This window comes from Chelon labrosus (genome assembly GCF_963514085.1).
Source record: "Chelon labrosus genome assembly, chromosome: 19".
NCBI lineage: Eukaryota > Metazoa > Chordata > Actinopteri > Mugiliformes > Mugilidae > Chelon > Chelon labrosus.
In genome coordinates this window covers 13,749,250-13,867,513 of record NC_140352.1, presented here as the reverse complement: position 1 = coordinate 13,867,513, position 118,264 = coordinate 13,749,250, and the positions used below count along the sequence as shown (strand labels likewise).

The window sequence follows — 118,264 nt, the reverse complement described above, 5'->3', positions numbered from 1 at the left end:
TTTGTCCTTGGTGTCAGTGAATGCACCATGCAAGTGGCGGAAGTTATGGTAGAGCTGAGAGTTTACAGAGCGAGAGCCGCATATTAGAAGTGTCAGACTGACGGTGTTGACGTGAGCTACAGTTGACAGTAGTCTGTGTTGGAGCTTCAATTACGTTACAGAGAAGCCTCTGTAGCTTCTTTTGTGTGAGATGCTACAATATGTGTTCAGGTCAAAGGTATATTATTATTTATTTTTATTATTATTAAATCTTTATTCCAGACACAATATGCGGTCCATAGCATAGTATAGATTTCATTGTTGCAAACATTACTTTCTGCTGTGTTTTCATGTGACGTCATCGACTAGTCAACATCGACTCAACTTTCATGACACTTAGTTGATATTATAAAACCTGAAGTGGTTCAACCGCTAATTCACAGAAGGACAAACATATTAACACACCAGTGGCAAGCACTGGAAACAACTCTGGGTTCAGTGTCTTGCTCAAGGACACTTTGGTACGTGGTCCACCAGGGATTGTACAACTAACCTTCTACCTACTGAGCCACAGTCACCCCGTGTACGTGACGGTAATACTCTAAGAACAGGAATAAAGCTGCCTCATGTAACCACCTCATAAAACCCATTCTTCCTGAGCATGTTCGCTCCATGTGGGATAAAACTTCAGGTGAGGAGAGAAACATGGAGGTAGCAAAATAACCAGCTGTTCATACAAAAAACTACGAGCATCACCAGCATTTGGAGAAAACATAGAGCAGTTGAGAACAGGTTGACCCAATAATTTAAATATGCACTGTTGCCTATAAAGTTGGAATCATTTACTTTTAAGACATAGTCCTCTTTTTATTCCTATTTATACAAATCACATTGTCACAACAATTTCATATATGATAAGACCTTGTTGAACCTTTTTAACCCCACACAGAAAACCAGACAATACTATATAAACAATCACACAATGCAAAGTACCACAGAAAAGGCCTCAGTGACATGAGGACTATTTTGTATTATATAATTTTCTCTGTCCGTCCCAGTGATAATGGCTCCTAATGAATCAATTAAATTAACCTGAACCTTGATAAGTGGCAGAAAATGGACGGATGAGTTCGATTTGAAAGGATGGTAGCCGTATTACCCTTCATGCCTTTACTCTCAGTTATTATGCCGAGCTGTGGTTTTTATCTGGGGCGGTGGATGCTGATGTTCAAACACACAAGGGACTTGCAGGAAAATAATGCAGCTGCTCTATAGTTTGGAGTCAGTAAAGGTTGATCACACCGATCCCCGGATTTAAAGATTTTAAAGATTCTTATGATGCTACCAGAGCCTTTCCCTGTGTGTGTTCACCCTCCCGCTCCAAGGTAACTTAACGTCCTCTCCTCTGCAGAGAATGCATGCCAGGTTCAGTCTCTGCCCTCTTGTCTTCATCAGTGTCCGTCTCCCTTTCTAATCCCACGCCTCCATCAGCCCGCGCCCCCCTTCCTCCCGCCACTATCGGCACAAAGCTCAGTGTAACTACATCTTTAACTACATCAACCTCGTGTGAATTTCAATCGAATGCTAATTATGTCATAAATATTCCACTTGGCCGTGGTTCAAAACCCACAGTGTGCGAGGAGAGTGAGCGAGGTGACAGAGCTTTGTGAAGGCGAGGGATTCCTGCTCCTATGGCGTTAACCTTTGTCAGTATACTCCGGCCTGACTCCCACCTCCACTGTCACCTCACAATGAATCAGACTTAAAAGATGCAAACACAAGAAAAGTGAGGAAAAAGTTAAACAAGAAAAAAGAAAAAGTATGTAAACACACACAGCAATCGGCCATAATATTATGACCCTTGTTATCATGGCATCTGGCAGCAAGCTGAACATTTTGTCCTCAAAGTTGATGTAAGAAGCTGGACTAATGGACAAGTGAAATGATTTGAGCGACTTTATTGTTTTACCAGGGGACACGTCATTTACAAATGATCTCCTATGTCTGCGTTTTTTCATTTGACTGCACTCTGTGTTTTACTCAAATTTACTGACTTGATGTTTCTGCAACTCTCTGTTTCCACTCCACCGCATGTCAGAGTTAATATTATATCTCTACAATTTTTGACCACTTTAATTACTTTGCGGATTTTGGTAAATAATACAAAATATATGTTTAGATTAAAACATGATGTGATGAGACTGTACTCATCCCTGGGGAGAATTTCCGTACTACCTGTCAGCGTTTAAATCAGCTCCACCTTTACTGATGTGATGTAATAAAATCAAAGCACATCAATATGTGCTGCCACGCATGTCAGCCTTCTCATCATCTTCTGCAATTTCATTCTTCTGACGGTTTTGGTCTCTTTTTTTTTTTCATGTGAATGGCTCTGCATGCTACACAGCACTCCTAAAACTGTCCAAAACTGATGATTGATAGCACATACTTCATAGTTAAAAGCCACAAATGAATGTCTAATTACAGAAAGGATGATGTATATAACTGTACAGGCTAACAGTAGGTGCAAGATTTAACTGATCATGGTTATCCTATATCCAGAGTAAACATTATTTTAGGCTGTGGGTGGGAGAATCGTGAATAGGTTGCTTAAAGTTGTCCTGAAACATCAGTTTCTTAGAAGGTGGTCTCATTTAGCAAAACGCATCTATGTGTGGCTCTAGAGAGGACTAATAATGAATACTGTTGCAGTTCAGAGTAAAAACAAAAGCTTAGCTACAGATGCTAACTGTCTCTAAAAAGGTTCCGGTGTCCTTTTCAACGTGGCAGGGGGGGAATCGTCGACGTGCTTTTATCGAATGCCAAAACACCACCAGCCTCTGTGTCCTTTCCAGAGAAGACACATGGCGCCCATCGGCGTCTCCTCCCGGCTGACCGGACCCTGACCAGCAGCAGCAGCTGACACGCTAATGAACAATCAAAACTCTCTTTACTGAGTTGCATTAAAAAAATGGATTGAAAAAAAAAAAAGGACCCAAGCCGAGGCAGAAAATGGACAGCTACTAGTAAAGTCAAGTAGATTTATAACAGGAATAATCTCACGTTGACATTTATTCTCCACCGGTGCCGGTGCACGGTGAGTAAACAGTGACATTTATCACTGTATCAACATTAGCTTCAGTTTTAGGCGTCGCCTCTGAAAATCAGAGCCAAACACGTCACTTGCTATACCGACAACGAACCGCTCTGCAGCTTTCTCAGCATCACACAGAGCAGATCTTAAACTTGATGAGCCGCCTTCAAAGAGAATTATAATTTAGGACAGTCTGTGAGGGGGGGAAAAAAAAAAACACAGACGTGATGAGAAGCGGGGACTCAATCATCTTTCAGTTCCTCTCTGATCCTATAACTGTCTTATACTGGATCTATCCTGCATGCTCGGTGCCTTTGAGCCCCCCTCCCCCCTCAAACTTCACACTCATATCATCCCTGGTCCACGCATCCAAGTCTGGGATGCTCATCCATTTATCAACACAGTATAGTCCATCCCCAGTGCCGTTATAGTAGAGGCCGTATGATGAGGATGTCAGATGAGAGGAGTGTAGGTATGTGAGAGGTTATCAAGCAGCCAGCTTCCATCGCAGACGTTTGATTGAATTCAGCCCCCGAAGGCTCGACAGCTAATAGTCGTGTCTCTTTTCCATGTTACGCCGCTGCACCTACAGCAGCCCTCCCCCTCCCCCACCAACCTCTCATCCGGTGACGAGACATAACCCGGTCTGACGCAAGGCATCAAATCCACCTCGGAGAGGAAGACCTGGTAATTAGATATTTTTGGCCTGACGGAGCCCGGGACACGTCCTGAAGGTGAGTAATTGGTATCATCGAGTGAACAGTGGGCCGGGATGAGTCAGGGATCGAGATCTATTAGTGGCCACTAATCACTGTCTCACGCCGGGCTCTGGTAGGCAGCCAGCTGGACGACGGCAGCCTCGGCTTTGTGCTGCGTCACAAAAACAGACCACCAAATATAATGTACGGCAAACATTTCCGTGCAAAGTTTGATCGATAAAGAGATGACGCAAACGGTTAAATCACAATCAATACGGTGCTACTTTCTCACCAGATCCTTTCACCCTTTTATCTGACCGACACTCGCCTCAACTTGTGGAAATCTCTTTTTAAAACTCTTCTGTATTAATGTATGCATCGCAATCTCAGCTCCAACTGGGGCAACCCCGAGTCTTTGAAATCTGACGAGAATGACTCATTTATAAAATAAATACTGGGACAGAGCATCGGCGTCTCTCCGTGCAGAAATTATCAGGGAGACAAAGATGAAATGAAATTGTTTTATTAAAGTGCTCAGGTTGAAAATATCCTGCAGGCGTCTCTTTCCAGACACAGCTCAGCACGGCTTATCCCCGGAGGTGACTCCGAAGGTAGAGAATCTGATATAGTTTGGCATTCACAGTGCGTAAAAAATACAGGACTTGATCGAGGCGTGTGAATCTGTTTAAAAATAAGTCATCAAAACGGTGAGGAGTTTATCGAGAAGGCAAAGCACGAATGGATGCATGACTCAGTTTTAAACTTTACAACCAGATGTTATAGAGAAGTAAGCAGGACGAGAAGGACCACGCTGCAAGCTGAGACAAAGAAGAAAGGTAGAGGAGAAGAGGAAGGTAGTAGAAGAAGGAGGAGGAGAAGGTAGTAGAAGGTGCAAGAGGAGGAGGAGGAGGAGGACAAGAAGGTAGTAGAAGGAGCAAGAGAAGGAGGAGATGTAGTAGTAGAAGAAAAATGATTAAGATGAAAAGTAGAAGGAGACTAAGAGCAGGACACCACGGAGAAGAGAATAAGGAGGAGGATGAGACGAAGGAGAAGGAGGACAAGAACAAGGCAGTAGAAGGAGAAGAATATGAGGAGGAAAAGAAGGAGTAGAAGAGGTAGGAGAAGAAATAGGAGGAGCAGAAGAATGACAAGAGGAAGGGAGTAGTAGAAGATGATGGAGAATAAGGAGGAGGATGAGACGGAGAAGGAAGGACGAGGAGGAGAAGAAGAGTAAGGGGAAGAAGAAGGGGTAGAAGAAGAAGATGGAGAATAAGGAGGACAAGAAGAAGAGGAAGGAGGACATAAAGAAGGAGGTGAAGAAGTAGGAGGAGAGGAAGAAATAGAAGGGGGGTGAAGAGTAGAAGAAGGAGGAGAGGAGGAAGAGCAGGTAGAAAAAGAACCAAGAGGCGCACAACGTTGCTTTGCGTCGTTCGTTTTGGTTCTGTGTAGCAGCTGAGAGCAATGCTCTTTGGTAGAATCATTTTAGTAGATTATGTTCTTCATAAAAAAACTATTTCCTAAAACCGATCCTTACCAGCGCACTGTCTAAAAATATGCTTCGCCTGCTGATGGTGTGCGTGATTTGCACATTAGCCGCAACCCGACTAGCAGCATGTTACATCAGTGGTCATAAGTCAACTGGTATGGGGGGGAAATGGAGCAGGCTAAGCAATTAACAAGACTGATGTGCTCTGAGGAAACGCGAAGCAGGAGGGGAAATCCACTCGGCTGAGAAGGCGGTTTCAAAGTGTTTCTGCAGTAATGTCTGTCTATAAATATGCATATGTCAGAATTTCAAAGCTGCGTCCCTGATAATGAAATCCAACCAAGCGGCAGCCGCTTATACAAACAATACAACAAATCCGCAAACAACCCCCGATACCCACAAACCCGTTACCGCAACTTTTCCATCCGTCATTATAAACCCGAGCCAACGCGCATGTAACTCCACCGTGGACCTCGTTAAGTCTCTCCGTTAGCAAGAACACAAGGACGAAACTGGTCATACTTGCAGCTCGTATGTGAACTGAAAGCTGAAACTAGTCTCACTTCAACCCTCAGACCGGCGGAATGATTCAGTTCAGCGCCTCTTCAGCTCCTTCCAGCATCACTAATGGAGGCAGACTCAGACAGACTGCAGTCCACCTCCATCTCTGCTCGTTATCTCTGATCTCTTCCGTACTGTTCACGTCCCCCGTCTCCTCTCAGGCCCCCCGGCGTGCGAGGCTGACAGCTCAGCGGGCTCTGAGCCAGAGCTGATACCGAGGCGTGTTGTAGGGCAGCCTCCCTCTGGGTGTGGGGGTTGGGGCGGTGTGGGGGGGCAAACACATGATCACAATATGTTTAACAGGAGGCCGTGGACTGCTGGCTCTCAGGGTCATGTTCTTATAGCTCTCTGGGTGTCTGAAAGTTTACTCGCCGCTAAACTCCTCGTCCACACTTAGCGGTTTCTGCACCGTATGCTAAATGCACATACTAAATGCTTAGGTTTGCTCTAAAGGCTGCTTCTCTGTGCACAGCCTGCAACTACATGTGACCCTCAGTCAACGAGATTATCTTTACTGTGTAAAGCAGGCGTGTGTCTAAACTGGTGGTCTTTTTTAATTTAATTTAATTTAATCAGTACTGGCCTGCACATGGAACTTGCACTTAACTGTATTGTACTATTTAGTTTTAACAGTAAGTGACGATAGCATCTCGAGCGCTGCAGCATTTCCACAGAACAAGATTAATCAAAGACAGAACCAAAGAAACGTGAGATCGCAAATGAGTGCAGAAAATTTCCGACGCGGTGGGGAAATGAGTATTTCTTCACAAAATAACGAGGGGAAGTGTGTCCGTTTGATATGCTACGAAACTGTTGCTGTGATGAAAGAGAATAACATACGACGACACTATGACACCAAACGTCAGACCTGCTTGTGCCAAAGCAGAGAGCAGAGCGTTAAGAAAACGGTAGCTAGCATGCAAACTCTACTATTTTTCCCAGGCTAACAAAACAAAATGCCACAATAGCTAGATATGAGGTCCTCAACTCAGCGCCGGACATGTTAAACCTTTCTCAGATGAGACTAAATAGAATTTGCAGGATTAATGTGCCTTGGAAAAAAAGGCAGGCATTCAACAACATTAGCACGTCTAGAAACACAGTTGTGAGGGGAACCGAGGACTTGACGATTGCATGTGATGAGGGCACAGGTCCTACAGACACCGCACAGCTGTTAACTTTTAAATCAGGAAGTTGAAGACAGCTTACTTTGCATTACGGAAAAAGCAGATTGAGAACCACAATGAACAACAGCTACCTTTGTGATGTCCTTCACGTCTCAACCACCAACCATCTTTCAATCCAAAGCGTTGCACCACTGTTCCCACCGAGTACAACACTGTTACCAGTGTTAATAAGTCCAATTATTTATTTGTATAACAAGCTTGAAATCCCTTTCATTTACTTTTCCATACGTGGCCCCATCTGATCAGATATATGTGTTTACATCAACTTCAGAACTTCATTGACAAAGTTGTTCTGCTGCTGTGGAGCATCAAATCTGCTGGAAATAGAACAGAAGAAGAAGAAGATGGAGGAGGAGGAGGAGAAGAAGAATTTTCCCCAACTTTGTCTCTGACAGAAGAAGATCACCAAGATGTTTCCACGTACTGAGTAATGAGTGTTTTATCTAAAACGTCTAGCTGTATTTAAGGTTTCATACGTAGTGATTTCCAGATTTCCCAGATCAGTCAGTCAGTCTGAGTTAAATGAGCTCTCTCAGTACTCTCTTCAGTCATACTACTGTCTTCACTGCTTGTCTAAGCATCTCAAGAATAATGTAGCTTCTGTGAGTAGAGGCCTGTTCATGCTTTTAGTCCCACCAACCGTAACAATCCAAAAGGAGTTTTTTGTCTAATACAGTAATCTAGTGCGTAATCTTATTTTACAGTCTTTGGTTCTGTGTTGAAAGCTTAATGAACCAGATTAATGTTACTGTAGGTGTCTTTGAGCCTCAATATTTCAGGCTGCTCCAGGGGGAAAATAAATTCAGCCTCCATGACGGTGGTTGAGGTCATTCTGTGGCTCTTTACACCATGGGTCAGTTCACACTGGCTACGTTTAGCTTTTACCCACCACCTCAATCAGAGCAGATGATAAGAAGGAGTTTTCAATCAGATGTAGAGGGCTGATGTAAACCTTTGATCTTCTGATCTCCTAAAAACCATGTAAACACTTGATCTGCCGGTTTCTCTCTGGTCGGAATAAGTATTTCCAGGAGGGACGGAAACATGGAGGTAGTATGGAAGTGTCTGAAAAGATGAACGAAGCTGGAACCCATGTGGACAGCAACGTTGGAGACGAGGAGACATCTTGGCAATCTTCTTCTACTCAGTCAATTCAGAGTTGGAGATAAAGTTCTTCTTCTTCTTCTGTTCTATTTCCAGCAGATTTGATGCTCCACAGGAAACAGTTCATCTGTGATCTGAATGATTTCAGTCAGGTTAGAGAAATATTGTCCATGTAAATGTACAAACTGAGCAAGAAGAGCACCTTGAAATTTTAAGCATCCCAGAAAATTTGGGGGACTTTAAGCTGGCTCCCAGAACAGCTGAGAACATGTCGCAAAAGATGAATGAAGCTGGAATCCCTATGGACGCTGGAGTCGCGGAGACATCTTGGCCATCTTCTGCTACTCTATCAATTCAAGGTTGAAGAGAAAGATGTAGGAAAATCACTTTCTTATTCTTGTGTTTCCAGCAGATTTGACAAATCTCTTCTCAGAATTATTGATCCGGTTGAAGACATTATTTTTGTGATTCTTACGGAATAAATCTTTAACTGTGTCTGAATTTATAGATAGATCACATTTTAATTCATTTTAAAGTAGTAATGTACATTGCAGCCCTGACTTCTCTGCTGGTGTATTCACAGATGTCATTATTTTTTGATTTGTTTTTTTGTATTCGCACATCACAGTTCTTTGCCAAGACTATGGGGATGATTACATAACAATAATGCCCGAGCACGGTTCTATCAGAACACCAGGATTTGCTTGTTGCAGCTATTTGTCAGAAAGCCCTGAATGTCTACCAGATCAAAGAAATCAGAAGCAAAGCGTCAGCAAAGAGTCAGATTAAAACTTTACTGGCTTTGCTTTCCCCTCTCCAGGCCAACCCCACTCCGATCCAAAATACTCCAGAGCGCGAAAGGCCCCTGCAGTGTCGAGATGCTGGAGCCGATATCAAAGTGAATTGTGAAGCTCCGCGTCATGAGTCACCAGAAAGAAAAATAAAAACAGAGCTGGAACAGGCACTTCAAAAAGCTGAAGACCAACCGCGAGTCAGGAGGCGTTCGATGCGCACACCTGGGGTCTCACGTGAAGCCTGACCGGCGCACTGATAGAAAAGTGTCGCCGCCACAGAGCGGAGCAGAGCAGAGCAGAGCCACGCCGGTTCTTACGCCCTCAGCGCTCTGATTCTGTGGCAAATACAAATTAATTTCACAAGAGTGAATAATCAGTTCGCTTGTCCATTTGCATTTCAAGCAGCTGCAGCGAGTCCCCTGAGCGTGTTCACACTGTCTGATTATTAACGTGACCCTCTTGAGAGAAGACATGAAGAGTTGGGAGGGGGTGGGGGTAGCGCTCAATGTGTCCTTTAAGCGCAGCTTAAAGATAAGGGACGGGCAAGTCTTTGTGGATACTGTCCCACATACTGTTGGAAACAGTAAGAGTAAGAGCACTCCTCTCCATGTGAAGGTCAGCCCAGTTTAGCCGTCCGCCGTGTGCCGCATACTTTCTTTGCCTACTCAGTTCGGCTTCTCTCCTCTCCGTCCTCTCACCCGCCTCTCCCCGTTTCCTCCTCTGTCTTTTTTTTTTTTTTTTTTTTTGGTTCTCTTGGGGCTATGCAAAGAAGAAGCCGGATAATCTTTGGTGCATGCAGCCTGCCTGCAGAGAGTGAGTGTCTGGATCACTAACTAGCGACAACCCCCAAAAAAAGAGAAAAAAAAATATGTGCTGGTGCATAATGTGGCAGTTCTGATCCGCGGAGATGAACGAATGAATGTGAGCGGATGGATAAGGCGTACCTGACTCGTGGTCCTGTGCAGGTTGGTGTCCCCCTCTGGCCTGAGACGCTACATGGCAGTGGTGTGTTTGTGTCTGCACGTGTGTGTGTGTGTGTGTGTGTGTGTGTGATGGAGAAAAGAGAAGTGAGTGCTGTTGAGGAGGGAGAGTGCACAGTGCAGTGTAGGAGATTGGAGGCTGGGTACTGAGTGTGTGCTAAGACAGAGCTTGTGCATCACCCTCTCTCTCACTCTCTCTCTCTCTCTCTCTCTCTCTCTCTCTCTCTCTCTTTCCCTCTCTCTGCGAGTATAATCCTTTCCACAGTCTACGGGGACGAGCTGCAAATGAACCAGCTCTATCTCTACCGCTCTCCCTCCACTTCCCTCTTATTCTGTATCTCAGCTTTGCACATGAGCCCCGAGCAGAATTACCCTCCCCATGCCTCCACCTTGCAGTAGATAAGCCAGAATTGCACAGAGCAGCCTTGCCCTTAATGACTGCTACAACTCTATCATGCACCCCCTCCAACCCCTTTTCCTCTTTTTGCCGAGGTCTTTACGACGCCACCGCGCCCGTTTGTGTCGCAGTGACTCCTCTGAGCGATTACGCCGTCACTCCAGCTGTGCCATTCAGCCACGCGTGCTTGTTGTTTATATAGGCGCTCTATGGGCGCGATAATGCCTCGCTGTCGTTTCAGTGTTTTTCTCTTTTTCCGAGCTTGTTTGGGCAGCTGCTTTTGAAGTTTGATGCTCTCGTTTTCTGTCATGCACTATGCAAATGTTGTAAGTGACTCAGACTATCCTGCATCCAATCTGGAAAAGTCTGGCAGGATATCAGAACAGGCTGCGTGCTGCGTGTCTGAGGAGAGATGAGTGCTAGTATTATGTAATAAACCTTACATTTCTGATATCAAAGCGTTCAGAAAGTACTTGCTAATATGAACTGATTATTATTTTAGAATTTTCTGATGCTAATAACATCAGATCAACCAAATCCCCAGGAAGCACTTGTTTTAACCACGCAGCAACCGTCGGGATTGAAGCACTGTAGTAGACGTGTAATAATATTGCAGTTCCTCTGATGTCCACTAGAGGGTGGATCTCAGATTAAATGTTTACTGTATGAAAGAGAAACCGTGACATTTTGTGGTCAAACCAAGCTGCAACCTCTGGGGCTGAAAAATTAAACTGACTCAAAAAGTCGGTCAATGTGACTTGCATGTTTAAATATACAACAGCTGCAGACTCAACGGGGAATAGCACTAGCGCATCATAACGAAATATTGGTAAAATGAACGTTTTTCATGCCAGAAATAAGTTCCAGGTTGTAAAAAATGGTAATTCCCTTTAAGTCGAGTTAAGTGGAGTCATGCACTGACAAGATGGAGAAGGCCAAAGACGCCACACTAAGCTTCAAAACCGGCCTTCAGGAAACATGGGGATAACGTCACAGGGGGTTTGGCCATGTTTATGTACTGGCAGTGGTTGTAAATGGAGATAGTTATGGTGCACTTTTCATTGGAAGACAAGTCTTAACTTCCTAGACCTGCATTCATTCATTCATTCATTCATTCATTCGCGGGGGTCTGCTGGAGCCTATCCCAGCTGTCATTGGGCGAGAGGTGGGGATACACCCTGGACGGGTTGACAGTCTATCGCAGGGCTAACACAGAGAGACAGACAACCATTCACACTCACATGCACACCTACGGCCAATTTAGAATCACCAGTTAACCTAATGAGCATGTCTTTGGATGGTGGGAGGAAGCCGGAGTACCCGGAGAGAACCCACGCAGACACAGGGAGAACATGCAAACTCCACACAGAAAGGCCCATGGATTCGAACCCGGGACCTTCTCGCTGTGAGGCATCAGTGCTGACCACCTCGCCACTGTGCCGCCCCCTAGACCTGCAACTAGAGAAAATTATTCTGCGACAATTTTGATAAGTGAAATATTTCTCAAGCAAAAGTAGCAAAAGACTGACTCATAATCTGAAAATATTCTGATTAAGCCAGGCTGCTAATAACCTTGAACAGTTTTAGGTTTTTGATTGTTGGTGGGGCTAAGCAAGACATTTTAAGATTGATAATCCCAGCCTTGCATGCTACAGGGTCCAAGAAAAATTTGCACCAATTCTGAGCGCGGCCTTTTCACCCAGCATCAGGCTCGGACCTCTCTAATGCTTTGGTGGTTAAATGGAAGCAAATCCCTACAATGTAGGGTAATGTTAGTCCATGTGAGTACTTTTGATTGACTTTTAAAGTCTGTCTCCAAACCTGCACAAATAGAATTTCAGTCACGCTGCTCAAAGAACATTTTGAAAATGACATCGGAGAAATTCAGCGGAGACTAAATAAAGTAATGTTCTGTAATTAAGCAGGCAACAGTGAGCAAAGTATTTGTTAAATATCACAGGACCTGAGGAGACATCTTCGGACTTCTTATTTTGTTTATTATCAAAAAAATAAAAACGCAACGCATCTTTGACATTTTGTTCTCGACTCATGTCACATCTTAATGCCGTGGACTCACTCCCATTGAACTCCATTACCAGACATCTCTAATTCAATTAACCTTTCAAAGGTCATCAGGTATTCCTCCAGCCGGATCTTTGCCTAATGAAGCCATCATGCCAGGTGGAATTAGTCTAAGACATCATCTCTTCACTGTACACTATGCCAGCTATTTGTGTTATTCACATTCACTGGTGCAAGAGCAATCAGCAGCATACAGCTCAAATTGGTTGTGATGTTAAGATGTCTTTACTTCCTGCAGCTGGGCTTACACATGCAGACTGTGACAGCTATACGCATCCATAGTGTGTTCCCATAGCGTGTGTGTGCATGTTTAGGCCTTTTTTTTTCCCATCTCTCTCTTCTTCCACGCCTACTCAAACGCTCCCGATTCCCAATTTAGCCCGAGTGTTTCTCCTCGCCCACATTCCCGGCCCACTGTGTGTAGCCACGATGCTACAACGCTCCGACACGTCAAACCACTCGCCTCTCTGTGATGGCTGCAGGGTGGAAACTCGAGCCCCGCGGATTATGAGCGCGTCATATTGGCAGAATGTATTAGCGTCACACCGATCGCCGTCACATTTCCCCTCGCTGGTCGATCATCAAGATAGATGGCTCGAATAGATAATAGCCTGCAACGGCGCCTGGACCTATTTTCTGCTTAGTGGACAGAGAGGAATGAAGAGGGATGAAGGGAGGGAATAAAGTAAGCTCTACTGATGTTGTGATAGGAAGAAAATGCTACTTTCAGCACAACTAAAATCAGATTGGGTAGACAGAGATAGAACAAAAAAAAGAAGTCTATATTATTGCAGACCTTTTGGATGCAGGCTACGAGCTAGGGTGGCAGAAATATGGAGGGAGAGGCACACTTGTCATCCCAATGAAATCATTCTCCAGGGCTGCCGAGGAAAGCAGCACAGAAGAGATGAGATCCTACAGTCTGTGAATGTTTTGGAGGAGAGGGGTCGTAACTGTGTTTTGTGCAAGACATGAAGCGAGACAAATGGAGACAGATGGAAAAGTACGACCAAAAAAACTGTTTGCCGACTACACCACAGTGGCTTGTAGGCATCTTCTTATACACTCAGTGTATGCAGATAAATCTCCTTCCTCTTCTGTCAACGTAGAGAGTCACAAACAGTCAATGCAGTGAAATCTAGTAAAAATCAAGGCATCTGGACCATGGCTGCAATATGCTGTATATGTGTTGAAGTTAATGGGCAGCTGACATGAATGTATTAGAAATAAACAGTGTTACAAGATGGTGGCCAATTTGTTCCAGCTGAAATGCATCCGTCAAAACCATGTGCTTCCTCAGAGTCCTTAGCTTTGTCCAAAATCACTCACAGTTGACTGTATTAGTGCACAACTCGATTTGCCCGTCCAGGTTTTGAGAAGTGGACAGCAGAGGTCTGAGGCGTTGGTGCCTGTCGAAGCCGGCATGTACAAATCAATTTTCTAAAGGAATAGACCCAATCCGATGAAGTGCAGTACAGCCAGAGCTGACCTGAATGGGCCCGAGCTTCACACGGGAGATAGAAAATGCAGAATGTGGAGACTGGCAAAGACCTGAGGTGCTATCAGTTCGATCAGTTGACAGACAGCCGTGGTGGGAAAGAGAAGGATGAGCGGAAGAGGAAATGGAAGATGAACAAGAGCTAGGCGAACAAGACAAACAAGAACAAGTAGGCGAACAAGAACAAAAAGAACCAGAAGAATTACGGCAAGAATTAGAGGAAGAACAACACGAAGAACAAGAATAAAAATAAGACCTGGAAGAAGTAGAACAAGGACAAAGGTAGTATAATATGAGGAACAGGAAGTCAAACAACAAATAAAGAACAAGAACAACAATAAGATGAACAAAAAAAACTAGAAAAACAAGAACTAGTACAGCCACGAGAAGTATAACAACTCGAACAATGGGAGGAACAAGAAGGAAAAGAACAAGATCTAGACAAACAAAAAGAACTGGAACAAAAACAAGAAGCAGATGAACAAGAAAAAAGAACTAGAACAACAACACAAGAATTGGAAAAAGAAGAAGAAGAAAAACAAGACAAGAACAAGAACTAGTAGAACAACAGGAGTGAAATTAAGTCAAACAAAAAGGAGAAGAACAAAAAGAACTGGAACAGAAACAAGAAGCAGGTGAATAAGAACAACATGGCAACAAGAACTAGGGGAATTAGAAAAACAATACGACAAACGAGAATAAGTTGTAAGTCGAGAGTAAAGTGTGAAAGGAAGAATCTGGAGAAGCATCAGCACTGGAATGTGGCTGAAAGAAATTAATAAAAAGAAATGAATAAACAAAAGTGTCTCTAGGAATATGTTCATTCATTTTTGTCAGAAACCTCAAATTACTGCTTGCTAATCTAATGAGTTTCTCTTATGTGAATAAATGAAGGGGGGAGGGGGAGACTTTAAACGATACAGACGTTTTTATTTTATTTTCATAAATGATTACACAAGGAGTCACAGTGTCTGAACTGCTTTTTTGGTGTAAGTGGAAAAGGCCTGTGGGCGTCCCATGACCTGCAAATCTGACTGTAACGAATCTGACCAATTGCTTCCCTGCCCAGCGCTCTTCCTGAGGGGTTTTGGACTGTGACGGGAGGGTTACAGACTTCTGTATGCGACACTGCTCGACAGTGAACAGTCGCATCATGATGCCATTTGCGGTCAACCGTTTCTTAGTGCTTCAAGAATATGTCAGTGCTCTTCCCAAAGAAATATTTTCAACACAAAAGCCACAACAATGACAAAAGTTGAGAAATGTAGACAATGGTTTATGGTAAACTCTGCCAGGAAGTGTTTCATCACCTGAAACCGTGCCATCTAATAAAGCATGGAAGCGCTTGCAGTGTGAGACGGGAACAAGCAGGGAGACGCTGGGAAACAACAGAAAATAAAGTGCAGCGTTACTATCTGCCTCTTCCAGCGGCTCATGCTCAGACACTGAGGGATGACTGCGACTGCAGACATTCACACTGCGAATAACAAGATTAAACTGTTTATTTGGTGAAAGTGATTCATTCTGGGTTTCTGAGTCTCCCATGACTGCAACTGCCGATCATTTTCATCATCAGCCAGTTGATTAATGAAGAATCATCGTCAAGAAATAGTGAAAAATGGACGAATTGAAGAATTGAAAGGTAGTACGTACAATCAGGTTATTTCTTCTGTCAAACATACGCAGTCAACTGTCACATTAAGAAGCTGGAAAGTAGATTTTTCTGTCGATGAACTAATCAGTTACTTGACTTTCGATTAGAATCTCTAGAATCTTAATATTCATACTGGGTCAATTTATCCCCAAACAAAAGAGAAAATCGGAAATCTGAAATCCAGTCCGGACCTTACACAATACTGAGGTTCTGCCCAGATTATCTGCTAATGTGAGAGGTATTGAGATCACTCTCCTACCAAAGCGCGCACGGACCTATCCACATTTGATCATTTGCTCTGCAAAGTATTACAACTTATGAGTACATTCTTCTTCTATTGATTTGATTGGTGACGGACAAACAGGCTTGTAGATCCATCACTGCCCCCTACTGGACTGGAGTGTGGATCAGTTGTATGTCTGTGAAGGTCCTCTGTCATCCAGGTCGTGGAATATCCAAAAAACCTTAAAGCAATTGGACTAGTAGAGTTGCTTAGTATTTGAATCAACTAAAAGTCTTATCATTAAAATTTTCCTTATTCCACAGCCTTTCTACAATAACATTTCCCTCCCTATGCCCCTCTCATCATTTCACATTGTTCCCGGAGACAGAAGCGCTTCATCCGAGAGTCTTATCACAGTTTCAGAAGAACCATTCTGTCTAATCAACAAATGAGTAGCTTGTTAAATGTTGCTCACTACAAATTAGTCATTGACGCTGCAGAGAATAATCTGAAATGTTTACTTTCAGAGGACACATGTCGAAGCTGTCACGTTGGTTTAAAAGATGACAAAGGACGGGGTGAGATCTGAACTGTCAATGGCACATGTAGAACCCAAACCTTCTCAGAGTCGATCAACGTAGAAACAAATGATGAAGGCAAGCAGATGGTGAATGTACGCAATCCGATAACTAACATCTCAGAAAATACAGCGACATGTATTTCTTTCTTCTCAAGGCCAAAAGGTTATATTTATGTTGATATTTGTACACCGGATCTCAGGTTTCCCTCGAGCTGAATCTTGAGAGAAACTGGGTCATGCAGCCAGACAACGACCCCATGCACACAAGTCAATCTACAAACACAAGTGAAGCAGTTCTGTAGTGAGGAATGGGCTAAAATCCCTCCCAGCCACTGTAGACGACTGATCAGCAGTTACCAGAAACATCTAGCAGTTGCTCCAAAAGCCGCACCAGGGGGTCACACCATATACTGAAAACAAGGGTTCACATCCTTTTGCAAGTATAATATTTCTGTTTTATTTTTTTGATCGGGTTCTCTTTGTCTACTTTCAGGACTGAGAAGAAACTCTGCTGATGTTTTGAGTTGTTTTTATGCAGAAATGTAGAAAATTCTGAAAGATGCAAAAACTTCATATGACACAAACACGTTTCAGGAGCTGAACCTGAAGGAAACGTCGTCCACCACTTTGGTTCCTACCACCACATTCACCATGATCATAGCGGACTTGGATCGTCGGGTGAACCCGGATGGAGCAGCAGCATCAATGGTATTTTCTTTTCAAATGGAGAGCAGTGATGGCAAGAACAGCTAGATCCGTTCATACGCTAGCTATGGTTTTATGTTCTGCTTGTTTCATTTTAGGCAATATTTGGGGTTACCTTGGCAACCAGAGCCTGGAACGTCCAGTCGAGACCAACTCTTAACTACAAAGAGATGAGCGAATCGAATACGCAGACAGGAATACACATTCAAAATGGTGGATCAGATCTAATCTCATGAGCCGTAAATCTTCTTTTTTTTTTTTGTTTTGGGAATCCTCTTCATCCTCTCTTTCATCAAAAAAAATGATGGTTAAACAAGCTTTTTACCATCTCACCATACTCATGCAGGCTTTACCTGATGGTGTAACATTGGTGGAAAACGACTGCCGGCTGAATTTGGTCCACTGGTCCTGGGTCACATATCTAGAGTCAATGACATGTCTCACATAAGCTTGTGTGCGATTCAAGTTACTAACTGAAATCCCTTTTATGTGCTACATAATCCTGTTTTTTTTTTTGTTTTTTTTTAAGCAAATACGACTTGATTTCCCTCGTAGTGTCACATCCAGCGTTTTACAGTACAGTACAATTCAAGTGAAGTGTGGTTCCCGTAGCCCAAACCAATTCTACACAAGCAAATCAGCGAACACAGACGCATTTTCGTGATTCACACAGACACACTTTTCACCTGCACTGTGCGCTGTGTTTTTATGCCCTGCATGTGACAGTAATTCTATCTGAGAGGCTGTTGAGCTCTACCAGAGATGTCACTGAAAAAGAGATCACTTATCAAGGACACAACGTTACAGACAATCCAGACTTTCAGGGAAAGTCGTCAAATTAGGCTAGATTTGTACCACAAGTTCCTGAATGTGTGAAAAAGATCTTCATCTTTTGGCAAAGTTTTAACTTGAAGATGTGAATTTTCATTACGCATTAGGGGTTCCAAAATGTTACAAAAGATGCTCTATCGTAACTTCTTTTCCTTGCGTATTTGTCCATATATCCATGATATATTGTTGTCTTAATTTGGTGTTCTTTTTTATATTGTGAAATTTGAATCTTAAGTTTCTAGGCTTATAATGAACCCGTATGTATTTTCTGCCTCTTCCCACACTGCAGGTTATATTGTCATTTTTGTTATCATTAATTCAAAAGAAAGAAAGAACCTCCAGGGTTGTGTAAAATCTACATTCTCAGTGTCTCTACTATACCATTTTGAAGCCATGGGCTTTTAAGGTGGTTCTTCTGCGGTGAAAATACCAACGCAGTTTTATGTCGCTCGACTTCCTTTGAAATACCAAGTAAGGTTAAGAAAAGTGATGGAAAGATGCAAGAGCATGCAAAAACATTCACCCAAATCTGCTGCATCCAGCGATCAGGGAATCAGCAAATAAACGAAAACTTTTAAGTGCATTCTCGAGCTACATTTACCACAGTTTGGAAACTTTATGACATTCAATAAAATAATCATGGATATCTTAGAAACGTCAAACATCAACAGACCCTTTTCCCCAGAATTCATTTTGAACCTTGTAAAGCAGGAAAAGCGCATTACATTCGCATATCCATTACATTTAGTGTGCTGTCCTAATGAATCAGCGTGCACAATATAAAAAAGACCCTGAACAGACACAATGAAAAAGGAATGAAGCCAACTTTAATGTATTAGTTTCACCTGTGCTATTTAAGTAGAAATTTGAGCTGTCTCTGATGGGAATCACAAATTATGTCAGTTTACTGGTCATGGTGTGTGATGATCACCAAGTGGAAACTAGCCACACTTTTAGACTTATTCAACTCCACTGCGCTCAGATGACATGTATGACTACTGTTACTCTTCTGTCCATCGCCACACAAAGCCCCGCTTGAACAATTTGACTGGCCTGCCAGATCATTGCAGGAGTATAATGAGTTCCCAACGGAGAGACTTTGCGCCATAAAAAAAAAAAAATAATTGAAATTAAATATTGGATAAAGTATAAATTTAGCAGTAGGGACAATAACATTATCAATGTCCTGGTAACTAAACAGTCTGAAATGAACACTGTGTATCTGTGAAGTCCTGGGAATTTAACACGTTGCTAAGGTTATGATTCACACAGCCTCCTCAATGATCGAAAGAGGCGTAAACATAACTCCTGATCACAAATTCTTTACAGATGACAAGGGATTGTTAAAACGGCTTTGTGAAACATAAAAACAAATTAATTCCCAAAAACCTTCCATAGCAGCAGAATTCTTACAATAAAAATAAAGCAAATATGAAGAAGGTACAGGTTTTACCAGACCTGGAACTCCAGCTCTCAGCCTTTATTTTTTTTAACAAGGCCCCAATTTAAATAATTAATCAGAGGTTCCCCAAAAAAAGCAGAAACGCATTTTAAAATAAGTTCCTTACTACTAGAATTAGTTCTTACTACCATCAACTCTACAACATCTCCAGCAAATGCTATATAGCGACATTAAAACCATCTGAAACACAGAATTTGATGCAATTTGGCTGGGGTGATGAGCTTGAAGTTTTCCATTAGCCCACAACTTTCTTTCTGAAACTCTAAATATAATTTGTGACGGCAGCTTGCGCCAACGTTGGCAAGCAGCCATCAGCTACATGAGTTCCAGTCCGATGCACTCACTCATTCCCACAGAAGTGTTTTTGAGACAGTCAGTTATCAGCTGTAGGTGGCACAGATGTACTCCTGAGTTCAAATCTAATCCTAAAGTGAGTCCAGTGCATGCTCGATGAAGCTTTGTGAACAATGTGTATATTGCGCTCTCTCTAAATTTTAACCTCATACCGTTTTCACTCTCCGATCCTTTCTGCCCAGTAAGGAAGAAATATGAAAATAAATTACGTGTAAAGCGCCGATGGACAAAAAGACCTCCTCTAATATAATACACACACACAACAAATAAAAAGCTGCATGTCAACTGTGGATAAACTGTTGGCATGGAGATTCAGATATGATATTCGGATATCAAAACATCAGTAGCTACAAAACTTTATTGACAAAGTGGTACTGCTGCTGTGGAGCCTCAAATCTGACGGAAATAGAACAGAAGAAAAAGGAGAAAGAGGAGGAGGAGGAAAATGGGGCAGGTGTGGGAGGAAGAGAAGAAGCAGGAGGAGACGAAGGAGGAGGAGAACTACCATAGAGAGGAGGGGAACAGGAAGAGAAAGGGAAGGAGAACAAGGAAGAAGAGAGGAAGTAGGAGATGCCAGAGAAACATATTTTGTCTGCATTACAGTTGCATGTATGACAAAATGACAATAAAGCTTGATTTGATTTGATCTGATTTGAAGAAGAAGAAGAGGAAGAGGAGAAGAAGAAGATGGAGGAGAAGAAGAGGGACAAGAAGAAAAGAGGAGGAAGAGGACAACGGTGAAAGATAAGGAGTCAGATGAGGGAAAGAAGGAAGAGAAGAAAATGAAGGGGGAGGAGGAAGAGAAGGAGAATTGGAAGAAAAAGAAAGAAGAAGAACAAGGATGATGAGGTGAAGAAGGGTGTGAGGGAGAAGAAGGAGGAGAAGGAGAGTATAAAATAGGAAGAGGAGAAGAAGGAGGTGGAAGAAGAAGACAGTTGAAGGATAAGAAGGAGGAGAAGGAAGAGGAGGAAAAAAGAAGGAAGAGGAGGAGATGATGGAAGGATTAAAAGAAAGCAACAGAAGAAGTAAAAGGAGGAGAGGAGGGAGCTGAAGGAGGTGAGGAAAGAGGGAGCCAGGGGTCATCAACCCTGCACAAACCTATGATGAAACCCTTGCCCGCTGATAACGGCTGAGATCATTTGAAGAAGTTGAATTATTGAGAGTAATGAATGTGAAAACTGATGGACTCAATTGTCTCCAGCTCTTCACTGCTGCAGAGGAGTATAAACGAGAACACATCTCCGCCAGACTGCCCACATTAGCAGACCTGGGGTCATTATCAGCACTTTACGTCCAGCGACTGTCAGCTAGAGAAATAAATGAGAACGGCTGCTACCGAGAAAAATGTGACACAATTAAGCTGATTTATAACAGAGAGGCAACCCGTGTCTCTTTCCTCTGCTTCATCCCGAACATTTATCCTCCACGCAGCTTCTGGAGGCAGCAGCAAAGAAACTCGACAAAAACATAAAGTGATGCTTTACTTTTTATCTGCCTCTATTATTTTCATTATTATCAGTTTTTTTTTCCATCTTCAGGCCTCTCTTATATCCCCTGTCTTTATACAAAATGATTGGATGATTTTTGCTTTAATTTATACGCAGGACAGAGCTTCTAACCATCGCCCGTCATCTAAAATCCTCTGTTTTCTTTCTCAAACGTCTCTGTGTGTTAAATTTAAGGTAGAAGACGGAGGCACTTTTTTAGAAAAACACCACCTTAGCTAGGCATGTCCGTATGTGTTAGCAGACTGTGGACAGCTCGCAAGAGATAAAGGTCAGCTGCACCCAGAGGCCGAAGCAGGTCAGTGAAACTCCGAAGAGGATTAAAAGATGTTCTAAGATTGGCCTAAAAACACTGTGGCGGGATTCGAAATGCATTTTTATTCTGAATGCCGTCTAGAGTAAATGGGAATACGCACAAGAAGTAAAGTGGAATATTGATTGATATATGAAGTTGCTCAAACGGTGGCGTGAAGGAAACACCATCCACCACTGTGATTCCTACCTCCAGATTCACCAGTGCTGATTGGAGCTTGGAGTGTTGGGTGAACCCAGATGTAACAGTGGTGTCCTAACTTTGTTTTGTTTTTTTTTGTTTTTTTTGTTAGTAGAAGAAGAACTAGCTCCGCCCATACAGTAGAAATACGTTTTTTATGTTCTGCTTGTTTTACTTGGAAACATCTTGGTGGGAAATATACAAGAAACCTAGGCAACCAGGGCATGCTAGCAGCGAACTGTCAGTCTGTTTTTTGTGTCTGCTTTCATGATCTGGTTTCAACTTCTTAAAAAATTTCAATTTTCTGATTGTTGTTTGATTGTTTTGTTATCAATAACTGGATATTAAATGTGTTTAGGACCACACATCCGATGACAACTTTTCATGCATTACATTCATTGTAGAAATTAACTTGCTGTGACAGTAATCATTAGTTAGCCCTACATAGTCCTAGCTTAAAGGGGAACTACTGTTTTTCACAACCCGGACCTTATTTCTGGCATAAAATATGATTGTTTACTCACCCATATAACTTTGTTGTTATTTGGAGTCGTTCGTCAGATACTTACATCCACGTATATCCATATAGTGAGAGTGACTGGGGCACTGAAACGCAGTCTCTAAATAACGCATTATCTGCCGCGAAGCACATTCATTTCACCAATATTTTGTTATGATACGCTAGTGCTATTCCCCGTTGAGTCCGGAGTTACCTGTTATCATCATCCGGGGCCTGTAGATTGATTTCGCAGCAGATAATGCTTTATTTAGAGACTGCATTGCGGTGCCCCAGTCACTCCCACTATATGGATATATGCAGATGTAAATATCTGACGAACAACTCCAAATAACAACAAAGTTATATGGGTGAGTAAACGATCGTATTTTATACCAGAAATAAGGTCCAGGTTGTAAAAAACAGTAGTTTCTCTTTAATACATCAAGGCCCTTGTCTGTGAAGGTTCTCAGTCATCCAGGTCATGGTATATCCAAAAAAGGTTTAAAAAAAGGCAACTGGACTTGTAGAGTTTTTTTGAGAAGACATTTCACCACTCATCCGAGTAGCTTCTTCAGTTCTGTACGTCACCTCTGGACCAAAAAGTTGCATTTGAGCACAACACAAAGACTACAGCAAATAACCTGTAGTTGCATAACTCTTCATACCAGCAGAGGGCAGTAGTCTGTATTCATCATTCAAAAAAAACAAAAACAGGAAGAGCTATTATTAGCTAGGAAGCTAGGAAGAGTTGCAAGTTGTTATACTGAGCTGGTCTCTCCTGACTCATGCTGATTAGCTGCGAAGGCATTTTATTTACACGTTACTCTATGGACTATTAACTTATTTATCAATAAGAATGGACTTGGGAAATGTTGCTTTAATCTGTGGTAAACTGAAGAGGAACCATGATAGTTTCTAGACGTTTTATTGAAATATCCAAAAATCAAACTGAAACATGTGTAACTGGATTTGTTGGGTTTCTTCAAGGCATTTCATCCAAGTCCCCAGTTCTAAAAGGTTGGTGAAGAGTTGGGATTTTATAAAGAACATCTGTGGCTGTTCCCTGTACTAGTACTTCCTCCAATTACAGGTAAGTATCTGGCTGTTGCAGACAGTAGTCCGGTGAGTTTTAGGTGAGCACTACCTACAGATGTTCCAGTTTAAACCCCAACTTCCCAAAACATGTTAATGAAACCTCAATGAATCTCAGATGTTAGAGATATGTAACCGTTTGCCGCTGCAGTCCCAGGGCTCCAAACCAGATTTCTTGAAAATGTTGTTTTGACTCATAAAAGAAGCCAAAGGAAGGAGCATGGAGGATGAAAAGCAGCAGAGTCTCTGAATGTCAGAGTGCACAGCAGCTCTGGGGAACACAGACATTCCTGAGTCAATATTACAGTCGGCTCGCCCTCACCTGGTGGCTCCGCGGCAACCGCATCAATCAGTCCTCTGATGTCGGCACCTTCTGCTCTGCAGCTTCCTCCCTCTGCCCTTCATCTCCTCCTCTCTTTCCATGCCCGTCTCCCATCTCCTTCCCCACGTCAACAAGTTTGATCAGGCTGACATGGGAAAACTGCTGTTTGGCTGCTGTTCCTCAGCTCTCTGACAGATCCTTGACTCAGCCTCTTCTTCTTCTCTTTTGCTCCCCAGTCACTTATCATTCCTTTACGCTTCATCTGCAGCCACCACCGCCACCCGTTCCCTCTCTAACTCTCCTGGGGAGGTGGGGAGGGCTCTGCCATGTCATCCAGTCACGCAGAACAAAGACAGAAGTTTGAGATGCTCAAGGGCGACTGCAGTGTTGGAGTTTCAAAATGCTCACGTCAGATTTAATCCTCTCAGCGATTTCCTGAGTGAGACAGCATGCAGAACGTGACAGGCCTCCTGTAGCTGAATTTTAAGAACGCTGGTATTTTTCCAGAATTTAACTCCCGACATGTTCAAGAGTCTCTTGCACTGACACAGTTTTGTGCAGAGTGAGGGTGAAGAGGGGAGGGGATCGTGTAAATCAATACAGATTAAAGATAGTAAAGACCTCCACTTTGCTCTATGCCAATGTTCAGCAGCAGCATTAAATTTAAATCACAGATAAGTGTCTTCTTCCAAAAGATCATCGCGGTCATCTTGGAAAAACGCAGAAGGTCTTCTTACCACCTGCATTAAAAATACTGCACTGATTGATTTTAAATCCAATTCGCAGACAGTTGGTGCCTTCAGAAGGAGTCGTGTTTACTGCCTTCACAAGAAAAATCCATATGAACAGCGTCCTCTTGTGGTTTTCAAAAACTTGTAAGCGGACGTGTTTACTGGTGTTTTCAGAAATGGTGAAGTTGGATGGCAATATATTATAATTTAGTCATATAAAGTATTATTTTAAATTTTACAACATGTCAAAATGTTGATTTTCCCAATGACCTCATTCTTTCATTAAGTCTTTATCAAGGCTATCAATAACTTGAACTATTTAATAACAATTAATCACATGATTTCAATTCACATTGGCAGTAAATCTTTTTCTTCTTCTTTTGGGATTTTTGAGCAGTTTTAATGTTACAGAATGAGTTACTGCCCTCTGCAGGCTAAAATAATTCACTACACCGGCACTTTAGATTCTGCTTGCTTTCCACAACCTATTTTTGCCTTTACATTTCCAACATGAAGTTACCCAGTCATTAGCTTGCTAACTGTTTTGCTTGTGCGCACTGTTGCCCTGACAGTAACACATTCACAACACGAATTAAATTTCCGCAATTGTTGTTTGATAACGTGTTTCTTAGCGACAACAAATCTCATGAAAAACCAACTAAGACTTGATCCTACAAACAAATTTGTGAATCTAAAGCTTATTTATCTGTGGAATAAAGTCCAAAAAATAAAAATAAAAAATTAGGAAGACATCCCTTCCTGGGTTTACTGACCACTGACCACTGACCAAAAGGAGTTTTTCAGTCAGATGTACGGGGCTGGTGTAAACCCTTGATCTGATCTGATCTCCTAATAACCATGTAAACACTTGACCTGCTGGTTTTTCTCTGGCTGAAATAAATCCATCTTCATCAATAAAGTTCTGTTATATCAGTGTGAATGCTCAAGAACTAGTCAATGCTGTCAATAAGCCAATGTTATTTCAGTTAATTTAAACCATTGTTCATTATTTTTCTGTATTGTTTGAAGGATGAAAATAAAATAAATTCTAACATTTGAATGATAGAATTTATTTTTTATCCATACAGCTGAAAATCTTGTGTGTGACTTGAATGCATATGTAAACACATAATAAAAACCGAAGTTAATAAATATTCTTGCTCTGCTTCTCTCTTTGCAGCTGCTTCTGTATTTTTAAACCACTGCATCAACTTCCTGCCTCCTTCCAATCACTCTTTCCATCTCTTCCTCTCTGACCAGCAGCAGCCTCTATAACTCCATCAATAGCTCTCTTTCACGCTGCCCCAGATGCCAGCAGCCGAGAGCCAGAACAGATCAACCGCACAAGCAACAAACAAGAGCTGCTGCCAGACGCAACCGACACCAAACACTCAATCTCCTCAGACTCTCTGCCCTGACAATATCTGCATTTCAAAGACACTCTGAATATATTTCAAATGGACTGCAGCGCTTAAAACTCATTAATCTACCAGGATACAGTTACTCGACCAGACGATTTATCTCAAAAACATTCAACAGAATGCGTATAGTGCGTTTTTTGGTTGTTGTTTTTTTTTTAAAAAGTGGCATATTTAAACTCTATGAAGTCGCATTGATTTTATCTTGCAGACACATGCAGGCAAAAACACACTGAAGAAGACGAAGGAGGCAAACAGCAGCAGTTTCCCAGCACGTCAGAGAAAGGCACTCAAGTTAGAAATACCTGCAACTACAGAATGGACGGAGAGAGAGGGGACATGCCTGGGAAGGAGGAATTGCCCATTCTCCGCCTCGATGCACCTGTTTACGGTCCTCTAGCACACCGTCACTTTCTCTCTTATCTTCTTTACTCCTTTAACCTCTTCTTATTTCTTCTCCATTCAGTCCACCGTGTCCTCTTGCTGCCTTGTGCTCTAGTTTTATCCCTTTCTTCTCAAAGCGTCCATGTCTCGGCATGTGTGTGTGGAGCGTCTGGTCGGACGGGGATGCTGTTATGTGGTGAGAGCACACTGGGGTGCAGAGGCGCTCCTAACCATGTCTTAGCATGGACACTGAATAAACTCATCTTTTATGGATGCACAGCCCTCCCCTCTCTGCTCCTCTTAAAGGGACTGCAACCCTTTCCCACTGCCTTTGATCTCGCCAGCACCAGATCTGAATTGTGCGTTCACATGCGTCCGTGGGAACATACTGTAGAGCATATCAGCGATGCAGCATCGCTCCGTGGGCTCGACATGTGTTCCAGTGGAGCTGAGGACCCGAGGAGGCAACCGATCAAGGGATGAAAAGGAATCGGGACAGGTGAATGCGGATGCTTCCCACACTAACTAATGGTGCGGATGAATTATGGATGCCAGCCAGCGCAGTGTGGCAAAGCAAACACCAATAGCAAGATCAAGAACTGATGAAACACTGCAGACACAGCTCAGCTCTAAGTGTGTGTGTGCATGGGTGTGCCTGCAAAACAGGGATATTGTCAAAGTGAATTCTGTCCGAGCTCCGGCTGTAATTCAATCCAGAAGTTGAAGGCCATGAATTAATGAGACACGGTGTGTGTGCTCAGGGCCAGAGGAGCTGTATGTCATGCACACTGTGACACCTAATAATAAGATCTCAGAGGAGGTGAGTGAAGTAATGTTAGCTTGCAAAACAGCTTCTCTGAGAATGAAAAGAGACAAATGAGAGACTTTAACAAAACTCCCTGGCAAAATAAATAAACGGACAGGAAGCAGTGCGCCAGAGCCTTGTTAGTTGCTCGGTGGCCTGAACTGACTTCCTGGTAAATAAAACATAGCGATAAATTAAAGATAGCACTTAGTGGGCCTTGAGAGGACAGGCGCTCTCATGCCCGTCATAACGCTCTATGCCCTTGAGCTACTCTGCCTTACATTGCAGCACACTGTGCCACAGGTGGGTAATAGAAAAATATATCAGTGTGATGTACGCTCAGTCTTGATTTCTCTCGCGAGGAATCTCATTGAGAATCGTTGGCCACCTTCCTACTGTATATGTGGGAAAGAAATTAACACAAATGATCACGCTAAAGTCAGAGAAACATATCGCCCCCTGAGGAGAGACAAATGGAACTGGAGATGGGTGAAGGGAATGAAAGTCACAAAAAAGAGTGGAAAGTTTAACTGGATTATGTTTTGAACTAATAAATCCTGGATCTAAATATTTAAAAGGTAAATGTGTAGTAGTAATATGGAAAGGGGGAGGATGGACGTTAATAAAACACTGCAAGGGAAAGGCCATAGAACAAACTGTATTTCTGGCACCAACTACCAACACATGTAAGGGAGGAAGAGCCTTCCTTAGGGTCACCAGGAAGCACACTGGAAAGTGGTGCTTAAAGGTTTTTGAGCCTTTCAGAATAATCTATGTTTCTTCAACAAAAATGACTCAAAACATCAACAGATTTTCACATAAGTAGACCAAGAAGACTTAACCAAATATATGAAATAGAAATATTTATTTATTCAGGAAAATCAGCCAATATTACATATGTGTGAGTTGCAAAAGTATGCAAACCTTTAATTTCAGTATGTGGTGTGACCTCCTTGTGCAGCAATATGTGCAGCAATAACAGCTACTAAACATTTTCCAAATTCAAATTTTCCAGGATAAAGAAATGCTCAGGTATAATATTTCTGTTTCATTTGTTTGATTGGGTTCTCTTTGTCTACTTTCAGGACTTGTGTGAAAATCCACTGATGTTTTGAGACATTTTTTTTTACAGAAATGTGGAAAACTCTGAAGGGCAAACACAATAAAATAATTAAAATCAAGACACATAAAACATGAAAGTGTATATATGCAGCAGAAAAAAAATGAAAGGGGCGTACACACAGAAAGAGACCATCAAAAAAAGGACAACAGAACAGTCTGAAATAGGGACACGGGTTCAGGTCAGGTGACAGCTGAGACCTGAACCACAAATGAAAACCCACACCAGGAAACCACAGCTGAAGTTCTCCTTTGTTTTAACATGGAGGCAAACATGAATCAGTCCCAGACATATCCTGATTAAACAAAGGCCTCTCCTGCACTCAAAGTCTCCACAGCAGTGGGGTCGCCCACCTTAAGCTAAGGATAGTACACCAAACAGCTGAGATCAGGCTGCAAGAATGAGGACGCCTCCTGAGTGTGATGGCTTAGTTGGGACAGTTTACACAAGAACTGAAAACACAAAAACCGATTGTATCTTGTAAAAAAAAAAAAAAAGCAGTTTAATAAAACAACCCTGTAATAAATCCTTCTCCTTATTAAATTCGCAAATATCAGTTTCCAGCTTCAGCTCTGCTTTAAATGTGTGATATTCCCCTTTAGGGTATCAACGCATTAGGGCTGCCACCCAAACACTGATTAATCAAATCATCAATCAAAAAGCCCTGCAGTCAAAACCTCATTTTGTCAGTCAGCATAGCAGCACGGAAACCTGGATTAAAACTTCTATAAACCTTGTCTTGTTTCAAAATACCTGAACTGTACTGTAAATAGGGACTTTTGTACTGAATGCAAATACAATGGAGATAAATTATCAACTAAGGGTCCAGGTCAGGTAATAAATCTTAAGGTATGCACAACGACGGAAGTACGACTTCAAAAAACTACCGTCAAGAAAGACCAACTGTGATCCATCTTCTGTGTCTGAACTAAAAAGTTGCACTTGAAAGCACCACAAAGACTACAGCCAACGATGGTAAAAAAAAAAATAACTCTTCCTACCAGCAGGTGGCAGAAGTCATAATTCAAAAGAAGAAACAGTAGGGGCTACTATTAGCTAAGAAGCTATGAAGATCTACTATTAGCTACAAGGCTAGGAAGCTAGGAAGAGCTAATATTAGCTGAGAAGCTAGGAAGACCTAGTATTAGCTGGAAGGTTAGGAAGCTAGGATGAGCTATATCAGCTTGAAAGCTAGGACAGGCCACTATTAGCTGGGCAGCTAAGAAGCTAGGAAGAGCTACTATTAGCTGTCAAGCTAGAAAGCAGGCTAGGTCTCTCCTTAACCATGATGATTAGTTGGTCTACAGTTCATGCATTCAAGTTTATTCATGTTGTGGAAATATTTGTAGATCTGAAGATTTCAGAGGTATCCAACCAGTTCCAACGATGCAGGACACACTGCCAAAACTAAAGCCACCAACAGCCTGACGCCGACAAAAGGCAGACTATTGCCTTGGTGTGTCACGGCCTATGCATTAAAGGTCTGACTGGATCCAGAATTAATTCAGAGACACTTGCTTTTACACTTTCAGGTAAAAGCTTTGCAGGGACAGTTGTGTTTGAAAAACTGTGAAAACTAAAGGGAAGAGAGAATTTAAGGAGCATGTTATAAAGGAAAAGATTAGAGACTGATGAGCTCTCCAGTTCTGTTTCACCATCAGTGAAAGTTATTTAATCACAGCTTGATAGGTTTCATTATTTAGTCCAGAATAAAATGATTTGATCTCCTGCTGCATATCAATATAAAGTCAGACTGAATGAACTTGTCACTAAAGCTCTTATCAGTCTATCAGTTGGCTAACATACTGCACTGACACTGACATGGAGGATGAAAGAAGTGAACAGGGGCTTTAAATGAGCCGCTGTCCATCTGGATTCTGCTGCTTTGTGCCTCTAAACACCTTTTCTTTGTCATTGGTTTGAATTTTAATTGAGTTGCTCCATTTTTAGATTTTGCAGCAACCTGGCAGACATATACTTTGATCTTTGCCTGAATGGGAATTATCAAGTCAGAAGTGGGTCAGGTAAACACCCAGTCATGTTGTTTTTGTGAAGTTCTGAGAGTCAGGTTTGAAAGACTCGGCAGGACGTCCTTGGCAACAACGAGACAAACAAGAGACACCGTGGCAGTATGCAACCACAGTAAAACTGGAGGACTTTATACTGACTATATAATGACAGAAATAATGCGTTTTTGTACAAATGTGCCAACAACTTTGAATAATCTACTGAAAATATGACACAAGACTTTACTGAGCAGAAGAAGATGGCCGAGATGTCTCCACGTCTCCATTTATTCCATCCATAGAGAAACGAGCAGATCAAGTGAGAGTTTATTGCAAAGCAGAAGTGTTTGTCAGTAGGATCTTATAGTTTCCTATCGAACACTTTGTCAAAGGTTTACGCTAGCCCTTTATATCAGATTGAAAACTCCTGATGGGCGGCACAGTGGCGAGGTGGTTAGCACTGATGCCTCACAGCGAGAAGGTCCCGGGTTCGAATCCATGGGCCGACTGGGCCTTTCTGTGTGGAGTTTGCATGTTCTCCCTGTGTCTGCGTGGGTTCTCTCCAGGTACTCCGGCTTCCTCACACCATCCAAAGACATGCTTGTTAGGTTAATTGGTGATTCTAAATTGGCCGTAGGTGTGCATGTGAGTGTGAATGGTTGTCTGTCTCTCTGTGTTGGCCCTGCGATGGACTGGCGACCTGTCCAGGGTGTACCCCGCCTCTCGCCCGACGACAGCTGGGATAGGCTCCAGCAGACCCCCGCGACCCTTCACAGGAATAAGCGGGTACAGAAGATGAATGAATGAATGAATGAATGAAAACTCCTGATCTGTTCTGATTGAGGCGGTGACATGAGGCAGTTTTATTCTGATTATTAGTGGAATACTAATGTCCATGTAAATGTGACCATTAATGGGAAAGGAGACCACATCAGGGGTTCTTTAAAGTGACTTAGGTTTATCAAACTTAATTGGATTTTTTTTAACTATCTGGATTCTGTTTAATTTAATTTAATTAGTGAAATCTTTGGTTTATGTTTTACTTGTCTTTGTTGTTTTGCTTGGGACCTGTAGTTAACGTACTCCAGAGAAAACACTGACAATATGTACCCTCCACATGATCGACCAAATTCATTTGGTGACTGACTGACGGCTTTCCTCTCCCCACTGGAACCCCCGTTAGCAGACAAATTTTGTCCAAATAAAACTTCATAAGCTGCCTAATTATGCTGTCAAAGACATCGTATCCACAGATTTTGTTCCAGTCGGGACAATCACGTGGCAACACAACAGAGACAACTCAGACACTGAGCACAGTGGTACAATGATTCAGTCACTGATAAACATTAAGGCAAAAAGACAATAACAGACCACGTTTCAGAATATTATTCAGATCTGTCCAAGGACCCAAACAAAGCATTTCCAGTAATTGCCAAGAGTTCCCAGCAGTCTGAAGTTGCTAGCATTAGCAGCCAAGCTTGCTAACAAGCCTCCCGTGGTAACGTGAGTTCAAACCCCAGCAGCACTGAGCACTCTGCCTGCCTGGGTCTTTTCTGTGATAATAATCAGTTTGTAAGTCTTATTCTTCTAATTGATTTCTATTTGCCTGTGCCAGAGTCCAACATGAGTAGCAGAACAAGATGATCATCCATGCAATATTTACATGAAGGAGACCGAAACAAGCTACTGAGTCAAAAATAAATGTGAACCAGATTAAAGTTCTGTCCACATATGAAGTGATTTTCCCTTTGTTGTGGACAGTTGGTCTCTAGTGGACGTTCCAGGATGTGGTTGCCTAGGTAACCATCAATGTTTCCAGGTCAAACATGCAGAACATAATACTGCTGGTGTGTAGACGGAGCTAGCTGCTCTTCTGTTTGAAAAGAAAATCCTGTTGATGGTGGTTCACCCGACGCTCCAAGCGGCTATCAGCATGGGGAATCTGGTGGTAGGAACCAAAATGGTGGACGGTGTGTCCTTCAGGTCAGCATTTGGGAAATTGTGTGTTTGAGTCATAAGGCAATCAACTGTATCAGTCGCTCCCTTTGGTCACATCAAAGTCTGGATTTGTTCAACTTGGTATTCATTTGTACTTCACATCTTTAAGGTTTTTTTTCTCATATCATCACTATTCATTCATTCATTCATCTGAATCCATGCAGACACAGGGAGAACATGCAAACTCCACACAGAAAGGCCCAGTCGGCCCATGGATTCGAACCCGGGACCTTCTCGCTGTGAGGCATCAGTGCCACTGTGCCGCCCCTCATATCATCACTACAACTCTCTAAATTTTATTAATACTCATGAGTCGTTTACAATTACCTAGTACACAGACTTCAGACTTAACAAGTTTGATTATAAAGTAACAGACTCTGGAGGACGGGAAGACGCAGGACGCTCATTCCAGGCTGTACTAAGTCCACACAAGTTACATCCAGATGTGATCCAGAATCATCCAGATGTAGGTCCATTAGTAAAGGCCATTTTTGAGAGGCTACACCCCTCACACACAAAGTCCAATTAAGGGCGTTTATCAATACCAAGAACACAAACTTCGAAAATGTGAACTCTAGAGGATGGGAGGATGCAGGATCATCCTGGAATTGATGGTGGAAGTTATGGTTAAGATTTAGTGGTAAATTAACCAAATCACTGATCGACTAGTCAGAAAATATGCTTGCCCTGTGAGCAACATTTCTTGATGAACTGTGGTGGAAATCCAGGAACAAAACACCAGGTAGGAGTAAACGTCATTCACAGGACATCATTCTGGAATTGGAACAGCAGCATATTTGATCATGTCCATGAAATACATTCTGGGATACTTGGCTGTACCATGTCCACGCAAGTTACCTCCTGATGTGCCCTCAATAAAACGAGCGGAGCAAAAACACATCCGGTTATACTTGGTCAGATGGGACTTTGAACTGGAACAGAACTTGGACAGAGATGGATGAGAACGCATATTTATAGACACACGGAAATCTTCTCGGAGAAAAGAAATCTCCTGGACCACACCAGCCTGCCACGATGGAATTCCGGCATTTTAAAGTTTTGTGCAGAACACGTTGTTTCCTTCTCCTCCAAAGCAATAAGTTGAATCAAGCCCAAAGTTTTGTGCACCATTACTGGACAAAACTTAACAAAGTTTCCATGTATCCAGTTGGTGTCTTACTTCGTTTTCAAGATACTGACTAATTAATTCACTCATAAATAAGGCTCTGGACATAAATGGACATAAATCATCAACGCTTAGCCAATCATCACCATTATCTTGTTAGCTTTGTATTGGAACAGTACTCGGGTAGAGACCGATGACGTTTCACAAGAACAGAGGTACAGATGAGAACAATATTGAGACACATCGCTACTCATACCAATTGGGAGATCCCTAGTTTTCACAGGTGCTGACATGTGTGTCTTGTTATCTTAAAGGAGCGTCACCAGCTGTTTCTATGCAGGATTAACTTAAACTCGCTCTTCTTGATGTCAGTGTTACCGCCACTGCCACTCCATTTGTGTTCACCTTATCACCTTAATTGCGTTTTAAGATAATTTAGGAACAAAACACTTGAGTCAAATGCTCTAATACAGAAGAATTATCTTGGTTGACAAAAAACAAGCATATTTTGCCTTGATTTAAGATATTTCATCTTAGTTAGATTTCACTTTTTGCAGTGAGGAAATCGTCAACTGGATTTACTGGAAGGAGAGCCCGTCTGTTGTGTCACAACAGAGTACAGGGACATGGACACTGAGCCTTTTAATTGACCTCAAGATTGACCAGAAAAAAAAAAAAAAACATGTAACCATGGTGACCATACACAAACGTGGCAACTGCTGTGGCCTAAAAATGCTTTAAAAATTTATGAAGAACACGACAACTCACATTAATGGGTCGGTAGAGCACCATTCTTTGGAAACAGGATCACAACAGTTTCCTCCAATCACAGGTGAGTATCTGGTTGTTACATAAAAATAAAAAATGAAAAACAAGATGAAAAATGTTTTTGTCGACTAAAACTGATGACACATTTTCATCAAAATGACAACAACTAAATTACCGTCATTAGTGTGAAGTCAGATGATGTTTCTGTCTTATGTGCAAGTGGATTTCGCGGGGGGAAAAAAAGCCACTATGCACGAGGTGAAGCTGGTGGATGCACACATCCTGGATGCTGTGTACATCCTCTAAAGCAATATGAATTTATGCCCAGTCCATCCATCCCGCCTGTTTATTCAAGGCCACCGGGGCACTCAGAGCTATCCCAGCATGCACCAAGCAAAAGGCAAAAGGACAACGGCACACTCAGCTGAGCATATTTCAATTTGAGCACATTTCTGTATCTGCACTTCACCTGAGCTGCTCGTCTTGTTGCTGTCAAAAGAAGCCATGGCAACAAGGTGAGACAACTAGTGGGAAACTGCAGACGTGTATTCAATAAATGAAAAGCTAGTTGAATTAGGATGACGCTCTTTTTTTTTGTCTGAGTGCAACTGTAAATAAAGCAAATGTCTGCAGAGGTTGAACGAAAACAAACAGCAGCTTTCTCCTTTGTCATGAACAAAGGCGGCAGCCAGACAAGACATACTGTACCCGTTATTTTCACTACCAATAAACCTGCTCATTATGTTGTTTTATGTACACTGTGTATAAAATTCCCCACCTTTGGTGTTTTCCCTTTTTATTTCTTTTATAAATGGAATAAAAGATAAATGTTTTTGGACCAAAAGAAAATTACAAAAGAAAAAGTTTACTTTTAAGGAGAAAAAAGAATTCTACATAGTATCGTCAATTAATTCAAATATATAAAGTAAAATACGTGACTGCATAAGTATTCAGAGGATACGGGTGGCGCCAGAGTCTGCGCAGTGCTGTCCCAGACTGTAGCCAAGCTATCAATGACCTGCCCATACTTCTGCTGTAACTCCATAAATTACAAAGAAATGTTGGATTATAATCCGTCATTAATTCACAACATTCTTAAAATCTGTCCGCAAGGAGTTTCAGCCAGGTTTCAAAACCTGTTCACACCTTGAGACTGGGGTCTCTGGACATTAATGGGTCGGTAGAGCACCATTCATTGGAAACAGGATCACAACAGTTTCCTCCAATCACAGGTGAGTATCTGGTTGTTACATAAAAATAAAAAATGAAAAAGCTGAAATGAAGGAAACTGGAGAGCTTCTTGAAGACGTTTCATCCAGGTTCAAATAGGAACATCTGGTGTCTCCAGACCCTACCATTGAAGGGCCACGGAATAAATCACTTGGATGAGTGGCTAAAACATCTTCAACAAACCTTACAAGTTCATCTGTCCTTGTTTCATCTTGTTTGTTTGTGTTTTTTTGGATATAGGCGTTGTCGATAAGCAGGATGTTTTGTTGCTCTTGATTGGTTGCTATCCACTTGCAGTTTTTTTTTTTTTTGTTTTTTTATCTCTGACGGTTTAACCATGCCCCATATTGAAATCCAAATATGAGCCAGGTTAGGCCAAGTCTTCACATTGTTTTGTTCAACCAAATGTTCAGTTTACTGTAGTGTCATTCTAAGAATCAAACCGGCCATGCCATTAACCGATGAGTCAGTCGCCATTAAAACATTATTTTAGCATTCCAGCTTCTTAAACATGGAGATTTCCGTTTCGTGGTCTTCTTTTTCCTTATCCACAAGCACAACATTTGAATTGAATTTGAAAATGTTATAACCAATGGTTATAACTCAGTGCAAGTCCTGAACTTTTGTCTTGTGTTGCCATCTAGTGGCCACTGGTGGTATGGCCGCTAGAGGTAAAGGGCAAACACTGATGGTGATCGTCTAGTTAGCCTGTGGTCAATTCATGTATTAAATGGCCACCTTAAATACAATGACATCCTCCTAAAAACACCTTTACATCGAAATTAAATCAATATCTTCCTCTACATAGGCTGTGAGCTGCTAACCGAACGCAGCAAGCATCACAATGTGAGTACACAACAACAACAACAAGGTAAACACACAAATTAACAAACAAACTCACCGTTAGCCGCTGGATCACCTGTTTTAACTCCATTATCTTTGCTTATTTCTGGAACAAAAACACGCAGAAAAATATGTTGAGTCAGGAAACGTTGACATCACACTTTCACCACCAAAAGAAAAAAAGAAAAAGAGAAACGGCGCCATTTTGGACGAGCCCACCTTCATTTAGTGCCCGCCCACCTGCACCTGTCACCTGGGAGACCAGTTGTAGCATGAACGCAACAACACACCTTAGACACTATAATAGACACCTTTACAAGCATAATGTGATCTACATATATTTCACAGCCTAAAAGAAAAAGATGATCAAAATCAATTCAGTATTAGTTTAAAATTTGAATATTAGATATTTGATTTTAAAACTGGCGGTCACCTCCTCAAAAGAAATTCAAATAATATTATATATTAAGGGAAATAACTGAGGACTATGAATATATCATAGCTCCAAGACAAATACAAGTACTTGGAACTGTTATAACACCCTACAAGTTGATTGAACTTAGGGTACGAGGGGCGTGGTAAACTCAAAAATGGCCTTTTTCTGGCCTTAATTAAGGCGCCACCATCTGGCCAGTTCCTTCCACATAACTTCTGCGTTGCCTTGGCTCAAATTTTTGAGCAGAAGAGAAGACAGAAAATAATGAAGACTAAGTTCAGACTAGAGAGAACAAAAATCATGTCCCAGGCTTCATTGAACTATCTTCAGTCCATCCACCGCCTGAGCAGCACATTCGCAGGGTTCTCTTTGAAGCCTTCCTGACTCGCCTCCTGCGTCTGTTTTCACCCTTTAATTTTACCTGCCCATCTCGCCCAACAGAGGAAAATTTGTCGCCAAGGCAACGTCTCAGCCACTCTGGGCGGTTGCTGCTGCTGCTGCTGCTGCTGCTGCTGATGATGATGAGGAGGAGAAGGAAGGGTTACCCAAGCACGCTGGTATTTGAGTACATACACACAAATGCAGAACAGGTCACTAGTGAGATCAGCTCCTTAGCTCGTGCAGCCACAGAGGATCTGAGATCTGAGCACAATAACCTGCAGCCTTTTCATGTCGCTCAGCCAATCAGCTTCTAGATATCTCTCTATTTTTTTTTAAGTTAGTTTTAGCCACATAAAGGCTTCACGATAATCTCGCCATGTTCAGTCTAACTCATGAAATGTTTAAGTAACATCTGTTTCAACTCAGCGCTGATTAAGGACTCAAGTGTTTAATTAAAGCACTTCACTACATTTCAGATGCATTGACTGACAGCAGTGGTGGAAGAATTCTGCCTGGTGAATTCGGGTATATTGGGAGAGCATAAGAAAACATAATTTTACTTGGACCTTGCTGTGAAAGTAAATTACCTAAGTGACATGACCTAATTCCATGTGACTCTGGTAATGTACAAAACAAGGAGAAAGAGAAATGGCATATGTTCCAGCTTGATGTGATAACGGTATAAAATTATGGATATAACTTAGCATACCCAAATGAACATCTATTGTATTGTTATATTTATTATGTGTGATAAGTTATATAGTTTCTGGGATAAACTAAGTGTAGTAATGGTTTATTTATATATCTTGTTAAAAAAAAGAGAGACCTCACATATACAGTGCTGCAAAATCTTCTGCATTTCTGCATAAAAATGTTTCAAAACATCAGTGAATTTTCAAAGAGAACCCAACCAAATAAGTGAAACTGAAATACTAATATCAGCAAATAAACATGACTGATCAGCAGTTACCGGAAACCAGAAACGTTTAGTTCCGGTTTCCGGTAACTGCTGAACAGTTTTAGCCCATTCCTCAGTACAGAACCACTTCAGTTCTGAGATGTTGGGTTTCTCTTATGGTCTTTCCACAAGATTTCTCTCGGATTAAGGTCAGGACTTTGACTCGATATTCCATATTAAATTTAATATTAATTTTGATCTTCTTTAATCATTCTTTTCTACAACGACTTCTTGGGGTCATTGTCTTGCTGCATGACCCAGTTTCTCTTTAGATTGAGCTCATGAACACATTTTACTTTTAGAATTCACTGGTATAATTTATAATTCATTGGTAAAACTTAAAGTCATGCATTCAAAATGTTACTTAAATTAATGCAGCAAAATGGCATCTGTCAGTGCAGCATTATAATGTAATAAAAGGTAAAAAAATATATCTAAACTACAAATACCTCACATTTATACTTAAAGGACCTGAAAACATTCACTGTAAGAACTTTTATATGTGACTTTAATAGGATGCATTTTACTCCTGTAGCAGGTCGAGCCAAACCTAATTATTGAGTTTTAAATACTTTAGTCTTTCTCAACATAAGGGTCTTGGCCCTCCAAAGGGTCAGCAGAAACCTCACAGGGATTGTGAGATGATTTACAGGAACAATCCCAAAAAAACACAAGTTCTGCGACACAAATTCTTTTCAAATCTGTGTTCTATTTTTGTTTTTGTTTGGTAATAATAAACCTCTCGGAGTTAGTCTGGGTCATGCCAACGCCCAGTTGGCTTCACGTCTGCAAAATCATGAGGAATAACTGAAAGGATATTATATTATAGCGTCAATCAAAGCTAGCATAACTTAGCATAACATAGCTAGAGTTTACCTTTTAAATAGGTTTGCCCAGACACGTTACCTTGACAGCAAAATGTCACTAAGTTGAGGAGTACCCGTAATCCACTTCCCTTAAACTGAAGCATTGCAACTCTTACTTAAGTAAAAGATCTTAGCACATGACAATTTTAAATGCAAGGAGATTAATGTTTAACATGAAATTATTTATTAAACAAATAAAACGGGTCTGAAAAGGACACAGTTAATATTTTCTATATCTGCAAATGTTTTTATCTTCATGATAAAATGGTAAACGATAAGTGTAAAGACAAAAAACGCACCTTTACAAAACTAAGGAACTCGAAAAGGAAGACAGCTCGACTTTACAAGTGAAATTTTTACAGATGATTCCCGAGAAGTCTGCAAGAATTCTGTAATTTTGGAAATAATGACACGTAAACCCTAAAATATCAATTAATGAGTTCATAAGATTTCGAGCTGAACTAGACTTAAGTTCCAAAAAACACCGTGGGACATCAGGAAAAATAAGATCTGTAAAATAAAGTGTCATAACTTGAGTCTTCCTCAGCAGTTAAAGAGTTCTTCCATGTTTTTCTGTACACATATTCTCATAAAACCTGGTTATGTGACATATTTACTTGTTTAAATATCAAAAAACAAAACATTTCAGCTTTCAGCACACAACACAGTGCAGTTTCCTTCACAGCCACTGTGCAAATACAGCAGTGAAACCGCTCTTAAAGCTTATTTTAAAACAGAAGAGAGTGACTTTACATGCTACATGATTGCAAACTGGGGCATTTTTTTTTTTTCATGATTGAAGAAAAAAAAAATCTCTTCAGTGTATTTGCCATTTCTCTCCCACTGAGAAATCCATGACTTCCTGTTCTGTTGCTCTGCTTTCTGTCTGCTTTGTTTCAGAGCGCCCTCTGGTGGCCGCAGTGTCTCATTGAACTCTGGTGTGGTCACAATCCCCGCAGCTGTTCATCTCAGTCAGAGCTATCACCGTGGTTGTGGCATAGATCAGACTGAAAGTGCAGCACACTGTCGGTGGAGCTCTTCCTCCAAACGTCCCCTAAAGCGCTAAAAGCCCGCCCGACGTGGCTAATTAAGCCGTCTACAGGGGGAGAGGCTCATTAATTAAGAATAAAAACCCAGCCACTGTCTGGAGCTGCACATGTTGTGGAAAATAATTAAAAATGCCAAAGTGAGGAGGGGCCGGCAATATGCTTCATGTCTGGAGCCTCGCTTCCCACGAGTCATCGTCTTACAGCCCTGATAACTGCATCAGCGCATCACGGATGAAGAGGGCAGAGTCGGAGGAGCAGAGTCGGAGGAGCAGAGTCGGAGGAGCAGCGAGAAGGAGACGATTATAGTTTATAGCGCTACACAGACGCAGGGGTGTTTGAGGCAGACCGGGAGGATGCCTTTGTTGATTTGGTGAAACTCCACAAGCTGCAGGAGGTCTATGAAGAGAGTCAGGCCGTCGTCCATGGTGAAGTACTTCCTGCCTCCGTCCTCACACTGCAGAGGCGAGGACAGACGAAGTTAGACGAGTTAATGAGGCTCTTTGAGACATGTCTACCTGGAGACTAATTATTCCAAAAATGGTAATACCACTACTAATACAACTGTCATGAAGCCAACTGTCTCCATTTCCTTGAATGTTTGATCAGCATTTATCTTGACTTTTGACATTTGAATAAAACGCTGTGTTTTTCGGTAGTAAATCTTGAATTCCCTGAACTGTGTGTCCCTATAAAATGAGTGCATTTCTTCTATAAAAACATTTTGTTGTACTTTCTTCTGCACTGTTGGTCAGTTGTGTAAAGGGAAATGTTTGCTTGTTTGTTTTCTTCCCTTTGTACTCAATATGCACCGATCAGCCACGACGTTAAAACCACTGACAGGAGAAGTAAATAACATTGAACATTGTCATTATTCATGACATTTATCAAATCCATATTCAGGCTCGACCACTTCAGCGTCTTTTTCCGATTAACTTTGGTTTTTCACCAACTGCAGTTGGTTACTGAGCTTGGTTCGGTGACTGTAAATATTTCTTGTAGCATTAATATATTTATTCTTATACATTTTTTTCCTCTTACCTTGTTCTTGCCCTGATACTGTAACACCCATATTTTCCCTAGTTGATCAATAGTTTTATCCTGTCTTAAAATAATCCTATTTCAATACAAAAAAAGCTAAATCCCATGAGCAGCTCCAGCTTCGTTTATCAGAGGATATTTGTGTAAATGTAGGGAGTGAGCGGAACTCACAGGGATCACCAGGTAATGTTTGGTCTTCAGTTTGGAACACAGCGAAAGGACGAAGCACTGAGCATGCTGCTGGCTCTCACGAATCAGGAACATCCTACAAAAAAACAAAAAACAAAAAAACATCCATTTTTCCATTTTTGTATCCAAAAAATAACCTGAAACAAGGGCAACTGGACTTGTATAGTTCCTAGAAGACATTTCATCCAAGTAGCTTCTTCAGTAGAGTATCTGGTCATTAACAGACCATAGTCATGTGAGTTTCTGATGTTCGTACTTAAACCCTAAAGTCCCCACCAGTCTTTTAGAACTGAAGACTTGGATGAAACATCTTCAAGAAATTCTTTTTCACTGAAATCATGTCTGATTGAACATCTTTTATCAACTAAAATGTAAAAAGTAGTAAAATGCTTCTGTTTTCACTGTACTTCTCCCTCAGATCATATATTGTATATAAATGTGCTTTGAGTATTGTACTGTATATCTGGAACAATCCTCAACTCACCCGTCTACCAGCCCCTGCTTCTCTATCAGTCTTTCTGCTTCTTTCCTGGACACACCACCATGAAACCACGGCTGAGTCTTGTGGATGGCTAAAAACAAATGAAGAAAAAGCTGAAGCAAGCCATTATTTTTCCAGAAGTCAGGGTTTGGGAGACGGCGTGATACCTTGGGTGGACTTGGGTGGAGGTCTGGCAGCAGAGTTCAGGTTGGGCAGGCTGCACCTCAGGGCCTCTCTCCTCTGAGAGCAACAAAGAAAAGCAAACAAAGGTCACAACGTAAGACATGTTATTTGACATCTCCTTTCTCAAAGGTCTGTTCAGTGTTGTTGCTTCAACAAAGCCTCAATGGATCAGACATGTTTGTCCAGAACAGCCCACAGATGCTGGATAGATTTATAGCTACAAAACTGAGTTACAGGTCACAGAGACCCTGACATTGTGGTCTCTGTGACTCAGTGATACGATCGGTATTAATGGTATAGTTTGAAACTAATGTTGGACTACTGCCACTATAGGAAGGACTAAAAGAATACACGTCAAAAGGACTATAAATGTTTGTGTGACCGAAACAGTCTTTTCCTTTGAGGACAAAAACATTCACCTGCTGCCTATGTCCCACCCACTGACAGGAGCCATGATTACCAGATAATCAGTGGTATTCACTCCACCTGTCAGTGGTCATAAATTTATGGCTGATCGGGGTAGAGATCATTTTAGTTTATTAAAAAATGTTTAACTTCAAGTGCACCCCTCCATCCTCCATCGATGCTCACCCTCCAGGCTTGTCCCTCCTCCCTCTCTGCGCTCTGTGCCTCTGTCGGGTTCTGGATGACCCGTCCCCCATCTTTACCCGAGAAGTCCATGGCCACCAGGCTCGCCTCCGACTTTGACTGCACACACACACACACACACCATAAATATGTTCACTGATAGGAGATGACACTACAAACAGTTGGTCTCCATGCTGCATCTTGTGCGTCTGATCAGCTCACTTTGCTTTCCGTGAGGTTCATTCCTTCCAGTTTTCGTGGAGCCGACTTGGACAGTTGATAGTTACACTGAAGCTGCTTCCCGTACTGAACACGCACAAAACACAATAAAATAATCATTGATTATACTGCCCACACTTGGACAAATCAACAAATAGGATGCATTTGATCAATACTGATTAGTAAGTACCTTGAACAATCTGAAAGCAGATGTCCAACAAGTTCGTGTCTGTTCACTGTCAGCAGACAGGATCTTCAAGTCCTGAACACGGGTGGGATTTCTGGAAGGCTGTGCAAACCCACAAAATACGAAACACAAAAGTCAGTCATTTGTCTGTATCCATCATTCAAAAGGGAAAATAGGAAAAGCTACAATTAGCTAGGAAGCTAGGAAGAGCTACTATTAGCTAGAAGGCTAGAAATATAGGAATAACTCTTCTTAACTTCCTATCCTCCCACTAGGAAGAGCTACTATTAGCTGAGGGTCTAGAAAGCTAGGAAGAGCTACTATTAGCTAGAAGGCTAGGGAAACAGGAAGAGCTACTATTAGCTAGGAGGCTAGAAAGATAGGAATAATTCTTCTTAACTTCCTATCCTCCCTTTAGGAAGCTAGGAAGAGCTGCAAGCCATCGTACAGAGCTGGTTTCTCTACTGAATCATGCTGATTAGTTGGTCTACCATTTATTAATTCTAGATTGATCGTGTTGTTATGGAAATATTTGTGGATTTTTATGTTCAAAATAGATACACAACACATACAAAAAAAGTGTTTTGTTTACTTTGATCACTTCCTGTCTTGTGCTCTGGACTTTTCAACATGCTGAACTGGCTGAAAAGCCGATGACAGGCGATGTGGGACACATGGCCAAAACTAGAGTCACAGAAGCTCACCTAGTCTACAACACCTACTAGTCTACTTTTCCTGTTGCAGAGGAAAGAAGGAAGCCTTCCTACAGCTCTGTCTGGGTTGAGAACATTTTCCTGCCTGATCCAATCTTAAGGAAGGCCAGAGGGAGTGCTCACCTTGATGCAGAAGGTGAAGTCTGTGGGAGCTCCGTACAGTTTACGGCCGTTCACCACAGTGTATACGTTCAAACCTTCCAGATCGCCCACATACTGCAGGTGACGAGGCTCCTGGCCCCCAAAAAAAACATTATGCATAAACATGTTAAAACAGCACATCACAAAAAAAGTCTCATTGAGTTAAAGTAGGCAGGATCTCATGGTGGAGTTCTGTGAGTGTTACTACAACGCTGGACTTCCTGACCTTGGACGAGCCCTTGGTGGAGCAGTAGAGTCCGGAGCGTCGCAGGAAGAAGTAAACCTTCTTCCAGGACTTACGGCTGGGTTCTTTCACATGGAGGAAACCCTGGATCTCTGGACACGTCCCAGACCTCAGCAGGTTCTTAAAAGTAAACAGTTCAATATGAGCATTTATTCTACCACAAATAATTTTTTTTTTCATATGTGGCTGCACCAAGGGAAAAAAAAACACTACTACTAAAACCTCAGTGGTATGTTTTCACTTGTGGTGCAGGATTTAGATTTTCTCCCCATCTGGCCTTATTTTCTATAAACACATGATCTGAGCTGCGATCACAGGGAGCGGTATTTGCAGCCTCGTTTTGCAGCAAACTTTGCATCACTGAGAAGATGAAATTGGCCTGAAAACCATTTTGAATCCATCTACCGTGGTGCTGAAGCACTGATCGGTTAGTAGATCAACATGAAATGATTTTGATAGCTCTTTTTTTTTTTTCCCCGTTTCTCATCTTTGTGAAACGAATAACACAGAGTTGGTTGAATAAAAACAAAAAGGACTAAAGACTTCATAGACTAAAAAAAGAAAAGAATCAGAAATAAAGTTTGTGATAGGACTGGGTGGGAATCAGAGAAAATGAGATGAAACACAGCCTTTTTTTACATTTATAGATTTCCAAACGCTCTTTGTACACTGGTGTCAATCATTAATAATGTATGAACCCTCAGTGACTTCACCGATATGACTCCTGAAGCTCAGTGTGGCGTCTCCGGGTGAATGAATTTTGATTTGAGCAGGTTTACCTGAATAAGCTCCGAAGACGTCATCCCCTTGCTGACATCGGCGCTGTCGGAGATCATGCTCTCTGGGAAGAAGAGCTGCGACAGGAAGAAGGAGGCTGCCATTAAACTCCTGCAGAGCACTGACTCACTTACAAGACAAAGGAGCTGCTCTGATGAAATCTGCACTGCAGCCACTTCATCATCAAACTGATTCTGGACTAAGATTAAGGATTTTGGATCACGATTATCTCCAATATGCAAATAAAATCCACCTTTCAGGCATCGTTCTCCTTTGTTTAACAAGTATTAAGGCGACATAATAACTTAGTGTTCAAACTCTCGAGGTAAATTTGCAGTCATGCAAAGTGAGGCGTGTGTGCAGAGAAACCCAACAGGTGTCCAATTTCTGAACGCACCCAGAGGGAGACAGCTGCTGCTATTTGTTTACGTGCAGGCTTTCTGCAGGTTTAACAACTAAATGAAGAATTTTTAGATCTCATTTCAAACCCCATTTCACCACAAAACGCTTTAAATTACGAAGGATAATAATCAGGGACTAAATAAACTGCAATTCTTTCCTATTATACAACAATTCCAGCTTCACATACAGTTACTGTACTGTGACGTCCAACGCTAGAATTAATCAAATGAATGAGATCAGGGCTCAGGAGAAGCAGAAGATCTATGGGTGGATTAGTGTATTCTTGATGATTTATCTTACATCAAAATACATTTACATCAGCAATTTTTTTTTTTTTAAACTATTTAATAAACATTTCAGTAATTTTTCAAGCAAACAGGCCAAATATTTTCTGTTTTCAGCTACAAAATGTCAAGAATTTTATAACATGTCAGTTTTGCACTGATGAACAGGTGGAAAGAAAAATCAGCAGGTAGGAGATAATATTATATAAATATACATTCAATTTTGAACACTTAAATACCTTTTACAGACAATTATTTTAAGAAAAGTTAATTTTAAGATCATTCAAACGCGGCAGACACTGACAAACAGTACGAAACTGGAGATGACATGATTAGTCAGTTAACCAACCGGGAGACAGACACTAAAAGGTTCATCTGATTCAATTAAAAACCATCTAAACTGAACATCTTTGAATATTTGATGATTATTTTGATTATTCAATGGGATAAAGTGATATTTAAAATGATCATTAGCTGTAGTCGTAAATAACCCGTTCCTGTATCCCGTTAGCTTGATAAAACTGTATGTACTGCTCATGCTGGAATTTCACCTCTGACTTTAAAAGACAGCTGATGAATCTCTGTGATCAGATTCACTGCTGTGCCTTCTGGAGGCAGTGTGGCCACATGTTACAGACACCAAAACCAGTTTCCAGTGTGAACTGTCGCTTCAGTTCAGCAGCACAGGCGACAGACCGGAGCCGATGTGATGTCATATCTGAGGTATTAAGTCAGCCCGTCTGCTCCGGCACGCAACCTGCCAATCACTCGGATCTCTAACTACCATGACGTGAGGCCTTATCGCCTGTACCAGCGTTAAAAAAAAAAAAGAAGAAGAAGGAAGGGCTGTTATTTTTTATAAACTTACCATCGGTTTCCTGAAGAACTCGTACTTGGCGTAGTTTTTGCAGAAAATTAGTCTCGTGTCGCCCTTAAGAGACCAGGTCGCCCGAACTTCCAGCACGACCTCGTGGTCCTCCAGACACCTCTCTGAGGAGACGAGATGAGGTGTTTGAGCTTTTAAACTGTTCATTTCACACCTGTAAATTTCCCCCCAGCTCCTGGTTAAGGTTCATTTCACAGTCTTACCCAGGGCCAGCGCGGGATGGAGCTCGAGGAGAGCCCAGTTCTCCTGATCGCTGCAGTGAGCCGTCTGGACCAACATGTGGCAAATCTCTCTGGCTGTGGCTCCTGGAGAAACCCACAGTGACCTGCTGTGGCTGTCCTCTCCATACACCTTTATCAGCTGAAGGGACGTTCACATCCGTTACTTAAGCAACACCACACATTAAAAACGCTCGGTTGCAACAAAAAGGACACCACAGACAGTGACACTTGCACGGTGTAGCTCTGAAAAAGTAGCTCTAGAGTTGGGCAAATCAATATGGTTATCAAAATAAATCTATGACAGTTCAAGTCTATAAATGGTGCCAAAGAAAATAATCCTTCAAAATAAGTGAACTAAGGAGGAAACCTGATAAATATTAGGAGCTCATTCTTTAGTCAGACGAGTCAAAGATAAATGGGAGTCCAACATGTTCAATTCTTATCAGAATACAAGTTTGGTAACACATCTGGATTGTATTATGGAGCATGTTTCAATCAACGCATCAACTAGACAGCCCTCCAACCAATCGGAGCCATTCGTTTGTAAACTAAAACTAGATCTTAAATAAACCAATATTTCCTCCACTTGAGATTCATAAAGGCTTTTCTTATCCTACTTGAGTTCTCCTAGATCACGCGTGCACTGAGCAACTGTATTACCACATAAAGCCCCGCCCAAACAATTTGATTGGCCCGGCAGATCTTTGCAGGAGATAATCAGTTCCCATCGATTGTGGGCGGGGAAGTGGTTCTGGTTTCCAGGCTAGTTTAAAGGGGAACTACTGTTTTTTTACAACCTGGACCTTATTTCTGGCATAAAATCTGATCGTTTACTCACCCATGTAACTTTAGTGTAATTTATACTCCTTTGGGAGAAGTAGCAAATTACAGGTAAACAAGCCGACCACTGCGGGTGCGCACAGCGCTCAGAGACGAAATCATCCAGGTCAGACGACATCATCCGGGGTCTGTAGGTCAATCTACAGACCCCGGATGATGATAACAGCTAACTCTGGACTCAACCGGGAATAGCAGTAGCGTATCATAACAAAATATTGGTGAAATGAACGAGTTTTGCGGCAGATAATACGTTATTTCGAGGCTGTGTTTCGGTGCCCCAGTCACTCCCACTACATGCATATACGCTGATCTAATTATCTTCCGAAGGAATACAAATTACACAAAAGTTATATCGGTGAGTAAACGACCGTATTTTATGCCAGAAATAAGGTCCAGGTTGTAAAAAACAGTAGTTCCCCTTTGAGAGCTGCATGAGTGAAAATATGTTGTGGAAATGACATGGTTTCTGGGCGTAATTTTATACATTTTGAACTGGTGCATGAACTATTAATTAATCCCAGACTGAGAACATGACAGCTTAGATGCGGTTTTGGCAAAACATTGCTCGAGACGAGTAGCCAAAATGTGAAGCCAACAACCTGTCAGTTGTGCCGCAGTGACACACACGCAGACAAACTGTTGACAAGCCTCGACACTTAAAGAGAGGGCCTTATAAATTCCTCCTAATTTCAGACATAGGCTGGGTCATGTTTATTGTCAGTCTTGTCTGCGTCTGTTTTGCTCTGAAGGTGGAATGTGTGCATTTATAAGCCCTCTAATCCTCATTAAAAATACAGAGCACATTTACTCCTGCCGTCTCTCTGTATCCTACAGTTGTCTCCGTTTTAGCAGAGACGGGATCGGAGGAGCAGCCGTGAACGTCCCTGAGGTGACCTGGGTACGGGCTGTTAAAATGTCGGGACCTTTTTGAGACGCGACGTCTGGATCCAGCCGCACACTTCGAACCAAAAAGACGACAAACCTGCCCGACCAGAAACCTGCAGCTGTCAGTCAGCGGGTCCTGACCGGTCGGACGGGTGTCTGCTTGAGTGAGGATAAATAATGACTACGTATCTGGAGAGGATTACAGGGGAGGAGCCTCGCAGTTCAATACCTGGTCAGTCCACTTTGTCAGTTTCTGTGCTTAAGGCACAAAGTATAACGTGACAAGAGAGAGATTAGACCGAATATTCAAAAACATCCTAAACATACAGTTTACTGCTTCGCATCTGAGAGCTGCTGATTTCATCCACTGCTCACCTACGAACAGTTTCACCGAGTTTGAAGTGAAATAGTCAAGAGAAGAACAGCTGACCAATCCACTTCTTTCCGCACCCGGCTTTAACATTATTTGCATGGGATAAGCAAACCTCTACAGTTGTTAACAGCTGTATTACTCTGCAGGTTGAGATTAATAATAAAATACACATTCTCATGGGATATATAAACTCTGTGTTTTACTCAAATTGGCCGACATTATCCCTGTTTATGATGTCTATTCTACTTTCTGCTTCTTCTCAATTCCAGTCCATGTTAATATCAAACCTTTCATACCTCCACACTTTTTGACAGCTTTAGTGACTGACAATTTATTCAGATTAATAATAAAAATTATAGTTTTAAAAATAAAACATGACGTAATGAGACTATATTGATCCTGGTGGCAAATTTACAAGCTACCCCTTAGTATTTAAATGAGAAAAAAACTCTTAACAATAAATAAAATCACCCCAATTCACACTGGATTAGTATTATCACAGGATCTCCGAGTTTGGAGAAATACGGCGGGTTATTTGCAGCGAGATTTTTACTTTCCAAATTACGGATGGGTCCGGTTCGCACGGGATTAAGATCACAGACGACCTCTGTAGTTATTAGAAATTACAAGGTCCCCAAGTAAAACTAGTCCCGTGCCTATTCGGCTTATCATAATCAAACATAACATTTGGGAACTTTCATGAATGTTTCATTGCAACAAAAACAATACCACAATGCAACACACACCCCATGAATAGTTGGTCACCATGAATTCATTTAATCAGTGACTAGTGCTCCCTCTGTTGTCACACAAACATTGGTCAGTTCTCTGTTGTGACGTTTCTTATGAGTCACCAGTTCGTCTGAGTTTCAGTTCACGACAAGCTGGATTAACGGCAGTCGGCGACGAGGAAACGACACCAGAAAAACATCGCCATGCTTCTTCTCTGATAAGGAAATGATTCGGATTGGCCACGTGTGACATGGAACAGGCCTCTGGGCTGTGTAACGTTTGTTTTTCTACCTCCACCAGTCCCTCCTAGAAAACCGTCACCTGATGTTTACCCCCACGTGGAGCAAACGTGCTCAGAAAGAATGGATTTATTCTAACTAGAGAGAAACCAGCAGATGAAGTGTTTACATGTGTGTTAGGAGATCAGATGATCAGAGGTTTATACCAGCCCTCTACATCGGACTGTAACTCCTTCTGATCAGTCTGCTATGACATGAGGCAGTTTATTCTGATATCTATTAGAGTAATACTAGAGCCCATGTAAACGCAGCAGGAGATACCTATTGACTGATTTGAGTAAAAATGAAACTAAGATGGTGAATGAAAGGAAACAGAAGGCTGCCTACTAAGAAGACTTACATGTTTGTTACTGGACTGCGGTGGTAGTGAATTAATGAGGACTGGAGACTTCGAAGGGCTGCACAGCTCTGGAAATGGGTTGGGAATGGATGGGAAAGAGGAAGAGTACGACTCCTTCGTCCTGGAAACAGACATTTGAATGAGTAAAAGGACACAAGGTTAGAATTACTCATGTCAGAGTTATTTCTCCGGGTTCTCAGAGCTTGAATAGTTTAGTACTGACACTGATTTATTTATTTAGCTTCTACTGTTGAATAGATGGATGAATCCTGACAAAGACAGAAGGAACCAAACAATAAATCTACGAGACGTGGCGACAGTTCCCAGCCCACCCTGCATTCACTCTCATGACTTGACTCTTTGAGACTCTGAGAGTATCGGCAGCTTGAACAGAAACTAGTCACTTCTTTAAACGTCAGACGATTCCTGGCCTGAGTCACTGACTTGAGTCAACAACCACTGCCGCCTCCAGAAGCTCAGTGACTCACTCCGCCGTACAGTGAGTAACGGCACTCGTCGGTGCCGGTCGTACCTGTTCGAGGCGATAAGGATGGGCTCCGAGCGGCGAACAGTCGGCGAGTCGGCCACCAGAGGAGCTAGAGTCAGAGTGGAGCTGCCCAAGAGTAGCTCCTCTCCTCCAGACTCCTCCATCCTCTCCGAGCCCTCAAAGACCTCTGTCCAGGAACCCGCCACCTCCATCATGTTACCTGGTGGGAAGGAGGCAGACATATAGTTAGCTTTTAGCCACAGTCGACTACTGCTGAGGTCAGCTGTTAGAGCTGATGTGATGCTGCAGTGAGCTCTCTAGGGAAATCCACATGCAAACTATTACTGACCTTAATTTAAGGAACACACCGAGAGCTGTGATGGACAGCCCTGAGTACAGGATCGCAGAAATATAACAAGAGAAATAAGTGCACCATGAAAGAAGACGTTGTCACAGTAAAACCTCTACTATTCCTAACTATTGTGCCATTTGTTGAAAGAGATTTATTAAAAAGAAAAAAATAACTCGGTCTGAAGTCTCTGTGTAGAGAAGTGATAATGCTCAAACAAAGGTGTGCCACACCTATCAGATTGTTTGGGCTGGCTTTATGAGGTGATGGACAGAAGATTAACAGTGACGTAATATACACACATCACCTGAGTCAATGTCATCTTTTGTCCCACCAACTATAAAATATTCCGTTTAGGATTAAACAAGTAATTGGAGCAGATTATCCCAACACAGAGGCTGCAATCACGGAATATCTGGCATCGGGAGAAATAAGTCATATCAAATCTTTCCATTATCACTTCTGGTATGCAGCTTGACAGGTTTCTCGATGTGCACCTGATTAACGGAAGCCGGTATTTTGTCCAAACGCACAATGGTGATAAACAACATGACTTTCGTAACAACAACACAACTGACTCACACTTTCGTCGCTCAAAATAGGCCGACATGGCAGACGGCCAGAGATTAATCTGAACACAATACAAAACAAACACCTGCTGCTGAATAACAAGAACATTTCCTCCAGTGCAAACACTCGCCAGCAACAAAACACTGACCGATAAAAGTCTAGAAATCATTAAACACATGTTACGGCCCCTCTAACCGTCTACAAGTGAAGTTATGTTGGCAAAACATTTCATTATTCATATGAAGTCTCCAAGGCCCCGTTCAGACCTTACATTAACATCTGACCTGGGAAATCCAAATGCAAGTGACCGGCTTAAAGTTCATGTGTTCACACGTGGCATTAAAATGTGTTTTGTCCGCAGCCAACACTTGAGATCCAATCTAAGTTTCTCTGAATGTAAATAAACAGCGCCATTATCTGGTCAGTAGAATATTGTAACAGTTGTCTCTAATGGATCTCTACCTACCACTGGATCAGAACCATAAACAGCTGTTTTTTGTGTGTGCGTCATGATTTGGGGAGATGGTACACATTTTCGAACAAGCTGTAAAGTCTCTTGCTCTCAATGAAAGCACACACATTAAGTTATTGTTTATTTATTGATCTCTGCTCTGCACAAAGCTCAGATTATAAACTTTGATTCGCATTATAATTTCACTACTGTGCTGTTTGAAACAGTGAAATCTTCTTTCTTTTTTTAAAGCACATATGTTCTATGATTTGACCCTCGGACCGACCCTTAGATTGGGAAATCAGGAAGTGCTGCAGTAGCAACACTGTGAACGGCGAGCAGAACCAAACCTCTGGAAGCTCAGCCCCAAAGCCCAAGCAACCTTCCATTCACTATCAACATGAACCAAGCCACAACCAGAGTCCCAGACACCACATGCTAGCACGCAGGCAATACAGAGAGCCCTCCTCCCCTCACCAAGGGCAGACCAGACTGAGAAGTTTACAGCTTATGTGCAGTTTACACTTCTGCATCAATTTGACACCTTAGCTACGACGACAGCCCAGACCCTATGCAGACCCTAACAGTGTAGTCTGTCATGCGACTCCCCAGAAATGAAAAGTGACGCTGTGATTGGTCCGCTTGGTAGTAGCGTGCTTCCGCTTTAGTATTTCCTTCCGGCTGCTTCTCTGGCTCCGCAATTTTCGAAGTGATTGTTTTGCATCAATAAAGATGGAACACATCGAGGAAAGCTTAACTGAGGAGGTTCGGAGACACAAATATTTGTATGACTAGTCAGTGAACGTTTCAGTCGCCATTGTTGAAAGTGAAGCAGGAAGTAGAAACAAAAATTAACACGACTGGCAAACGAGACACATCACCGACTAGCGTTTGGGTGGCGTTTTTACAGAGCGAGCAAGACTGACGAGCGTACAAGTATAAATGGCTCGCACCAGCATAGGCTACGTGCGTAGGTTATGCCGTCTATGTCCTGCAGAGGTATAAACCGTGCTTTAGATGCAGCACATTCTTGGAGCATGCACCTTTGAGGTTATTCTGCAGAATATTTTGGCCAGGATCGGCCATTGTTAGTTATATATTAAGAACATGGGGTTGTTCACTCCCATGTTGATGAGAGGATTAAAAAAAAAACATCTATTTAAATATCTATTTAAGCTCCATTTAGAACAGATTAAAAAAAAAAAGAGTGATTAATTTGGGATTATAAATAGTCAAAGACTGTATTGCTGTTGGGAACATAAACAGCAACATGACAGTTTTTAGTGACACCTCCTTCATGCTCTGAAGCTTGATTAACGTTCACAGCCTGAAAACGATATGAAGTGTTGGAGCACAGTGATTTTTCTGTCACCTGATCTACGACTGTGACCTTAATGAGCTCCAAATGTTGATTTGATGCAGAAAAGGTTGACAAATCCGGGTCGGGTTTTATTAGCAGGTGAAATGATCAGAAAGGAACCAAACAGTATTAAAACTTCACCGCATTTGTAGCCTACAACGTCTCCCTGCAGACTTCACAATGTTGAGTAAGTGTTTTGTTTTTGCCCCAGGACATTTCAATCAATCCCACCAGGAACCCCGTTATCAATAACCTACAACCTGAGCAGCTGTCACTTCACATTTTAAACAGAAGCTTCTGTCAAAACGCGCAATATACAGATTACTGTAGTCTCAGTCATGACTGTGAGATGTTGCTGAACTCCACCTGAATGGGTCAATTCATTTGTGAGTGCCAGTTTAGGTACACCTATCTAAAACTAACGCAGTCTAACAGCTCTGCAGTAAATCTACCCTTCATTAGGGGTTGGATGTAAAATATTTAGGAAGGTAAAAAAAAACAGAAACACCTCTCTGAATATTACAAAACAGTTAATCAGCTCCAAGATCACAACTAAAATTGCTTAACTGATGTTATTGATGCACAAGGGGGTCACATTAGATACTGAAAGCAAAGGTGCACTTACTGTTGCACCTCACAAATATGTACAATGTGATTAAATTATTTAATAAACAAAGACAAAAGCATTATACTCCAGTTTAATTTGTTTGATTCTGCACTTTTTTTCTACTTTAAGAATTTATATGAAAACCCCCATCGGACCCATCTTCATCATCATCATCATCATCATCATCACTGAACTCGCTCTTCTATATAAACACTCTGTGCTGTAAATAGATTTTCTAATTCAAATCATTCTTCATTTCAAAGATCTGATATATGATTCATAAAACCCTTGGATCTTAATGGTTCTTAAAAATATCTCCCATTTCCTGCAGACTCATCTCCAGTCTCTAGCAACAAGATTAGATCCAAAGCGTGACTCTGGAGCCAATGACAGCATTAGTTTTGTGGAATCCTTTTCAAAACTAAAGAATATCATTTCAAAAATAAAATATCTTTAAATTAATCAAAATGAATCTGCACCTTAAGTCTCGAACTGATTCAGGTGATCTGTAACGATACCCAGTACAACCGTGCTGCAGACTTGTTGGGTGTCTTACTGCCGCGCAGATCACGCAGCACGTGATGAGCGCTGCTGGAAGTCTGCAGGTTCACAAACAGACTCAACATAGAATATTTCCTTTATTCACCACACAGCAGCAGCAGCAGCAGCAACACGAACACCCAGCAGCCGGTAGAGGTTTGAAAAAGCTGTGTGTGAACAGGTGTATATGTGTCTAAAGAAGAAAAGCAGCAGCGGACCTTAGAGCAAAGACTCAACTACAGTCTGTTCATTATATTTGGATTGTCTGGAAAGTAAAGAATAAGCGTAAAAACAGAAAAGGAGTGAATCTTTGATCAGCTGGAACGAGTCAATAATTGTCTGTTTGTTGGATTTACACTGTTAACAATAGATCAGTAGAGGTGACTGACTAATCAATTAGTCGCTGCAGTAAAGTTGAAAGAGCCACAGCGTTCAGTATATCACACAATCATCAGCACATGCTGGAGATTTTTTTTTTTATTTTATTAAATGACAAACTTAATAAATGTTCCAGTGATTGCCGAATTACTATTTTTCAACCTTTACAAGTGCTTTTTTCCTTTTAATATGACGGCCCTATTTGCAGTATAACGTGCATTAATCAGCACTTACAGCCGTCTGATTCTTGTAAAACAAAGAGCTTTAATAGTCTGACTAATGCTGCAATTAATGTTCATTTTCATTACTGATTAATTTGACATTTATGTTTTTTTTCTTGATATGCTGATTAACTGAGCAAATCATCACATTTTAGAAGCTGAAATTATTTTTTTTCTTGATTAAATGGCCTAAACTTTAATCAAAATAGTTTTAAATAAATCCTCCCCCAACTGCCTGATTTATTTTATTAATTTTGCACATTTATACAGCTAAACTTGCAATATAATGCACAATTATCAGCACTTATATTCGTCCAATTCTTGTAAAATAGTTTTAATAATCTAATGCTGCAACAAATTCTTATCTGTTGTTATCTAATCTTAATTAAAAGAGATTCCAATGAATCCGACAGTGACTGTTTAATTATTTTTGGACATTATTTTTGGACATTTATACAGTTAAACATGCCCCCCCATATAACAGCCAGCCAAACATCAGCACTGATTTCTGTCTGATTACTTCTGAAATAAATAGCTTTAATAATCTGACTAATACTGCAACTCATGCTAATTTTCATTATTGATTAGTCTGAATAGTTTCCTTGGTAAGCTAATTAAGTGTCAGATTCACCCAATGACATTACATTTTTAAGGAGCAAAATGCCACATTTGAGAAGGTAAAATGTGATTTTTTTTTCTCCTTGATTAAACGATTTAAACTTTAATTACAATAGCTCAAAATAAATCCCCCAGTGATTGCCTAATCAACTCATTATTTCAGAAGTATTCACACAGTTTAAAGTGTTTTTCAAGTATATGCGAACTATTTTCTCCCAGTACAGCGACCAGACCTGATTTCTTAATTATATATATGGTCTAATTGTGTAAATGTCTAACAAAGACTACAGTATTACACTACAGTAGGAAGTGAGCAACAATACAGACAGTTTATGAACAATATGTGGTGTTAATAAAGACTTAGAAGCTAGGACAGGTGAGTTTGAGGCACAGCAACAGACCCTCATACTGAAACCGTAAAAAAATCACTTGTCTGTCTTTATACACACTTTATCCACTACAAGACACTTTTAGTCAGTTAACACGAATATTGTGATGCATTCGGCTAAGTTCGTCTCACCTCAAACTGGTGGCCCAAATAAAACTTAAAAGTTAAAACAGGTGAGGTGGAGGCACAGCGCCAGACCCTCATACTGAAACTGTAAAAAACACAATCCTCTGTCTTAATAATACACTTTTCGACTTCACAGTACTTTTACTGAGTTAACACTAATATAGTGATATATTCGGCTAACTTCGGCTGACACAATCTCTTTATAAACACTTTTTATCCGCGGTAAAAATTCCGCCCGGCACCTGTTCAAGCTAACTAGCTTGTTAGCATGTCTGAGGACTTACCTGTGGACTCGTAACTCGGCGGTTTCAGCTATCAGCCATCTTGTTCAATTCACCATCTGATGCTGAGCTCTGTGTTTGTTAGCGTGTGGCAAATAAAGCTGGATGCCACCACACGATGTCAAAGACAGAGAGAGAGCGGAGGGGAGGGAGGAGCTTGTCCAACAGGTGTGCACGGTAAGCCCGCCCCTCCCTCTCTGAGGCCGCTGGAGCCGTTTGTGGGTTTTAATGTCTTCCGGGTTCATGTAGCTCAGTGTACCTATCTGATTTTGGAGCAATAAACAAAACGCACACACACTAACGAGTAAATGTATGAGACAAGTTTAAGACCAAGAGCCATAGGTTGAAATACTTATTTCTGTTTATCCTGTGTCTCTTTGTGGTCATTTTTGACTCCTTGTGGTTGTTTTGCATCATATTGTGTCTCTTTTTGTGTGTCTATAGGCCTTTTTATGTTTCTCTCTAGTTGTTTTGTGTCTCTTTTGGGTTCTTCTCATCGTATTTTGGTTTTGGAGTCTCTTCATGGATGTTTTCTTTCCCATGTAGTTGTTTTGTGTTTCTTTGTAGTCATTTTCTGACTCATTTTCTGCTTTGTGTCACCTTTTGTGTCACCTTTTGTGGCTCTTTTGCGTGTCTGTGTGTACAGAATCACCTTTTGCTAGTAACGTTGTCAGGTCTAAGGTTATTTTGTGTTTCTGTGGTTGGATTATGTCTATTTCTGGTTGTTATACATCGAATTGTAAGTGTTATGTCTCAGTTTTATACTGTTTCGCATCAGCTTGTATTTAATTTGTTTTATTTTCCATGAGACCAAACAAAACTGTAAGACAAAATCCTGTTTACATTGTATTTACAAAATTAGTTTATTTTTTAAAAAAGACAGAAAATTGTTAATTAACAGTAAGACAACTGTTTAAAATTAGACTAGCTGTATCTCCCAGTCTTTAAAATTTGTAACGTTTCTGATTCATATTATATATATTTATATTATTAAAAACATTTGAAGTCGTCATCTTAAGTTTTTGGAGACAATAATATTCCTTTTAAATCCATTATTCCTTTCTTAATTAATTGATTATGACTGGTTGGAGGCCTGTTTATTATTTATTTGCACAAAGCTTTGGTTAGATCTTATTTTTTGTTTAGTTTTAGGGTGTTCTTTTAAACATCTGGTTTAAAAAGTACACGTGTGCCTTTGACGGTGGTTCTTTGTCTCCACCTAGAGGTTGGATCTGCAGGGGGACGCTGACCAGTTTGTTTTTCTGCACATCTCTGTGTAAAGTTTAACCAACAGTTCTCAGTTTCAGCTACACATTTACAGACTGCTCAACACACAGCACTGCATAAAGTCTGGGGAAACATTTCAGTCTCAACGGGAGCGGCTCGTGATCCATTTTCCAGACCACGGGTGATCACAAAGTCAAATTTACACCGGGAACAAATAATAAACAATGATGAAGAATAACCTCTATTAATGCGATTAGTTTTACAAATGAGACCAGGATAATCCATGACTTTTTATACTCTGAATTAATAAACTATTCTTTCTATTCATGTGATTACCCTCCATTTAAAGAATATTAATGAGTTTAATTAAATTTCACTATAATCTAAATGATAATAAACGTCTCTTTTAGTTTCTCCTAAGGCCTGTTGTTTTAAGCGAGACTGAACTGAAAGCCTCCCCAGACTTAAAGTGGACATTCACATTTATTGCGGAACCATGATCATTTAAGAAATAACGTTAAAGGGAGTTCTGAGCACTCCTTATTCTGTGAAATTACCGTTTATTGTCCATTTAAAGAATATTAATGAGTTTTAATCACATTTCAAGTAAATCTATAATTAATGACTCCTGTTTTGGGTGTATGGACAGACAAAAGGAAGACAGGCATTACTACTTCCTTTTTTTTGTTTTCAGTTTCTCCTTGGGTTATTTTAAGGGAAACTAAACTGAAAGCCTCCCCAGACTTGAAGTGGACCTTCAAATGTAATGTAGGACCATGACAAATGAAGATATAAATGTAGAGAATCATATTTCATGTAAATCAAAAATAAATGACTTTTCTTTGAGTGTTGGACTAATGGTTACTATTTTTTTTTTCAGACATTTCTCTTTAGTATGTCTTGAGGCTGTGATTTTATTAAGGGAACTGAATTTAGAGCTTTCTAAAAGCTTAGAGTAAACATTACGACCCAAACAAAGGGGGGAGTCATTGCTCGACTTGAATGTGTACCTAATTTTGCGCAAACACAAAGACTTAAATTTTGGCCAGAAAAATGAAACAAAAGTCTCTCCAGCAGCTGTTGGATCAAATCATGTTTATTAATGTGTTCAGGAAATCCCCACAGAAACAGTTTACAGGGGAACTTACAGATTTACAATCATTCTTGACAGAAGTGCCAGCTTAACCCCCACGGTTCAACACTGAGGACGCCCGCTGAATCTCACGACCAGGTAACCGCACACCCATCCCCCCTCAACAGGTCTACCACCAAGTCCTTCCAGCTGTGTTGGTCTTCTCGGTCGCAAAGCGCAATGAGAAGTAGTAGCCTGTAAACACCCAGACAGTCGGGACCTTTCTTCACGTCTGGACCGTTCACAGTTTAAGAGCCTTCATATTTTGGCGCCAATCCTTCATCCCAACCAGGAACATGAACAGCTGGATGCTTTTAAAAAAGATTTCAAAGTAAAACTGCCAACCGTTGGTGTGAGGAAAGAGAAAAAAAAATACAACTCGTCAAAATCAGCTGAGGCCCTCGAGGATACACTTCCACATACAGGATTTGTCATACTGCTCAAATGCATTTGGTTCAGCAGTCGTAGTACAAATAGAAATACTAAAACTAGTTACAGAAAAAAAAACACGCATGTAACATGTCTTTAAAGGAATAACATGTGAAGCTTGTGAATGTATCAGGACAGCTGTCTCCGTTAACCGGCTGAAGTTTGTGAAATGTCCAACAGCTTGTATTTGACATAAAGTAGGAACACTGTCAGATTTAGTCAGGACGCCTCAGAAATCCAATTTCACCCGGGGAACAAAACTAAAAGATCTGAAAAGAGTTGCATATACTTGCAGATTTGAATAATTATTTCATTTTTTTTTTTTTATTTTAAAGATTGTTGGCTTGCCTTGTGCTTCACGGTCTCACTTAGTGGTGGGGAGAAGGTAGTGTTCACTGGAGAACCATCGCTAAGAATAATCTGTTATACTCCAATATAATAATAACAACAATAAAACAAACAGCATGATTTTCAGATGACAGCAGAATGATCGAGGATGGCCGTTCTTTCTTGCTTTTTTTCCTGTTTTTGTGATTTGTTTCGACCTGATACAGGTTAAGATGCAATTTACTGAATCTCTTACTGGTGGGTTTGAGGTTTCAAAATCAGACAGAGGTCAAAATGAACATCTAGCATTCGGTCTACACTGGGTGAACGTTTCTAGTTAACATAGATATATATACTACAGGGAGGAGAGCTTGCACCCTTGCTCTTTCTTTGCCGTATGAAAACCATGCTTCCTCTGGAGAGTAAGGGTGGGGAGAAGGGGGCCGTGCAAGACTGAGAGTGGGGGTAGGCTGAGTGGGGCAGAGGCTGAGTTTGGTGGATGGAGAAAGGGGCTTGAAAACCAGACTGCTGATTCCACAGGAGGTGTGTAAAAGGCACGCCAGGGTTACTCCCAATCCCAGCCAACACACGCAGAGACGCCTTCACACCCACGCACACTCGCTGAACACACAAGGTATACACGCGCACGCACACACACACACACACACACACACACACACACGCTCACGCCCACGCACACACAAGCAGCACAGGCTAGAGCCCCGAGAGTACTGACGAGGGGAGAAAGCAGGAGGAGGGAATGAAGGAAGTTCTTGAAAGAAAGAAAGAGCTGGGGTCTGAAAACAGGGTTAGATGGGAGCGGAGGGGCCTGGATCCGGTGCTGCCGCTGTGTTGAAACAGAAAAATAAACAACAAACAAAATTCAAAACTGGTGGAATGGATCATTTCTGGTTCTTCAGCTGGTTGGAGAGCCAGTCCAGGCCCTCGTACAAGCCGTCCCCACTGGTGGCGCAGGTGGCCTGGATGTACCAGCTGCGCTGGCGGAGGGCGTGCAGGCCCAGCTTGTCTGTGATCTCTGCAGCGTTCATAGCGTTGGGGAGATCCTGGCAGGAGAGGACACAGTGCGTCATGATGCAGCTTCGGAGACCATTTATTTATAGCCAGAACTGCACTCGAGCAACACTTTCATTCTCCTGATTAATCATGCTTAGAATTTAGCTTCTTAAGCACTAAATGAGACATCTTTATGAGTTACTTTTAAGGTTTCTGGCTCATCTGGATTAAATATTTGATGTTGGTCTTTTTTGAAAAGGAGAAAAGCTTTCATTTTTGACCTCACAACCTACATCATTACATATTCTTGTCTTTTATGTTGGACATAAAGCACTTTAGTTATAAATGAACTTCTGTAGGAGTTTAAGACAAGAAACACCCTCAGTCTTCATTTATATAAAATTTCAATCAGATCTTAAGATACTCCAGGAAACAAAAACATGACCTCACCTGTTTATTTGCGAAAACGAGCAGCACGGCATCTCTGAGTTCGTCCTCAGCAAGCATTCTGGATAACTCCTCCCTTGCCTCGTTCACTCTCTCCCTGTCGTTGCTGTCCACCACAAAGATAAGCCCTGTGCACGCAAATACAAGACCACATTAGGACTGACACCAGGCCATACAGTGAGCCTTCATCTCCTGGTTTTAAACCCACACATCAAAACACGTAACTGAATAAATGATTGATTCTGTAGTCGCCAATTTGAAGAATTCAGAAATGAAGTTGAAATATTTTATTTGAGTGTGAAGACAAATCTAAACTAAAGCTGGCAAACGCTTAAAATTGTTCAGTGCAGATGAACTTACGATACTTTGAGAGTCAGAAGTCAGACTCAGAAGTTTTGTAAAAGCTGAATTTTGAGACCGAAGACTACTTAGATGTACATGTTTTGAAAGCTGACTGCTGCAGTGAGCCATAAACTATGAAACTATAAAAATAGGGAGATGATACTTGAGGACTTGAATTCCTCGTGGCTCAAGGCGTCTGTCAAACTGGCGTATTTACACTTCCTGATCTGTGTGCCCGCATTCTGGAGAGGCGTTTCATCATCCCTGCAGCTCACTCTATGTGCAAACAAGATATTTTTGTATCTGTATCTGGACAAGCCTAGCCTGTATCGAAGTGGACACTGGTGGGCATCTGTAGAGGCATCAGTACTTGAGGAAAACATGACAAATGTGACATCTTCAATTTACTTAGTTTGCCTGCAAATATCATTTATAGGTTTCTAATCACAAATAATCAGTGACTTGTTGGTGCTTCATTACATGCTGCAGAAAAGCAGATGTATTCTGAAGTAAGACGTGCCGTTTGCTGAATACTCTTGGGCCTTTTTGTTGTTAAATGATGCCGCATCTCACCATCAAATCCAAAAGGATTCTCACATTTAATTTCACACTTGGCTGCACTGTATCTGGATGGTGATGTTTGTCTGATGCGTGCACAAAAGCAGAGGAGCTGCCGACTAAACGTGCTCTACAGATCTGTGCAGAAAGCCAGGCAGTGTTAGCCACCGGTGCAGTTACATTTCAGGAAATATTAGACGAGTCACACAATAAGCCCTCTGAGGATTGAACAATACTGCGTGAGTCACTGGTTCACCAGTTTTAAGATCATCTTTTATGCACCAACGAGGCCACCTACGGGCGGTGATGTTCATCAGCACTACTGCCAGCTAAGATAACACCGCCACAAGCCCCCCACCCTCCTCCTCCTCCTCCTCCTCCTCCTCCTCCTCCTCACCTTGAGTGTTCTGGAAGTAGTGGCGCCACAGCGGCCTGATTTTGTCCTGACCGCCCACATCCCACACTGTGAAGCTGATGTTCTTGTATTCTACAGTTTCAACATTAAAACCTGGACAGGGGAGAAGGGAGAAGCACTGGTGAGTTGCAGAGCCTTGCACTACCTGCTGCACATAAAACATTTCTGTAAAATCGAAATCAAATTTGAGAGTTTAACTTAACTGGAACAAATCAGAGCCAAGTATGGATCTTTAGGACACTTGTCAAATACTAGAAAATGGCTTCAAATATTTGTGTACTCATTTTATGAGCCTGCATTTGCTATGTATGACTCTGTGTGTTTAAACAACATTAAACCACTTTTAAAAACTAAATTTAAAGGGTTAAAGAACAACATAACACAAATGTCTTTGAAAGTTCGCATTTCAACTTGATTAACAACACAAAAAGATCCTTACCAATGGTGGGAATGGTGGTGACTATCTCTCCAAGCTTCAGTTTATATAGGATAGTTGTTTTTCCAGCCGCATCGAGTCCCACCATGAGAATCCTCATCTCTTTTTTGCCGAACAGGCCCTTGAATAAGCTCGCGAATACATTCCCCATGGTGACGAAGCTGTTGGAGCAGAGAGGTTAACAGGGTTAAGACTGCAATGTCTTCAGCGTTTCAGTTTCTGAGCAAAGGAGGAAACTGAAAAAAAGTGGACCATCGAGGAAACAAAACTGTCTACCAACTGGCAGTACTGTACTGACAGGAAGTGTACGATCATTGCATTGTTTGACACTTCACAATGGTACAACTAAATTAGAAAACAGGTCGATGACAGCTGAATATTTGGTCGAATAAAAGTCTGTAGCAAAAGAGGCACAATGACGGGAACATGGAGGAACAGAGGAGATATGTTTACTTAAGCTAATGGTTACACGATACGGTTATGGTTTATGGCTATACGTTGCCAGTCAGCCCAAACCGACCACATCAACCATTATCTAACATATCCCTGAAATGACTTGTACACAACATAAATACTCAATTCTCATCTTAAATCGGGAAATTAAGTAGTTAAGAAGCTAAAAAAGCATATAGCCCGAGGCGGCTTCGTTAAAAACCCGGATAAAGTGAACAGGTAACTGATCGCTAGATAAGAGAGGCCTGTTCCAGCTGGCAAACTCTGCATTAGCGGCAGGGATAATGTTACTGTATGGGAGCCGTCACAAGACGCTAGCTCGTTAGCTTAGCGACAACACCTCGACCTTAGCGAAAGGCCGACAGTGCGGCCAACGTTCAAGTCCGTGCCCCTGCCAGTAAAGCGTAAAGTAAAAACGCAGCGCTACGTTTATATTAATCATTTTGAAAAAAGTTTTAGCTTGGCGGCTTTATCTGGTTATCGTTACTCGAAGCCGATTAGCTCCACTTAGGGCGGATGCTTCGGATAGCTAGCTTGTGTTAGCTAGCTGCTATCGGGCGACACAATTCGTAAACGGTGTAAAATATCGCCGTCGCTTACGGCAAGCGGTGTCCCGGTGTTAGTATACCTGGCAGCGATGCGCTATGAAACCCGTCGGTGAAAATGAACCCGGGTTCGGGGGTAAAACCCAACAGTGACAGCTCTTTGATCTGACGGTTACAGGAACTGCTGTAGCGAGCTAGCTAGCTAGCGTAGCTGTCGTTAGCTAAATGCCGCGTCACAGCAAAGAGAGAACACCGTGACGTCATGTCAGACGCCGAATAAATCGATCGCTTCGAAGTGAGCGGCGACCGGCAAACATAACACGACAATACGGGACGACAAGAGACGAGTTTGTGCGGATTATTACCTCTAGAAAGACAGCTTCTCGATCTTTCCGTTATCTTTCACTGTCACTCCAAAATGGCGTCTTGCGCAACCAGGGAGACACCGGCGTACGAGCACTTCCCACTATGAGAACTTGTCCAATCACAGCATACATGGTGTAACTAATGGCCCGCCCATGTCAGCCTATCGTCCAATCCGCGCCCCAGCAGGTCTCTGTGTGCTCAGTGCACAAAATGTCGAGGAAGTGGACCGCACACAAGTTTATTCAAGTTTCCCACTATGAGCAATGGACTCAGTGTTTTACGTAATGTTGGTTATGACCGTGGCTGATTCTGCACAGCTTATCAAATATAGGCTGTAACTGTCCAATTATAACCGCCAGTTATCACCAAGCACACCCACTGAGAAACTACAGGCCGAGAGGTCAGCAGGCCTCTGCTAGTATGTGTATCAAATGACATAATATTTCCTGTTTGAAAGACACAATGCTCTGTTAAATTCAGTATTATAGTCTCAGTCTTGAGTTACAAAACAACTGAAAACAGCGTGGAAGCCATAAAGCAGACACGGAAAATGAATACAGAAACACAAAATATAAGCAGAGAGATGAAAAAAGACATCACAAAGCTACCACACAGCATGGCAGGAAGAGACACAATTCAGTCGCAATAAATGCAGCAATATGACTGCAAAGAGACCAAAAAAAACTTAAAAGAGACACAACTTGTCCATAAAAATGAGCAAGACACTGAAATTACCAAATACATTGCAAAAAAATGGCACAGGATGTCAGAGACACGAGCCAACTACGAAGAAAAAAAAGTAAAAATGACTATTAGGGACATATAATAATGACAAAGAGACACAAAAGAACAGATAAAAGACTTTAACCAGTCACATAGGAGGTAAAATAATCGCAACAGACCCAAACTGACTACAAAACAAAATGACAACAGACAAGAAAAACACAGAACTCTTCAAATCTCTGGACCAGGGTCCCTCTGACCGCTCTGGCCTCAGAGCCTGTCATCTGTAGGCTGCTTCATGAATGAGTTGTCAGAGTACCATTCAGTGGAGAAGGAAGACAGGAGCAATTTCTTGAATTATTAAATCATTGTTCTGTTTGCTTAAGGTGGTGGTTAGCCTCCGTTTCCTATATTTCATTAACTTTTCTGTTGGGAGGGAGAAAGGAAGGAAATGAGGAAGAGTGAAAGGAAGAAAGAATGGCGGAAGGAAGGACATATAAGAAAGGAAGAGAGAAAGCAAGAAAGAAAGACAGACATTTTCAGACAGATCACATGTTACCGTCACATGTGCTTGTTTTTTATTAAGATATAAAATGTCACAAACTTTCTTCAAGTCTTAAACTGTACAGGTAGTGTGGATATGGAAGCATTCATCTGGTTTGATGTGGCATTTCAAAAAACTAAACTCAAACTGGTTTCATGAATGTAACAGTGAGTTCAGGGTCCTCCTCTGTCTGCAGCTCTGAATCCAGCAGAAGAATGGCAGCATGAATGAAATGAAGTGATGAATCAACATAGGAAGGAGGAAGGTTTGTAGACCGTCGTCTTGGATCTATGTGTAAAAGTGGTTTTCCAGTTTTTCCCAACAACAAAATTAGTGCAAACGACAACCAAATTAACGGAGAACAACCGCACAAAACGTCCGCCTCATTCTCGAAGCTCCAGCTTTCCGTCCCTGACTCTCCACCTCCAGCGTTGACATCTGTCAGGAGCAGGAACGCAGCGAAGCCACAGACCGGACTCTCTGATCTCCTGGTCAAACGCCACCGTCTTTCTGTCTAGCGTCTCCAAAGTGAAGGCTTTCCCTGAGATCTGAGTGACAGACGGGATAAGTCATAAGGATTTTGGTCAGCTGGGTAGTAAACACCAGCTGAAATGTGCAGCTCTGGTGTTCAGATCCTAATCTTGTTTACTAATAGTTCCATATTTAATCCAAATCTCGCCCATATTTGCACGTTTTTTTATTGAAGCAAAGTTCTTGCCAGAATGCTTTAGTTCAAAATTCAATATTTTGAAAAGGTTTGCTTCTTTCTAGACTTGATATCAGTACCAGAACTCTATTATAAACTACAGTAAACTATTATAATTGAACTTGAGCTGAAAATGTTCAACAGTAAGCAGCATTTCTTGTAATTCTGGAGTGAACTTAACTACTGAGTGTAAAAATCAAAGACAGTCTTCCACATTCTGCTCTAGAAATAAAAAAAGAATACATTCTGGGTTTATGTGCAGTGTGCAGCGGTTCTTTAGACGATTAGCAGACAGCTGGATACGTGAAAACTCGCTAATAAGTAGTGTTATTTCAGTGAGCCATCTCATACCTGATCACTGATTCCTATAGCAACGTGGCCCACTTTGACCCTTCGCCGCTCACGAATCCTCAGACACTGGCCTTGAACGTTCTCAATCCAGACATCAACACCTGAGAATGCCAGCATATCAGACAAATGAATCCAGCAGAGATCGACCTTAACTTAGTGAAAGACTCCTGACATCTTACCCTCAAAGCAGAACGAAGACGGCTGATTGCCCGAAGCTAACCACTCCAAGTGTCCGTCTGCCTGACTGTTGCAGGAAGAAAAGACGCCAGAGCTGAGGTCATCAGATGAATGATCCGAGCCCTGGAAAACGGAAAGAAATTGTACCTTTTTCTTTCATGGAGGATTTTCACGCACAGCATCTACATACATCTGAGGCATCTATCTGCGATGTGTCTGAGCAGCTGAAACAGGACGGGGGGTCGTCTCGAGGTTCAGGGGAAGGGGTCTGGATTGTGGTGCCAATAGGTACATCTAGGAAGAGTCAACATATTAACAATTTAGTGCACAGTTACACAATCTACTTTATATGTGCAAGACGCTTAAGGCCGTGACTGATCATTTAGATCAGCAGTGAAACAGTCAGGGGAAATAACAAAACAGCTGAAGAGTGCAATAGCATAATGTCTCAAGACCACTTAAGTAGTACTGAATACTGCATTAAGATGTTTGTGAATAAACTAATCAAATCAGACTTCATTCAGGTACACGTCATTACTGATAAATCTGTGTTTCAGCAAACGAACTGAAATTATTCTGAGTCAGTCAATGACTTGGTGAAGTGATGACGGAGTAATGCCCCCGCAGAGCTGTCCCCTGACAAAGTGTTGCTCTGACTCACCATCTCTGAGGTATTCCAGCTCAGCTTCTGATCCCCATGAATTGTCATTTGTCTGTTGGCCTTTCTGCAGCAAAGGGAAAACTCCTCTGAGGGCATGACGATACTCTGTGGCCAAAGAAGAATCCCACTCTTCCTCTTCCTCTTCCCAATCCCCCTCATACTCATTGTCAGTCTTTGGCCACTTCTCCTGGTTATATTCCTCCTCTGCCATGTAAATATCAATTTCTGAGTCAGAGTCAATCTTCCAGTCTTTTTCATCTGAGGTGTAATCCTCCCGGAGTGACTTTGGCTCCGAGTCCCATTCCTTCGTTAAGGAATCCGTCTCCACTTCAGAGTATTGGTCAGAGTCGCCATCTGCCCAGTCGCTGCAGTCCTCATCCACTGCTGTAGTTCTCCATGGGCTCACCCAGAAGGCATCAGCTGGTGGTTTATTTGAGGTGAAGGGGACTTCAGGGGACAAAGAGCAGGGACCGTCTTCCTTCTGGTTCCGGCCATAACACAGCTTGTCGCAGGCAGTTTTGATGGACCGAGGACTCAACCCTCCAACTGTGGAGAAAATATTCAACTGAATGATCCAGACATCAATACCAAAACATGACTGAGGTACTTGGGATCAAATGTTTTGGCTCAAGTATTTAGTCTTTTGACATTTACATCTGTTTATTGGCCCAAACTTAGTTTGGTGTGCCTCAGGGATCAATCCTGGGTCCTATTTAAATGTTTTTCATGTCTCCCTCTAGCAAATATTTTGTCATGGGATCTCCTTTCATCTTTATCATCATGACATGCAGCTATACCTTCTATCAAAGTGAACAATGTACTTCATTCATTTAAGGCTTGGTAGATAAACTCCAAAAAACAACAACAACAACAACAAAAAACAAGCTGAAACAAGTGCACCTGGAGTTTCTTGAAGATATTTCATCCGTATTCAGTTCTATAGGACTGGTTGGGATGTCAATAGAAACATCTGTGGATGTTGTCCACCAGAAACTCCCATGACTAGGGTCTGTTATCAACCAGATACTTACCTGTAGTTGGACGAATATGTTTTGGTCCTGTCTTCCTTCTCCACTGACTGGTACCCTGATAACTCAATCATGGCCAGAGACTCCAGTCTTGAGGTGTGCATGCAGTTCACCTTTTTTGGGGGGCAGATGTTCAGACTGTGCTGTAAATCGATGTCAGATTATACCTCAGCCCACCTCCCCTATTCAGAGAGGGGATTTCTGATATGACATAGATAGTAAGAGATTTGGACTAAGATTTGGACATTGTTCTCAAAGGAGTGTCCTTTGACCTTCAAGCGTAGGTAGGTAGATGTCGTTGTACATCACTGAACAAAACCGGTTGAACTACATTGCCCTGTTTTGTTTTTGGGGTGAACACATTTCCATCTCAGGTCAGGATTCAGCTGTCCACCTACATCTGAAGAACAAAGGACATAACTGTTTCTGATAAGCAACACCCACAGATGTTTCTATGTAAACCTCTGCAACTCCTCAACAGTCTTTTAGAACTGAAGACTTGAAATGTGATGAAATATCTTCAAAGAACTCCATAACTCCAGTTGCCCTTCTTTCAGCTTGTTTTTTTGGATATACCATGGCCTTTGATGGCGTACATGTTGACCCTCGGGGTATTTCTGAGCTGGTTTCAACAAATCTAACATTCTTACATTGGATGGATGATTATCAGCTATGTACATATGGACCTGCTCTGAGGGCCTTGGTGGTTTTCCTCCTGAGCTCCTTTGCTGATGCTCGTCTGTCTGGATCCTTTCGGAGTCCGGCTTTGAACACTTTGGCTGTAAAGTTGTTACAGTTGGACGGCACCTCCCACAGAGGCGGAGGCTCGTTGACAATCTGACAAACACATGAAGGGAAAAATGATAAAAACCCCATTTGTTGTGGGAGCAAGTGTCAGATATGAAGAGACTCTCACTTGAAGACACAGTGGATGGGAATAGTAACGTATCCATGGCTGGCATCCATTGAGCATGTGCAAAAGCATACAACAACTGCTCCACACATCCGCTTTGGCACAGAGTTGATCCCCTCGTGCCACCTCGGGTGCCATGTGGGTCTCTGTGCCGGGAAAGGCCCCTCCTATACGGACAAACACTGAATTAGCTTAATTATGTTCAATCATGCTGTGATTCTTCTCTGGTTTCATGTGTTCATGCTTTCCCATTGACTTACTTGGCACTCTTCTGTAAATAATTAATAACATAATGAACATGTTGGCTTTCAGTGAGTGAAAGAGACTTTACAGCTTGTTCCAAAATATGCATCATCTCCCCAAGTCATGGCACACACACAACAAACAATTGTTCATGGTTCCAGTGGTAGGTAGAGATCCAGTAGAGACAGCAGCTGTTAAAATATTCTACTGACCACACAATGGCACTTTTATATACAGAGAAACTGAAATCAGCTCTCAAGTGCTGGCTGGGGAGGCATGTGGAGATGCATTTTAATGCCAGGTGTGAACATAGGTACTTAAAGCTAGACATATTTTCCAAGGCAGCTGTTAAGATCTGAACAGGGCCACAATTAGCAGCAGCAGAATTTATCTGCTGAGACTTGAGAAAACTGTAATCCAACCTGTTATGAAACATGTTGATTACTTTGTCAGAGCCTGTTGCATCATTGGAGTTCAAGGAGAATGTCAGAATATCTCTGCCTCCTCTGCTGGAATGATTTTATCCATTCTTTGTGCTTTGAAGTGGTTATGAAGAGTACATTTGTCACATGTTCAGTTTAATCATCCCAATATCAGCATAAACAGGGTGGAGAGATTAAAGATGCTTTTGCATGTGATCATATTTTGTCTGTATCACAGGTTTAATACTGTAAAAGTGTAATCTGTGGAGTGACCAACATTTGGTGACAAAAGGACTCCTAAAGTTTGGTACGTGCGAAGGAAGATGGTCGTATTCAAAGTGTGCATTTTTAATTTTACTAAAGTAAACCAAGCGATTCATGTGAATGATTGTGGTTTAAAAGTTTCCTGGGTCAACTCACCCCTGAACGCTTTGGTGCTCCATCCTCTGTCGTCTAAAGCCTCAGAGAGACCAAAGTCACAGAGGAATGTGTCTCGACAGTCTGCAGACAGCAGCACATTGTCAACTGGAATAAAATCAACACAGAGGATTTAGTGAGACGGCTTGTTTGCATTTGGCGCTCATTATGAAACAGTTGAGTGAGACCAGGAGGCCGTCAGAGAATAAGCGAATAAAACACAGCAGCAAGGTACAGGCACAGGCAGGCACAGACCTTCCCTTCTCTAAGTGAAGACCTGACATGATGAGACTGGTTAATTAGATGGATCTGAGTGAATCCCAAACCAACACAATGGAGGGGCCTAACTTGAGTGAGCCCCCCTCCTGTTAAATCCTCTCAACAGGGATTACTAAGGGTTTAGGATTAGGTACCATCACTGGGGATGCTATATGATGGCAGAATAACCATCTAAAGGCTTCACCGGGCTTCCTGTGATTGCTGCTGATCACATCAAATCTGGTATCAAACTAACTAAACAAGCAGGAGCTGAATCCTGATGGATGCTAACTGTACATCACAGGGAATATACAACAAATAAATAAAAAAAATAAAAATGTTAGGGTGTACTTTTGCTGCACCAAAAGCAACACCAGTCATCATGGTGATGACTTTCAGAATGGCAGAATTATATATTTCTGTATTATTAGACAGTTATTAATGATGTATCAACATGTAATAAATAAATGTGAACGCAACCTGAATGACGCATTAACATGAAATGAATCAATGTTGCATTAATATGTGATAAATACTTAACAAATAAATAAATGCTAATGCAGCTTGTTCTGAAAGGTGCTAGGACCTGAAAGAACACACCTTTGACATCCAGGTGAAGCACCTTCCTGTGGTGCAGGTGTTCCAGCGCCCCCAGTGACTGATGAAGGTAATGCAGGGCCAGATCTTCAGGCAGGCAGGTCATCTCTTTCAGAAGCTGGGCCAAACAAGCTGTTGAAGTTTGGAGGACAAATCTGATTAAACTTTAGAGATTACCCTCGTTAATGCAACAGTTTAGTTAGCGTACCTGGCTTCAGGTCCATGAAGAGCACAACGTTCGGCCCCTCCATCACGACCCCAAAGAGCTCCACGACACGAGGGGAGTTCAGAGCGCTCCACGTGCTCACCTCCTCTCCGCTGAAATGACTCAGTGGAATCTGAGATCAGCAGAAAACATTTTTAATGAAATTTCAGGGCTTCAAACACTTAGGGTGGAGTCGAGATTCTTCACTGAACGAGTCATTGTTTCTTGGCTCACCCTCTTGGCAGCACATCTGAATCCAGTGCTTTTGTCCCGAACGCAGAACACGTCACCGTACGATCCATTCTGGATGTGGTGAAGGATACTGTACTCCTCTCCCTCCCTGTATTTGGAACAGCTGGGCTTGAGTTGCTTCAGGATCCAAAAAGGAAAGATGAGAAACATGTGTCAGTCGTAAAAGTCAAATTTAACACAAGCTTTAACAGAATTTCAAGAAAATAAAGGAAAATGGAAATCAATGCTGGTTTCTAACAGCAACAACATAATTAGGAAGTGGTTGGAAGTAGCATGGTGTATTGAGAATCAGTATTTATCAGAATATGAGTCTAGTAACACACTCTCTGGATTTCAGTATAGGGTGTGCTTCAGTTGATATAGAAGAAAGAGTACCTCTGCATCAAGCGATTAGTCCTAAAGCCAATCACAACCATTTAGTTGCAAACAATTATACAAATAAATGCACATTAGAGCACTAAGTGGAAGATATTTGTGTGAAAACAAATAGGCCAAGGATAAATCCCTGTGGCACACCGTTTTTGATGGTTTGACTAACAGGTGGAGTAGTTGAGAGAATTTCTGTTACTGCACATCTAGGACATCCTTTCTTTCATTTGACTGAACCCCTACTGAGTCTAATTTTGCAAAACATTCCATCTGGATTTCATCATAAGGCATGTTTCAGTTGATACAGAGGGTCAAATGGGTAGTCCTCCAACTAATCAGAGCCATTTAGTTGTAAACAAATTCAACTTTATGGCGCTCAGATGACTTGTATGACTACTTGGCTGTTACTCTTCTGTCCATCACCACATAAAGCCGTGCCCTAAAGATTTGATTGGCCCAGCAGATATTTGCAGGAGCATAATCAGTTCCCATTAGAGGGAACAAGCTTCAGCTGTAAAAGATTTGTAGGCAGAGGAAGTTGTTCTGACTTCCAGGCTAGGTTTATGTCATCTGGACCAGTATTTGACAATCACAGTTTATAATGGCATGTTAGTATCAGACAAAAAACAAATAAACTGGATGAAAGTGTCTTACATGATGAAATATGAGTCCTTCATTGGCAGGTGTCGTCTTCCAGTTGTTCAGAATCTGTTTGATCAAATTTTTGAAAACTGAAACAAAGAGCTTTGGTATTTGTGTCACTCTGCCTCTTATTTCATCAAAAACTGTGTCGTTTGTGTCATCAAACTCAAACGCATTCTGGGACGCATTCCCGGTGCTGTGATCGGAGTCTGAACCTCCCAGCAGGCTTTGCACATGGCCTATAGAGTCAGAATCCCACTCTGACTGGGAGCAGGTGTTGAATCCAGACACTTGCATCAGGTCAAAGGTCGAATTTGACAAGCTAGCTTCAAACTGATCTGGCTCCTGGACACTGCAGGATGAGTCTGACTCGCTGTCATGAGTGCAGATGGATTCGTAGTCCAGGCTGCACTCGGAGTCCGAGCCTCCTCTGTCAGCGCTGCTGGAGGTGTCGTCTGTTTCTATAGATCTGCACTGGTCCTCCGATAGTGGCGCCTCCTCCAGCCTTCTGAATGGATCACGGACATATACACAGCCTTCAGACATGTGAGAGTGTGGGTCTCTGTGGTCACAGGGGTCAGTAAACTGAGGAGGAGGAGGTATGAGCCCAGCTGACGATGACTTAAGCCAGTCAATCTCCTGAACCCATAGACCCCTGATAACAGGAGGCTCTTCCCCTTCCTCCTGGATCTGCCAGACTCTGGTTTTCCTTCGCTGTTTCCTCTGGCGGTGGTTGTGTTGGAGTTTGGTGATGGAACCAAAGTCCTCATCCTCTGTGTCACTCATGAGGGAAGCTTCTTTACTGGGAAACCTGCTTATGAGAGCAAAATACGCTACGTTAATTAATGCATGCTTTAATATCCAGCAGCTACTCCATTTTATTGTCCTCGTATCTAATCTACCAAAAATAACATGCGTGCTAACCGCAGGCTACGTTAGCAACTAGCATCCGAATTTCCAGCTGAACTGTTTTAAATGATATATTGTCTTGTACTTAAGTCGCACGTTTCTACCTATTTTCTACCTAACCCTCTGGTTCATGGACAACCTTCTCTAGCTACCAAGCAACAGAGTACTGAGCATTTTTGGTGCCCCAAAACATTATAACCACAACAGAACTTTATGGACAAAGTGCTTCTGCTACTCTGGAGTGTCAAATCTGCTGGAAGTAGAACAGAAGAAGAAGGAGGAGGAGGAAGAAGAGAAGAAGATGTAGGGAAGAAAGGAAGAAGGCGAAGAAGAACTGTGGAGAGGAGGGGGAGGAGAAGAAGGAGAAGGTGAAAAAGTGAAAGTTATCTCAAAACCTGAATTGATTCAACAGAAGAAGATGACCAAGATGAAAGTGGAAGAGGAAGAAGAGATGTAGCAGAAATAGGAAGAAGGAAGGAGGAAGAAAGGTGAGGAGGAAGAAGAAGAAATAAAGTAGGAGGAGGAGAAGAAGAAGGAGGAGTAGAAGGGGGGAGAAGTTTTCCTCCATCTTTGTCTCCTACCGTGAATTTCAGCTTCGTTCCTTTTTTTCAAGACTTGGTTGTTTTTCTACCTCCATGTTTCTGTCCCTCCTAGAAACTCATGACCTGATGTTTACCCCACATGGAGCAAACATGCTCAGAAAGAATGGATTTATCTGAACCAGCGATAAACCGGCAAATCAAGTGTTTACATGGTTGTTAGGAGATCAGATGATCAGAGGTTTACACCGGCACTCTACATCTGATCAGTGTGTTCTGATTGTGGCTACTCAGAATATACTGTCTGCTGGACTAATGTAGATTGTATATTTATAGGTGTATACCTGGGTTTTTGGAGAACCTGAGCTCGTGAGAAGGGACACTGAGTGTTGGTAGGGCTGAACTCCTGGAAGTCTTCTCCTAGGACAGAGAAACGTGAAGAGTTCGCAAAAATACGACCACAAGCCATGGGATGAAACATGGGATGAAATTCTTAAACTGTGCAACAAAACCATGGCGCTTTTACAGACTTTCAGTCCTGATAACCAACACTGATGTGTTTGCATTTGGAGGTGTGTAACAGTGCTGTGGAAGATTAGATCAAAACCTCTGAGCAGGCACTTTTTGGAGGCTTAATGATTCTCTGTGGGATCTCTGTGTGCATCCAATCAAACTTTGGTGCTTGTGGTTTTGGAGCATAACTGGAAAACTCTACAAGCTTTTAGGAGCTATTTTCAAGAAACAATTCCATAAATTAATCCTTAAATAGAAATGTTTGGCAGCAAGGTTTAGTACTACTTGACTGAACTGTTTGGTATTAAATAAATCTGAGTGGTTGCTTGATGCTTCGCTTGTGTTGGTGATTTTCCTGGAAGAATCAACTGATAATCCACCCAAAAATGGCCCTGCTAAAGGTTTTTATCCATCTGCGATTGATTAAGATCGTTCTGCCTCCGTTCCCTGATTCTCAGTCTTACTCTCAGCCTGTGCGACTATGGAGACACAGGCTTTCTCCTCCTCGGATGCTTCCCGCCCCTCTGCGAACACATGCTTGGCAGTGCCGTGCTGCATCACTCGATTCAGATGGGGGGCGATGGCCTGGACCAGCGAGTCCTTCTCTTCCTCGCAACCCTGCTGGCTGCCATCCTCTTTACCGAGAAACGAGAGCTCAGATTCGCCGGCCACGATGATGAATGGCGTGTTGCAGTCAAACATCCTGGGTATGGCCATCTGTCTGTCAGCGTTCATCGACGTGGTGAGAACTGGATTAGGAGATAAACAAAGAAGAGGTCGCTTTCTGTTTTGTTTTGTTTTTCAGTCAGTCATTTGAGAAACATGTTGACATCTGAGGAAGCTAAAAGAGGCAAAAATGAGCAAGATTCAGCAGGCAGGTAGATTGGTCCTTTAGACGGGTCAAAAACCAGTTCTATTTTGACTGGATGATGGCGCTAATGCAGCTTCAAACTCTTGGAATCAACATTGTTGCCAGTAAGTAGGTGTTGAGAAAATTGAGAAAACTCGCTAGCGAGTCATAGATTAAAGAGCAGCACCACCAACGCTAACAGGATTCATCCTCTTGGGAGCAAGAATGTTTCTACCACATTTCAGTCACTCTAACAAGATATTTACCAAATAATTAATGGATCAGTGTCTTAGACTGAGCAACTACCAAAAGTTTATATTCCCATTGTAGCTTAAAAAGCCCCAAACTGCAGTTCCACACATGTCCACTAGAGGCTGCCTTCAGAAGTGAGTTAGTTCCTTTAGACATCCATGTTACAAACTTTCCAGCACAACAGTTTGATACAAAAACAGTTTTGGTCTCTAGAGCTACTGGAGACCAAAATACTAGAGCTACTTCCCCATTCATGTCACCTGCATGGTGATAACTTTTAGAGAACTCACATGTTTAAAGTTATACATAAATGCTGCTTTGAGTGACAGGTGGATGTTATCAGAGGTAGCAAGCTGTGTTTAGCTTCAGATCCACTCATGCTCCACCTCTCTGACCATTTTTGAATTAGCTGGGAGTTAGAAGGACTCACACACTGCCAAGATGGCGCCGGCCAGAGACACCACACTGATCTTCAAAATCGCTCCTTGGGAAATCAAGAGGGTTTATCCAGATTTAAAGTTATTAGGCACACCATAGACTGCAAAATATATCAAGATCTCTACTTCTAAGATCTGCAGAAAGGTCCTGCAGTCTGTCTGACCGTGAAGCTGAGAGCACTACCAAATGACAGGGAAAAGTAGTTGATATTAAGGCAGCTAAAAAGTTGTCAGTACAGTGATAAGCGTTCGCCGAGCATCCACGAGACACTTAAGAGGTTATATATGTACACTCTGTGGAGCAGATCTTTCCTAGACGGCAGCAAGGTGAGAATTTGAACTACTGGAGGTCAGCAAAAACGAAATTTTTAGGCACTGGTGAGTCAATCTCTCTCTCTCTCTCTGCAGCGCCCTCTGGTGTGTGGAGGAGTGCATCTACAGTTTATTTACACGCAAAAACAAACTGCTTATAAACCAGAACAAAGGCGTATAAACAAGGGAAGTTGGATGTTTTTAATGTGCTGTTTCTAATTTTTATGAACACATGAAGCTGTGTTGACAACTGAAAATTCATTTATAATATTCACGTTTTACACCGACTTGGCAAAACATCAGGTATACTAATTCATTCTTATGTAACAGTTCGGCCTTAAATCCTCCTTCATGACTGTTGCAATGTTCAGTTTTTGTTGAAACAGCATCAGAAAGTTGGTTATTCAACTCAATGACAATTTTTGAGGAAGTAGTTCGTGGTGCTGTCGAAGTGGTTTCTATTATTTAGCTTAGCCCACAAAATGTCAAAGTAATAGGAACTTGTGTCGGTGCAACACAAGACAAATCGATTGTACTACAAACCAGCAACACAGTTGAGTCAACAACTCTCTCAGTTATTTGAAACAAATACTGAATACCAGAACCTTCATGAACAGAAGATTTAGTGCGAGACCGTTGTTTTCACTAGTGTACCTAATGAACTGGCAAGTGAGTGCATATACATATGGAATTATATATTTTACGTCAAGCTTTTTAAGCAGAGAAATAAAAAACAATAGAATTCATTTTCCTACTTTGATTGTTTGAGTGTCTTCTTCTGTTTAAGCCATTAATCGTCTTTATGTGATGTTTGCATGGGTTATGAGTTATCAAGCTTTAAACAGAGATTTGTAAAACAAGGCGTTTCTGGGTTTCAGTGGCGTTTAAGTGTCATTTGGTAAAACTGACAACTCAAACCACCATAATATAAAAACACTGTCAGTTCAGCACTCACAGCAGAAACAACAGACTTGTAATTGGCGCAGATTTTAATGGGGTGGCATTTGCGGTGGCAGGGCGTGAATGAACAGACACCAGCGGTGAGCCTGGCAAAGGTGGGTATAAATAGCACGCAGAGATCTGGCACGCAGAGGAGCGGCCGCATGCCTTCCACCGGGCCGTCCAGCTGTCAGAGTTCCTCAGAGCTCGCCATGTTGACAGGGAACACTGGGGGATCAAAACAGACACACTTCCCAGTCACAAAGACTCGTCCTGAAGTCCTCGCTTCTGAGGCTGCACGGGCGGATTTCTGAAGCGTGATAAAGGTGTGAAACCGTGGCAGCATGCGGGAATCAACAGGTGTATTTCTACCCGAGCACAGTAAGTAGAATTTAAAAGATGAACCTAAAAACGCTTAAAGTCCATCAGTCCTCTGGGTCATGAATGTCAAACAGTGATGCCACATCACAGACAAACACCAGTGTACACACAGTGCATTTCCGCTTTCTGGCAGCCTCCTAAAGACCACTTCCCTCTGAACTCTGAGACCTGACAGCGAGGACACCTCCAGTAGACACCAGACTTCAGACAGACAGCAAGGCTCAAGGCAGGCCACATTACCTCAGAAGGACAATCAGCCGCCCACTGCTACAGGTGAAATCCGGTGATCCAGCAGAAACAGAGGCTTCGGTCCGTCCGTCCGTCCTGAGTCATGAGTGCAATAGTTTCCAAGTTGTAGCCTACCGGCTTTCTGCCCCCGCAAGCCCTGCTGATTGGTGCAGCATGTGTGTGTGACTTATGAGCTCTTACACCTCAGTCACCCCGGGCCTCCCTCACCTCCCCCATCTCCCTCACCTCCCCCCTGCAGCAGCCTTTGGATGGATACTGTAGATGCCCCCAGTGACACTTGGATGTTTGAGCTCAGATCTTTTATATCACAGTTATACACCTGCTTTCATTTTGTCAAGATAATTTCTCATAAAAAAACAGAAAAGAAACATGGTTGATGGTTTAAACTGAAGAAGGCAAATTTAAACACCATTAAATGTATAGCTGTCATTGTCACACATAAAGGAATATCTTATCTTGTCTCATCTCATCTCCTCTAATGTCATTTCATTTTGTCTCATCTCATGCACATAGAAGTGGTCTGTGAGTTGTACCTTATTTCATCTCATCTCATCTCATCTTGTGTATCTCATTTTACCTCATTGTATCCCACCTCAAGTCATCTCATCTCACCTTTTCTCATTTCATCTCGTCTCATGCATACAAAAGTTGTTGGTGGGTCACGTCTTATGTAATCTTCTCTCTCTCTTCTCATCTAATGTCAACTCATCTCACGTCATTTTATTTTGTCTCAACTTGTCTCATCTCATATGCATGCAAAAGTTGTCGGGGGGTCATGTCTTATTTCATCTTACGTCTTCTCATCTCACGTATCTCATCTTATCTCATCTTATCTCATCTCATGTCTTTTTATCTCATCTGATCTTATGTCGTCTCATCCCATGCACACAAAAGTTGTTGTGGGTCGTGTCAAATTTCATCTTCTCTCTCTCTTCTCTCATGTCATCTCATGTAATTTTTATCCCATTTCATTTTGACTCATCTCATGCACGCAAAACTTGTCAGTAGTTCATCTGATCCCACCTCTTCTCATTTCATTTATCTCAGCGTGTCTCATCTCATTCACATAAAAGTTGGTGGGGGGTCGTGCTTTGTTTCATCTTACTTCTTCTCATCTCATGTAATCTCATCTCACTGTATCTTATGTAATACGTCTTATCCCGTCTCCCCTCTTCTCATGCACACAAAAGTTATTCGTGGGTTTTAAGCCTTTATTTATTGAAAAACAACAATTGAGCATATAATTCTCATTTTCACATATTTGTAGCTTGGTTCATAGTAGTTTAATCATGTGGAAGTAAAATCTGGAAAATGTACTATTAAAAGTAAAAGTCCTCAGTGCAGACCATGTAAAAGCTGGATTTTAATGTTCATCTTAAAATGTTTTACATAGGACTGCAATTAATGATCCATCTGCTGACTATTTTCTCCAGTAATCGACTAAATATTTGGTTTGTAGAGGTCAGAGGTTCCTGTGTTCATTAAATTAATAACGTAATTTCAAGGAAATTAACGTCTTTATTTGGCTGAACGTTAAAGATCTTTGTCCCAGGACATGAGTTACAAATAAAGCTTTTTTTATTCCTTAATAAATTAATGAGTTTGCTGTGCTCATTTTAAAAGACAAAAACAAAGGTAGCATTTGCGATTTCATTTGAGTTTCTGATTTGTAATCAGCTGAGCGCTACAAATCCATCCATTCAGCAGCAGAGACACATTTACTGTCCTGAACAGAGAAGACTGGAATCTATACATTCCTGTGGGAATTAACAAAATACCTGAGGAGGGAGTGTGTGTGACTGGGTGTGTGTGTTATTTGGGTGGAGGGTTCCCTTTCCCTGGCAACATCTGAATGGGATCAGTGACTGACCAATAGTGAGGCCGTGGACAGCGTTCGCTCTCACGTCAGCGGCTTTTTGTCACTTCATTCTCCTCTGCTGTTGGTGGGTCAAGTCGACTAAACATAGACGTGAAAAGCCTCGGCGGGGCTCATTCAGCTTCCGCAGGCCTCACTCACTCATTGACACTGATGGAAACCAACGGGCCAAGAGCCGATGAGGAAACCATTTGAATTGTTCCGTTCAAAGCAATTCTTTAACTTTTTGGGCGAAACAAGGATTGATCGCTAAAATGCGGTTAGCTTAGCTTAGCTTAGCTTAGCGCGAAGACTAGAGGCAGGAGATGAAGTACAGCAGATACATAAAGACTGGCAGGTTTGGACCGGCTGAAAAAGCTTCTTGAGGTTTTTAAAAAAATGTACTCGTACAATTGGTGCACAGATCAAGAATACGGCACAGTGTTTGTCAACGACTTCTCCTGCACCTTGTTGTAGTCTATTGGGTTTAAATTTATTTTATTTATTGTTCATTTGTGACAGAGACTTGCAAAGTTAGAACTTAATTTATTTCTGAAACTGTTTTATCTGAGGTAGAGCTTCTTGGCCCGTTATATTTCCTTTCAATAGCTGAAATAAACCTAAATATACCGTCTTCTTACAGAGGCATCACTCTGTGTTAAACGGCTGTGACAGGAGAAACCCAACAATGAGGCCTCTGAGTCTCTGACCTCAATTACAGCTCAAATGCCATTGTTTTCAACTCAAGCAGAAGAGCTGCAGTGTCTGTCTCTGACCAGCAGGGGGAGGCTGATAAAACAAGGCCTGGCATCAGTGAAGTGGAACACTACACCACCACACACACACACCCAAGCACACAGCTGCGCCTCCACTCAGTCTTGTGTTTACCCGGGTCGTCATAACAACTTTCTGATGACGATGAAGAGTGAGACGAAAGCGGACGTAAGAGGATATGGGAGGGAAAAGGCCAGAGGAAGTGTGTGGGCTTGTTATGTGCGCTTGTGCACAACTGACAGACTCCAAGGATGAGCTCACAGAGTTTAATTATCGCATCCAACAACATCATTTGCTGAAGATGTTTATTTCGAAACGGAATCTAAAAGTAGAAGCGACAACACAATGAGTTATTGTGACAGTTTATTTCTTAATTCATAAAAACCTTAAATTACAATTACTTTGTAAGCTACCAATGCAAAAAAAAAAGAAAGAAATCCACCAAATAACAGCATAGGCAGAGTTTGGCCTCGATCATTCACAAAAATGAGCCTCAAAAGTGTTCATTAGTAATGAGAGCCTGTTTGAAATGTTCTGTCCTTGTAGGTGTCGAGTATGGAAGCGTCCAGAGTTCAGTTATAATCTGAGCTTTGTCTCCAAAATAACTAACGTCAGGTTGGAGATCAATATATGAATAAGAACTGAACACTTTCAGTGAGACAGAGACTTTACAGCTTGTTCAAAAATGCGTATCATCTCCCCAAGTTATGACACGCAACAACAAACAGCCTCTCATTGGTAAATAAGGACTTAACAACAAATACCGCATGTTTGTGGTTCTGAAACAGCAGTAGATGGTGACTCATCGTTTTGAAACAACAGTCTGGATACAATACAATACCAGTTCAGTTGTCGTTTCCGATTATTTATTGGTTTTGTTGGGAGAAACCTGCGCTACATCTGCCCAAAAACACAAAAAGAGTTTTCAATAAAATTTCCCCAAATTAAAGAAGGCACGAGCTAATAGCCAACTCAAGATTCAAGTTTTATCACTTGGTGTTGCTCCGCCCATCAGAGACATAAAGATGCAAACATACAACATATTGTCAAAACTAACAAAGGAAGAACACGCCTTTATTTTAACGTCACAGCCTAATTTTTATTACCGACGCTGCTCTTTAATGGTGCTTATTTCTTGATCAATTTCCAGTCAATCAAACTACGCGGACTCAAATAATGCAGAGTACACGTCAGGCTTCTGTTTGGTGGTCCAGCCTGACACCGTGCACTCATTTGTTCACAATAAGGCAGATAGTACATTCATGTTTCCATAGAGAAGAAGAACTTGGCCGTCCCTCGTGATAAATGACGGTGAGAGTGGAGTGGGCCAGTTAATGAGCCTGGACATATTCTTTGTTTTTTTCTTACGGTCAACAAATTGCATGAAAAAATGGAAATGTGTGGTTCAGCCTCGAGGACACAGGACGATTCAGAATTTTACCCATAATCCACTGTTTTCACCCAACAACAATGTGCCGTTTGTGTGTCAGTCATGTATATTTCATGTTTTGTGTGTTGGGAGGACATCACGCGCGAACAAGTAAGCCTATTTATAACAATTTAATCCCTGCTAATTAAAATTATGATAACAAAAAACAGAAACTGATTTTTTATTCTTTTCTCCAGTGGAAAGCAGACAGGTGATTTGGGTTTTTTATGGGATTTGTCGACATTAAAAAAAAAACCATAAAGCAACACCCGGCTTTAAAGAATGATTCTGGTTTATTTCAACCTGCCATGTTTCTTTTTAATGACACTTGTTTCCCAGAATCTCAAGTGCAACGTTAGAATGACGATGGACACACAGGTGGTAGAAATAAACGTGAATTATCCTTTAAGAGAAACAGTGTTGCATCATTATCTTCTGAAGAGGAGTGTTTTTTTGAATCATATAAAGTCTGCTGCACAGTCACCATGAACAAGGGGCTGTAGCGTCATCTGACGACCCTCCAGCAAAGTGCTTCTACTTCATATAAATGTTTTCATTGCCAGATATTATAACACGCTCCATACATACCATAAAACCAAAGACACTCGGGAGTGCAAAAAACACAGGGTATACGCCTCCATGAAATCAAACAGGATGACGGGAAAATACCTTCCTGTCCGCAGGTAGGCGGTTATAAAGGACTCAAGTGGGATTAAAGTTTCTGAGGGACAAAGTCTCTCCTTCGGTTCCCGAAGAAAGTGTCCCAGGTCAGCTGTGACTTCAGGGTGCAGCCTCCGGCCTTCGGGTCACACGAGTATCCAACAGGACAGCAGTGCTTTGAGTCGGGGCAGCAGACAGCCTGGGGAAACAAACAAGTAAATAAACATTACTTCCCCAGCTTCTCACACATTTTCTCCTCTAGTTTAGTTGATATGGTCCAAAGCAAGTGGTTCATTATTCTGTTTACTCTTATTTCCCTTTATTTTACCAATTAGATGCTAATTAAACCCAGCATTATTTGCTGCGTGTGCGGCCTGACATGAGGCTACGATATAAATTGTGGAACTTGTGTTTCACTCACACACAATTTATTATTTAACAACGAACAGCTGTTTGTTACGTGCGTGTCATGACTTGAGGAGATGAAGTTATTTATTTATTTACTAAGTTATCGACGTTAGATCAGATTATGACTCAGCCCTGGAAGCTTCCACACTCAGAGTAATGTCACTGCTGAGCTGTTTGAAGCAGTAAAAGAAAAATCTACAGTACTGAAGTGTCGTGGCAACTGCAAGTCAGTTGCTAGTCTAGTGCAGATGAGAGTTGGTCAAATACCAAGTTGTGACACAATATCTAGTTTCTAGAAACCTTTATTGCTTGCAAGCAAGAGCCACTCATCAGCGGCGGATGATGACTGAAGAGAGGCAGTCTCTCCTCAGCTTTTATACTTTCCTAAACAATGTTCTTATCTGTAGTCACATCATAAGAGCACATATGACTTGACACAACACATTGTACTAACATCTCAACATACATCTCATGACACACGTAACACTTCTCCTTCACTTTAACCACCATTGTGTGACATACAGTGAGAAATTTCCAGAACACAGGGACACAGAGGAGATACCTCAAAGACCCCCTCAGGCTGAACTCCTTCATGCGAGTTCCCTTAGTCACAACATGTTACACAATGGAGCCTACAACAACATATCCATTCTTTCTTGCAACCACATGCTTATCATCAGGTAGATCTTCTGACCATACCACAAGCTTCCACCCTACATACAATCCCATGTCGCATGGGGGGGTTTATCTCCGGAACACTCTGGCGTTTAGATATGTGGGAGATGACTTCTTCATATTATCCATAGTCCAGCAGACTAAGCCAGATGACAAAAATTTCAAAACACTAATGCTACCAATGAAAATGATCAATGTCATGTGAGAGGATGGAACGGTGAGTGAACGTACCCGTGGGGAAGGGCAGCAGCTCCACTCCGAGTCCGAGATCTTACAGCAGGTGTCCTGCTTGGAGCAGCGAAACTCCCCCGCAGGGTCACACAGTACGTCCGCCTCGTCCCCCGCTTTTGTCGGCTCGGACTGCACCACTTTAATCCGGGGGAGGGAGTGGAGGAGCACGTCGTGGATCTTCTTCTCACAGGTACTTGTATGCATGTTGCAGGTGTAGCCCTGAGGACAGCAGTGTTCGTGGTCGGCACAGCAAACGGCCTGAGGAGGAGAAAGATCAAGAAGCACTTAACACCTGGAGTCATTGTAAAACTGAGACTAAAGAAGAAGAAGAAGAAGCTCGGTCGATACTCTGGGGGGCAAAAAATAAATGATTGGTACATCCCTAACTACTACCCTGGCAACCAGTGACAGTTAAATAGTGATTTTTAGATTCCCAGAAGAATCAAACTAAATTATTCATTGAGTGCCGTACAAACCTTGACCAGCGGGCAGCAGCCCCACTCTCCTGACGGCAGTTTGCAGCAGGTCGTCCCTGAAGCACAGCTGCTCTTGTCGTCACACTTAACGTCGCCAACGGTGTCCAGCTCAGTCAGAGCGCTCAGTTTGGTGAACCAGGGAATAACATGTGGACCCCTGGAGCAGGACGAGCGGTGGGGCTCGCAGGTGTGTCCATTGGGGCAGCAGTGGTTTCCATCTTCACAACAGACTGCCTGAGGGGCAGCAAAGTAATCTACATTCATACACGCTCAAAAAAACTGGCACCTAACTGCCAACAGTGTGTGCTTTATACATAATCAGACACTTACCTTCGGCAGAGGGCAGCAGCCCCATTTGTGGGCCTTTTTCATGAAGCAGCAGGTTGTATCTCTGGGGCAGCTGGTCTGGGCGTCGCACGCGTTCTTGGCTGGCCGAGTCAGAACGGAAACAGCCCCGCTGGCCTCACTCTGCAGGGCCGGTGTCTTCTGTAGCCAGGAAAGGCTCAGCTCACCGGCTTTGTCACAGGTCTGCTCGGCCACGTTGCACTTGTAGCCTTTAGGGCAGCAGTGCTCGTGGTCACTGCAGCACACGGCCTGGAAAGGACAGGATTAAACGTCTCTTTAAAACTAACTGCCAGATTTTCAGTCGAAGAATATTTAATTTACCATAAATGTCAAAGAATGCTATTTAGCGCCAAGATATTTCAACTGGCAGAATTTATTTAAATCATTTAGGACATGTAGGATGAGTGAACACTGATTTGCACAGTAGGACTAGATAAGAAGTTAAAGACAAAGACTAGAAGTCAACTCATCAGTACATAGAATAAGAACTTAAAAACTCAGTTTAGGTTCAGAGCCAAAGCAGACAATGGACCACACAGCATCTCTGAGGTAAATAATATTTCCTGGAGCAAACCTTAACAACAGTGAGAGATATTTTTGGATTCCTACGTAAAACATAACTGAAACCAACTTTTCATATCCTTCCACTGTTTGAAACCAACTAAAATGAACAACAAGAAGAACACCCTCAGAGATCAGCACTTCAAAACACACTAGTGTTAAAAAAGCTTTAACTGTGAAGAAGGTGGAAGCTGACCTGAGGTAAGGGGCAACAGGCCCACTGTCCCGAGTTTTTCTTACAGCAGGTGGTTCCTCCTGGACACATGGTCTGCTGGTCGCATTTCTCGTTCTGCACCTCCGAGGTCTGAGCGGGCACCTTTGCCAACCAGGGCAGGGACGGGGTGACGCCGGACGGGTCATCACACGTTTCCTTCTCCAGGTTGCAGACGGTGTCGTGAGGGCAGCAGTGCAAGTGGTCGTCACAGCAAACGGCCTGGCAAGAGGCAGACCAGGAGAGCGTGTGTTACTTACTGCTATAGTTTTAGCTAAAGCCCAAAAAACAAGCCAGGCTTCATAACTTAGGGTTTGTGTTTCATGTTTTTTCATTAAAATATTTGGTTCACTTTAATATTAGGATGAAGTGAAGCACTAAAAGATTCTTTCTTTGAGCGTAGTAGCTACAAAACTTGTTTGGTTGCGTTTACTGTGTTCACAAGAAGCGTCCATATGAAGTCTTGTGTTATTTACAATCCTGTTACTGGAAATTTTGTCATTTAGAGTTTTAATTTAAAAGTATGTCTGAAGATAATGTTGATATTACCAACAGCTTCATCCTTTCATTATGACTTTACATTACGTACCTGGCATTAGCTTGCTAAGTGCTAGCCTTTGTGGCTTTTAGACAACAACAGTCTCCAGCTTCTCGTGTCATAATCTCAAGTTCACAATTTCATTTTGAAGGCAGCATTACACTCATATCTGCTCTTTGGTCTTGTTCAATCCTTTAATTAACATTCATCCTGGGAAATCAGATCGCAATAGCCAGGTTTAGACCACATGTGGAGTTGGTCTGGGACACATTTGACTTCATTTCTTTGGTAATGTGAACACACACCAAGTCCCGGGTCACTTTAAAGACCACCTACTCAACAGGGGTGATCTGTGTGTTTAACTCATTAATTCAGAAACAAGACACTGTTACCTCTGTCATTAAAAAGGTTACATATTTCCTCAATAACAATCTGACGTGTTTTCTTTTAGTGAGAGAGAGAGAGAAAGAGACTTCACAGCTTGTTCCCTAATATGTATCATCTTCCCAAGTCATGACGCACACACAACAAACAGCTGTTCATGGTTCTGATCCAGCTGTAAGTAGAGATCCATTAGAGGTAGCAGCTGTTACACTACACTGTTACACTGGGGACGCACGTGGAGACACATTTTAATGCCAAGTGTGAACATGGGTACTTAAAGCTGGCCAGTTGTGATCAGACTGCCTTTGTTGGATTTTAATGCAAGATCTAGACAGGGCCAATGATACACATAATTAACACGAAATAAGGTGTAGACCATCTTAAAAGTTGACCTCCTTCCAGTCTGAGGTTACCTGAGGTAGAGGACAACAGGCCCAGCCTCCTCCTTGCGTCTTGCAGCAGGTGGACGTCCCAGGACACGATGTAGACTCGTCACACTTGTTGTTATCAGTCAGTAAGGGGAAGACCGGCCCTTTGTCCAGCCAGGGCATCATGGCGTTGCCTGTGGTACTGTCACACGTGGAGGCCGCCAGGTTACAGACGGTGCCGTGGGGGCAGCAGTGCAGGTGGTCCTGACAACACACGGCCTACGAGAAGAAGGAACAATCCAAATGTTGACCAAATATTTACATGACCTCTGTGTGTACATGAAAACTGGCCTCCTAATCCTCCTCTTCTATCAATGAACAACTGGAATACGTGTAAGACTGAATAGAAGTGTGAATTTATCATAGTGACTTATATTTCTACACACCAGTTTTGCAATAAACAACATTTTTGAGTGTTACAGACTCTAGATTAGAAGAGGAGAGGCCATTTGTTGAGGTTACTGACAGCATGAGTCAGGATTAGTCCTCTCAGGTCATGTGTTAAGTAACTGTGTGCAGCTGTACAGAAATTAAAGTCCGTCTGATTCATACACAGCAGCATGTCAGCACCTTCGGTAAAGGACAGCAAGTCCATTGTCCTTCTGATGATTTACAGCAGGTGTTTTTGTCAGGACAGGCCACGGAGTCGTTGCAGGGAACAGCGTGGACTGAAAGAGAAACAGAAACATTATTGTCACGTTATAAAATTAGATTCTTAAACACTGCTGTGGCATCAAAGCTGAAAATCAAAGGAAGGATCAAAATTTAATGCAGCAAAACCAGAGAAATCTGACTTTACCCACCACTTGACCTCTGACAATTTAGACGGACATCTGAGTATGTTATGGAGTGAGTTGAATGGTTACTAGAAGATGAGCAGAGGGCTCCTGAGACTGTGGATTCCTCTTTAACTTCGGCTGCTTTCTGACACTCCTAGTTTTATAAATGGTTTTATATTCCCATGCTGACCTACAGTATGCATCAGCACAGTTTTATCAGAGAGTTCCTAGGACTTCAGTGCAGGAAGAAGTAGGTGTGTAGCTCACTTTTATCTGCACCTAACGATGATATTTTAAGGATGAATAAACTTAGTCTATTTATTAATCAGTAGTTTGGTTTGCTAAAGCAATTAAGCTGTCTAAAGTGACACCTTCACAAATATCAGTTGTTATGAATTGATCAATTTAAATGGGCCATCAGTTCAATTTGCCACAAGCTCAGTTCAGACATCATCTGTTTCTGCCAAAAACTAGACTCCTACATCTAAAAACTGTCTGTGAAGAAGGTTTAACAAACTAATAACCAACATGAACACGATCTTTGTCTCTGCCGTCTGTAATTCACAACCTGAAACCAAATAAAATGGTGAAAACTGCTGCATTAACAGTAGCTATGTATGTGGACCTGATCAACCTGATCCTGATCACAGATTCCAACTGAGCCGTTTCCGTGGAGACTAAATAAAATGATCCGATCAGATTATGTGTGTTTACATCAAAACATCAATCACTACAAACGCACAAAAGTGGCTCTGCTGCTGAGGAGCATCATACCTCCAACTGAAGTGGCTACACGAGGCAGTTTCATTCTTATTATTAGATGAATATTAGCGTCCACGTAAACTCGGTGACAGATTTTAAGGAGAAATCGAAGCCGTTCAATATCAGTGCTACGTTAAATGAAACCAAACTCTTCTGTAAAACTCCTGCTTTGAGATATAATTTTTTTCCTCGATGGTGACGACCCTCTCGCTCTCACCTTTCCTCTCTTCCGACACCTCTCCTGTCACAACAGGCATCATCTTCACGTCTTCCCGCTCGGCCCACACACAGGAGCTGGTACCCAGATCGCACCGGCTCCCTGCAGGGCAGCAGTGGATGTGATCTGCACAACAGACGGCCTGCAAGAAAAGAGGAAGTAAACACGACTATAGACGATAAACTGACCACAAACTGCTTTTGAGATAAAAAAATAAAAAAATAAATAAAAACTTGGTATGTAGACATAAGCAGTATTAGAACAAATGTATTAAAAGTTTCGAGTCTGTTTCTCTGCAACTTGCTGCAGCCCATCACTCCCCAATATCCAACCTGGACAATCTCTATGTACCTGGGGTTACACCTGGCATTCAAATGAATGAACACTGTAACAGCTGTCGTCTCTTATGGATCTCTACCTACCAATGGACCAGAACCATGAACAGCTGTTTGTTGTGTGTGCATCATAACTTGGGGAAATGATTTATATTTTGGAACAAGCTGTAAAGTCTCTCTATTTGACTGAAAGCACACATGTTAAGTAATTATTTATTTATTGATCTCCGCCCTGACGTTAGTGATTTTAGAGACAAAGCTCAGATTATAATCAAACCCTGGAAGTTTGTTTAGTAGGTGATCGCAGGACTCATTGTTTGTTCACACTAACAAAGGAATGAGGTTAAATGCGTCCCATACCACCTCCTAATATAGTCTGAGACTGGATAAGTCAAATGTTTCCTCAGTGTATCCTGGCTGGGTGTGTTCACATCTGCACTTAAAGCTGGTCAGTTGCGATCTGATTGCCCAGGACAAGGTCTGAACTGGGCCTTAGTTTAGTTTAGTTTACTTACATCGGGCATAGGACAGCAGCCATATGTGTTGTTTCTATTCCAGCAGCATGTGGTCTCATCGGGACAAACCATTATCTTGTCTGGACACGCAACTGAAGAGACACAACGACATTTTAAGCTTCCATAGATCAATAACAAACATCTATCAGGGCAGGAATAACTGCTTACGATCGTTGTGCGCAGCAGGGATCTTCTTCATCAGTGGCACGTGTGTGTCACCAGATCTGCAGACCTGATGCTCCAGGTCACAGACTGTGTTGCTGGGGCAACAGTGGAGATGATCGCTGCAGCACGTGGCCTGCACACGATTCACATGTGAAAAACATAGAAGAAGAAGAAAGGCGTATTCACTTTAACGGCCCGCAGCTGAAATATTCCCAGGAGCACCAACTGTACAACAGTCCAGTCATGAACACATGATTGCTGCTGCATTAAACCTCACTTGGATTCAGGTCGTGGAGTTTTCTGTCTGATGTACCCAGATTTAAATCCCAATATGCGACAGCCATTTCGCAGCAGCCTATGAGCACATCATGTGATTTTAAATCTTATTACTCAAAGACTCCTCATCGTATGTTGCCTTCAACTCATGTTTAAATCATTGGGAAAACCTGGCAAACATGAATGACACAACAAAGCAGGAAGAAGTAGGACAATGACTAACCTCAAGTGGTATGTAACTACCAGACAAACTTATATCTGCGTATATCTTTCATATATAGGTGACAAAAAACTCTAATGAACTAACTGCTCTACATATAAATTAGTGCTCATAACGAATCAGACGTTTTCAGATTGTTCATGCTGCATCCAACAACCAGAGCAAAACCGACACGTGTCTGCTTCATTTGCAACACTAAAAAGAGAAAAAGGGAAGCAAATCTCCAGTCGACCAACTGAGTCAGCTCTGGTGTAAGAATCAAACGTACCTCCGGGTATGGACAGCAGCCGTAGTCTCCGCTGGTCAACAGGCAACACGTGTAGCTATCCGGGCAGCTGCTTCGACCACCAGGACACGTCACTGAACCGACGATAGAAACTACACAAGCAATAAGTCAGTTAGAATTAGGGTAACATCATCTGCAAATGACTGCACAAACACAGACCGATTAGAGGTTTTTGTTTGTTTTTACATCAGTACATGAGCTGGGTGTGTCTTTGCTTTTGTGCAGCTGTTCTCTCTCCTCTTACTTTTTAAATCCAATTAGCTTTCAGTCCTGATGCTCTCAGAGTTGGAGCTTCTGTAAGGTTTTTGGATCTCCCTCACACGTGGACTAATGTGGTTGCACAATCTCGCGAGGCTTGGCAACCACAGCAAGATTTCTAACGAGAGCATACAGGAATTTTTTTTAAATCTGTGCAAGGAGTTTATGAATCAGTAACAGATTTTTTCTTTTTAAACCAAGCACTAAATCAAGTTGCGTTTATTGTGTTGACAAGAAGAGGGAACGGCGTCCTCTTGTGGCATTCACAAACTCGTAAGTAATTTTCAGTGAGTTCACGAGTTGTGACGTGTTCACTGAGGTTTTTTTTGAAATGGTAAAGGTGGATGGTGAGTTATTATATGCTAATGTAGTAATGAGCTCTATTCACACAGGATTATTATCACCTGTGGACGTCAAGTGATTTAAAAAAAGACTCCTCTAGGTCTGTGGTTCGTGTGGCGCATTCGCCTTTTAATAAGTAAACTTTTACTGACTTTGTCCTTCTTTATGACGTCTCTACATGTCAAAGTCAATAGTACACCTTTTATACGTCTAAACTTTCCGACAGCTTTTATTACTTTGCAGATTTGGATCCGATACAACATAATGTGATGAGACTGTTTTGATCCTGGTGAACAAGAAAAGGCGCGAATCAAACAAAACTCACAGAGATGCTCATTCGCACTGGATTAGTTTCATCACAGGACATCTGTGTTATGAGAAATATGGCTGGTAATTTGTGGAGTAATTTTTACAGACATGGTCAATTCACACAGGATTAAAAATACAGACAAGCCCTGCAGTTATTGCAAATTACTAGAGGTCCCCAGGTAAAAATAGTCCTGTGCAAATAGGGCTTTTGTTATAGAGCTGTGTCCTCGCGAACGTCAAGTATTTTGTACACAACATCTTACTGCCTCGTAGCCGTTATATTCAACAAGATCCATTCGAAGGAAACATTTTATCTTTAAATAAGGGACTCCCCACCTGGTTCATTCTCCCTCCTTCTAGCAGGCAGTTTCTCCAGCATGGGGAAGGAGTCCAGCGAGGAAGACACACACTTTGCGTGAACAAGATCACACTTTGTTCCCTCCGGGCAACAGTGGCGCTTATCATCACAACACACCGCCTGCAGAGAGAAGAGAATCATTTCTGACAGTCAGGAACCCTGTTCAGGCAAGGACACGTAATCCAAAGTAACAGCTACTTAATGCTGAGAGAGTTTTACAAGTCTTTAACACGCAGATGACGGCTCTCATTTAATCATACCGAACGTTAAATATGTTAAATACAGCGTAGAGATTATATAAAATTTGATGAGATTAGTCTTTAAATCAAAACAAATGGCTCCATTAAACAACTGATGCTGATGAAATTCCACGATCATCATTTATTAAGAGGCAAAGTCATAATTTAGGATTCTTTTTTAATGTAACTGCTTAATTAACAACTTTAAATGAAGGAAGCCATCTATGTCAAAGTGAAAGAAACTCTTCTCTGAACGGCGGAGGTGGATTTAGATTTAATCTGACGTCAATCTACAATCAGGGATGTCCTGATTGGTGTCAGGGCAACAACATTCCTACCAACATGAGCAGCTTCCAGAGCAGATACATACAGATATAGTACATTTCTTGGTGTGAAGTTCTTGGGGTTTGTGTGGAGCCCAGTGATTTTAAGTGAAACTGTGCAAACTGTGTAAACTGTGTATGCCGTGAGCACATATGTACCACCTTGGCTAATGGACAGCAGCCCCAGGAGCCGTCAGGAAGCTGGCAGCACGTGGTGTCGTCCGGACACTCCGACGCCTGGTCCGGACAAATGACTGCCTTTACTCTGTCCCCGAGCTGGAGCCATCACATCACAGCCGACGCATACCAATGACAGGGGCCCATATGGAAACAAAAACAGGGTTAGAAATGCAGACAAAGGTGGAGAGTTTTCTTTCTTATGCCTAAGACTGGACAGACTGAACCCAAAACTATAAGCTGGAGAAAATGAGTCCTCCAGCATGAACATATATTGGTGCCAAAATGAAATTTTAACTTGATATTACATGGTTAAATAAAGGAAAATCATTATTTGTTCATCATTTTGAAGCAAATATGAAATTAATACTGTGTTAAATAAATCACAGCATGCTTAGAACCAAAGGAACATGTTGGCAATAAGTGAAAAGTAAAGGAGGAGTCTGTTTGTAGGACTATCCAATTGCATTCGGGTATTTTTTTTTGTCTCTGTATAGGTTGAAACATGCCCCATTATGAAATTCAAATGGTAAATGAATCTCTACCCATCACTGATTCTGTTGCAACAGTCAACAAACCAGTTGAAAGGTAACATAAGACAAAAAGTAACAAGAGAAGTTAAATAATAAGAAGTCATTGTATTACCTGAGGAACGAGTTTGGCCTGTTTGTTTGGGACTCGACTCATCCAGGGAAGAGAAACAGTTTTATTAACACATCTCTGGTGGGCCAGATCACACAGCGTTCCCTCATAGCAGCAGTGGAGATGGTCTGAACAGCACTCTGCCTGCAGAGACAGATAAGAGATTAGATGAGGTAGACAAGTGGCAAACATGACACCTGAACTTGCATGCATCAGAAAGAAATACAGTAATTAGCAGCTTAGTTTAAATACTTCAGAGGTCTGGGACTCACATGTGGCAGTGGGCAGCATCCGTACCCTCCCTCAGTGTTCTTGCAGCAGGTGTTTTTGTCCTCACACACGCCTCCATCAGGACAGACCAGAGCTGTGCCGAGGCCCAGCAGAGCCAGAATCAAGACCCCCATCTGCACAGCCTGCACACGGGGAGACGAGGGAAGAGGCGTCAGCGAGGAAGGCTGCGCAGTGACTAAACCATCATATCGTCTCGGCTTCTGCGCGTCGTTCTGACTGAGAGAAACCGCTAGATTACAGCGCAACGGCTCCGCAAGCATTCCAACTGATAAACTGGATTTACACACTAAACAAACCCTTTGGTGTGAAGTTCATGCCCTTTTAAAACATACATGTCCAGATTAGTGAACACAATCCTTTTCTGAATGACTTAAGCGCTCTGTTTTTGTTCAAGTGCTTTTAACGCTTGGCATTTTCAATTGTGGCTATAACCGTTTCATTGTATAGGTGACAAAGAGATAGCCTTTGTCTTTGTGTTTTCGCATCTTATGCTGTCATCCAGACTTCATGCACCGTTCACTTTGAGTATTATTGCACTAAGCTGTCGATTTTTTGAGTTGCAACTTAAGAGGTATCTCATAATACGCAGATATTTGTCTTCAATTAATTATTAAAAATAGTGAAAATAGCTTTCAAAACTTCTCAGGAGGTGAGATATACATATTTTATCTGTCATATATTTTAAAAAAGAGAGCCTATATTTGAGAAATGAAAGGCCTTCCTGCTGGGAAATTACCACTGATTACAGTTAATTTCCGTCTCGTCATAACAAGATGTCTGTTCATCGATATAGAGATTAACTGACATAGAGGAGCTGGTGCTGATAAGCAGAAAACCTTTGCACAAATCAATCGACTCAATCAAAAGGCCAACTCTTCTACTTCATATGCTGCTGTATGGTCTTTCATGATGCCATATTTAATTTACAAGAAATAAAACAGTAAAATGAATAAAGGCAGACATTTCAGTAGCTGCACCTGTGTTTTTTATGTCAATTACAGCCTCAAAGATAATGTTTCCTTACAGCCGACACATTTAATGTGCAAAATGAACCTTTATAAACTGACCAGTATATTAATATTGAACATTAATATGAAGATATCCGGTTAGCTGTGAGTTTACTTTACCATTTTCAGCAGATAGCTTGAGGAGGAAACGGGAAAAGTTATGCTGTTATCAACAAGGAGCACTGTGCTGCATACTCATCTGTCAACCTGGACATAAAACACACCAAAAACAACATTTATCGACGTAATTATGCAGGGAAATATGTGTAATGTTGCATAGAATCTACCACTAATGTATAAAATTGACTTGACAAAAAACGACTACTGAAATGAAAGCAATGAGCGAGTTTTTTTTTTATTTGGGTTATGGAAGCTACAAGCAGCTAGCTAGCGTTAGCTTCTGTAACCCAAATAACAAACAAGTTAGCTTAGCAGGCTAGGAAGCTAACACTAAAGCTAGCCGACTTGAGTGTCTTTTAGAGGATGTTTTTTAATTTATTTTACTTTTCTTACCTCGTACGTTTGTTACGACTTGGCCAGGCGCTCACACAAGTGTCTTGTTTAATGCGTCTCCAGGAACAGTCAAAGAGCACAAAGCAAATACTGTCCAGTTAATTTTCGATTTACAATTCATTTGTCACATGACACACTCGAACACGTGACTGAGCAGGTTGGAGTATTCTTAAAGGGGCAGTACACCGCAGATGACGCGAGAGGGCAACATGGCAACAACGTTGAAATGGCTTCTTACTATATATTTAGTATTTACGTATTTTATTTTTAAGTTTGATAACAATTTATACTCATGCTCCGGATAAAATATTTAAAAATGGGCTCCTCAGTAATATTATATTATATTATATTATATATGTTTATTTTAACGTCACGGAACACATTTATTCAATTTAATACATTTATTTCTTCTTTATAAAACAAAGCCAAAAGTACCTAAATAGCATAAAAAACATCCAGTAGCCTATAATATAGATCATGACCTCCTCCCGAGTCGCTAAAAACAGTTGTTAGCTTGGTTTGTTCTCGTTGAACAAATGTTTTTTGCTTTGATTGCAACATATAAAACATTTTATGTTTGCGTTATTCTATTATAAGGAAATATTCAGGATAAATATGTGGGTACTCTTTTCTCAAAATAAAATCCAAAACACAGACAGACAAAGAGACAGTGGGAACAAATTTATTTCTATTTTGTCTCATGTACAGAAAGAATCAATTTACAGTTTACAAACAACTGACCAGGTGTATGAAGCAAATGATTTACTGCACATGGATGAAGGCCTACAGTTCAGTCCTCCTGACACCTCCTGAGTCCTGCTATCAGAAGCTGACAAAACGGATCGCCATGTTTGAAGTGTCCTCTCGGGAATTCAGTAAATCACTTGTGACTGAATACTCTCCAAAACACTAGTTCACGAAATCTACAGAGAAAAGCACGTCTCTCATGAAAAACAAAAAACGAGTAAGGAAAGCCACAATTGCACAACTCATAATAATTCAATATCTAGTCCAAAAGAAGAAACATTTACAGCAGTGGACGCAACGGTTCAGCAGGAATCACTTCATGGCTGTGTTATTCTTCAGACTTTGAGCTAACATCACATGTTTCAGTTTGTACTGTGGGCTACTGACACAGGCTTATGAACAGCAAGGTGAAAAGGACCAACATCTTAGCGTGACTTTTATACAGCCGTCAAAATTTCCCATCGTCTTCACTTCGCGTGCAACCTCACTCTCTGCACGAACAACGAAAAAATGTTGCATTTCTAAAACGATGAGGAAGTTATTAGAACCGATGGGCGTTTTGCTTCTCCGCACGATGACAAACTTCACAGTTGTTGATGCGTTGTAGGCAGTGGTGATGCTACTAACAGCGGGCAGCGTGTTGGTCAGTATGTTATCGTTGTAAACATTTACGACCGGAAGTGAATTTTGTCAGAACTGGATGAAGGGAAAAGTCAGTGTGTCTTCATATAACCAAGTTCATTTGGCAACACAATTCAATGCATCTGTGAGTCACATTTTGTGCCAAACATCCTCAAAAAAGAAAAAGGTTTCGTTAAAAACACCCTATTCTACATGTTACATGCACAGCGTATACACGTAAAATCTCATATAATTCATCATACCATTTACAAGTTCGGTGAAAAAGAGGATAGATACAAGAAATTAAGAAAGGATGTAATCGCCGCAAAAAAAAGTTGTCAGTTTTTTGGCTGGCATGCTCCCCATAGTGACGCGTGTTGTTGTTGTTATCACAATGCAGTGTGCTTATTAGTGCCTGCCGAACTCGACAGCAAAGTTTAGGTGATGTCTAACTGCATTTAAAAATGGACCAGCATGCCTAATCACTCGATCCTATGTGAAACAAGGCACTTACAGGAGAGAAGTGGTGCAGGCCCTGTCAGCTAACAAACCCCTGTTGATCTCAGTAGAATATTTTATGAGCAAGTCTTCAAGTAAAGTGGAGTTTTTGCTGACCTGCGTCTGTTTAGACTTACCCACGTTTCTTGGCGATTGAGGGTTGTCTACACAGGAGCCCAAATAAGTATGGGGGGCTTTTGATGCCTTCTGTTTATTTCATACATTCATATACATGCAAGCTTTCTATACCAAATGGTCTTTCAAATGTCTGGGCATCTATTTACACAACAGAAATCGCAAAGAAGTCTCTTCTGGTTGAAAGAATATCTCAAGAGAAAGGCAGAAATGCATTCTTTTGGCAGAGTTGTACAGTAAGATCACTGCAATAGGTCAGTGACGGAAAGGATGAAAGAGAGACTTGAAGGTGACGCTCAACAATTCAACTCATTACTATCTGAGCAAGAAAGTTACAACACATGAACACGGTACAAGAGGAAGAGGAAATCAAGTACATCCCTGAAGGAGCAAAATGCAAGCCGCACGTTGAACTTTATAGTTTGCATTATCCATTCACAGGGGCTCAAGAAAACAAAACAAAAAAATCTTCACAATTGATAGTTTCCCTACTTATCCAGGCGTTGGGGAATGGATTCTATTAAATAAAACATATCCTTGGATCCAGTTTAGGACAGGGGAGTAGTTAAGAAGACACAAACTCACATTTTCTAACACTAACGTGAGCCTGTGTAGAATTAGTCCAAGTAAGGAAATGTGATTCACCGAAATACCCATCAATCCTGTAAAAATGTCATCTACTTCCAAATACTTGGTAAGTATCAATCAATCAACTATCAAATTATTTGTAAGTGCTCTATTCTTATATTTTGCTCTATAAAATGGCTATTTCCACAGTCAGTATATGCAATGGCTCAGACGATGGTTCAATGATAGGTGATTCACAATAAACTGGACAAAGTTCTGTCTACAATAGACCAACTCAGTAGAAACCAGTGAGACAATGGGAGTAATCACACCTCACCAAAAACACAAAGGTCAAACAACAACCCAAAAATGGATTAGTGAAGCAGTGGTTGTGCTTATTGTGATCTTTCTGTCAGTGGAAACATCACTTGTCTCCCATGTTTGATGTAAAACACTCCCCTCTGAAGAGACTGTTGAAGGTCCAGTGTTCAGTAAGTCCTTAAAGATCACTTCCTGGGGTGGAAGACCATTAAAGGCCGGTCTTCAATCTTCTGCCAGGGGCTCTTCTTGTTCTCGTCTTTATCGTCAGGATCGTCTTCAGGACTGGTCATGGAGTCGCGGCGGTTCTCGCTGTTGCTGCTGCGGCTGCTGTTTACACGGCTGCGCCCTCTTCTGGGGATGGTGGATCCTCGGGAGGATGGACCTTCATCCAGAAGAGGGGTAAGAGAATTCTCCTCGGGTGAGACAGGGCGTCCCTCACTGCTGCTGGGCTCGCTGTGGTCGGGATAGGCTAGCTTCGAGTAACTCTTCCCACCACTGCTGCTGACACCGTGGCTCTTCCGTCCTCCCGTCCCCCAACGCTCATCTTTCCCCTTCCGGTTAACTGCTGATTTTCGCTCTTGGGATTCCAGAGGTGGTTCAAGGTTGCTATCTCGTGAAGTGCTACTGGAACCACCTCCAAATCCACCACCACTGAGGTCATTCCCAACATCTATGTAGGAGTGGCGCACATGAGCGTTAGCACGACCATCTAGGGAGATGAACCACGCCCGTGGGTGCTGTTTAACACCCAGTTCCAGCAGCTTCTTCTCAGTCAGAGCCTGCAGTTCTCCATTCATCTGAGCCATGGTGGAGTCGTTAAAGAGCACAGGGATGGTGACAGGTCCACCAGAGGAGTCGGATGCCCAGCTTGGCTCCTCAGAGTCGTCACCTTGGGATCCACCTTGTTGCTGCTGCTGTTGCTGTTGACCTTGTTTCTGGGAGTGGTGGTGATGGTGCTGCTGGCCTCCTCCCATCTGTGCACCATCTTTGTCTTGTTCCTTCTGGTCCTTGCCATCTTTACCAGAAAACTCAGACGGCAAGCGCATGTAGTGGGCTGGGATAACCAGGGTTGGCACCATGCTCCGGTACATGTTCTCCTTCATCTGGTCTATGGAGCTGCAGAAGATGATCTGACCTGGCTGAGTGTTGAGGGAGGTGGGTCTGGCAAGGCTGTCTGCCGCTGCTGCTGAATATTCTGGGGGTTTGTCGGTCTGGCTTGGCACATAACCTTGGAAGCGAGGCGGAGACGGAGGATCAGAGGAGTATCCTCGATTATCGTTGGCATTGTGGTGTCTGTGATATTCCGACTCCTTGCCCTCCTTGGGGCTGTAGCTTCGGTTGTAGTCTTCATGCAGCAGGGGGTTGTCCAAGTTGTTGGTCTCTGTGGCCCGTGTAACCTTCATGGGGAAGCTTTCACCCCGTTGGGAGCCTGAAGCATTTTTTCCTTTTGCATGTCGCAGCATGTGGGCTGGAACGTGCTTAGTTAAGTCCTCCCTTGAACTCTGGTAGTCTCGAGATGGAGATAAGTCAGATTTTTCATTGGAGGGGCCAGATTCAACATGGCCTCCGCAGATCAGATTTAGGCGTGAAGTGGATGTACCCTGGTCTCTCTTGGCACCGTTTAGATTGGACGTGTGGGGTTTGCCTTGCTGTCGACGAGGTTTCAAACACTTCCGTCTAAAAGGTAAGCAGAAACTGAAGGTCAGAAATGTAATAAACACCAGTTAACTGCTTGGGGATTACAGTCTAACCGAGTGACTTTCAGGTTCAATTCAGTTATTGTTGCTACAAATAGAAACCTAAAACCGAGACCTGTGCCTACGCTCCCCACACCTGCAGTAGTAGAGCAGCACACAGAGCAGGATGAGCACCAACAGCGCCAGTGAGCCCAGGATGGAGAGCAGGAACAGGGTGTGGTAGGTAGTGATGTCCCTCAAGCCCGGATGAGACAGACCCAAACCTGCAAGATAATTCAAGGCAGAAAGGAATCTCAGATTCAATTCAAAGTCACTGATGCTCTGAGAAAAAACATTTTATACCTTCAGCTTTGCTAGAAATCTTTCCCTGTGTTAATGTTAATAAGCTTTGATGGAGTTCTTGCAACATAGGGCCTATAGCACCAAAAACACAAGTTAGGTTTCCACCAAAAGTCCCTAGACCTAAAAATAGTCTAGGGACTTATAAATAAATAATTAGTGACTGGTGTCTGATAAATGTCCAACGAACAAGAGGGTTTCCTTGTACAATCTACCATTCCTAAAGCCCTGAGAACATTTAGCAATTTAGTCAGCTGATATTTAAAGAAGTGATGACCTTGTCGGCTAAATATAATGTAAACCCTGGTTCCTTCAGTGGAAACCCAACTATATGTTTTTTATTAGTAAGGTCGTAGTAAGTGTTATTTTTTGGTAAGGTCTGCTGGCACAGCAGCAACACTGAGAGTGAAGAACAGTGGACAGTGGGATGAGTTACAGCACCTGAAGATGAAGGAAAGGCAGCCAACCAGTATCCCATCTGAGGAACCACAACGTTCCAGACAAACTGCGTGCCATCCTTTTTGATATAACCTGTCCCGTTCCGAACCCAGAGCCCTGCAGGAACGTAAATCAGCATTCACTGTCATTTCAAAGAACAGCCAATGCCTTACATTTTAGAAAATATATTTGAAAATACAACACAGTAAGTAACCATGGTCTAACACAGAGTTTCTATTTCAGGGAAGCCAGTTATTACATAAGCTCACATCAGTTGTTTCACAGCATTTATGATTTATGTGCTGTCCTTACCCGTCTTAGGCTGATACAGCCAAGCAGGTATACTTGTGGCCATCCTGTTCCGAGTGTCAGATGGCAGTGGCACAGAGATGTGGATTGGATCCGACACCTGGAGTGCACTGCCATCTTTGTCAAAGAGCTGAATGCTGACCACTGCCAGCGCTGTCAAGTCTGTCCATCCTGTTTCTGCACCTGAAAGGAAAATGCACAAATATCAGCTTCAGCTCTTCTTATCCATTCAGTTTTATGGAATATATCAGTTCTGTTTGCAGTTTCTCTGCAACCTGAACACTTACGAAACATCATGAGATGCAAAACTATAAAGAATGTATTGTGGAGATACCATAAATCTTTAATGACAACATTAGTTTCACAAGAATCTTTTCATAACTAAGTAAAATGTTCCATTTTTTATTTTATTTTTTCTGCTCTGTCTTGTTTTGTGTCCTTGTGTTTTGTAAAGTGTCCTTGTGTGTCTTGAAAGGCGCTTATAAATGAAATGTATTATTATTATTAATATTAAAATTGTTTCAAGACTAAAATCTCTCTATGTGCATTTATATTCAGTCAAATGGGAACTAGTGAACTGGACTCGAATCAATTCAGGAAATCAGTAGCGATGCCCAGCCCTATCAGACACTTAAATAAATAAGTCAAGTGCACTTCAGGGCAGCAACAAACAACAGTTTTCATTATGCCTTCACTTGCTGTACAACTCAGTGGAGCGAGAGATGGACAGGGAATTCAGTGAGGCATCTGTGGGGTTAGGGTTATTGTTAGGGCACTCTATCAAATCGTCTTGGTGAATAGGGAGCTGAGCCGTAAGGCAAAGCTTTGGATTTACCAGTCAATCTGCTTTCCAACCCTCATGAACTTTGGGTAGCAACCGAAAGAATGGCAACGCAGATACAAGCGGCCAAAATGAGGTTCCTCCACAGGGTGCCTGGGCTCAGCCTCAGATATAGGCCGAGGAGCTTGGACACCCAGAGGGATGTCGGAGTAGAGCCAGTTGTTGTCGGGGTAGAGCCAGTTGTTGAGGTGGTTCAGGCATCTGGTGAGGATGCCTCCTAGACCTAGAATTCAGTGGATGGACTATATATCTCAACTGGCCTGGGAATGCTTAGGGATCCCCCCACGAAGAACTGGACTTCATTAGTCACGTACTTTTTCTTTAATTGAACTTTTGGAAAAATTACACAAATTGGAAAGCACCTACCTAAGCCTAAAATATTCTAACCTGTAGCATTAAAATACTCTCTTTAAACGTACAAAAAACCAATGTGTCTGTACACTCTTGACCACGCAGTAGACCACAAGCTCTGTGTTCTGGGACTTACCTGAGCTGTTGGTCTCTTGGCCCAGGAGAAAGGGGAAACCGCCGATTTCATACTGACTCCTGGCCGTGGTCAGCGCAGCAGACAGCATTGTGTAGTTGGAACTGGAGGGCAGCTGAATGGATTTCCTCTGGAGCTGCACCAGCGGCTGGTTACGAGCTCCTGAAAAAGAACCACGCACCCAGTCTGTCGACAAGCATTGAATGTATTATGAAAAGCTTTGAAAAGGTGCAAAGGTGCATTAACGTTTTAAAGGTAGGAGGCGATGGCTGTAACTGAACTGATGGTGTCCTCCTGCTCTAGTCTCCTTCGTAGTACTCACAAGTGTCTTTGTGTCCTACCTAATTAGTAGTCTCCTTCAGGTAGTAGTCAAGGATGTCTTGGTGACTTCAGAGTAATCATAGATGTCTTTGTGTCTTCCTTCACTAGTCTCCTTGAGAGCAGTCACAGATGTCTTGGTGTCCTACCTAACTAGTCTCCTTCAGAGTAGTCATAGGTGTCTTTGTGTCCTCCCTTACTAGTCTCCTTTAGAGTAGTCATGGGTGTCTTGGTGTCCTACCTAACTAGTCTCCTTCAGAGTAGTCACAGATGTCTTGGTGTCCTCCTTTAGAGTAGCCAGAGGTGTCTTTGTGTCCTCCCTCACTAATCTCCTTCAGAATAGTCATAGGTGTCTGGATGTTCCACCTAACTAGTCTCCTTCAGAGCTGTCATAGGAGTCTTGGTGTCCTACCTAACTAGTCTCCTTCAGACTAGTCACAGATGTCTTGGTGTCCTCCTTTAGAGTAGCCAGAGGTGTCTTTGTGTCCTCCCTCATTAGTCTCTTTTAAAGTAGTCAGAGGTGTCTTGGTGTCCTACCTAACTAGTCTCCTTTAGAGTAGTCATAGGTATAGACATGTTAGTGTATTTGAATTTTAAAGTCAGAAGGAGATGGCTGTGACTGAGCTGCATTTGTAAAAACTATAACTGTTGCTATGGTTTTAGTAGCAGGGTCACTTGAGTGTTAAGCAGTAAAAATGAACGGAGGGATGAGACATGAGTGGGAGGAGAAGGGTGTGAATCTATCACCACTCGCTGCTGGAGACAGACTAATTTAAGATGTGATAAGAAAATAACTGCCCAAGTGTCAGAGTGAATTCCCCGAGTAACCAAAACATGGGCTGCAATGATAAATAGATCCTTGTTGAAAACATGTAGCATTAAATCCAAGCTACGACAGTATAAGTGAACATGTGTGTCCTATAAAACAAAATTATATTGTTGTTCTTACCTGGTGACCCAGACAGCACCTGCAGGACGTCATCGTACAGAATAAGTGTTCCTGGCCTCTGAACGAGGAGGTACAGGCTGACGGAAGCGTACACTGAGTACGGAAGAGACACAAAAACAAAATCAGCAGATGTTACATGTGAAACAGCAGAACGGACTCAAATTTCTGCCAGGAAAAAAAAATGTGCACGCATTCAGGAACAGCTCCACTATTGTCAATTGTGAGGCCTAAGTGAAGAACAGTGGGTCCTATGGATAAGAGACACTTGGGACAATACAATAAGTCTCCTTGTCCTTATAATCAGGCCAGATTCAGACTTGAACAACTGCCACACGAGCAGGCGTCAACATGAAAGAGTGAATAACAGAATAAAAACAATAAACACAGATGTTATTGAAGCTGTTCTCTGTTAGCCCTAGTAGATCTGATCCAACAAGCTCCACCACAACCAGTGCAATTTCAGTCTCCTTCACCATTACTTAATGAAATCCAATGTAGCATGTTTGGGTGATACTGCATAATGACTGTTCTTCAGTATTCGTGTATACACTCCCTTGCCAGTTCATTGGGTACACTGGTGAAAGTGAACGCATCCTAATATAACAGTCCTGCACTAAATCATGAATGTTATGACATTCAGCGCTAGTTTAAAGCCTCACTTTGGAGGCTGTGGTTTGTAGCACTACTGAATTGTATTGTGTTGTGCTGACACAAGTTCCTATTATTTTAACATTTTACTGTGACTTAAGTGTGTAATTCAATCCTGTGGAACAGCACCACAAACTACATCTTCCAAAATGATCATCCAGCTGAATTACCACCTTTCTCATACTGGTTCACCATCAGGTCAACATTAGAGCAGTCAATTCATTGCAGGACTGTTATTTTAGAATGGTTTCACTTTCATTATCTTTCATACACTCTGTTGGGAAGTGATTGTGGTCCGGCCAATCAAAGGCTAATGTGGTGATGGGCAGAGGAGTACCATACGCATCATCTGATCGCCGTGGAGCTGAATAAGGAGAAAAAAACAGCGGATTCGTTGAAGTGCGCTGGACTTACAGGGGATGCGGCTGGAGTGCCAGGGCACAGAGTTGGTGACGTAGTCTTGTTTGGAGGCTGTGATAATGACCCATGTTCCTGTGCGGTACAGGAAGCTGACTCTCACAACGCCATCGCTACTGGCACGGCTGGACGCCAAGAGGGTCTGATTGCCGTGGACTTCCACCTGAGCAGCCGCCAACGGCGACAGGTCGCTGTTGTCAAACACCTGGACTTTTATTTGCACCTCTGAAAGAAAAATGAAAGTAAAACACACCGTTAGAGCCTAAACTATCTCGATATATGAAGGTCAACAGATGAAGTTAAAGAAAGTTGAAACTCATGGTAAAAATTATTCCTCTTAACCTGGTGTTCCAGAAGTCAAGACTAATCCTTCATACTTAAATCTTGTTGGATAATGAGCTCAATAAAAAAGGAACAGTTATATATTTGCTGTCCTGTCATATCCAGACTTTATAATTTACTCTTGTAATTAAACTATAGTTTTGAAGGAGTAATTAAATCCTGGCTCAATTTATCAAGTCGCCCTGGGCTGTTCTTACAAGGACGACATCATTAGGCACCAGTGCAATGATTTTATCCAAAATGACCTACATAGGGAGGGGACCCTGTTAGCATGAAGTAACTTAGGGTTATGAGCCCGGTTCTGCTAGCCAGAGAACCAGGCTTATAGTCATAACCTCGAGATTTTATCCAAAATGACCAACATAGAGATGGGACCCTGTTAGCATGAAGTAACATTTTATTCAGACTGCAAGAGCTGTGATTGGTCCGCTTGGTAGTAGAGTGTTTTCGCTTTAGTATTTCCAGGTGCTTCTCCACCTCACACTGACAAGCGCAAAAGAATACATGGCTCGCAGAGGTATAAACTGCGCTTCAGGCCCTCTCCAGCCATGCACTTTTATCCATACCCCCTAAGGTGTGACTAATAAGGCCAGGCAAAGACACTGCCACTGCAATGCCAACGGGGGCCCTCAAAAGGGATCCTCCAGTACCCCTAAAGACAAGAAAACTAAAAATCTCTCTGTGATTATACTAGATTTTGCAATATATGCAAGAAGATGCCCCCTACAAGTGAGGAGAACACACAATTTCTACACTGAAGACAAATGGAAACATGTGCCCCACACAAAATGGAGCTTAACAGCTACCAGGGCAACAACAAAACACGTCACATCCTCAAATCCACAAATCTAAGTGCAGCCAGCACAAGCGATCAACCTCGAAAGGACACCCACAATGACAATCACAACTACTGCAGCACATAAAGATGTACAGATAGCTATCAATGCATAAAAGGAATGTAGAAATCTTAACAGGATTCTAAAAACGTGAAGATTTTCAGGCATTTTCTTTATCTTTGTTTTTGCAAAGAGTCTGTGTCATTTCTGGTAGATATGGATTATTGTTATGAGGATGATGATGATGTCTGTAGTCCAATCAGATCCAGTCCATGGCTGTCTCTGCCCTTCATCCTCATGTTTTCAGCCCCGGAACATTTTGTCTCTCATCTTGCTTCTTGGACACAGCGGATGTGGGTCACGCCAGGGGACGTTTCCATGGATACACGCCGACTCTCCAAAAGCCGGCTTGTTGTTGTTGTTATTGTGCTTCCTTGCTCGGCTCAGTCCCGGTGGCGCTACGAGCCGCCGTCCTCTAAAACCCCCTCCGGCGACAAACCCCTCGATGCAGAACTCCACCAGTGACAGCGGCGGCCACGTTGATGGCTGCGTTCAGATAACACGCAGCACGTACTGTACACGTGTGTGGGTGTTTGTGTGCCCACATCCTTTGTGAGTTAGGATAAATGCTGCCCTCCATTACCATAACTGGTTCAATAAAAGCTCCCTTGTGGGTTTCCTCAATCTGGGCTCCCCTCTTGAAACTCTGGCTTGAAGCAGCTCTATTGACAGAAACACTGAGACTCACAGTGAGAGTTTTCACTCCCTCCAAGCCCTTCAGCAGAGGATTCAGAGGAGAATAAACAACCTCAAAAGAGTGTGGTCAGTTTTCTGGGTCGCCATGAATCCTTAAAACTTAACCGGAAACAAAGCCAGAGGTAAAGACTGGTACTTTTTTTTACGATATGGTCATTTATGGTTATTTGTCTGAAGGTTTTATGCTTTTCTTTAAAGACGATCTGATGTTATTGAGCCAAATATTTAACGACTAACGGATCAATTGTTATAAATATTAGAAAAGAGAAAAATATTCAGTTTATCATAAAAGGGCCTTAAAAGGTGAGTCTCAAAACACTTAAATCTCCTGTAGAAGGATTTATTGATTACTAATTACTAATTATTCCAAATCACGGACCAAAGTATTGACCAGGGATTATCTTAAAGCATGATCTTTTAATAAAATGAGGTCATTTATGGGGAGTTTTAATGCATTTCTTCACGCATAATCTTCTATTATTCATCACAGATTAATCTGCCAAATAATCTCACAATTTTTTTGCTAAATAGTCCGGTTTGAAGAAAAAAAAATAACAGTTTATTAACATAAAAGGGTTATCAAAGTCAGAAGTACATTTGTTCATGTATCTGGAGGTTATATGCTTTTCTTTACAGATGAGCTGATACTATTCATCACTGATCGACCAGTCAAATAACTTTGCCGTTAACTGATCAATACTAGAAAACAGAGAAAAGTTGAGTTTATTATTATTGGGCCTTAAAATATGAGTCTCAAACCACTTAAGTCTTCTGTCAATTTAACGCAGCACATAGATAGAGTTGATCTTAAAGGCAACACAAAATGATTATTCATGTCTTATATAATTCCCATGATCTGGGGATAAAAGTCTGTGCAGTTTTGGGGGTCGAAATAAATCCATAAAAACCACAACCCATACTGTGGTTATCAAAGCCAGAGGTACGTGACTCACACTTTATTAAGATTTGGTCATTTATCTGGAGATAATTATGCTTTTCTTTACAGATAATCTAACAGTATTCATCAATGTAGTGCAACATTAAAAAAAAACATTATTAAAAAACTATTTTAATAACTATTAAATTAATAACTATTCTTGTCTTATATTAGGGGGATAATAAAGCCTACAATTCCCATAATCTGGGAATAAAACTGAATGGATCCACTTTTCTCGTCGAGATCAAGCCTTAAATCTGTGGTTATCAAAGTCAGAGGCAAAGGCTGACAGTTTATAAAGATTTGGTCATTCATTTTGAGCTCTTTTTTTTTAACAGATAATTGATTAAAAGCAAATAATTGCAGGTCTAAAACGCACCTGAGGTGTCGGTTAATTGACAGACGAGGAGAAAAACCAATAAAAAGAGGAAACTAAAAAGAGGTTTTAACACAAAACTGCACTGAAAGGGTACTCGATATGCAGACAATGGTAGAATAAAGACGCTTTCTCTTTCTCTTTCTTAGATTCTGCAGAGTAATTATTGCTTAAAACAAATAAAACTGATTGAGAATGATAATATTTCCTCGTGAAATGCAGCACAGTAGAAGGATAAAGTGACTGTAGTAGAGTATATATATTTAGCTGCATCCTCTCTATGACCATCCATGCATCTTAAAATATCTTCAGGCATGCATAATGCAACGTAATTATATAATGTCCTTCAAAATGCACAACACCATGTAAACAGTGAGAGACTTTAAGGCCTCTCTTCAGAGCCCTTAAGAACAAGGCGGCTGAGCTTTTTTTTTTTTTTTTTCCCTGCAATAAATTTTAGACTCATAAGTGTGCAGCCCTGGGAGCTGCAGGCCATCCCGGTCTCACTGTCACTACTGTGCAAAGCAACAATGACACACATGAAGGCCTGGCTTCCAGCTACTCGGGCCTGACAGTGCAGGAGGAGCAGCAGACTTTGGGCCTGCGCTCTGATCAGATTCTCCAATATCTGTACAGTATTGGAGCACAATCACGGCACGAACACTGGTGTGGCCGCTGTGTCCGATCTTAGATATAAATGAATGTACAGCATTTTTTAAAAAGACAAAACAGCATTATTCAGCTGGAGCCAAATCAAAACTATCCCCTAAAATCTACCCCCTTTGGTGTGAACATTAAGTCAAGGCGCAGCGCTGCACGACGGTTTAAGTCGACAAAAGCCATAAAAATGCAACCACTCCCATCTCCTCATTGTGCTGCATCCCTCCCCCGTATGGCGAGCTTACCAAATGCTCCCTGATCTGGAAGGGACTTGGCCCAAACCGCGCACACCGACGCGAAGAGGAGCAAACGAGAGATGCAGCTGGCCGGCATCCTGGAAAGCTACATGTCTAGTCCCAGATCGGCGGCCGTGTGTCCATATTCCTCCCAGCCAGCGGTGAGCGTTTCCCCCCTCAGACGAGCTTCGAGCGGTGCCGAGATGCTGCCGAGGCGACTGTGTGGGCTTCGCCTTGTTTTCATTGTCTGAGGCGGAGAGGAGAGGGCGCCACGCTTCCCTCTGCTGATCTCAAGCGGAACAGCAGCGGCTCCACTCTGGGTGAAGGCTGCACGGAGAGTTTCTGGAAATGTATTTACTCTTCTCATAATTTAAATAAGCACGATTTATACTTTTTTTTTATGTTTTAGAAATGTGTCTACATATTGTGCGTCTTGACGAGGAACCCCATCTCAAAGTCTTGATTTAAGACCCAATCATTTCAGATTTCTAATGTGTTTTTTTTCTGTAATTATGACACCAACTAATATTCCACCTTAAATAGACCTTGCAAGGCTCATTGTCATTGCCATTTGTTTTCTTTAACAATCATCAACACAACCAAAACCAAGGAGATGGTGGTGGATTCCTGGAGGTCCAGGCCCCACCTGCAGGCTGCAGTCTGCAACCATCAACAGGGACCGTGCTGAGATGGTTCAGACTTACACATACCTGGGTACCGAACTGATCAGCTAACAAAGACTCAAGTGGACAAGAAAGGTCAGAGTCAGCTCTTCTTCCTCAGAAGGCTACGGCCTTTTAACGTCTACTGGAAGCTGCTGGAGATGTTTTATCAGGCTGTCGTTGCAAGTGTCTTCCTCTATGGTGTGGCGTGGACCTTGAGGCTGGATAAGCTGATAAGGAGGGCTGGCGTTGTGGTAGGGGCAGAGCTGGAGTCCCTGATATCGGTGGCAGAGGCAAGGACCTTGAACAGCCCCGGTTCATCTTGAACCATATGTCCACCACGCTCTACATGGCATCATAACCAGGCGGAGAAGCTCTTTTACTCTTGGACTGTGGTTGTTCCGCTACCACTATACTCTGTACTTTCTATACAGCATTATATGTTTAATAAATTATATTTTTCAAATACATATCCTATAACTATACACCGATCAGCCACAACATTAAAACCACTGACAGATAAAGTAAATAACACTGACCATCTTGTGACAATGTTCTGCTGGGAAACCTTTGGACCTAGCATTCATGTGGATGTTACTTAGACATGTAGCACCCACCTAGACCAGACCAGGCACCCACAGCACGTAGCAATGACACTCAGCAGGATGCAGCGTGACACAGGCACACAAACAAAAACGGTTTAGGAACAACTCAAAAAAACATGAAGAACAGCACAAGGTGTTGACCTGGCCTCCAAATTCCCTAGATGTCAAACTGATCAAGTATCTGTGGGATGATCCACAGAGACTCCTCCCCTCAGCACCGAAAGGCCCCCCCTCTAACAATATTCTGCAGCCAGACACCACAGGACACTCTTAGAAGGCCCATGTCCATTCTCTGATGAGTCACAACTGTTTTGGAGGCACAAGGGAGACCTACACAATATTAGGAAGTTGGTCATAATGTTATGCCTGATCGGTGTATATTACCACATATCTTCATATCCATATTTATTGCAATTATATGTAAACATTTTTGTATATTGTATATATATTAGTTGATGATATTTTTTTTACTGACCCCCAAATTCAGGTCACAGGAAATTTTGAAACCTGCTGCTATCGGTGAATGGTATTTGTTGTTTTTTGCTGAAAAGCCGTTTCAAATATGAAACGAGGACATTTGTTGTTGTTTAAATAGTGACCTCCGAAGTCGACTGGCACAGTAACAGGACACGCACACAAGTAAGCAACACTGGATAAATAGATAATGTTGAGTTTAATGAAGACTGACTTAAGGTGGTTACATAAAACACTGTCATGTAAAAGCAGGTAGTCCAAAAGTGAGTCCGAACAAAAGAGAAATCCAATGGACAGTAATCCGACAAAAAGCGATCCATAAAAAATAAATAATAAAAGAAGTCCAGGAAGAGTCAGGAAACACCAGGAAATGCCAACATGGAACTGCGAGGGAAGACAAGCAAGGACATAAACAAAGACAAAGACAAAGGCAGGAAGTAAAATGAACTTCAATGCGAAGAGAAAAATGATTACAAAATAAAACAGGAAATAGGAGGAAATCCAACTGGATAACAAAAGGTACCAAAACAAAATATCATTAGAGATCAGTTTTTGTGTGCTGAAGTCTCTTTCTTCTATCTTTTGACCCAGACTTTGAAGTAAGAGCCCGTAACAAATCAAATTTAAGACCTTTTTCTCTATATTGATGTTTGATTTCACAGAAAACAGAAAACCCAGGCTTATTACAGTCCGAAGTATTGCCAGGCTACAACCAGTGATTATTTTCTAATATCTTAATTCTTTAATAATGGACTCATTGTTCAGTGTTTATGTCCATTATCTCTTCCTGGAAACTTGCTGCTGTGTTCTCTGTCCTCCGTCTTGTGACCCATTCCTTAAAGAAGGACCTCATGTCATATCTTATTTAAGGGTTTTTCATCTACATTCATGTTATTTGTCAAAAACAATCTCGCAGAAAACCACAAGTGTATTATCCCATCAGTGTTGCATTCTAGCCTGGCAGTCAGAAGTACAAGGGTACAGCCAATGATTGTTTTTTTTTGTTTGCTTGTTTTTTTTTTGTTTATCAGTAAAACTTTCAGTTATTTGCTTTTACAGCGGTTTCATTGTTCAGTGTTTTTCTCCGTTATCTTTTCATTAAAACCATGTCAACAACTCCACCGTCACAAATATTTTGTGTTTCTCGTGAAAGAAAATCTGAAAATTTGAACCTGAGAAGCTGCTGCCAGAGAACTGTTTGGTATTTGTTCCTTAAAATGGTTTAAAACATTAATAAGTCTTATGTATTTGTTGTGTTGTTGTTTTTTTTATTTTAACCTCTGAGATATAAGCTGCAATAAGTCAAGGTCCCTATTCTTCACACTTTATATTAGACCAACCAATGATCATTATTATTTATTTCCTGTTGATACTCACTACTGGTATTTTTAATCTAAACCCTCTTAGTTTCTTAGCAGATAACTGTTTATGAGTCATTCCACTGATTAGGTGCCGTTTGCTTGTTGGAATTAAACTTTATTGTTCAAAACTGAACATTATTATACATACATTTAACTATTTAAAATGTGCATTGGCCACTCTAAGCCAACTATAATGTATTTTTCAAGACGCGAATCATTAGATTTAATTATAAAGCGAAGACTGTTAAACACTATTTTTTAATATTATCCAGTAATAATAATAAAATGAATATTTACATCTATAATCTATACCACTGTCCCAAATAGCAAACATTTACCTGAAACAGTGAAGCAGCTCAGTCTGCCGTGCGGTCAGGCCACCGTCTGTTTCTCACATTAGAGCTGAATTTTAGTGTTTAGTGTTTTCCACATTTTTCCCTTCGATCCAGGTTTCTCTCTGCCTCGTTTCCCTCAGCAGCAGCATCAGCAGCAGCAGCTGGTTGTCATATTTATCATTTTTATTGTCCAAATTAAAAATTCATCATTTGCAAGGATTTTGTGTTAAAGTGGAGAGGTGTTTGTGGATTTATTGTCAGACAAAAAAAAAGAAGAAATTTGTGGTTATTACAGAAATCTAATCTCCTCCTGCCTGTGTGGCAGCCATAGCTTATAGATGGAGACTGTTTTGAGTACATACTGTATAGATGTCAGGACTTGGAGTTTGAAAATGTCTTCCTGAACTCAAACTCAAAGAAAATGGAAGGTGAAAAGAACCTGGATAGGATACGGGAACACCAAAAACAATGATGGTGCTTAGAAAGCTAAGCTAACGTATTAAACCTTTACTCTTCCTGTATCCTAAGTGAGTGTTTGTGAATGTCTGATTCTGATTGTATTTTGCTAATGTTGGAAATTTACACAGCTAATCGTCAAGCCAAGTAATATTTGAGTTCAGGATTGCTAGATGACGTTCGTTTAAACTTTTAGCATAGTTTGGCTAACTCTAGTTTTGAACCTGACAAAGTGTGTGGAAGCATAAATCTGTGTCTGGACCAAAAGTTGCACTTGAACACATCACAAAGACCACAACTAACGAGCTATTAAATGCGTTCTACACCCGAGATATAATAAGTCTTCATACAAGAAAGCGGCACAGAAAAAAAAGGAAGAGGTACTATTAGCTGGGATGCTAAATTGTATTTAGGTGGCAGATTTAGATGTTTATGTTTTATAAAACTAATTTATTAAGTGCACCAGAATCAGTGGCAGGTGGTTGGGGTGGATGGTGGGCCAACAAATTTCACACAAATCTATGGTTTTAAGGTACAAACACAGCAAACTCCCATCAAAGAACTAGCGGAAACGAAAGCCAACAGTGACGTTGCCTCACGTCTCCCATGTCTGGGCCAAAAAGTTGCACCTGAGCACACAAACACTACAGCCAACAACCAGATGGTACATAGGACAATAACTCATCGTAGCAGCAGGTGGCAATAGCGTGTATTCATCATTCACAAGGGGAAGCAGGAAGAGCTACTGTTAGCTGGGAGGCTAGGAAGCTAGGAAGCTAGCATCCTGAATCGTGCTAATCACTTGGTCTACAGTTTATACAGTTTATTCATGCTAGATCAGGGTTTAACCTTTTTGACCTCAGGGCCAGACTGTTCAAATATTAACACTGTATTGGTTTAATTGATCTCACTCTTGGTTTGGTTTGTCTGTAATAACTAAATCAAATCAACTCACAGTTTGACAAGCTAAAACCATGTCAAATAAATTGTATGATACAGTGTGATCATCACAAAGACATTTATTTATCATGTGTATATAACCCTACACATACAACAAGAAGCTGAACAGTTCATGTAACAAATCAGGCATATTAACACAGAAATAGATATTACTACAATATAAAAACTTGGAAATTTGATAAATAAAATGATGCGGTGAAAATAAATACATTCAAAATACAAAATGTTTCAAATGAAATAAATAAAAAAACTACACACACTGGGCTCTTGGCCTAACCTCATCACCTCCATTCACAAAGTCTTCTGAAGTTTTGTGTTGAATTAAAAAAGTCTTTATAGGCTTGTCTTGTTCAACAAATAGTCCAAACGTCGTGATTATTAAAAATAAATTACAAAATAAATAATGAATAAGGTCAAATAAGATCTGCTCAAACATCAGAAGGGCACATTATAAACCCTGTGTTCTGAACATGAAATCATTTCATAAAATCATTTCATACTGTAGAAATAGTTTAATATGTACTTTTGCAAGATGAACAGATACGCTCATTAGTAAAGAAAAGAGAGGAAATATTTTATATTTTTTTTATTTTATTTATGCAGTTAATTTAGAAAGGTTAGTGTTATTTTAACTAAAGGATAACTTCTGGGCCTTATTTAAAATTTGATTCAATTAAGATGAGTTAATTTAGTTAGTTTAGTTAGTTAAATTTATTAAGATAAAAAACTAAATTACATTCAGTTAGGTTTAATTAATTTCACTTAAATTTAGTTAAAATAATTTAAATGAAGTTAAGATCAGGTAAATTTAGTTTAGTTACGTTAAGTTAAGTTCTATTCAGTTCAGTCCATGTTGCGTAAAATGCATCAAAACTTAAAAGTGTCTGAAGACACTTTAAAGAGCCTGTAACCCCCAGAGCAAGCCTGAAGGCGACGGTGGCAAGGAAAAACTCCCTTTTAACAGGAAGAAACCTTGAGCAGAACCCAGCTCATATGGAGGGACCCATCTGCCTAAGGCCAACCCTGTAGACAGACAGAACTAAGATGCACCTATACATAACTAGATAACTGTCTGTGTATCTGAGAGTAGATGATTGATGCTGATCAATCCATTATTGGTGAAATTTCTCAGTTTGGGATTAATAAAGAAACTATCTAACTATCTCTTGAGCTAGAACCCCATCAGTCATTTACACTGGAGGAAAAGGCCCAGGTTTAAAAATAAAGAAGTTATCCTTTGAGTTAAGACGCAGTTAGGAGGGGAGTTTTCCATGAACCCTGAAGCTGTAGAGGCAGGTGTAGTCTACGTTTCCCCAGTTGTTCTCGGTCTGTATCTTCACATATCTGAAAACGCTGTTGTCTGGATTCTGGAGAATGAGAGAAGCAGACATCAGAGATGTGGCTGACATTGTAATGCACCTGGTAACTGTGTGGACCATCAGCAGCTCCACTTTCATGATGCCGTTAGTTCAATTAAAGCAGTTTGCAGTCATTCCAATGGCAAAATGAAACAAAGATGTACTGTATCGCTGACATCATACGTACAGAAAGATTTAATGTCTGAAACATAGCTCCGTCCAGATCATAGGCCAGTGTTCCCAGATAGGTGCCTGCCTCTTCTTTGCTTCTCGCTCCCTGAAAGTTAAGAGACAGAGAAGATCAGCTCAACAGGCCGTTGTGCACGGCGGAATTAATACTAGTAAGATATCTTCAGGATAACAACGAATGAGGTGTAACTTACGTATATAGAAAACTCCCTGGGTGCACTTTCAATGCCTCCATGGGGGGACTGGCTTTTGGAAATGTGGCCCAGGGTCACATGACTGATGGAGACAGGGTGAGACAGGGAGATGAGTAAATGTCCCTGTTCACCTGCAAAGCACCAGCATTGACCCGGACGTAATGCTGAGTGTCCCTGGAAGAGAAGAAGATTACATACTTTAGTCTCCACAGTTCCTGGTCCATGTTGTTTCAGTTGATCTACGATACACTGTAAATAGTAATAGTGGCTGTGTAACCTCTACCTGAATCACTCTTCTCTGGGCTTTGGACGAGTGCCACCAGTTGAACATCCATCTCCATATTAAGCCTGGGTCTTCCCGAGGCCAATATGTGTGAGAGGATAAATGTTGAATCACTCTGGCACCTGCTCACACAATCAAGAGGACACACGGGAAGTTAGAAATCAACCTGTAGACAAGTCCCACAGTAAAACACAGAATGAATCATAAAGACACAGATGAAGACTGTGAGGATCACCTACCTTGAGATTCCAACGCAAAGTTTGGTATCGTGTCTGCCAGAGGAAAAAACATGTCCATCTGCTGTCTGAGGGACTGCAACTCCTGGAGCACTCTTAATTTCATATGTGTTGATATAAATCCTGAGGAAGAGAACAAATTCGATTTTTATTATAAGGAACATCTCAAAGATCTGAACCATGGGCTAATATAAAACCATATTACCCCTATTTTACTCATGCATTAGAAATGATTGTTAGTAGCAGGAAGTCTTAAGTCACTCACCAAAAGCCAGTAGAAACATGAGGAGGAAGACACTGACATTCTTTGCAGCAGAGCTGCACATTGTTGGAACTACACACAAACAAGGTGTTTAGAACTTGTTAAAAAATACAAATACATCTGAAACTGATCTTTCTCTTATGAAGAGTCCTTACCCCTGGTTCTCCTGACCCTTTGACTCCGTGTCCCATTTGTGTCCCAATCAGCTGTGTGACTGTCACTGTCCACACTGTCCTCCATATTCTGATTGTCCTCTACAGTGTCTTCACTGTGGGGACCGCAGTGTGTCCTCCTCCTGTAAAATACCCTGCAAAACACAACAGAGGTCAGAAAAGGCAATGTGTAGGTGTAGACTGTAGCGTGGAAATGACACAGCATGTGCGCACAAAAACACTACACAGCAGCTTACCTGAATAACCTCTCCTTGTAGGAGACAACTGGAGTCCCATCTCCAGCGTAATACCCTGCTTCTTGCAGGCGGAGACTTTTTCGCGACATGACTGGAAAATGGTGGAAAGAGAGAGGACAAATGGTCACAAATAGGAACTGTTGTGGTGTGATAATTTGAGTAAAAAACACAAAAACAATGCACGACTAGAGGATACGCAACCTCACAAATATTGACCTAGTGAGTGAGACTGTGTCAAATCTGAACACGTGAATTAGTCACGAAGAATTAGTGAAAAACCTGAGAAAGCAAAGCAGTTAATATAATTACCTGAACCAGTGACCACAGATTCTAATGATGTCACAGAACTTCCCAACATTCTATATGCAAATGAGAGAACACAGCTGATTTCTACCACCTGACATGAAGTCATTTATTTGTTTTTTTATAAACTGTACTGTAATTATACTATTAATTATCATAAAAGTTTCAATCACTCATAATTTAGACATGTTAAACATCGTCAGTCTTTATTTTAAAGCCAAACCTGTTTTACCCAAACGACATTCTGATTCAACTTTTGTCCTTGTGAGGTCATCAGGTCAGCTCGAGCTGTTGCTGAGAGATGCAGCTTTCTCCCTTACGTTTAGAATAAATAGTTGCTGCTAAAATAGTTACGTTGCAGCAATAAGACGCCAATAAAATATTAGGTAGTACACCAACACTTTTACATTGTGTTTTTTTTTTTAATGAAAATTAGCGACAGTACAGAGGTGAGCAGTGGTCACCACAATATAAATCCTATATTTTAAAGGTCACTGCAGGTAACTGGCCTAAAACTAGAGGTGTCTGTGCCACGAATCTGGAAGGTAGCAGCCGGCTTTCTGTGTCATGCACCACAGAATACAATACACCGATCAGGCATAACATTATGACCACCTTCCTAATATTGTGTAGGTCTTCCTTGTGCCTCCAAAACAGTTGTGACTCATCAGAGAATGGACATGGGCATTCTGAGGGTGTCCTGTGGTGTCTGGCAACAGAATCTTGTTAGTGGGGGCCTCTGTGGATCATCCCACTGATACTTGATCAGTTTGGGATCTAGTGAATTTGGAGGCCAGGTCAACACCTTGTGTTGTTTTCATGTTTTTTTTTAGTTGTTCCTAAACCGTTTTTGTGTTTGTGTCTGTGTCGGGCTGCATCCTGCTGGGGATGGCTGCTGCCATCAAGGAGTGTCATTGCTACGGGGTGGGTGTACCTGGTCTGGTCTAGGTTGGTGGTATATGTCCACACAAATGCCAGGTCCAGAAGTTTCCCAGTAGAACATTGAGTTGTCTCCCGTCAGTGGTTTTAATGTTGTGGCTGATTGGTGTCAGTCACTATCTAAAGACTATCTTGCTGATAATGCAGTGTTTAGCAACCAAATGTACCTGAAAGAGACAGAGCAGTATTTGAGTACTACCTGGTTGTACCTTTGCTGTCATCACAATGACGCCTCAACTACAGGAACATACGCATACTTGCCAGTTCATTAGGTACACTAGCAAATACATTCTCATATAACAGTCGAAGGCAAGATTTAGTGCAGGACTGTTATATTAGAGTGCATTTGTTTTCACATGTATTTTGGAAAAACATAATTTTAACATAAATTGTGACAGTTACGTCAACGGAAAGTCACTCAGTAATACATTTCTAAGTTTCTTTTCTTAACCTACACTAGGTGAAATTTTGTCATCCCCTGAGCACACACATCGCTCACTTCGTGAAACGTGAAAATATGTCTTTAAGAGTCATTGTCTTTAGGTTGCTCGTGGTAAATCTAATTTGTTCTCTATAACATTCTTATCTTCTTAATGTCTTTTTAATTACCTCATAAAGAAAATAGGTTTTGGACGTTAGCCAGCTGCTGCATGGAATGTATTAAATCAGATTAAAGCTGCTGCGGACAGACTTTCAAACAGACATGAGGGCTCTTTGAAAACTTAACACATAATTAAAGTCATGTCTGTACATAACCTTTGTCTGAGCTCTGACCAAGAGGCAACCTTGAATCAGGAGGGGGAGAGGACAGGAGGATTTTTGGAAACTCCCTCCATGAACAATCAGCTGTTGTTCGCCCGGAGGCCCCCCTGCATGCTTTACTCTGCAAATACAGTCATCTGATGTTCCTGAAAGCTCCTCAAGTTCCCAAACATTAGCGACAGATCGCGGAAACAAGGCACGTGTTTGAGAACGAAAGAAGAAAACTGAACATGTCACACGTGTATACGGTCATGCAGCAGATGGCTGCAGTAATATGAAGCATGCCATGTCTTTGAAATATCACATTCATAGCACAAAGGATCCCTCCACATTTAGTT

General features: G+C 41.8%; 5 protein-coding genes across 7 annotated transcripts; all 5 read right to left on the bottom strand.

Annotated features, from left to right (window-relative positions):
• Window positions 1–38,837: 38,837 nt before the first annotated feature.
• Window positions 38,838–56,242, bottom strand: grb7 (growth factor receptor bound protein 7). Of its 2 annotated transcripts, XM_084567737.1 has the most exons (15): window positions 56,101–56,242; window positions 50,254–50,428; window positions 49,722–49,842; window positions 46,235–46,391; window positions 46,014–46,135; window positions 44,462–44,536; window positions 43,665–43,802; window positions 43,421–43,531; window positions 42,588–42,686; window positions 42,401–42,484; window positions 42,182–42,298; window positions 41,575–41,647; window positions 41,411–41,498; window positions 40,909–41,002; window positions 38,838–40,153 (listed from the first exon to the last, which is right to left on the bottom strand). In XM_084567737.1, exons 2-15 carry the CDS (start codon window positions 50,421–50,423, stop codon window positions 40,007–40,009), a joined length of 1,596 nt encoding a protein of 531 aa, XP_084423863.1. In that variant the 5' UTR covers window positions 50,424–50,428; window positions 56,101–56,242; the 3' UTR covers window positions 38,838–40,006. The 2 variants fall into 2 exon arrangements, with proteins under 2 accessions (XP_084423863.1, XP_084423862.1); XM_084567736.1 differs by lacking the exon at window positions 56,101–56,242 and having other exon boundaries at window positions 50,254–50,714.
• Window positions 56,243–58,402: 2,160 nt separating this feature from the next.
• Window positions 58,403–63,915, bottom strand: arf2b (ARF GTPase 2b). The gene is made up of 5 exons (XM_084568039.1): window positions 63,788–63,915; window positions 62,428–62,585; window positions 61,971–62,081; window positions 60,677–60,801; window positions 58,403–60,276 (listed from the first exon to the last, which is right to left on the bottom strand). Exons 2-5 carry the CDS (start codon window positions 62,573–62,575, stop codon window positions 60,115–60,117), a joined length of 546 nt encoding a protein of 181 aa, XP_084424165.1. The 5' UTR covers window positions 62,576–62,585; window positions 63,788–63,915; the 3' UTR covers window positions 58,403–60,114.
• Window positions 63,916–65,298: 1,383 nt separating this feature from the next.
• On the bottom strand, window positions 65,299–74,992 carry map3k14b (mitogen-activated protein kinase kinase kinase 14b; the record flags this gene model as incomplete). Its single annotated transcript, XM_084567307.1, has 14 exons — window positions 65,299–65,603; window positions 66,113–66,213; window positions 66,292–66,412; window positions 66,465–66,583; window positions 66,951–67,496; window positions 68,665–68,815; window positions 68,895–69,058; window positions 69,977–70,081; window positions 70,832–70,960; window positions 71,037–71,166; window positions 71,268–71,402; window positions 72,417–73,107; window positions 74,089–74,164; window positions 74,722–74,992. 14 exons carry the CDS (start codon window positions 74,990–74,992, stop codon window positions 65,439–65,441), a joined length of 2,904 nt encoding a protein of 967 aa, XP_084423433.1. The 3' UTR covers window positions 65,299–65,438.
• A 5,651-nt stretch (window positions 74,993–80,643) lies between these two features.
• On the bottom strand, window positions 80,644–94,837 carry grnb (granulin b). Its single transcript, XM_084566981.1, has 17 exons — window positions 94,667–94,837; window positions 94,274–94,360; window positions 93,128–93,268; window positions 92,859–92,999; window positions 92,199–92,312; window positions 91,453–91,594; window positions 90,190–90,299; window positions 89,429–89,558; window positions 89,261–89,352; window positions 88,411–88,552; window positions 87,223–87,320; window positions 86,638–86,871; window positions 85,288–85,524; window positions 84,516–84,779; window positions 84,186–84,419; window positions 83,710–83,967; window positions 80,644–82,594 (listed from the first exon to the last, which is right to left on the bottom strand). Exons 2-17 carry the CDS (start codon window positions 94,274–94,276, stop codon window positions 82,448–82,450), a joined length of 2,487 nt encoding a protein of 828 aa, XP_084423107.1. The 5' UTR covers window positions 94,277–94,360; window positions 94,667–94,837; the 3' UTR covers window positions 80,644–82,447.
• Window positions 94,838–95,279: 442 nt separating this feature from the next.
• Window positions 95,280–108,477, bottom strand: fam171a2b (family with sequence similarity 171 member A2b). Of its 2 annotated transcripts, none has more exons than XM_084568131.1 (8): window positions 108,148–108,477; window positions 103,993–104,220; window positions 102,931–103,023; window positions 101,667–101,825; window positions 100,342–100,521; window positions 100,033–100,146; window positions 99,368–99,515; window positions 95,280–99,232 (listed from the first exon to the last, which is right to left on the bottom strand). In XM_084568131.1, exons 1-8 carry the CDS (start codon window positions 108,233–108,235, stop codon window positions 97,741–97,743), a joined length of 2,502 nt encoding a protein of 833 aa, XP_084424257.1. In that variant the 5' UTR covers window positions 108,236–108,477; the 3' UTR covers window positions 95,280–97,740. The 2 variants fall into 2 exon arrangements, with proteins under 2 accessions (XP_084424257.1, XP_084424258.1); XM_084568132.1 differs by having other exon boundaries at window positions 99,389–99,515.
• Between the last annotated feature and the right edge of the window lie 9,787 nt (window positions 108,478–118,264).

Excerpts from the sequence above, each read along its gene's own strand:
- grnb (XM_084566981.1), bottom strand. Across the intron at positions 90,300-91,452 it reads AAGGAGGGAGAATGAACCAG|TTTCTATCGTCGGTTCAGTG; the intron begins GTGGGGAGTCCC and ends TTGCTTGTGTAG. Across the intron at positions 84,780-85,287 it reads CCTGTTGCCCCTTACCTCAG|GCCGTGTGCTGCAGTGACCA; the intron begins GTCAGCTTCCAC and ends TGTCCTTTCCAG.
- fam171a2b (XM_084568131.1), bottom strand. The coding sequence starts at position 108,235 with ATGCCGGCCAGCTGCATCTCTCGTTTGCTCCTCTTCGCGTCGGTGTGC. Across the intron at positions 99,516-100,032 it reads TGCCTTTCCTTCATCTTCAG|GTTTGGGTCTGTCTCATCCG; the intron begins GTGCTGTAACTC and ends ATTATCTTGCAG. Across the intron at positions 99,233-99,367 it reads TGTGGGGAGCGTAGGCACAG|ACGGAAGTGTTTGAAACCTC; the intron begins GTCTCGGTTTTA and ends CTTACCTTTTAG.
- grb7 (XM_084567736.1), bottom strand. The coding sequence starts at position 50,450 with ATGTCTGCCTCCTTCCCACCAGGTAACATGATGGAGGTGGCGGGTTCC. Across the intron at positions 46,392-49,721 it reads CGCAGTCCAGTAACAAACAT|CTGATAAAGGTGTATGGAGA; the intron begins GTAAGTCTTCTT and ends ACGTCCCTTCAG. Across the intron at positions 41,499-41,574 it reads TCCACCCAAGTCCACCCAAG|CCATCCACAAGACTCAGCCG; the intron begins GTATCACGCCGT and ends ATTTGTTTTTAG.
- arf2b (XM_084568039.1), bottom strand. The coding sequence starts at position 62,575 with ATGGGGAATGTATTCGCGAGCTTATTCAAGGGCCTGTTCGGCAAAAAA. Across the intron at positions 60,802-61,970 it reads CTACTTCCAGAACACTCAAG|GGCTTATCTTTGTGGTGGAC; the intron begins GTGAGGAGGAGG and ends TTGCGTGCACAG. Across the intron at positions 60,277-60,676 it reads TCGTTTTCGCAAATAAACAG|GATCTCCCCAACGCTATGAA; the intron begins GTGAGGTCATGT and ends CTCTCCTGCCAG.